Raw genomic sequence first — 144,179 nt, 5'->3', positions numbered from 1 at the left:
CCAAATTTCCTCATTTACTGCAGTCTCCTCATTAGGAAATACTTTCAGTTTTTTACTTTGATTCCATCAAGAAGGCATTCAGATGTGTCACACATTTGCCATTAATTCAGAATGTTAGCACTCTTTTTGCTCATTAGATCACTGTAGTAAAGCTACTGCTCACCAGGGAAAACTGCTGCTGGTATTGAAAGTGCATGTTTCAGTCTGCATGTCAGCATTTTTTAATGAAATAGAAGAGGATTTGAGAAGTCACTCAAAATGTGCCCTCATTTTCTTTCTTCGGCATTAATCATAATTTCTATGGCAAAATGAACCCCCTCATTGTGTTCCTTATTAAATTAAATGTTTTAAGTGTTACCAGTTTATTCCAATCAAGATGGCTTCAGGTGTGCCATACTTTTGTCATAATGAAGACAGTAAGCGCTCTAGTTGTTTTTAAGAACACTCTGGGACATTCTGTCATTGGGCTATACTTGGGCTACATCTGGGTGATATTTGGGCTACATTTGGGCTCTTTTGTCTCTGGTGGCCATCTTGGGAGACTTATTTGTTATGAAGTTTCCAAATTTCCTCATTTACTGCAGTCTCCTCAGTAGGAAATACTTTCAGTTTTTTACTTTGATTCCATCAAGAAGGCATTCAGATGTGTCACACATTTGCCATTAATTCAGAATGTTAGCACTCTTTTTGCTCATTAGATCACTGTAGTAAAGCTACTGCTCACCGGGGAAAACTGCTGCTGGTATTGAAAGTGCATGTTTCAGTCTGCATGTCAGCATTTTTTAATGAAATAGAAGAGGATTTGAGAAGTCACTCAAAATGTGCCCTAATTTTTCTTTCTGCAGCACTAATCATACTTTTTATGGAAAAATGAACCCCCTCATTTTGTTCCTTTTTAAATTAAATGTTTTAAGAGTTACCACTTTAATCCAAGCAAGATGGCTTCAGGTGTGCCATACGTTTATCATAAGTAGGACTGTTAGCGCTCTAGTTGTTCTTTGGAACACTCTGGGAAGCTGCAGTAGAACACAAAGGAATCAACTGACAGTCTCTGCCCTTGTTGGATGTACATGTTTTACTGAGAATGTCAGACTTCATTCTCACATGACTGAGAAAGATAATGTGAATTTACAGAAAATAAGCTCTCAGTTTAGCTTATAGATCACCTTCCAAACCTCTGTGGGAAAAGCATGAGAAGATATTTTTCTCTCAATCATGATATCCCAGCAGAAGGCTTTTTCACATGGTGAAATCACCTTAGAACATACCACAATTCCTAAAATGAGTATGGTACCATCAACAAATGATTTATAATGTAACTAAAGTCTTAAAACCTTCTATTAACTGCAATGCTTTTTAATGAGGTGCTATCATGTATATTGGTCCCAAGATGGCTGCCAACACTTCTTGGATGAAGTGCTGACAGCCAATCAGATCTCAGGATGAGATGTGTGGTTAGGCTCCGCCCACATATATATATGATGTTACTTTTGATTTTCTCAGGAACTACTGAACAGATTGACTCCAGATATTCAAAAGGCACATCCCTGACCTGAGGACTACCTCTCTGCCAAATTTCAAGTAATTCTGTTCAGCCATTCGGGCTGTACCTTGGACTAAAGGTCCCTATGGAAAAATGCATGGGGAAAACGCGTTTTGGGACCCCCTTTTTTCTCGGCCCCCGCTTGACTAATCACCCCGAGACTTTCAGGGTAGGAGCGGAGCGGAGCGCCCCACCTATTTTGAAACATTTGCAAGGATTCGTCAACCGGCGCCAAAGTTATTCAAAATAGAATTTTCAGATTTCCTATGGAAACACGGTCCTAACTATAACTATCTACTGGCGACCGCCAGTAGATAATATATATATATATATATATATATATATATATATATATATATATATATATATATATATATATATATATATATATATATATATATATTCGTTATATATATTCACCAAAGAACAAAAATATATTTCCACTACAACGTTTCAGCTTCCGCCTTCCTCAGGTAGTACAATTTGGAGCTCTGCGGTAAGCAATGACTGGTGGTTTTGGAAAAACCTTTTGCAATTTTTCACAAGTGGACAGTAAGGGAAATGTTTTTTGCATTATATTTCTGTAGTTAGGAGCTGATGGATGATAGTCAACTACAAATGGAGTTCTGTCACTTTTGTTTCTGCCGTTGGTATTCCAAATAAGTGCTTCTCTGGGTAACTGCAAAGACTTGTCAATTTGTTGCTGTATGATATGCAGAGGATAGCCTCGCATTTTAAATAAGGTAGCAAGCTCCTGTAGATGGTCTTTACAGGTTTCCTCATTGCTGCAGATGCGTCTTATTCTGAGTGCTTGGCTGTAGATGATGCTCAGTTTAGTGTGGTGTGGGTGACATGAAGTCCAGTTTAGATACAAATGAGCATCTGTAGGCTTGTGGTACAGATCAGTTGTAATTTTGTGTTCATGAATGGTGAGTAGCACATCCAGAAAAGGGAGATGAGGATTCTGTTTAGTATTGCTGCTGGTAAATTTGATGGTAGGATGGATATTGTTGATATACGCTGTAAAGTGTTCCAATGTTCTACTTCCTGAATTCTATAATATAAATATGTCATCAATGTATCGTAGCCATACCAGTGGTTTGATGCTAGAAGTAGCAAGTATACAGTTCTCTAGTTTGCCCATGAAGATATTTGCATAGGATGGAGCCATCCGAGTACCCATGGAAGTCCCTTGTATCTGCAGATAGTGTTTACCATTGAATGTAAAATTGTTGGATTTAAGGATAACTCTTGCAAAGTTGGTAAGCACATTTGTTGATGGCTTTTTCACAGTTCTTTTATTAAGAGCTTCAGATAATGCCATAAGCCCATCCTCATGTGGTATATTGGTGTATAATGATGTAACATCATATGTAGCCAGAAGAGTATCATCATCAAATGTGTAGGTTTGGTTTAATTTTTCAATAATCTGAAGGAAGTGACTGGTATCTTTAACAAATGTTGGAAGTTCCTGTACAATGGGCTGGAGGTGCAGGTTGACAAATAAAGATAGTCTCTCAGTGGCTGTGTCATTGCCAGAGATGATGGGATGGCCAGGATTGTTCATTTTGTGAATTTTGGGAAGCATATAAAATCTCCCAGGTCTTGGTTTGGGATGAACAAGTATATCACTATATGGCCACTAGGGCGTGAGAGAGTTTCACGAACGTGATCACAAAAATAATTGAAACCGATCAATTCTACGATCATATACGCATGGAGATAAATTTTGATTGCTTCCACTGAACTGAAGAGGTTGGGCATAATGAATTGCTAATATGATATGTTCTGTGATCATGAATTTGCAACGTTGAGTCATTAGCACTTGCAGTTAACATTCATTTACTTTTGTAATAGATGAAATTACAATCACATATTAAGATTATAATTTATGATCTATCATTGCATAAATTGAATGCTCTTTTCTGATTCCCTAAACATCTTGTGAGCTTTTTGAATAATTGTCTTCCTAGCTCCGAGAACGTCTAAAAACGAAGGAATCTGTTTTCACTTTCTATGATTTTTGGGTGTGTCACATGATATAGTTAAAAGAAGATGTTTTACACTTCGCTCTTACTCGTGCACAAGGAGGTGTTTCTCCGAAACGCGTTAAGTGATAAGGCTGTAAAGAATAAAAACACGCTGAGAAGGATTTTGTGGCTGTGGCATCGTTTTTGTGAAAACGTGTTGACGATTGGTGTTGGATATATATATATATATTACCTACTGGCAGTCGTCAGTAGGTAGTTATAGTTAGGACCTATTTTCCATAGGAAATCTGCAACATTCTATTTGAAATAAAGTTGGCGCCGATTGAGGAATCTTCGCGAAATTTTCCAAACTTTTGGCCAGCTCCGGTCTGCTCCTCTCCTGAAAATTTCACGGTGATTCGTCAAGCGGGGGCCGAGAAAAAAGGGGGGTCCCAAAACGCATTTTCCCCATGCATTTTCCCATAGGACCTGTTGACGCAGCTACAGCCCGAACTGCTGAACAAAATTACACCAAATTTGGCAAAGAGGTAGTCCTCAGTTCAGACTCGTGCCTTTTGCTTAAATGGTGTAAATCCGTTCAGTAGTTCCTGAGAAAATTAGAGTTAAACAGATAGATATATCTTGGCGGAGCCTAACCACACATCTCATCGTGAGATCTGATTGGCTGTCAGTACTTCATCCAAGAAGTGTTGGCAGCCATCTTGGGACCAATATACATGATAGCACCTCATTAAAAAGCATTGCAGTTAATAGAAGGTTTCAAGACGTTAATTACATTATAAATCATTTGTTGATGGTACCATACTCATTTTAGGAATTGTGGTGTGTTCTAAGGTGATTTTACCATGTGAAAAAACCTTCTGCTGTGATACGATGAATCATGTTTGAGAGAAAAATATTTTCTCATGCTTTTCCCACAGAGGTTTGGAAGGTAATCTATAAGCTAAACTGAGAGCATATTTTCTGTAAATTCACATTATCTTTCTCAGTCATGTGAGAATGAAGTCTGACATTCTCAGTAAAACATGTACATCCAACAAGGGCAGAGACTGTCAGTTGATTCCTTTGTGTTCTACTGCAGCTTCCCAGAGTGTTCTAAAGAACAACTAGAGTGCTAACAGTCCTACTTATGACAAACGTATTGCACACCTGAAGCCATCTTGATTGGAATAAAGTGGTAACTCTTAAAACATTTAATTTAAAAAGGAACAAAATGAGGGGGTTCATTTTGCCATAGAAAGTATAATTAGTGCTGCAGAAAGAAAAAATAGGGCACATTTTGAGTGACTTCTCAAATCCTCTTCTATTTCATTAAAATATTCTGACATGCAGACTGAAACATGCACTTTCAATACCAGCAGCAGACTTCCCTGGTGAGCAGTAGCTTTACTACAGTGATGTAATAAGCAACTAGAGTGCTAACATTCTGAATTTATGGCAAATGTGTGACACATCTGAATGCCTTCTTGATGGAATCAAATTAAAAAACTGAAAGTATTTCCTACTGAGGAGACTGTAGTAAATGAGGAAATTAGGAAACTTCATAACAAATAAGTCTCCCAAAATGGCCACCAGAGACAAAAGAGCCAAATGAAGCCCAAATATCACCCAGATGTAGCCCAAGTATAGACCAATGACAGAATGTCCCAGAGTGTTCTAACGAACAACTAGAGCGCTAACAATCTTACTTGTGACAAAAGTATGGCGCACCTGAAGCCATCTTGATTGGAATAAAGTGGTAACACTTAAAACATTTAATTTACAAAGGAACCAAATGAGGGGGTTTATTTTGCCATAGAAATTATGATTAGTGCTGCAGAAAGAAAAATTAGGGCACATTTTGACTTCTCAAATCCTCTTCTATTTCATTAAAATATTCTGACATGCAGACTGAAACATGCACTTTCAATACCAGCAGCAGACTTCCCTGGTGAGCAGTAGCTTTACTACAGTGATCTAATGAGCAACTAGAGTGCTAACATTCAGAATTTATGGCAAATGTGTGACACATCTGAATGCCTTCTTGATGGAACCAAAATAAAAAACTGAAAGTATTTCCTACTGAGGAGACTGCAGTAAATGAGGAAATTAGGAAACTTCATAACAAATAAATCTCCCAAGATGGCCACCAGAGACAAAAGAGCCCAAATGTAGCCCAAATATCACCCAGATGTAGCCCAAGTAAAGCCCAATGACAGAATGTCCCAGAGTGTTCTTAAGAACAACTAGAGCACTTACTGTCTTACTTATGACAAAAGTATGGCACACCTGAAGCCATCTTGATTGGAATAAACTGGTATCACTTAAAACATTTAATTCAAAAAGGAACACAATGAGGGGGTTCATTTTGCCATAGAAATTATGATTAGTGCTGAAGAAAGAAAAATTAGGGCAAATTTTGAGTGACTTCTCAAATCCTCTTCTATTTCATAAAACAATTCTGATATGCAGACTGAAACATGCACTTTTAATACCAGCAGCAGACTTCCATGGTGAGCAGTAGTTTTACTACAGTGATCTTATGAGCAACTAGAGTGCTAACATTCAGAATGTATGGCAAATGTGTGACATATCCAAATACCTTCTTGATGGAATCAAAGTAAAAAACTGAAAGCATTTCCTACTGAGGAGACTGCAGTAAATGAGGAAATTAGGAAACTTCATAACAAATAAATCTCCCAAGATGGCCACCATCGACAAAAGAGCCCAAATGTAGGCCAAATATCACCCAGATGTAGCCCAAGTATAGCCCAATGACAGAAGTGTGCAAAACACTTATTTTTTTGTGTATTTGCAGTTTTATATAGTGCAGACTTGTCAGGTATTGGAGTGCTTTACATGAGCATTGGTTACATCACACAAGATCAAATTCATTTTGGTTGTAGACATGGGGAGATTAAGTGATTTGACCAGAATCACAAAATGCTGAGCTGAAGCAGAAACTCCAACCTGGTTCCCCAGTTGCAAAGTCTGCAGCTCTGGAAGTAACACCACATCCTCTCCCCTAGGTGCAACATTTAATCAAGTGGTCAACTGGATAAAAAAACATAAAGATTACAAATAATTTAAAAGTTCTTTGTCGCTATTTGAAAACTCAGAAAATATGTCCTCATTTTAGTTTTTTAGAGCACTAACCATAATTTTTATGCAAATAAGACCCTCTCATATATATCATATAGGAAATGCTCTAGGTATTACAGTTTTGATTACATCAAGATGACGTCAGGCGTTCCACACTTTTGTAATAAATATAGAATGTTAGCAATCTAGTTGTTCATTGAGATACTGTTGAGAGGCAAAGGCCAGGGGCACGGACTCTGAAAATTGAAGGCAGGTAGGAGAGTGCAGAGGCAACAATTTGACCACACTGGGCAGGCAGGAAGGGCAGTGGCAGCACAACAGACTATGGAGGGCAGTGGAAAGGGGGGCAGGGGCAACAAACCAACAATACAGAACTGGCAAGAGAGGCTGTGGCAATATAATAGACCATTGTGGGCAGAAGGAAGAGGCAGTGGTAATACAACCATACATGCCAACAGACCCGTTTCAGCCAGGAAACGTCCAATGTTTTTAAGCTCAAATGGGCTTTATTTGATCTGTCCCCTGTCTACAATCTCCTCTTTTTCAATGTAACTCAAAGGGAAAAATCAATACCCCAGTTTGTTTTCAAAATCTCCCTCTTACCAAGTTCAAAATGTTCGCAAGTATGGTACATTGGCTCATGGTAGGCAGGAGGAATTGGGGTAGGGACATGGACTCGGATAACAGATGACAGGAGGTACATGGAGAGGTGCACCAAACTGACCCTACAGGGCAGGCATCAGGGTTTGCAGCAGCACAATACACCACACAGGGCATGCGGGACGGGAGTGCAGCACAACAATCCATAGAAAGCAATAGGGAGGGAACAGGACTATGCACATGGACAACAGAGAACAGAGGGGAAAGAGGCAATGGTAGCTAGCTGATCATAATGGACAGACAGGAGAGAAAGCTGTAGCATAACAGACCATAAAGGGCAGGAGGGACGGATCACGGGCATTACAATGGAGCAGACAAGCCAGGAGAGAGGGAATAGGGGTCTGCACATGGAAACAGAGGGCTGGGGGCAAGGGGGCAGGGCAGGAGCAGCAAGATGACCATGGAGGTCAGGCAGGATGGGCACTAGAAACAAGACACACCATGGAGAGCAACAATGAGACTCTGATGGCATACACACAGACCATGGAGGGAAGGTGGGAGGGGGTCAGGGGCAGCTAGCTGACCACACAGGGAAGGTGGGAGGGGCCATGGCAGCACAGAAGACCATGCATGGCAAGCGAGAGGGTTAGTGGCAGCACAATGGCTATGATGGGCAAGAAGGAGGGTGCAGGGGCATGCACAAAGGACCATGGAGGATAGAAGGGAGGGTCAGGACCTGGGCACAGACAACAGAGTTCAGGGGAAGGGGCCTCACAACAGACCGCGCGGGGCAGGCAGGAGGAGCAGTTGCAGCACAACAGACCAGGGAGGGCAGGAGGGTGTGGCAGTAAAATTGACCATGGAGGACAGGACGAAGGGGATATGGGCATGGCATGTGGACAGGCAGGGTGGAGGTGGCAGGGACAGGTTACAGTCATCTGACAATGCTAGGCAGGTGGGAGGGGAGTGGCAGCTCAACAGAACACTCAGAGTAGATAGGAGTGGCAGGTCCATGGAACATGGTGGGCAAAAAGGATGGAGCTGGGGCATGCACAAAGACATCGGAGGGCAGGGGGGAGGAGAATAGGGGCAGCAAGCTAAGCACAGAGGCTAAGCAGGAGGTCAATGATGGGCCATAGAATTGGGAAATGGAGGGCAGGAGGAGTGGACTGGTACATCATGCTAAATGGAGGACAGTGGCAGCACATCAGACCATACATGGCAGGAGGGAGGAGGCTAGTCCATGGATTCAGACAACAGAGGATAGGGAGGAGGTGGATGGGGCAGCAAGCTAACTGTTCAGAGAAGGTGGGTGTTAGGAACTTTATTGTTTTTAAAATGTGTGTCTGTGCGAACTACTTAAAATATGAACAAGTATGCAGCATAATCTCACTTTTATTCAGGAAGAAGAGGACGTTTGTGACTGTGACTCCGGGCTCACTTGGCAGAAATACCCCCTGACCCTCCACGCCCCATCGCAAAATGTAATGCCCGTGAAAAGGGTAGGTGGGCGCAGTGTTATATAGAACATAGTCCCGAGAGAATGATTGAAAATGAAAACCAGATATAGTATATGGTATAAACTATGCACCAAAAAGTGTGATATAAGATGAACCGGGGAGTGAAATATAATATGCAATACATTGTGCAAAATGACAGATTCATTGGAGAGCGCGAGATAGCACAGGCACTAGCGCGTGCTATGCGATATGCGCCTTGGAGTGTAATATGCACAGGGCAGTGTTGTGTAACCTAACTAGTCTCTAAAGTTGTAATATAAAATATGTGCTGGGGAGTGTAACGGAGTGCCAAATTACTTTTTTTCAACAATAAAAATGAGGGTGCAGGCCCTGGGGGATGGGGTCCCCAGGGCTAATAAATTAGAAAAAGAAGGGAGGCCACACAGCCCTCCTTCTTAAAAAAATAAAGTAAATAAAAGACCGGCATCGCGCCGGAGGCCACGCCCCCTCCTTGCAGCACTCTGCAAACGCACCCCCTGGCCAGTTGTAAGTTGGGGATTAATTCCCCTTCAATACTGAGGGTCCCTGAGGGCCAACTAGCCCAACAGGTATCTCTAGTATGCGCCTGGGAGCTGCGTTGCAGACAGGTGTTCTGAGGCCACGCCCCTTTTTACACCTCTATGCAACGCAGCTCGGTGGCACTTACTGGAGGTACCCAGTGGGCTAGTTTGACCCTAGGGACCCTCAGGATTCAAGGGGACTTAATCTCCCAACTTAAAAAACGGCCACAGGGCGTGTTTACACAGTGGGGAAGGGAGGGGATGGGGCCTGAGGTGACGTGTGCAAACACGCCCGATGGCGCGTTTTAAGTTGGGGAAATAATTCCCCTTAAATCCTGAGGGCCCCTGGGGGCTAACTAGCCCACCAGGTGCTTCCAGTAAGCGCCACTGAGCTGCGTTGCAGAGAGGTGGTCCAGGCTGTGCCACTTTTTACACCTCTCTGCAACGCAGCTCTGTGGCGCTTACTGGAAGTACCTAGTGGGCTAGTTGGACCCTAGGGACCCTCAGGATTCAAATGAACTTAATCTGCCAACTAAAAATGGCCACAGGGCGTGTTTACACAGTGGTGAAGGGAGGGGACGGGGCCTGAGTTAACGTGTGCAAACAATCCCTGTGGCGCATTTTAAGTTGGGGAAATAATTCCCCTTCAATCCTGAGGGACCTTGGGGGCCAACTAGCCCACCAGGTGCTTCCAGAAAGCGCCACTGCGTTGCGTTGCAGAGAGGTGGTCTAGGCCGTGCACCTTTTTACATCTCTCTGCAACGCAGCTCTGTAGCGTTTACTGGAGGTACCTAGTGGTCTAGTTGGACCCTAGGGACCCTCAGGATTCAAGGGGATTTAATCTCCCAACTTAAAATGGCCACAGGGCGTGTTTACGCAGTGGGGAAGGGAGGGGACGGGGCCTGAGGTGACGTGTGCAAACACGCCCTGTGGCGCATTTTAAGAGGTAGTTTTAATTCCCTGCCCTATTACATACTAGGGGCTTACAGAGGAGGTCATGCTAATCACAAGGGGACCCCAACGCATAGTGTTCCCTAGTGTATGTAGGTGTTTTCACTGTATTCTGAGTGTCTTTTAACATAGCACTGGCTCTAGGACTGGTTAGTCAGACTCAGTTACCACCAGTATCCGTCTGAAAAAGTTGAGGGTACAGGATGATTTTGCAACAAGGATTCTTTCTGCTCTTCTGTTTGTTCTTTCTGCACGTTATCCTTCTTCCTGCACTTTTCTCCGTCTTTGAGGACTTCTGTTGCTTCTTTCTGCATTTATTTTTCTTCTTTCTGTGCGTTTTTTCTTCTTTCTTCACATGTCCTATCTCTGTAGGCATAGTTAGAAATTAGCATTTAAAAAACCTTTGAAATTCACTGAAAGAACCATAGGTTTCAGGCACGTTATAGTTAGGAATTAGCATTTAAAAAACCTTAGAAATTCACTGAAAAAAACATAGGTTTCAGGGGCGTTATAGTTAGCTGGACTTTTCACTCGTACAAAACCATTGAAATTCCCCCGTTATAGTTAGTTCAGCAATACACTGCTGATGACGTCACATATTACATCACTCATGATATGGTCAGTGACATCACTCATATATATTTGTGTATATATATATATTCACTTAAAAAACCATAGGTTTCACACATGTTATAGTTAGCTGGACATTTCACTCGTAAAAAAACAATGAAATTCCCCCGTTATAGTTAGTGCAGGCAACTATAACTCACGCGACCGCAATCCTCTGCTGATGACGTCAGATATTACATCACTGTATTTAGACACTTATTTACCCATGTCTTCTTCCATTAATCTTTAGCTATACATATATTACAAATATTTATTTTTCAGAAAGACACATATGTCATCAGTGATGAAATATCTGACGTCATCAGCAGAGGATTGCGGTCGCGTGAGTTATAGTTGCCTGCACTAACTATAACGGGGGAATTTCATTCGTTTTTTACGAGTGAAATATCCAGCTAACTATAACATGTGTGAAACCTATGGTTTTTTAAGTGAATTTGCAAGGTTTTTCAAATGCTAATTCGTAACTATAACGTGTGGGAAACCTATGGTTTTTTCAGTGAATTTGTACGGTTTTTTAAATGCTAAATTATGTATTTATTATTTATTTTTTTCAGGTTTTTCACCGTGCGCGCACGGTGCGCTTCCCGCACCTTGCGCCCACGGTTCGCAGTGCGTGCCGTGCGCGCACGGTGCGCGCACCTCGCGATTATTATTTTTTTTTTAATTGTTTTTTTCTCCCTTGGGGGTCCTTCTGTGACCCCCTGAGCAAGGCTAGGGGGTCAGGAACTGTCCACTCTGCCCCCTTTTCACGTTCTCCACCTTTGTTTTTCACCCCCTCAGACTGCGAGAGACAAAATGGCGGCCGACACTTCCTGGTTTCGACCGATTCGAATGTTTACCGACATCTAACAACCAATCAGAAATGCGCTCGCGCACGGCAGGGTGCGCGCACCGTGCGCGCACGGTGCGCGCGTATAGACATTGATATGCTTTTAAATGCTATTTTCTCAGGAAATACTGAACAGATTTACACCAGACCTGCAAAAGGCACTTCCTTGGCCTTATGGCTACCTCTCTGCCAAATTTCACGTAATTCTGTTCAGCCGTTCGGGCTGTAGCTGCGACTAAAGGTCCTATGGAAAAATGCATGAGGAAAATGTGTTTTGGGACCCCCCCTTTTTCTCGGCCCCCGCTTGACGAATCACCCCGAGACTTTCAGGGTAGGAGCTGAACGGAGCGCCCCATTTGTTTTGAAAATTTCGCGAGGATTCGTCAACCGGCGCCAAAGTTATGCGCACAGTGAAAAACCAGAAAAAAAAATAAAAAATAAATACATAACTTAGCATTTTAAAAACCGTACAAATTCATTGAAAAAACCATAGGTTTCACACACGTTATAGTTAGGAATTATCATTTACAAAACCTTGCAAATTCACTTAAAAAACCATAGGTTTCACACATGTTATAGTTAGCTCTACATTTCACTCGTAAAAAACCAATGAAATTCCACGTTATAGTTAGATCAGGTAACTATAACTTGCGCGACCGCAATCCACAATGTGTAATTTCAGATGTCATCATTGATGTCATGAGTGATGTCACTGACCATGTCATGAGTGATGTAATATGTGACGTCATCAGCAGTTTATTGTGGGCGCGCAAGTTATAGTTACCTGATCTAACTATAACGTGGAATTTCATTGGTTTTTTACGAGTGAAATGTACAGCTAACTATAACATGTGTGAAACCTATGGTTTTTTTAAGTGAATATATATATATATATACACTGTGAAATGTATGTGGCTATAATAATGTGTGTGTGGCAAGGTGCTGTGTCTGCAGTGGCGGCTCCTCCATGGGGGCGTTGCCCCACTGCTTTCTCGCAGTACGAGAAGGCAGAAACATAAAATGGTAAAACTATTATTTTATGTTTCTGCTTATCGCACTGCGAGAAAGCAGAACGCCTGGAGTTCCTAGTTGTGGGTGGGCGGATGGGCGTTCCTGGTCACGGGCAGGGGGGGAGTGGCTTGCCCACTGTTGTGGGTACTGCCACACAGTCTTGCGCAATCCCCCTTTTTAAGTCTCGCCTACGCAGCGCGCCTTCGCTGAACAGGAGGGCCTTTAGCGGTCGCTCTGCTCATTTTCAAGCACACACTCGTGCTTGTGCTGGCATCCAAGCAAGCGGAGGGAGTAAGCAGGGGCGCGCCACATGCACAAGTGCAGTGCTTGAAAATGCAATCCTAAGCGCGCGCGCACCACTCGCGGGCTCACCTCCTGCTCCCTACCTCATCTCCCTCTCTCTCCTCGCCCACACGTCCCGGCCACGCACTGGCTCCGCCCTCTCCGCCTCCCGCTAACAGAGCAAAGGCACTCTCCCGATATCATTCTTTATTTAGTTTTGAAATAAGGCCCTAAGGTCAGAATTGTTAGCAGAGGCCGGTGCACGTGAACCCTGACCTGCAGCACTCTCTGCAGCTCCATTATTGGGTTGAAGACAGTTCTGTCAATAAACCGAGTCCCGGCTTGGGCTGCAGCCCCCTCGAGCAGTGACAGGACCCAAGCCCGCATGAGCTGTCAGTCCTGCCTCTGTTCTTGAGGTACAGAGAGGCACAAGGCCTCCAACTCCAGGACCCAGGTCTGACTCCTGATTCACATCACCCTCTTTCAGAAGCAACGTGATTTCTCATCCCCAGGATAGCTGCCGCCCCCCCCCCCCCTGCTTTCACCCCCAGGATCAGTCACATGCCCCCGCTGCAGCAAGCGGGGCAGGCATCATCGCATGTTCATCTCGCATGTATCTTTCTCACTCTCGGTATTTCACTCCCCTTTCGACTTCTTCACTCGAATTTCTCGCTTTCATCTCATCGTTTTTTAGGTCTCGGCTGCGAAGGCTGCGCTTGCGCAGTCTAGCTCCGAGATTTAATGACTTGGAGAAGAGGGGCTTGAACCCGCCCCTCTTTTCCCCTGTTCTCCATTGGCTGGCCTCTTGAATGCTGGCCAGCCATTGGAGAAGAGGTCAGTCATTCAGATTAGGCCCCGTCCTTTTCGGATCGGGGGCGTGTTTTTTGCAGGAAGTCTCAAGGAGGAGTTAACAGCAAAACACGCCCCCGAATCCGAAAACGACGCTGCCTTTCTCCGAGGCATTTCTGTTTTGCCTCGGAGAAAGGCGGTGGTGTCTTCCGGTGCCCTCGGCTTGTTTAATTCGGTATTTCTCATAGATGTTTAAAGGCTTGCATACGAATTGGATACAAGTCATGGTAAGCAAGGCTCGCACTGTTTGCTCCTGTTAGTGAGATTAATTGAGGTCTAACTGGTCTCACCGTCACGCACGCGAAAGAACAAACACACTGCTACTATATGTGCCAGATTGTTGAATGAAGGTTTTTTGAAATACGCAGTTATGGAGGACAATTTCACCACACCCCCTTAAAGCGGCTGCGTCTTGAATAGATGTTCCTAAGCGCACTTATTAATTAATGAGGCTGGAGGCAGAAGGCACAATGGCCTCGGGTCTGCGTGCTGCGTGTCTCTTTAAGAGGCTGACACCCTCTAGCCGCTGGAGGACTCTTCCTCTATGGTGAGCCCCGCCTCCCTGTACCTGTTCATGCTCCCGGGGGAGTTCCAGTAGCTGATTCTCCTTGTGAGGTGTGAGCCGGGCTCCTGCCGAGGGAAGGCTTCAGCCCGGGCTCAGTGCATGCCGGTGCCTGCTGTTCCAGGTGCCGCCAGCCTCCCCCGCGCGCCCTGCCATGCACACGCAGCCCGTCCGCACCTGACTCCCTCCCTCCCAGCCTGGATGCGCACCCCGCCGCCCTCTCTGCCAGAGCCCCCTGCGCAGGGATGTGGTGTTTCTGCGCCGTCCCGGAGGAATTCTACTGTGAAGTTCTGCTCCTGGACGAGTCCAAGCTGACCCTCGCCAGCCAGCAGCAGGGCATCAAGGTAGGCAGCCGGGCTGCGTCGAAAGCCTGCGTCCTGTCACTGGTGTCAGTGCGGCTGGGATGGGCTTTGTCTGAGCCTGGAGTGCTGCAGGGGCAGATAGGTGCGCACTGACCCGAGTGTGTGCGTGCAGCACAAGGTCTATGCGTGAGGCTCCTGCAGAACCTGTCACACGACATCAGACAGGAGTGTTGTTACCATGTCCGTGTTATCTGAGATTAGTGACGATGGCAGATAAAGCCGTTGCCCAGGGTCACACTGTGTTCAAGTTATAACCGGGATTAGAACACAGCGCTCCTATTTCCAAATAATCAACCGTAACACTGGACCACGTTAGGCTCTCAATCTAGTGTCTTTCCCAGAGCGCACAAAACACCTGCGTGGCCTGACACACAGAATGTCACACATATCACCCCCGCTCTGAAAATTGGCCCATTACACTGTTTATAAGAGTCTCCCGCAGACCACTTGACTTAAAATGCGCTCCCTGGAATATGTAATTTATAGCGCATTGAGGCCAGGCGCGCCTACAATGCAGAAACTCGTGGTAAGGCGGTGGAGTCCCCTTTCCGAAAGCTGTTTTATGTTCTGTACAGAGAGAGTGATTCGTCGGAGCTCGCACCGAGGGCAGCGGCATCCGCAAGTGGGCCGGTAAGTCAGGCAACTAGGGATCCGTAAGCTTCTGCGCATGTTAAAAAAAAAAGCATTTACAATGCAACGGTCTCGGCATTGTTAAAGTTAGAGCTATTGGCATTGCTCATGACAATGCCGTTTCTTTAAATGTTTGAAAAAAAAAAAACATAAGCAAAAATAATGCCATGAGCAATGCCAATAGCTCTAACTTTACCAATGCCGAGACCATTGCATTGTAAATGCTTGCCTTTCCTTTCCTCGGGCCCTCTTCTCTCTCCTTCTCTTTTTCTCGCCTATTTATCCTTTGCTATTTCTTATATACGAAAAACAGACCGACATGAACAATTTCATAACAGTATCACGTTTCTCATCGAGCCTGTTGCCGTGGTTTCTTCCGCTGTAACGAAGAGATGTTCCTATCATTACCCAATTAAATGGTACGTCATTTATCACCCTCTTCTGGATGAAAGGCCGACATGGCCGTGCAGAGCTTGGACCCGGGCCTGCAGGTCGCACCAAATGCCCTAATGATCTATTGCGTAACTCGGCGAGCCGCCCAGAAGTAAACGAGTTACCACTGGCCTTCAAAAATATTAATTTTATTTCTGGCATTTGAAACCGACGGAGCTACTTCGGTCCGCAAAAAGTAGTCTAACTTCCAAACGTAATCAAGCTCTGTCTGGTCTTTACCAGTACTCAAGTTATTTCAGACTTTTATATTTTATTTACTTATGTCCTCTGGGCGAAAAATATTTTTGTCTGTCCTTTCAAAGTAATTAAACTTTTCCTGTAATGTAAAGGTAATTTTCAATTTTCAGGCAATTGCTTAGATACCTACAGCAATGACACATAAGCTTTATGAGGACATCGGAAGAGCTGCAATTTTTTTCATAAAGATAATAAATATACTTACCAGCACTGTTGAAATAGCCAGACTGATCAAGAACTGCTTGCAGAGTTGTTAGTGAAGCCATCACACTTCATTGCTAGGGCACTGTGTGCACTGCAGCCACAGGAAGTAGTTCATAGCAAAAGGCACAGCTGCGTTGCTGCTGTAGGGAGTCATAGTGTTTTTTTGGTGTAAAAAAGTGCAGTTTATGGAGAAAATGATGGAATATGTGGCAACAGTCATTATTATGTGGAAACTGCCACAGAATAACAGACACTTTGCTATTTAAGCTCTATAACGTAGCTTATAAAGATTGCCAAAGACAATAGCTCTAGCTAAACACTTATAAGGTTCCAAAGGCAAGACCTATTGGCTATGCCAATGCTTGTTCTCTAGCAGCGTTGTGATTGGTGGAGGGGAGGGAGGCTGCCTGTGGGATGCTCTCCTGTTGATAGCAGAAAACGCGGGACTGTGGAAGTTGGAGCCAGGAGCTGAGGTGGCGCAGAACACTGAGTTTTATTTTAGCTAATTAAACCCCTCCCGCCCCCCCGCGAGGACCCCATTTCCGCCCTCCCCCCCTCATGCCGGCCGCGACTGCCGATGTCTTCGATAAGTACTTTTGATGTTTATTTATTTAAATTACATAGTTACCGGTTAGCAGGGAGGTGTGCACAGCTTCGTTCTGCTCTGGGTCACAGCTCTACTTCATGACGAGCTGCACCCAGGGCCGTTTCTAGGTGTTTTGCCGCCCCCTCCCTTTTACAACCATCACTCTCTACCCCTATCAATCAGGCTAGAAGAATTAATGCATTAGATATTCCCAAACTCATGTTTTGCCACCCTCCCCCTTTTGCCGCCCTAGGCGGCCGCCTAGTCTTGCCTAATGGTAGAAACGGCCCTGGCTGCACCAGCACAACAACGTTTTACTGAGACTGCAGCTCCTACTCACCTTTGAGCAAGCTTCAGGACTAGTGAGTTTGCATGAAGCCGACTCTGGTGCAGCTTGCCACTGGAGCTCCTCGAGGGAAAAACATTCAGCCTCTGATTCCCTGCAGAGGTACAGACTGTTGTAAATCCATAAGGCCTGGAGCTCCGGAGAGTCGTACTTAGCGCTGAGAGGTGCAACAGGCCAGGAACTTCAGAAGGTCACAGCCAGCACAGAGAGGCCTGGAGTTCCAGAGGGTTTTAGGCAGAGCCGAGAGGCCTGGAGCTCTGGAGGGTCACAGGCAGGACTGAAAGGCCCAAGAGGTCCCACTCTCTGCTGGCATGTTGTGGTTCAAGACAGTAACGCTTATTATAATAGTGCAGCCCTAATACTTTACAGGCAGGTAGACACTTTACTTTTTTCCCCCTACATATATGGCGCACCGGGGAGCACAGCTTTCCAGGCCAGGAGGAAAGATAAACACTTGAGCCTTACTGCCCTGGAGAGTCTATGGGCTGATGCATTTGTAAATAAAGGGCCGGGGAAGGAGAGATTGCAGGTTTGAGGTGATACAGAGAGAGTGAAGGTTTGAGGTGATACAGAGAGAGTGCAGGTTTGAGGTGATACAGAGAGAGTGCAGGTTTGAGGTGATACAGAGAGAGTGCAGGTTTGAGGTGATACAGAGAGAGTGCAGGTTTGAGGTGATATGTTTGTAAATGAAGGGCAGGGGAGGGAGAGCGAGCAGCGATCTGTCTCTCTGCATCTTTCTCTCCCTCTCTCCATCAGTGTGCAGTCTCTGTGTTCTCTCTTTCAGTGTGCCATATCTGTCTGTTGTTCTTGCCTCTGTAGAAAGATGGGCACCTTCTGTTGACGGAGAAAAAAAATCTCCATTCCCAAAAGTTTCAGTGCAGCATTAACAGAATGGGTATGACCGGGGCAGTGGGGACATGTACTTCAGGGTAGATCGAGGCTAACTCTTCAGAGGGACTCGCATGAGTGGATACAGCTACAAATACTGCTGTTTTACCTCCTTTCACCAACTCTTCCAGGATTTTAAAGTAGCCCCCAATACCCATGTCCATCCCATATGGAACCGAGAGAAAGAAAATGTGATTTGCCCGTTATTAAAGGGCTTGAAACAGGGAAGTTGGGATTGCAATTCTGGTCTCCGTGCTCATTTTTAGGTCTCGCCTAGCGAAAGCAGCGCATGCGCTGCTCTCGCTGTTGCGAGTACCTTTTGGAATCGATTCTGCGAAGGGCTTGTGTGCACGCTTCTCCATGGACAAACATGGCTGCTCTTGCCATTTGTCCATAGCAGACAGCATGCGCGTGTCCGTTGGACTGTTGACAGTCTGACACCATCGTGCAAAGCTTTCGTTGTCATAGGAACGAAAATGCCGCTTTGTGTGTGCTTTGTTTTTATTTTTTCTGTCAGTCCGCCCGGGGCACAAGCAGGCATCCACTTCTGTCTTTTTGCTGCTATCAGCTGTCCTGACAGAAGTGGATGCCTGCTTGTGCCCCGGGGGAACTGACAGCAAAAACATGCAGGCATCCACTTGTTAACAGGTTGCAGAGAGCAAGACGGTGCCCATTCCTGAAGTCCAGCTCATACCTTATAGCACTAACTTCACAGCGCCCGTCGGGCGCCGCTCATCTATTTAAATGATAAACCAGAGGACACCCTACTCTTATGAGGTGTGTGAGAAATGCCTGTGTGTGTGCTTGGGGGTATCTTCATGTGACCTCGGGCAGCATATATACTCCTCCCATTCTCACCCTGAGGGACAGTAGCCTACCATCAAAGACATACTGCTCAACACACCCCAAGCAGGGGCAACTTACCAAGCCCAGCCAGGAGTCTGCAACGTCAGCCACTGTCCCCTGGTGCTTGAAAAAGACAGCAGCTACTTTCCCTTAAACGTAATGACTTAGGGCAGACTCAGGTATCACATGGGGACAGACGTACCAAACCTGCGGGGGAGTGAAGATAAAGCCATGTCCCCCAGACAGAGGCGGAGAGCTAACAAGCTGTATTTGTTGTAAAATTAATAGGATTATTACCCCAAATATGGTCACTAGGTGACGCCATATTGTTATCTATCGAAGTCTTTCTAGTGGTCCGGAGAATCCTTTACCGAAAGGAAATCTTCGCTCATTTAACACAATAACTTAGCCCTCGTTATGGAATTGTGTTTATTTAGTCCAGCGGTTTTTTGCATCGCTGAAGCTTTTATAAAGACAAATGGCATTATTTCAAATGCATGTTAAAAATATATTTTAAGTTAATGGAAAACATATAAAATAATATAGATGAAACGTCATTAAAATCAGACTATGATTGACGGTTTTCTATTCTTTCGAAATATAGCTTTAGTGGTTCCGTTACATGTTAGTATAGTATTGAAATATGTTTCACCTTTTATTTGGCCGCCGCCATATGCTGTTGGTTATCGTCTCTTGTCCCTTTTCTCTGTCTTCTGTCTTTTGGCTAGTCTTTTCTTTATGACTATAACTTGCTTGGATGTTGCCGGAAGATTGCCTCTTGTTGTACTCTGCTGTCAGGACCACACTTAACTTTAGTATACCTCGCGCATATGTGACTTAAAAAAGCAGAGCCACCTTTCCTCCCGCCGCAGCCATGGGGAAGTCGTTCGCTAACTTCATGTGCAAGAAGGATTTCCACCCTGCTTCCAAATACAATATCAAGAAGGTGAGCGGAATTGTAGGACAATAAATAGACGCCACTGTTGGGCTTAATTAAACCTAGGCCGGCAAACTCACACGTTAACATTCTGTTCGTTTTATCGCCTCATGCACACATTTTTGGCAGGGGCAGGTTGTTAATATTACAGTTTACCTGGCTCATTGGTCCATGATGTGCCAATCCCAATTCATCCTCTGTTACTGGTGAAAAGAAGGGGCACGAGGATCATGACCCAGCAGCTATTTTTTACTGAGGTTGATCCTGGCTGGCTACAGTAAAATATGCTAACCTCTCCCGTGTAAGTTCTCCACACCTTCTGGACACCTTTCACCAGCACCGGGACTCTGTGTACACTACCTTCAGAACAACAACAACCTGCAGGGGTTGAGGAAGACCTCTTATTTTCAGTTACAGATGGACCCAACAAAAACGCCCCAATTACAGGGCTGTCAGCACGCCTTTTCGAGCCTTGATGCTAATTCCATCTACGCAATATAAACTCGTCTTGGCACTTAACAAGTGCTGAAAAGATGAACTATAATTTTGAGCCAAGTTTCTTTCTTTGATATGTACATAAAAACAATGTCTTTGGCATCTCAGATTTACATTTGGCAATTATTACTGAACTTCACTTTGTCGGCTTACGTTTTATCTAGTACTACTGGATACACGAAAATAACTGGTCCTTTTATAGATTTATTCTGAATTTTAGGATGTGCTGGGAATGTAAAAAAAAAAATTACCCCGAGATCCCATTAATTGGGGTTAAAATGGTGGCGGTCGAACCAGGAGAGTGATGCCCTTGCTGGAGAGGTCTTTGTGCGATTTAGTCACAGGTTTGCTTCGTCATATAATACTACTGAGAGCTAATTTGTCTTCTGCAAATCAGTTTATAACATGTAGGTCACATATTTGTATTTTATGTAACAGCTCTGCAGGTTACTGCTACACTTGCCGAGACGCTTGCAAACTGCAAAGCATACGTTTAGAACCTTGCGGTCTTTGGTCAATGTTTTTTTTTATTGCTAAACAGGACCACGTCGGGTAGTAATAAACACTTATTAGAAAGTTTATATAAAAGGTTATCAGTGTAATTATTATATAGATCGATATATCTGACATTCTTACAGTGCATGAATACCTCTCACACCACTTGGAAAAGTAAACCAGCATTGGCATAGCCAATAGGTCTCGCTTTTGGGACCTTATAAGTATTTAGTTATGCAGCACAATCTGGCACATGCATCAACAATGCCATTTGCGATTCCTTATGAGCGAAAAATAAGGATTCGCTAATAAGGAATAGCAAAAGGCTATGCATGTAGAAATCGCTTAAAAAATAGCGATTTCTAAACATTCCTCAATTGCGACTCGCAAATTGCGACTCGCAATTAAGGAATACCTCCCCATTTATTCCAATGGGTCTAGAGGCCCATAGGAATGAATGGGAAGACATTCTCAATTTGCGATTCTCAATTAGAGACTCGCAAATTGAGAATGCAATTTCAAGGGTGCCAGGGTGTTAAAAGGACACCCTGTTGCACCCCTGAAATCTGCATATGAGTACATCTTGCACACACATATGCCCCAAGGGCATGTGTGTGTGTAAAATGGAACTTTGAAAAATGCACTTTAGTGCATTTTTCAAAGTTTTTGCAAATTACCATGAAGTTCAATTTCATGGTAATTTGCTCCCCCTATTAGCGAAGTCACTAGTTTTTTTACTTTAATGCATTGCATTTAAGGAATCTCAATTTGCGATTCCTTAAATGCAATGGAAATTTAAGTAATCGAAATTTAGAGATTACTTTAAATTGCGAGTTTTTCATTTGGGATGATGCATCCCAAATGCAAAAATACCGGTCGCAAAGGGGCAGATTCTGAGAATCTGCCCATTTGCGACCGGTTTTTGCTTTGATGCATGTGGGCCAATATCCTTGGTGCATGGCTAAACACTTATAAGGTCCCAAAGGCGAGACCTGTTGGCTATGCCAATGCTTGTTTATACATGCTTGTATATGCACTTCTGGGGTTCATTCTGTAAGTGTGCTGATAGTAAGTGTTTGCAGTACCCTGATGTAGTATAGAGCAAGTTAGGTGTCCTTTGTGTAGCGCCTTACACCGGCATTTAACCTGTTTCTAAACTCTGAATTGTTTTAGCTAAAAGATTGGGGTTAATGTGGCAATTAATGTGAAAATTGTGCTTTAAGTCTCACCCACCTGCCCACTGACATACATTGATCTTCGCAAGATCACACAGCTTTACTCAGTTGTGAGGCAGCCACGACTTCTGATTCCACAGCAGGTTACAACACCACTAAATACCCAAAGTATGGAAGAGAGCAGAGACGGAATGTGGCTAGAGAGTAGGGTTCAAGAGTGGGTGCGAGGAGAATCTCTGAAAGGCTAGCTCAATTTGGTTGTGTGTAAATTCGTCAAGCTGCCTTCTGTTTCTCTAGTGTGGATGAGTAGGCTAATAGTGAATGACTCTTTTGACTGAGTCACCTCGAGGCACCCAAGGGCTCTCTTGTGAATAGATAAATGAATAGGTGGATGAATAGGAATGTAGAACACTGTTCTGTTAACTGAATCGTCTCAAAGTTGTGCCTGGTCCTCTTATGAAAAGGTCGACGAATGACTGAATGAATAAACTTTTATAGAATGGCTATGTTAAGTGAAGGGCTCAGGGTGCACCTCTTCTGAATGGATGAAAAGGCTTGTACATAAGGATGCAATCCAATTGCCTTTCTTGTGAATGCATGGATGGGTGGCTTATTCATTTGCTTTATAAACGTTCTTGCTTTCTCAAATTTGCTTGAAAATGCACCATTTGCCCTCTTTTTCCCCCCAAACTATTCCCCGAACTCCACTTATGGTTGGCCTCGCTCACTACACTAGCTTGCCATAGGACACTCATCCCGTACTTTTACGCCTCACCACTTTCAAATATTACCAGCCACCACTGTGTGTCTGTGTTTTTCCTGTGCCCTCAACAGTTCGGGTGGGCGGGGGGGGGGGGGGCGAAAGTGAGGGCAAATGGTGCTAGGGACCGGCACCATCAGCCCAAAACGCTCGTGACCTTAAACATAACACGCTATGAACTGTCAGACTCCTGTTGGTGATTGAAATGTTGCCAAACCAGGACTTTCTTTTAGCAGACTGTATACAAACACCACCTGCAACATCACATATTTAAGTCATGGGCTTACTTAGCATGATACATTTTAAAACAGCATTTTTATAAACAACTGGCCCCTTTCACATACATATGTACAATAAACATTATTTCCCTCCTGCACCACCCATGCGTGACCCCCCCCCCCCCCCCCAGGCCGTAAGAACCCCTGTCTACGGGACGGGGTCTTGCTAGCTGGAAGTCGAGCAGAGATGGGGCTAGCAGCGGCGCCATCCGCCCAGTCACGCTGCAGCCCCCGCCTCCGCCGCCCCCAGCCCCCCGCCGTCTGAGATGATTCCCACACAAAGGAGAAGCCCCTCTCTCTCCCCGGCCGTGTAGTAATTCGCCTTTTCTTCTCAGCCCGTGACATCAGAGGCCGCCTCACCATAGATGGAGCTGCTGAGCCCTGAGCAGCGCTGCGTGCGAGCCCCTGAGAGGAAGAGAAACCCGGAGGAGGCGGGAGAGGGCGAGAGAGGGAGTGCGGTGATGTCTGTGTGCAGGCACCAGAAGCCGCCTGGAGTTAATGCGGCCAGACGCCCTTCTCTCTGATCCACACACAGGGAGCGGGGGCGCCCCTTGAGCACCCCCTCTTCAAGGCACAGCCTGCACTCCGCTCCGGGGGACCCTCGTCCGCGCCACCACCACTCTGGGAATAATGAAGAAAAACAATTCCACCAAAAAGGTAAGTTGAAATGACTCTTCCCCCCTGCATGTTTACACCCCACCTCTAGCGGGAACCCCAGCCGCCCTCTGCCCCACCCAGCCCCTTCCCCTGCTGCTGGGGGAATCCTCGCTGTGCAGGGAGGAGGGGGCGCCTCGTGCGGAGGTCCTGCTGCTTGCAACCCCCCCGTGCGCTCCGTGCATGTGGCGGCCACAAACGCCTGCCACGGGAGCATGCACACAGCCACACCATGATGTCTCTTCGGATTGAGGCAGGCACTGGGCGCCGCATCACATCCCTCCCGTGTCTCTCTGACTTTGCGTGTCTGCGAAGGTCTCGCTGAACGGACAAAGCGCAGCTGTCTGCCGTCTCCAGCTAGATGGGCAGAGGGTGTGCCCAGCCCCCCGCAGAGTAAAGCGCCCAATGATCTGTTCGAAAGGGTGTCCCCACTGGCTGATCTTGTGTGTCTGCTCCCCCCAGGGTCCGCAGGATGGAAGCCAGCCGCCCTCGCAGCCGGAGAAGGTGGGATGGATCCGGAAATTCTGTGGCAAGGGGATCTTTCGGGAGATCTGGAAGAACCGCTATGTGATCCTGAAGGGGGATCAGCTGTACATATCGGAGAAGGAGGTAAGGCTGCTCCGGATTACTAGCGCTCTTCTGCGGCCCCCCGGAGGGAGATGTTGTTGATCCTGAGTGAGCGCAGGTCTAGAAAAGGTCCTTTCTCCCAGCAGCTGAGCCGGGCCTTGTTTATTTATGGAGTCAATCATTGAGGAGTTTTTGTAAAGCGCTACACGTCGCCTCTTCAGAGCGCTAGAATGGCTTCGCGCTAGATTTGAGTTCAGATGCTGTGCATCCAGATGTGCTTTGGGAATGATCCTCAAACTTGCTAACACGTTTCAGTCCAGAACCATTCCTGTAGCAGAGCCTCTTAATGCTTTCCAAAATGGTATGCTGATTTAAATAGCGCACTAATCACCCGAGAGGGTATCCGGGCGCTAGGGCAGGTCCCCAAAGGTGCCTATATGAAGAGCCAGGCCTTAAGCTTCTTGCGGAACTCAGGTAGTGAGGAGGAGGCTCTGATGTGTTCAGGGAGGTCATCACCTGTTTTATGTCTTACTTTGTTTATAGGGAGGTTTGCGACTCGCTCATCGAGACAGGCCAACTTCTCTTTACTTCTGTTCTCGCCTGTTTTTCCAATCTCCAGTTGTAATGTCCAAGTCTCTGTGTATAGCTTTTACGGCCCTTCATTTTGATGGCCCAGAATCTATCAGACAGCTCCTTCATCGATACACCCTTCCTAGGATTTTAAGATCGTCCTCCCAGGCCAATCTGGTTCTACCTAAAATGAAGAGAGCCACTTTGGGAGGCAAGAGTTTAGCGGTGGCCTCCGCTAAACTTTGGAACTTGATGCCTCTTAAACTAAAAACCACAGAAAATCTGACTATGTTGCGTAAAGCACTTAAAACGTGTCTGTTTAATAATTAGTACAATCACCCACCGTGCTCCACATGTCGTCTTGGCTTTTACTTACTCCCTCTTTTCCAACTTGGAGCTCAGCGCCTAGACACCTACGGGTAGTAGTGTGCTTTTTGAAATCTCAATTTCATTTCATATGCATTGTGAGAATAAAAGTTATGCACCTTTTATTCCGACCCCAACCCTGTAATTGCAGCTCTACACGTCTGCGTCATCATCAAAACAACTTTATTCGGTCTAAACAAGACCATAAAAATATAATCGTCATAAATACTCACAATTCACACACGTAAAAAAGTAAAACAATCTATGGCAGTGAGCTGCTTATATCCCATAAAAAGCATAAGAAACATATAATATACAGAGGAATTTCTCAATAGGTGAATTGTGTCAATAAAAAGAAATACATCAAAAAATCTATACGTCACATCTAAAAGATTAAGAGAAACGGAGTTAAAAAAACAAAACCTTAAAAAGCAATGATAATAAGTACAGGTCCACAACCAGCTTCTTCCAAAAAGACTAACAGCATTTACATATCAACACACCCCTTATCAAACTAATTTCGCAGCCACAAAAACGAGGCAGAAAGCGAGCTACACAATGCGTGGAGTACACACCCGAGTGACTGCATAAATAATGCAGGTTTTACTTGTACAAACTGCAAAACTTTCAGTAGCGGGATTAAATACATTATTCGAGGGGTTAGATAAACACAAAAGAAAACAACATGCAGTAAATCCTGGGGAGAAAGGGTATCACAAGTGCAGGGGCATACCACTGTACTCCACTCCACAGTTTTAGGGAAGGCTAACAACAAATGAAACATGTCTGGGTTATTTGCAGAGTGAAGGAAACTAAGCCATGAAGTATAATACCTGTGCAGCACCTGTGCTAGTAACTTTATGGAGCTGTCCTGGTTCCTGAAACGTGCAAATGTCCTAGAACTTTTGAGAACACCTTCTGCTCTGTGTCAAGCTAGATCTGTGATACTAATAATGATAGCAAGCGCCTTGCAAGGGGTACGAAAGCTCTATATATGTCCCATCACAGTACAACAAAACTGCTCATTTATGTAGAGCGTATTAGTTACTACATTGTCTGTTTTGGCCCCCGATAGTGTTGTTATCTGCACCCAGCAGCACTTACCTCCTTCACGAGGATGAAAAGCTGGGCCAGTTAAACATGTAACTTTCAGTTTGCATCCAGATTTCTGCAGCTGGGGCATCAGACCACCAACACCACCTCTCAGGAGCCAGACTAGCCTAGCTTTAAAAGCATGACGTGCTCATTTCTTCAGAATGTCCAACTCTGTTATTGCTTTTGAAACCCGAGTTTAATGGCGGCTGTTCAGACTGCTGCTGGTTCAATGAGTCTGGCGTTGGGCATCTGTGTCACGAGACTTGAGACATTGGTGGCCTCTTGCCTGGGTCTTGCAGAGTGTTGGCTCTACAGCATGGCGGCTGCCTTTGTGACACATGTGTAGGCAAGGCACGAGCCTAAGTCCTCTTGACTTTAGTGCGAGCCAGTCTAGGCCTCATCATGTGGGACCGTGATGGCTGGCCTCTTTGCTGCCGCATCGTACAACTCTGCCTTCAGTGAGGTTGAGAGCAGCTCTGAAGCTGGGGAGTCTAGCTGCTGAGGAGCCACAGAGGAAGGCTTTCACTAAGGCCTTCTTAAGAGCTCATCTTAAAGAGGAGGAGATGTGGCCTAACTCCCAGAGCTGCCAACATTGAAACTGGGGAACAATGTTCGAGTCCACCGTGGGCTCAATATCCCGTGATTCCAGACACGTCACTCATCTCCCTGTGTCTAAAATAAAAAGAGACCCTGTTGAATGTACTCTGGTACCCATATAAAGCGCCTAAATTCTCTTGCTTGCACCAAGTTTGAGCTAAATAAACCTGCAAAAAATAAAACAGACGTAAAGAATAGCACAGATACCACGCGCAAACGTTATTCTATGAAGCCCACAACTTTACATTCAAATGCCAGGTTGGCGTAACAAGGCTTCTTGGTCTTGATTTCACCCCACACTTCCTGTCTTTTTATCTCACTCTTGTAGGTTCTTCTTCATTCTTGCTTTCTCACTTTGCTGCTGTTTTCCTGTCCTTTTCTCCCTTTTCAGCCTTTCTCTTCCATGCTCTGGGCCAAGTCTGATGACGAAAAATAACATTTACCTGGTACCCAAAATGAGTACTGGTGCTTAGCACCTATCCGCACTGGCACAAATTAAGCACTGGTTGCCAAATACCTAAGCTCTTTAGTCTTGATGTCATCTTTTGCAATGTTCTTCTTTCACCCTACACTTCCTGTCTCTTAATTTAACTCTAGCAGGTTCTTTTTCATCCCCACTTCCTCCTTTGTCGCAGTTTTCCTGTCTTTATTTTCAACCTTCTTTCTCGCTTTTCTTTTTTTATCGAGCTAGCTCAAAATCTGATTACAAAACGATGGAAAATAAATTCTGTTTTCCAAAATTACTGCTGTTGACCACCACTTTCTACAACCACCAATTAGCACTGTTTTATGCTGTAAGGGTTGCTAATCTGCCTGGGCACAGTGTAGGCTTGAACCAACTTCTCTTTGCCTTTTCTTAATTTTAGGGAGTGGCATGGCTTCTATTTCTAGTTGGGTTGTGGCATTCCTTATACATGTGGCTAGATGCACCCGAGTTGCAACAGTTATTTGGGCGGCGTCTGTCTGCATGGATGCATTCTTGTTTATGTTGTTGCACAGTGCGTTGCACAATCGCCATATGTTGGTGATACTCTTATCACGTAATGGCAGAGGCCATCTCTGATAAATGTAGACCAAGACTCCATTTCCAGCACCAATCGGGATTCTAGGCTTTTCACGATAATGTGGACTGGAGTTCTTTCTGTATTGTCATAATGAGAGGTCCGGCCACGGTCTGGAGATTGTTATTTTGTTTGAGTCTGTAGGTCTGGTTAGAAGATGTCTTATGGTGCCAGGGGAGTTATCTTACTAATTGAATGGGATTTCAGACCTTTACTGAGGCAGATTGCATGAATAACCTTATTCCGAAACATAAAGAGTTCCTGAGGATATGACCACGGATGGATAAAGCTCTCTTACCTCTGGATTTGATCTTCTATAGAAGAGCTTGGATTGACTCTCGAGACAGCAGCTGGAGGTATAAGACTGATTCTCTCGGCTGCTGAAGGAGGAGTCATATTATTGACGCATTTAAACATTAACCCCTTCACCGCGGCAGGAATTCCACCGCGGCGCTGGGGGGGGTTTGGGGGCAGCGCGGTGGCGCTGTGCTCGTGACGGAACTGCTCCGTCACGAGCCACGGTTGAGCTGTGCTCATGACGGAGGGGTTCCGTCACGTCTCCGCCCACTGCGCTAATCGCCCGCACAGGCGGGGAATTAGCGCCGCGTGGGCGGAGCGGCGGCCAACGGCCGCAGCATGACGGAACCACTCCGTCATGAGCACACGGCAACCGTGGCTCAAGCCGGCGTGGTTCCGTCATGAGCGGGGAAGGGGTTAAGGTGTCCAACTTGAAACATGCTGCCTATCACAGAAAGCCGGGGAATACATCTTCTGACATGGGACATGCTTTTTCTGGTTGTCTGATAGAATATGGTTGCTAAAAATATTGCATGCCAAAAATATAGAGGACCAAAATATTGAGAAGATAAGTGCAAATAGGTAAGATAAATGTACTATTCTCAACTCCTTATCTACATACCTTGAAGATATATATATCGTCACGGTACATATATGTGGAGTTATATATAGTAAAACTTTGCTTTTCCCATAGAAACTTGCAGCCACAATATATTTGTCCTCGATATTCTTGAAACAATATTTTGCCCCACGATATTTTGGAAACAATATTCTGTCCAAAAACCATTTTTTCCTTATGGCTGGAAGAATGTCCCCTTGGTCAATGCCTTTAACTTAGAGTTCATGTTCAGGTCATTGTATAAAACAAGTTCACAGTTTTTAGGTTGAGCCCGAGCAGCAAATGCGCTGCTCTGCGAGGCAGGTTGTATTCAGTTATGGAATACAAGCTCCGTCCATTTCCTGCCCATCTTTTCAAACGGCTCCTGTTACTGTCCTTTTGAAATCATTGCTTTTCATTGATAAATAGGTTTACTACTCCCTCCTTGGTACCGCCTTGTCTGCATTTGTAACCTCCCACGAGGACGGGACTTTTTACTTGTGTTGTTACACAGTTTGCTTTATCGAAGCTGTGAGCACTATTTTCTTTAATGATCTAACATTATTCCTGCAAGGCAGCATGCCGCCAGATTTTATATTTGTAATAGTAATGTATATCTTTAATTTACAGCGAGGTCCACTTTAACTATAGGAACTGTGCTTATTTATTTAATTTACAGTGCGGTCTGCTTTTACTATTGTACTGTATTGTATTGTAATGGCATTTATATAGCACTTACTACCCCTGACGAGGCGTTGAAGCCCTTCTTCGGCGAGTAGCACGCTACTGTGGAACCCATAAAGGATTAGTGGTGAATTAGTCAAGTGAAATATGAAAGTAATTTGAGTGTTGGGTATGTAAGTCACTCTAACCTTGAAAACGGCAAGCAGCAACTAAAAAAAGGGGCGCAGTCACCATTATAGTGGTCTCGCATGTGCGAGAGTTTGAGCTATTGGCATCACAAATAACAATGCCTTTTATATGTGTGTTGCTTTTAAAAACACATAAATAAAAGGCATTGTCATTTACAGTGCCAATATCTTAAATTCTCGCAAATGCGAGACCTATTGCATTGAAAATGCTTGTTGTTGTGTGTGAACCAGTGCAACTGTTCTCCCAAAAAGAGCGCTGTAAAGTAGGGAGATGGAAAGCATCCCAGAACAACGTGTTCTATCCAAGGAGCAAAACTTCTGTTTTGGCCCTATTGATCTTGAACCAACTCCACTCTACATGATCTTCTGTCACCAAACACTCTCAGCCTTTGTGGCGATCTCTTTCTGGGGGCCGCAGACTTGTTAGTGGGTGTGGGTATTAATGCCCATCTCTGGACAGTCTCGTGAGTGGCAGCACGTAAATGGTAAACAACAAGTCCAAGAGTTGGTAGACCAGGAAGACTATGGGACAGCTAAAAGGGGTTCAGACTTGAACAGGCCATTTTAACTGACTGCTCCTGATAAGTTAGTATTCATCCAAACCACCCTCTGGGACGTATGAGGGATCCACGAGGCCTCAGTCTTGTCAGCTAAGATTACCAAAGGCTGGTGACAGGTCAAGGAGAATGAGGGTAGAGAAAAGAGAGCCTCTCTGTCAGCCGGAGTCAGGATGTATTCAATCCAGTGGGAAACAGCGTCTACATTGAGGTTTTTACCATGTTGTGCCTTTACAATACATGTTTTTACCACATATATGCCTTTACAGCACGAGCCTTTACCACACATTTGATTTTAATTTTTTTAAATATATATAAACAATGCGTGGTAATGGCATGCATTGTAAAAGCATATGCGTTCTAAAAAAAGCGGGGTAAAAACTGGGTTGTAAAGGCATGTAAAGTATTTCCCTGCGTTGTTCCATCATACAACCAATCTTGTGATCAGAGCAGTTTCAGTTCCACAGGCAAGTCTTTAGCCAGACCAGCAGATGCCTATAAACTTGATTGTTCCGTAAAGGTGGCCACAGTGGCATTTTTCATCCAATTGGGCAAATAATCAGTCCTTATTAATCCCCGTGATCTCTCTAACATGATACAAGATGAGAAAGCAATGGATCACATTTCTGACTCCTTCTTGCTCAGTTATAACCTCAAGGGCAGCTACATATCTTGAATTAAGAACTCCACTCTCATCATCATGCAGACCACCAAAACACTCCTGATATAGCCCAGACTGCCGATCTACTCACTTCCAACCGTGCACAAGCACGGGAGTTGGTGCTATCACCCACAGAAAGTTTTTCAGCGCCTCTTCGGATATATGAAGACTAAATAAATGCAACACTACTATAAGTTGTGCTCCTCGGAGAGCCAAAGGAGGCTATCTAATGACCAATAGTCAGCCACGGTTGATGGTTCATGGGAGAGTTTCTTGTGGAAGTATTGGAGCTTGGACTTGGGGAGGCAGCCGGACAGGAGAAAGGAGTTGGTAACCTATACTATTAGCTTGGCTTGAAGATCAGCTGAGCCCATAGCTGGATCAGATTAGGACAGAGACCTGGTCTGTTCTGTGAAGTGGTGAAGTAAGGTAATGTTAGGCGTTTGTAAAGGTGAGTGGTTAAATGTGTATGAGAGGGCACAGAGGACATCTGTGTACATTTCTTGTGTGTAAGTTGGTGCATCATTCCGGCAGTGATGGGTTGGACAGTTACGGGGAGGAGATCTCATGCCTTGGGTTCAGGATACTTCCAGTTGCATGAAAGAACACATTGAGTTACTTCTTCCTTCCTGGATCTAGGCCACAAAAGAAATACTCTTACTCGGTTTCAAATAAGTCTTTTTGTATTTTGCGACATCTTGTTTGAGGGCATCCATTATAGGGCTTGCCCTGAGGCATTTCCAGGAACACAAGTTGGCCTTGTTTAGGTCTGTTGGGAGTGAAGGCTGGAGTGTTTTTTATTATTTTGTGGTTACGTACTTTGCTGGTGCAGGCCGGGGACTCCATCGGTGGATTTGGTAGGCCTGTAGTTACAGAAAGCTTTGGTGCATCTATAAAGTCCTTTCTGTTGTCTTCAAAGACTTATTTTATGTTCTTACAAGAACGGTTGCCTGTGCGCCAGAGGTCACTGAAAGTGCTTTGACTTTGACAAAGATAGTCTGTCTCCTGGTGGAGAACAGTGTGTGAGGGTGAGTTTTGGTGTTAGGCAGCTTTATGCATACTCCTCAAAGTCCAATACATCTTCCAGTAGTTGCCTCAGAGTTCTTGAGCGAGATATCGCTTTCTTTGGCACACCTAAAAGTTAAGCGAGATTTTCCTGATTAATTTAGATTATTTTGGCCATGCACCTTTATAGAACAAGCCCAGTGAATCGTTACATGCTTTCAAACAAACAGACCAAGTCCAAGATCTCTCGGTAGTTAGAAGCAAAGGAATTTATCGCTTTCAGATTCAGTGTTTCATCTAAAGTTCCTTCTCTTCTCTGGCCGTGCGCCTACCTTCTTTCCTGTATTCCTGAAACAAGCTAACTCTTGCAACCACTTTGCACACTTTCTATAATGGTTCCATAAAATACCTCAAGCACCATTCCGAAATCTCACACTATCATCTATTTTTTTAGACTCTTTCAGATCTGTAGGATTACTCATTTTGCTAGGTTATCTCGCGGTAGCTTATTGTGGAAAAACTTGAGCTCTGGAAATGACATTTATGGAACTGGCGCAAGGGCAAGCTTTAAATCCTTTCCTTTATGACTTCTATAACTACTTCAGAAAAGAATGTCCCAGTGATTCTGTTGAACTCCAAAAGATTCAAATGTATTACATCTCTAAGGGCCATATGTATCAATGTTAGGTTTTGCGATTCTCAAATAGCGAATTTTTGAGAATCTCTATTTGAGAATCGCAAAACGCTATGTATGTAGGATTTGCAATAAATTTTGCAAATCCTACATATTCCTCAATTGCGAATCGCAATTCGCAATTAAGGAATACCTCCCCATTCATTCCTATGGGCCTAGAAGCCCATAGGAATGAATGGGAAGACATTCTCCATTTGCGATTCTCAATTAGAGAATCACAAATTGAGAATGCAATTTCAAGTGTGCCAGGCTGTCCAAAGGACACCCTGTTGCACCCCTGAAATGAGCATGAGTGCACATGTGCCCTTATGGCATGTATGTGCGCCACATGCCACTTTGAAAAATGCAAAAATGTGCATTTTAGAAAGAAATCGTAAATTACCACCAACCTGTAGTTGGTGGTAATTTGCGATTCATTATGCCATATTCGCACAACTTGGGTGCCTCAGACATTCCATTTAAGGAATTGCAAATTGCAATTCCTTAAATGCATTTGCAAAATAAGGAATCACAAATTGTGCGATTCCTTATTTTGCAAGGCAATTTTTCTTTTATACATACTATAAAGCCTAATTGCGATCGCAAACGCCAAAATTCTGCGAATTTCGGCATTTGCGATCACAATTTTGAATGATACATATGGCCCAAAATGCCATGACTGCTTGTGCATGTGCATATACAACTTAAAAAACATAAATACCCTAAAACCTTAAAAATTTCGGCTAAGTATTTATATGTTTTAGTATAAGTTTTTCTTTTTTACCTCCTGTATTTGATATTGTGCGTAAACTTATTCACACCAGTAAAAAAAGGAATAAATAAATAAATAGCCAAAACGTCTAATTTTGTTTTTGTTTTTAAAGCTTAGCTTGTCTCGTCTTTATGTGATATCGTGATTATACTTGTTCACAACAACACAACACTTCCAAAATTATAGATAAATATACAAATACATAAATAAATAAACAAATACATAAGTACATGTTACTTCCCTACTTCCCCCGCATGAACAGGAGGCTACTGCTGTTTCAGAGGAAGTTTGGCAGGCAACCATGCTTGTCTGGATGTTTTACAAAATATAAATACATTATTTTCCTTTGTTTGGTAAATCTTGAATTGCTATATGCAATTTAAATTCTCACGTCAGCGGGGTTTGTGGCCCTTCATAATTTCTGTGGTTGGTGTGAAGAACATTTTTTGCTTGGCCTGACTACATTGAAATAATAAAGTTATGCACTTCCTGCCTTTTGGTCACTTTCATGCATTACTCCTATCTTTAGCAAAGCACATGTTTAAAATCTAAAATTCTATTTTAGAGGTTTCTTGGTTTGAGTATTCCAAACTGATGAGCTTTTTAAAGTGCTATTTATGCAGACACATTTATTTTTGCTGGCAAAGGATGACCACAGTGGTTCCCTGAGTAGGCTTGCTGTGTTGATTGGCCTCATAAAATGGCACAGTATTCTAGCACCAATTTATTTACACATTTGCAACACAGTTTAGTGCAAAATGTTTATTTGTCTTGAAATTGCCTGTGCAAATGTTTTAGGTTTCAAAATCGTTTAAGCTTTCCAAACAGCTGAGGGTGATAATATCACATTAATACTCTAAAATGTGCCCCTGCCAGAGCTGTGTTGTTGGGATCACCTCTTTTGAGGTGCACTGCTCCGAGCTCTCTTGAGCACCCCTCAGTACTTGAAACTTGCAGGTTCTAGACATGACCACCAGCGGTACCTGTACTTCTAATGTTGTTCCCACAATATAGACACCCTGTAGTCCGACGCTTACTTCCGGGAGCCTGCTATTGGTTGTCGGGCAGCCATGAGGGCTATTGACTTCTATGATACTAGCAAATAGCCACCACTCTTAACCACCCACATACAGGCGTGGCCACTGGCCAGGGAAATTGTCATCGAAAGGATTGGAAATCCGAGGATAGGAGTAAAGGAGAGAGGAGACATGCAGAGTTTAAAGGTGATGGGGGCGATTTAAACACTTAAATCAGAAAAACCCAGCTTTAATATAAATACAGTGCGTCTGGTCATGGATAGCTCGGTGTATAGCAGGATGCTTAGATTTCTTAGTGTGACCGCCAAGGGACCGCGTGCATTGTTTTTGCTTTCATGTCCCTTCTCTGATAGTGTACCGTCCTGATCAGAACCTATCTCCACTTACCTAAAAGTATCTTCAGCCCTTAGGGAATGCCAACTAAAGCAGAATTTGCTGGAGCAGACCAGATGTCAACACGCCCCAGAAGTAGACGGGCCAGTCCCTCAGCCGTAGCCAATGAATCCAATTCATACAGATGTTTTTGCATTGATTGCATCCGAGCGTGTGAGGCATTCGCTGAGTTGTGAAAATTGCATGAGATGGGAATAAAAACCTGAGCATGCAAAAACCTCAAGTACAAGCCGTGGGGACCCACACAACCTAAAAACAAGTGCCCGTCCTCTTGCCTAGGCAGAAACAATTGAGTTAAAGGACGAGAGCTACTGAGAATGCAGGGGGGTGAGTGTGTTTTAGAGGTAAAATGTGCCCGAGATACTCCAATTCAGACAGCTCCTTGACATGGAGTGAGGTTTCTTTGATTTAGGGTTCAAGCAGGGCTTACTTTGTGTCGGTGGTTGTAGGTGGAGGGAACCAACACTTTTGTTTGAGGATCAGGTCTTATTTTTCATCATCAGACACAGAGTATGAGCAAGAGGGAGAGAAAGACAGGAAAAGGAGAAGGCGGGAGGAAGAAAACGAACGGAAAACAGTGACAAAGGGAGAAAGCAGGGATTAAAAAGAACCTGCAAGAGTGGGATGAAGAGACAGGAAGAGTAGGGTGGTGGAAAAAAGAGGCTTGAGGCGCAATCAAGTCTAGGCCACCCTAGAGTTTGACCGCACTGATGGAAGTCTTCTAAAAACAACTTTGGGCCTTGGCTTCCTTTAAATTACAGATTAGGCACTTTCTAAAAGGAAGCCACATTTTAGATTAGTATGGATGCAATTCATCTGAGGCTACATTTAGACGCTGCCATCTGCCGCCTTTCTGCTGTTCTTCTGTGGGTTAGGGGGTTTTACCAGCGTGGATGCCTGGTGTGCCGCCCTTACTACACACGAGGCGCACACAATGTGCTGCGCAGCTGGCTACACTTCAGGCTTTTTAAATACAGGCTTTCCTGACAGCGACTCACAGCTTTCGCCCTTTAAAGTTGGAATGCAAGTATGTGAACCAGGCGCTTTATTCGACATGGGGCATTCCTGTGCTGTTTAACAGCTGCGGGCTTTGAATGGGCATTTTGTACCTGGGGCGAAGGCGCGTCCATTCTGATACCTCTGCATTGAAGGGCAACAGTGGTTTGTGGCCCTAGAAAGTGGAATTCAAGCGAGGACTCTATCTGTGGGGAAAAGTTTTTTTTTTTGATGAGTTGCACATCCAGGACTTTTTTGACCTATATGTTTTGCTCTGGTATATGAATTCTTCTTCAGGTAGATTCTGTGAGCATGAACATGATATAATATTTATCATTTTTTTGTGGACATTTGTGTTTTTTGTGTATACAGAAACACCTGGCAGGTAGCTAGCCTTGCTTTCCCTTATACAAGGTTTTTTTTTTTTCAAACAAATTTTTATTAGTCAAATGCACAATCAGCGGAGCTCTGTATCCCAGAGGCATCCGTAGCATCTATGAATCAAATCCTGACTTTGACCGTTTTCCCATATAATAACAAAAGAAGAGTACAGAAGGGACATGCATATAAAATACAGCCCAATTAAGCAAAAAAACAAACAAACACCCCCCACCACCCCACACCCCATCGCACAATACAAGGGTTTTTTAACAGCAAGGTTAGCTTATCTCCTTTGCACTACTAGTATGATCGTCAAAAAGACTGGGGAAAAAGTACCTTCAGTGTAAGTTTTCTGGCACAAGCCTTGCATTTTGGGGATCGAGGACCACTCCTTCCTCTAGTCAGGGCAAATCAGCTTTCAACCTTTAGGTGAACGTTAGGAGAAAAAAATCCTGTCCTCTCTGGCCACCATATTGGTATGTGTAGGTGTATTGATTATATGCAGAACACTCGGTGGGTGCTTACATACAGAAGGAGTGGTAAACAGTGTTTTTAATGATTACAACCAAGTCACAGTGGAATAGATATACAGTTTTACATAGCTGATACATTTACGTCTTTTAAGGGGCCCTAACAGGTACTAAAATGCAACTCTGGAATGTACCCGTTACATATTCAAATATGGTGATAAAATTCGATTGGATACATTTAAGTATCTGGCATTTACATAGTGGCAGGAAATGACATTTATGAATAAATTATTGATATTAGATATTAGAAGACCTCTTTTAAGCTAAATTTGTGTTCAGTGCGAAGACCACGGCAAGGATATCTGCAAGTTTTTTTTTTATGTTGTAAAGCTTTGTAAGCTTATTTCACTGAAACGTAATTGTTGTCACCGCTTGTAGGCTGGTGAATTGGCCTTTTCGAGCGGCAACCTTTCGAAGTCAGTGCCACCGTGTTTTAGTGGCCTGACTGAAATCCAATATAGATCATTGGGCTACATTGAAAAATCATCTGCCTGACACCGAACTACTGCAATGTCATGAAGTGGGTGTGCGCCAACCCCATATTTTTGTATCTTGTCCTGGGATGTCCAGATACGTCCATATGGGCTAGTGCCATGTTTTAAGGTTGACTACTCAGGCTCCAGTTATGATAGGCATGCAAACGACAGACTCTCCAGGTTGCAAACTGCACATATGGTGAGTACTGGCTGCGCTGTGGTTTGGCATTTATCATCCTTGGCTCTGGCTTTGTACAGGCCTGGGACGTTTGACTAGAATAGGTATGGTTTTGTGAAGATTGTGGTTGATTAGTGAATATCAGTCTGCCCGTTGTGTCGATAAATATGGATATTGGGTGCTGGGAGGCAAACCTCCTGGCATCCCCATCATCAACCAGGGCTAGGTAGCTCACTGCCAGTTGATCTAGTCTGCCTGCTACTGTGGCACGAATTATGCAAATGGTGATTCTGTACTACAGAAGGGAAGTTTGAGGTATCTACAAGCAAGTTTGGCACATCCCTATCGAAGGCCGGACCAAGAGTGACACGCAAGCACTATTTTCCCACTGGTGGTGCTCACCTCCGAAGGTCCTGTTGCACCGGTGGATCCTGTTTGTTTGATGGTCTCCCCTACCTCTGCCATCAATGGAATTAAGAAAACACAAGGAAATGATGGAGGGAGTGCTGAAACTTTTCAGACACTCACTCCTAGTCACAGATCTGGGTTGAATCCATCATTGTTCTTTAGCTCACCTCAGTTCAGACCTGGCTATATGCAAATCAGTCTTGACCCTGTGCCTCATGGGAACAGTTCCGCCTGAACTGCCAAGCCAGGTCTTTCCTGGACCGGAAACAAGCATCCTGGGGCCGGTTTCGGGGTAACACCCTTCATCAGCTAGGAGAGCTTGAATCCAGTGGCAAAGTGAGCAAGAGACCCACGTCTGGGCATACCCTGCCAACTTAGGGAATTACCGAAGTGGTAAAGACAGGGCTGGCACTGCACAAGATGAGGCCTGCCTTTTGTGAGCCGCAGGATTGGATCTCCTTGAAGCCTGCCGCACGCGTATTTAGATTGCTGTGCAGGGTCGACCAATATTCCAGTGACCTGCATGGATGGAGTTTTGTAAGCCCCCGACGTTAGCTAAGAGGGGACTTCTTCCCTCTTTTGGGAAGCAGAACGTTCCCTTCAGGCTCAGATTTATATCTGCTTTACCTGTTTTTGAGGTGCCAAGCAAGGATGACGAAGTAATTGCAGTGGCGCGGAAAGATATCAAACCAACCATAAAGTGTTGTGGAGAGACGAGAAAGGAAAGTGCAAAGTATGAGCTAAGAACAGCAATGTTATCTCCCAAGGAAATACCTCAATACATGTAAAACATCACGAGTTTAAAAAAAAAAGAATTTTAGGTGAAGGAAACTCCCTTTGTCTGAAGAAGTTAAACCCGCTAGGCTAGTGGGCGTAAGCAGTGTCTGCAGTAAAGCTGCGGGATTTGTGTTTGCTCTAAATTCTCACGAGAGAGTAAAGAGCCTTGGCTGGTATTGATGTATTCCGCCAAAATTCTGCATTTCAGATAGCAGATTGACACATCCTGCACTTTTTCTTCCGTTTCCCAGCTCTGCGCTTCTGGTAATTGTTCTTTCGTTTCCAGTCTCACTTCATTATTGGGTGACACTGGGGAGACATTTGCAGACTCGGTGCTCAGTGCACAGCTGGGCTCGCGCCACTTCCTGTCAGGCCCGCCGTGTGCAACTTGAGCCGTCCGGCCGAGTCCAGCTAGAGACTTGGCTCTTATTATTTTTCCGCTCCTGTATAAAGGTAGTTGGCATAGAGCCTTGAAGCCGGCAGCCTATAGCAAAGGCGTCCCTGACCTGTGCCCAGTAAAAGGATAATTATTCACCCATCATCAATGCAGCCCTGTTGTCGAGGTGGATTTTGGAGTTTTTTAATATTATTTTGTTTTTACATTTTAGTATTTTTTTTTATATGCCTCTGTACAACTGTGCTGGCGGGGTCATTGTGTCATACATACGTTTCCACAGGTTGATGAAGAGCCTTACTTTGTATCACCTCATTCTATTGGTTGAGGTGCAAGTATGTGAGCGGAACTGGAAACTGAGTATGTTGAATGGGCGGAACTGGAAACTGAGTCTTGGCTGTACGGAACTGGAAACTGAGTCTTTTGGTTGGGCGTAGCTGGAAATTGAGTCTGTTGGGTGGGCGATACTGGAAACTGAGTCTGTTGGGTGGGTGTAACTGGAAACTGAGTTTGCTGGATTGGCGGAACTGGAAACTGAATCTTGGGTGGCGGAACTAGAAACTGAGTCTGTCGGTTAGGCGTAACTGAAAACTGAGTCTTGGGTGGGTAGAACTGGAAATTGAGTCGGTTGGGTGGGCGTAACTGGAAACTGAGTTTGCTGGATGGGCGGAACTGGAAACTGAGTCTGTTGGGTGAGCGGGACTGGAAACTGAGTCTTGGGTGGGTGGAACTGGAAATTGAGTCGGTTGGGTGGGTGGAACTGGAAACTGAAGCTGTTGGATGGGCGTAACTGGAAAAGGAGTCTTGGGTGGCGGAACTGGAAACTGTGTCTGTTGGGAGGTCTTCTTAAATTAGGAGATGAGGCGCCACTGCACAGAGATCAATAATGGTAGGGTTGAATTAAGAATGATATGAAAGTATCTTTTAAGCTGCTTCCTGGATGACAGTGCGCCAGATGTGTTTCTGCTATGTTGATGTTGGGGAAGGGGATGTTGGAGAGTGAGGGTATAGAGTTGCAGAGGCAAGGTTCTGCTACTACATTAATACAACCTGCAGTAGTGGATATGTTTGTTAATGGTGATCACTTAATATTGAGACTAATCATCGGGATGGGTGTTTCTCTGGGAAGATAGTTTATTGTCTAAGGACATTGGCTTTTCATTTTGGATAGCCAGGTGAGTAACACATGTTGTTGAACTTATTTTTGGATCTTACCGCTGTACTTTGAATCTGGCGGGTATTGGGCATCAGCAGTCCAAGGACACAAGTCACTCTACTGGCCAGGCAGTAGTTTTTGGACCTGCTGCTACATGTGGTTGTGGACTCCACGAAAACTCCCAAGAGCGAGTAACAGTACCTGATGTAGAGACAATTGGGGCCAGAGTGGCAGTTTTCATGCGGCTTGGAGGCAGCATGAGGTTCTTGTCGTGTTAATTAAGCGTGCTGAGCTGAGGGCCTGTGACTTTTGTAATGTGTGCTCACTATGAAAATTGAGCGACAAAGAGACTCCCTGAGGCTTTCTCAGTGCCGGATTTTCCTGTGTCTGGGACAGCAGCCATTTATTAAGATGGACCAATATAGTTGAAAGTTCAATCAGGAGTGCATCTGCTTTTGTTTTACTGAGGAAGAACCAGTTTACTCACACCTATTGTTGGATGTTGTCTAAGTAATCATCTATCCTTCGTGCTCTTATGAAAAATATGTGTATAACAAGCATTTGCAATGCAATAGGTCTTGCGTTTACGAGACTTTGAGGTATTGTAAATGACAATGCCTTTTATTTATGTGTTTTGAAAACCTGCAAGCGTAGCGTACCGCTTGCAGGTTTTCAAAACTCATAAATAAAAGGCACACATTTGCAAGGTTTGCCAAAGAAGCCAACTATGCTATGCACATCTCTTCCATTTTCAAATGGAGTCATTCTTATCATTACAAAAATATATATTACTCTCCCTCAAGAGAAGGCTTGTTTACCTTGTATATGCAAAGCTTTATCAATGAACTAGTTGCAAAGGAGGATGCATCTCAGATCAAAGGTTTCTTATCGGGGATTTCTCACAAGAGTATCAACCATATTTTTCCCCATTCCCCCATATTACTGTTATTCTTTTACGGTAGAATGTGCTTTGCAGCCAGCAACAAATATATGCCTCCATGGGGCTCTGATGTATAATTATGCTGAATAGTTTTTTTTCTTTTGCTATCACCCATGAAATGGCCCTCCTGTGACATTTCAAATATTCCTATCAAGGCCTATTTCTGCGCGAGTACCCAAAGCCATCCATATCCATCTTGTATCACAATTGTAAATGCCACCATCCATTAAACAAACCATCTGCATACGCCCTACATAAAACTTGTGAACAAATGTCAAAGCTTAGAATATAAGGGAAGGCTACATGGAATCATTTCGCCTTTCACATTGTGCAGGTCTGAGAGCCAGTCACGGATAATTTCAAACTTCATTCAGCCTGAGCAGCAGGCATCAGGCTACATTCCCAGGGCTAAGGTCCTCAAATCATTATCTCCTCTTAACGGAAGAAGTTATGTGATCTGAAGATGTGAAAAATCTGAACAATGCAGAACTTTGTGGGTCATGGCGGCCATCTTGAGGCGGATAGAACAGCTCGTTTCACGGAGCCACAGAGTCTGAAGCGGTAGATAGTGTTTGTTCTGTAGATGATGGAGGTTTTTCAGAAATTCGAGGTGGAGCTCTGCATACAAGGGGTTCCAGCGTTCACAGCATTCATTCAAAGAGACTGACAAGAGAGGTTGCTCCCTTCCTCCCTTGAACACTGTCAGATTAGTAATTTCATCATGATGTGAGTTTGAATCTGTGAACTGCGGACGATAGTCTCCTGAGTTTGTTCGCTGCAGACGCCGGGAGGGTGGGATGAACACGGATTAATGTTCGCGTTCCCATTCGTCTTAGCTTCAGTCCACTATATGTTCGAACACTTAACAGTTGCCCTAGTTAAGTTCCGGTTATTCTTTTCAATTCATTTGAAAAAGCTATTAAGACCAGAAGGAGACATCCTTATATAGATTGATAAAAGAGACAACTGAACTGAAGTCACTCTCCATAGAGTCACTGTCAAGTGCACTAAATAAAACGTTTCAATAAATCATTTAAATAGATATGCCTGTTTGCTGCACATGTATGGCACTGCACCCGGTGTCAACAGGTGACATCCTCCGTGGCCTTACACCAACACTGAGCAGAAAGAATGATATTTGTTGTATCCTCCCGTCAAAGGTAAAGGGAAAAATGTGGTGGAATTGGAGGATGGTCAAGTTTGGAGTGGGGACAGAGTAGCTAGGTAATGTTCTCACTTTTTTTTTTCTTTCCTGTTATGTTGGGTAAGGAGATGTGTTGTATCCTCCCCTTTTCTCCCACCTTGGTACCTTCCGTCCACCCCCTCCGTCCCTCTTACCTTGGTATCTCCCGAAGCTCACCTTAGAATGTTGACAACCTGCTCATGTCAGAGAGCGGATGGCTTGGAATAAAGTGACAGTTGTACTTCCCTGGCTCTGTGTCACTTTGATTACTACAATATTCTTAAAGCCAGAAGGACTGTGCAGTTCAAATGAATCCTGCACATGCACAGCTTGTACAATGCAAGAGGCACATTACATCCTTTAGCTTTGGATAGCCTGTGATCACCTGCTGCATGGATCAAGACAGCCTCTTAAGACACGTCGTGCACCGTATACTGAAGGATACTCAGAGTGAGGAGTCCAACTGAGTTCGTTTGTATGTTTGTCCTCTTTTATACGAAAATTTGTAAATACAAGTATTAGTTGTGCAATATTGTATCTACTTTGTTTTAAACAAAAGGTATTGGTCGAAACATTGAACTAAGTGGTGTAGAGAGCCAACAGCCAACATGTTTCGCCCCTTCTCGGCACGCAGACCTGGGGCTTTCTCAAGGTGTCGAACATGTCTGTCTTAATCAAATCATAGTGAAATCTGTATAAATGTCGTAAGAAATTCTATGCGATCTCAAATGGCTACTCGTCTGTTGAGGCCCTGATCGGCTAAAGCCCCAGGCCTGTGCACCGAGAAGGGGCGAAACACGTGTCGGCTGTTAGCTCTGTACACCAATTGGTTCAATGTTCAGAACCAATACCCTTTGTTTCAATCAAAATAAATACAATATTGCACAATTAATACTTTGATATACGAATTTCTGTATAAAAGAGGTCAACCATACAAACAAACTCAATTGGACCTCTTACTTGGTTTACTTGAATGCTCCTGTGGGTCAGGGGTTATCCTACTTGGAGGACAATCTAGAACTTTGGAAATTGACCCAATTATAAAGGATGTGCGACGTCTGGGACACAAACTCCTTCTTTTTAAAAAAAAATATATATTCTGAAGGAAGGATATAAGAAGTCCTGAGATCAAGACAGAAATCTTTGTCAGGGCTTAACCACGTCACATTTTGTTTCGCCTGATGGGTACTGGGAAGCAGAAACCCACATAGCAAGGGACTTGAGGCCTTTTTGATGGACAGTGTGAGCAATGCAGGAAGTGTACACCTACATTGTAAGACATGTTGGCCACTTGGGTGTGCAATGTTAGGTGCTTGTTTTGCACAGATCGATGGTGCTAGAAATGCACAGACATTTAAATGTGTTTGTTACACTTGGACAGGCGGTGTGAGAACCTTGCACTGGCCTGGAGAACTGAAGATCACTGTGATCTAAGTTTGTCACCTTACTGGAGTTCCAATGTTCGAATGCCTGTTCGGAAACAGTGCCGGGTTTCAAATCTTTATCCCATATTGACCTGGTTTTACCAAAGAGCCCATGTTTCTGGAGACAGGTGTCGGTCTTTCAATCAATCTGCCATCTGCCAAGCAGTCCTGTCCAGATCTATGCTACTCTTCACCGTCAGCATGCCACCTTATAATAGCACTGACCCAGGGACTAGTGGAGTATGAGTAGCATGGTGTACGGGTTGATATTGATCGGACCCAGTAAAATCCAGCTCTGCTGGCCAATTTAGTGGGTCTGATGAACAACTCCCAAGTACGAGTTTGCCCCGATAATAGGTACTAAGATGGGGATTTTGATGCTTAATGTACCAAAATACAAATGTCCCGTTAATTACGAAATATTTTTCCCACAAATACATTTCAACAGAGTTGACCTGCCAACATTTATCAGGAAAAAACTGCAGCAGATCTTTATGAACTGCCAGACTCCAAACTGGAATACATGCCGTAACAGGAGTTACCGTAACCTTTCACGTTTCACTGGGTCCTTGCAGTGAGGCTCTAATAATTTTGTCTTAAACTTCAAACCGCCACAATTTCATACAGTCGAATACAGCAAATAAAGCCGGCAACTTTGCAACAATACCCCAGAGACTTTATTCTTGACAAACTAAATACAAATGACTTTTACTAAATATATACATGCAATAATATTTTAATATGCATTTGAGTGAAAAGTTAAAAAAAACACTGAATGAGGCATTTTGTGTTAACATATCACACCCAGACATCAATCCTCCGTCATTTCCTCAGTCTGCTTGTTACTTCTCCATAGCCGGAAAATAATTCAGCACAACAAACACATAGAGATGTCAAAACAAGACCATCAGTGCAGCAGTACAAGTGCGAGCCTTTCACTTCAGTGCCCTAATTGCCTCTTCCTTAACATCCTCTTGTGTCTTGAGCCTTGTGCTTGGCTAAACGGTCCTTTCACTCATTGATTTTTGTGTGTGGTACACAGCGATCTGAATGGCTTCTAGGCTCTCCCAGGAAGATAAGGCAGCTGAGACAAAGGGCGACAAGGGGACCAGGGTTCACAGTTTGGTGGAGTGGTGTGGCTCACTGGTTAGAGGCAGCAGACCCGGAAACAGAGGACGGCCCGGGACCAGGGTTCAATTCCGGACGCGGCAGGGTCGTGGACCAGGGCCAGCGGACTCGATAATTCTCGCCTCGGTGCCTACTCTAACCAGGGATCACACTCGGCATCTCTGGGCATTAGCTTGCCTCATCTCCACAACGGCCCCCCACAATCGCCGGGGATGCCTGGTTTCACCTTGGAGATACCCAGGAGGGACCATCTCACAGGGATAGCCAGGACGGGTTCCCCAGCGGTCTACAGCGCCAGGACGCCTCAGGGCAGCAGTGCGCTTTACAAGACACATACATTTACATTTACAGTTTGTCTCCTGATGCTGTAGTTAGTAACTTAGCTACAGAACACTGCTGTGTTTTTTTTGTGCCTGGTTTTGAGTTCAGAGGGAGGGTTGTGATGGACCCCGTCCACCTTACAGATGCATTAGGGTACAATGCACTTGTAATAAGGCCGATGATATAGCCATCACGTTGTGACGGATTAATCAGTTCGCCAAATTCTAAATCAGGCCCTCTGTCTCTCTTTTTCTCTGAGGCAAAGTATTATAAAGGCCACTGTTTCTCCTTTCATAAAGCTTATGTTTATAAAGTTTGAAAAAATATGTATCGTATTGCTATATGTCAGATTAATATCTCTGACCGCGGTCTCATAAACGCTCATCTCAAGGGTGACCATACCACTCCATGTCATATGGGTTACTGTTTCCAGTCCTAGGCTTCAATGTGAATTCTGGGTGTTGTAGTCTTTGCTTTCATGGAGCTGATTACACTGAGTAGTTATTTGTGGACTTAAAGCCCAGGATTAGTAGCCGGGTTTGTGGTGATATGGAGTAAGGGTCCCTTTATGAGCAAGTATCTTTCATTTCTGGTCCACATAATAATTTTGGGGTGCTTTTAAAATAAAGTACAGAAAAAAAGAAATATGTAAAGGAAGTTTTGGGTTCCCCTTGTAACGACTGGACGACCTAGCTTTTTGCCCGCCATAACTTGTCAACTCTGTTCAAAATTTTAAAATGTACGCTGTTTTCTTCCAATAATAAATTATTGCCAAATGAAAATATGATAACCTTAGATTCAGACCCACCCACTCTACACATCATTGGAACAAAAACTGTTGATAGTATGGTCATATAGAAATAAATTTGATGTTCTCACCCTCCCACATATTTTTTTGAAGTGTCAAAAACTTTGGGATTCTCTACAGATTCTCTTTATGATTCGTACCAAAGAATGATGATGTGTTAAACATGCTTTGTTTAGTTTGATTACTCTTTCTCATGAACTTGCTTCAATGAGTTGTAACTAGTGCCGGCAGTAGTCATTTCCAGGTCACAAAACTGACAAGCGGTCTGTCCGTTCTACTGCTGAAACCACAAAAACACGCTGGTAGTTATTTGAGGCCTCAAGTGCTCGACTTTGGTAGCTTCCTGTGACTCTCTCAGACAACCACAAGGCTTTCGGGATGGGGCTGAGGCACCTGAACAAACTCAGCGCTCACTATAGTTGAATCAAACTTTGAGATTTAAGTCTTAACTACCTACACCAGACGTGATCTAAAACCATTCCCAGGAAATATATTTACACCAGTCCTTTATGACATCAAGATGGCTTAAGCTGATCCCTTCCAGGAGTATTTGTATGACGACTGTGCCAAGATTTTGTTTAAAAAACGGGGTCCAAGATTCATTTTGCATCACAATTTTCTATGTAGGCTAGCCAATACCTCATTTACTAGGTCAAGCCTGGGCAGCGCATGTGCTGCTCTGCGAGGCATGTTGTATTCAGGTATGGACTGGAAGCTCCGCCCATTGTCCCCCATCTTTTCAATTGGCTCCTGTAACTTTTGTTTCTAAATAGCTGCTTTTGATTCATGAATAGGCTGAGTAGTCCCTCCTTAGTACCCCCTTGTTTGCATTTGTAACCTCCCGTAAGGACTGAACTTTTTACTTGTGTTGTTACACGGTCTGTTTTATCTACAGTGTGTGAGCACTATTTTGTTTAATGATTTTCCCATATTGCAGGCACAAAGTGCTTTCCTGCAAGGGTGCCCGCTTTGCCTCTGGGTGCACGTTACAGTTTCAGCACGGCGCCCACTTTTACATCTTTATTGGGCCAACTTCACAAACAAATGCTTTTAATTTTGTAAAAGCGCCCCATACAAGACGCGTCTTATTAAAGGAGCGTGGCTGTCATTAAAGTGAAAGCGCGGCATGGTGCGATATTTAAAAAAACATTTGTTTGTCAACTTGACATACAAATGATTTTTTTGGTAAAAGTGCCTCATACCGCGCTTTCACTTTAATGGTGGCGCGTACTTTTCTTTAGATGAGCCGCGCCTAAAGAAAGGGGTGTGGCCGCCATTACAGTGAAAGCGCGGCATGGGGCACATTTCCTCCAGAAAAGCATTTGTTTGTCAACTTAACAAACAAATGCTTTTTTTTGTAAAAGTCCCCATACCGCACTTTTACTTTAATGGCGGCCACACATCTTTCATTAGAGGAGCCTGTTTAAAGAAAGGGGCGCGGCCACCATTAAAGTGAAAGCGAGGAATGGGGCGCTTTCACAAGCATTTGCAATGCAATAGGTCTCGCATTTGCGAGAGTTTAAGCTATTGGCATTATAAATGACTATGCCTTTTATTTATGTTTCGTTTTTTAAAACATAAATAAAAGGCTTTGTCATTTTCAGTGCCAATAGCTTAAACTATCGCAAATACGAGACCTATTGCATTGCAAAGGCTTGTTTCACAGGCAGCTCTGAAGGAAAACTCATAAAATAGACAAATATGTTTGTCTCTTGGACTCGGAAGCATTGTTTCCAATTAGCACTAAACTGGATGAGCAAATAAGAAATGTATATGCTTCGCCTGTGCTTCTTTAGGATAGACATGCAGAAGAGACCACAGCCTGGCCAGTCATGAGAAACAGCCCATTCTCCATCAGCTTTCTGGAGCTTTCGCCGAATGCTCCATGGCCAGCCTCTCATCTGCTGTTACTGGGGACCACATACAAGAGCCTGATGCCTCTTTGTTGACATTACCTTATGATGAAACATGCTTCCTTTAGAGAGGAGACAGCGGGGCAATCACTCCCAGTGCTTAAAGGATAGACTGCCTAGGAGACTTACCCAGGTCTCACCATCCATCATCTGTTCTGCTGCCTTCTCTTTCTCTTGTACTCTGCTCGCCAGAAGGGAACTCTAGGCGGTAAGTGGCTCTCTAGAGACCTCCTCAATAAATCAGTCCACAAAAACAGGTGAGAATTGTCATCTGTGAGAAGGAAAAACTGTTCCTCGACGTTCACTCAGTGCTACCTCTGGATAACACTCACGGATTGCCAAACATTAACTTATTCTGTATCTCAAGAGAGGCAAGTGGATCTTGTTCAGCAAGTAGCAGGCACTCCGTTCTTTGAGAATAAAGTTTTTTTAACCAGTTGCTTCCTCGTGGCGTATGTAGCAAACACACACGTGTCACATGCAAGCATGCATTCCCTTTTAAAGGAATAGCTGCCATTTATAGGCAGTCTCTCTAAGAACTATTGCAGCATCAGTGACCCTCCTCTATGCTGCACATTACAATGGCTATGGGGTGGATTAAACTGTGTCTGCCACCATGACCATGAGAATGGCAGACCTGTTAAGGGCCTTGGTGAACTTGCAGCTGCTCCCATGACACCACTCAACGCAAGCCCCGACATGAGGCTCACACCAACCCTGGTCCCTTTAACAAAGGCGGCCCCAAGGGTCATATTTCAGAAAGCCTCAATCTCCCTTCACGTGTATGGCGCGGGAATGAAGAGCAAGTAGCAATATGTTCTACCACTTGAGGATTAACTCTGAATATTATTGTAGAAGAGATGGTTACCTAATGAAGTGGTGAAGATTGCGTACTTCACAACACTTTCAAATTGTTTAAAGTTGAGCCTTGAGAGATGTTTTGGGTTTTACAATGATTCAATCTTTACTTACGTGTGTGTCCACTACTTAGCTGGTTGGTAGTCAGATGACTATGTCCTGAGGAGACCCTTGCATTCACACCGGGTCGAAACGTCTGCAAGCCCTCCCTTCGGTTGACTCTCATGATTTATTCTAAACGGATGTCGTATCAATTCATGCAACCCCTGTTTTGGACTCTTTGGAGCATTGAAGAAGACCACTAGGAATTTATACTGCGTCCTTGTTCATATATGTTGTAAATAGAATAACTTTTCGAGCACTGCGTTGTCTGCGCTATAATCACTAATGTTGCATTTTGCAATATATGATTGGATTCAATGCATTTAAGATGGAAAACTTTTGTGGCCTGTGCTTTGTTATGCAAATGACATTTGGTTTATGATTGAATTTGAAATAATGAGGTGGATCTCTTTTAGATACAAACGAGGTTCCCATTTAGAAATGAGACCCACAGAAAAACTGCCTTAATTACTATATTTTCCAGAAAGTAGTCATGCGTTCCAAAAAGAGGAGAGAAGAAAATGCATGGCAGGCAGGTGGAAGAGGGCGCTGAGCTGCTACCCCGCCCTTACCCAATGCCTACAAAGAACGGCTCCACCCCTGTCTTAGCACAGCCTTCACCATGAAGGGTTCCCATTTGTACCCTCCACACCCAAAGCCTGCGCCAAACAGCGCACGGCTGCTATATTGTCCTTTATATGAGGCGCATGGTGCTGCCTGGTTCTACACAAGACTCAGTAGAACTCTGGAACCCATTGCAGAAAAGAAACGCGAAGAGGGAATGCACGAGGGAAGCCCACCTCCTGAAGGCTTCCATTCCAGATGAAGGACCAGTTCCACAGGGCACCTGCTTCCTTTTACGAGGCAACGGCCCGCCACCAATAAGGGTCAGGAAAGGAACGACATGTCCCCGAATGCCGGAAGCCGACAACGTCAGACCAGACGCTCTTTCAGAAAAACGCTGTTGCTAAAATTAAACTTGTGCTCACCCTGCTGTGTCTTACTGCGCACCAACAGCAAAGCATGCCCCGTGACACTGCTTGGGCCCAAAGCCAGTGCTTACCACCAAGCACCAAGAATAGAGCCCTTGGTGGCATGGGGAAGCTGAAAGCAGACAATGAGGAAGTGAAAGGAGTCAGCTGGTACGCCACCTCACCCATGCATGCCTACCATGAGAAAGATAGTTCACACTCGAGACACCGGGACAAAAGAGGCACCTGCCAGTAAAAAAGAAAATTATATTAGAGGCTGATCCAAATTTTTATACCAAGTTCTTTGCACTGACATTGTGAGAATGTTTCCTAAACTGAAGGCTTTTGCCATAAAGGCCATTATTATTCTAAGTTCTTTTGGTGGTGAATAACGGGTATTTCTTTCCAGGTTTATTGTCTTGGAGTTGTGAGAGTTTTACTATCTTTTTGCCTTTGGCAAGGGGACATTTTCATACCACGTTTTTTGTCTTAGCTGTGTTTTTCTATCATGTATTCTTTATACCAAGTTCTCTGCGTTTAAGTTGTGGGATTTTTCCCAGATCCTCCGCTTTGAAGTTCGATGATGAGTGAATTCACTAGGACTACGCGTGTATTCTCATATAAAGATCGTTGTTACAGAGGTGTGTTCTTTACCTAGATCCTGCATCAGAGTTGTCTTTATTAATGTGGAGTTGTGACTTTTTTTCCCCCAAGTTCTTTTCCTTAGAGTTGCCGTTTTGACAGATTTACTAGGCTTGAGCCACATATTTTTGCTACGTTTTGTTTGCCTTGGAATTGCGTTTAAACTAGAAAAGATATATTTTTTTAAGGTATTTTCCTGGGAGTTTTTTTTACCTAGGCATTTGCTCTATGAGTGGGATATTTCATGCCAATGTATTTGCCTTGAAGAAGTGTCCATTCTTTAACTTACTTCTGTGTCCGGTGCAACTTGAAGAATAAATCCAGCTCTTGAGGAATCAAGTGCCTGTGGGTGCCTTAAGCAACAGGGTCAGAACATGCCAATTGCCACCTCCCTTGCTGCCTGGAAGCTCAGTACCAATCTGATGGATGCCCTTGATCAGGCAGAAGTTTATTGACAATGCTTAAAACATTGTGTTGTATTGTACACCAGCATTTGTTTAGTGTACTCGAGACACCAAAGCACCTCTCAGGTGCATGAGTAAGTAGCTACTCCCTTATTTATGCATGGTTAAAAGAGTGTTGGTAGGAGTATAGCCTACAAGTAGGATGTTTTAGCGTCTTGTGTTTATTTCGGAGGTGTGCTTTAAACGTGTGTGGCAAGCAGCTTGCAGGGTATCGTAGCGTGAAGTGAGATGGGAATGAGTGTGAGAGATAGAAATTGCAATTTGCATACCACTGCATCTTGTAATTTGAGGCAGTTCAGGTCATAATTAATGGAATAATCAAATATTTATTGCTTTGCTGAATCCTAGGGGATTGTTAACTATCGTTATTTTCTTCATGGCGGTGTTCTTGAGCTAGCATGTTTGCACAGAAAAAGAGCACCCACCAATGTGGTTTCTTTTGTATATATATATATATATATATATATATAGTATTTCTATATCATGAAGCTAGCCAAAAGGCAACAGAGCACTTTACAGGGTCAACTGGAGCAGCGTTGGAGCGGTCTTAATTGATACAGGTATGTTGTTCCAGATCCCGTGTCCATAGATGGAAAAGGCCTGCTGCATTGTTTTTTTGCTTTAACATTTCTTAGGCTGCAGTCTGCTGGTGTTCTGGCTGCGTGTGTATGGGGAACTACCATAGATGGTGAGTTTGTCTGCAAGATAAGCAGGGTGCTAGTCATGGTGGCTTTGTAAATTATTCAACTGGTTTTGAAGATGGTGCGGGCTGGCAAGGGAACGAATGAGGTTCCATCAGGATGATGTTATATGATCATATTTCTTAATGCCCTGGATGAGACATGCCTCAGCATGTAATATACCCTCAACGGATTCCAGTGTGGAGCATTGGAGGCCATGGAGCAGGGTGTTACCACTACTTATACGCAAGAGTACAAGGGCTTGAACAGCTGTTCTAAAGTGGCTATCTGGAAGAAACTGTTTCACTAGCTTGTACCCGGGTGTCTTTCTTTTTTTGGGGCAGTGTGCTCCTTGAGGGTGTATTTACTGTCCTGGATGAATCCAAATGTCCACCTTTGGTGAAAGCTGGGGTTCGAAGCTGCCGAGGTTCAAATCATTGTACCATGGTGTGTACTGGATTATTTTTTTGGGCAAGTAAGAGGAATTCTCGCTTAGTTGGGTTAACTTCAGGTAGGTGCCGGATGATGTGCCCTGGATGTCGCAGAGGAGACTGTCAGGTAGAGTTGTGTATCAGTGGCATCTTGATGAATCGTGATGCTGTTATGGGTGAGTAGAGCACCAAGTGGCACCATGAAGAGGTTGAAGATGACATGAGACTCCATGTAAACCTGGTGGGGGACAGGTAATAGGGAACTTTTGGGACCTTGAATGAAAAATGTGAAAAAACTGGTGTTGGTTGGAAAGGTAGAACTAGAACCAGTGAAGGACTTTGCCTATGAATCCCATAGTCCATATGAGGGTGGGAAGGTCTACTGTGTCGCAGGCAGCTGAAAGGTTCAGCAATTTTAGAAAGCAGGGATCATCTTCATCTGTGCGGAGGTAGAGCATCTTCCACAATGTGCACAGTATGAGCCTCAGTGCTGCAGCATTCTCTGAAGCCAGAATTGTGCTCTGTAGGAGATGGTTATCTTGGAGTTGGACATCAACTGTTTTTTCAATGGTTTTGCCGGTCAGTGGTAGGTGAGTGAAGAGCCAGTAGAGGGTGAGGTCACCAGGCTCTAGTGTACATTTCTTTAGGAGTGGGAGGATCTGAACTGTCTTGAAAGCTTCTGAGTGAGGGAGGTAATGGGGATGGGGAAATGATCAACAATGGGGCAATTCTAGCTCTGATTTCCTCATTTGACTGTTGAGTCCAAGTCTGGATAGTAAAGAGTTTTAGCCCTGTCTTGTGAATGACTTGGCAGGCTTAAAAAGATATTCTTCTTGTAACCGGTAGCAGGGGCATGGAAGGCAAGATTAATGCAGTAGTGTCGGCTCAGGTATAGAATTTATATGGCCGTGGCGTACTTGGGTGTTTTGTAGTCTGTTGCTTCAGTACTAAGAGAATCAGGTGTAGAGCCCATGGGCATAATTACGACCTGACAGCACAAGAGCCATTGAGGCCTATGTGGAACCCAGGTAAAGACTGACGTGGTGCAGTATTCTTATTGTATAAAAAGCACATTCGGTCACTTTGTTAACCTGAGTCTGGTGTGTGTGATGGGAGTCTTCGATCACACCAAAATTCTTCACTTCTGTTGACGTGGTATGGAGTGGTCCAATCTCTATAGGTCATGGGCTGGGGCTGTCCTATTTTTTCCAAGATCCACAGGAAAGTATCTTCATTTTTGAGAAGACAAATACATGATGACAGTCAAAACAAATATAAAACGATAATGGAAAAGTGGCATAACCTACATGGCCACGGCGTCTACCAGCTTGGAGCTGAGAAAGTTCCTTCATACATTTTGCATGGTTAATCCCGAGCAGGGTACTATATATTGAGATGATTGAAAGTTCAGTAGTGTTGTCAGTAAATAATAAAGTAATAAATAACATGGCATTTGAAAATAAACCTGCATCAAGATTGAGGATTAAAAGTACGAATCATCGTTGTTACCCAACTTTGAATCTCGGCGTCAGGATACCTCGATAAGTAATGTCAATTTAACCAGACTGTAGATTGGTCATTGATTGGAAGTGAAAAATGCCTTATATATGAAAGTTCTTCTAAAAAGGTGACAAGAAAGGCTTCAGTTAGAGGACTAGAATTAGTGTTTGCTTATGGACTAGTACAGCCAAATACAATTTTGCTCTGCTCTCATGAGCATGTCTATGCACTACATTAGTTGTCATTGGAGCGAGTTCTATATTGGTGTGATAGATCCCCGAAAGGAAAGGTTAAGTGTGTGTTTTTTTGAAAGTCAAGCGTTGCAGCCCGAAATTCTGCTTACTGTGAAGATAGCACAATCATCCTAATTCGAGTTACATAAAGTACACAAATAAACAGGAATACGTCACAGATCTACGCAGATCTTAGGGCTGTCCGAGACTATGGGTGCACACTAATGGTTGGCATTATTGTGTCTACACTTACGTCCTCAAATCAACTCTACACGTGGTAGGGACGTGGACTATTACTCTACTGCTCCCCAAGGGGTCGATTTACATTTAGACTGACTTGATGTACATGGTCATCCATATATGTCATGGCTGCCCAACTTAAGTCCAGTAGGGAAAGATCCATACTAAGATTTCAGCATATCCGCAAAACATATTTACATACAGTGAGTCTAAATAAAGCTCAGTTGCTCAGCCTTTGGTTATCCTAAAAATGTTGCATAGATCTGCCCATCTGGAAAGTACTATGGCATATCGTGATCAAGGATCCTTGTCACCTTCAGCAACTAACTGGGAATAAGCACCTAAAACAAAGACACCAGTCACCCATCACTTATTGCGTCAAAGTACTGTTGTAGCAGGAAAGCAAAGTCTCTTATCTGTGCACGAGGGTATATCAGCTTTGTGATTCATACCTTCTCAATTTGAAATAAATAACTTACATCCCGGAAATTGACATGCATTCGAATATAAACATAAATATGTGAAGTATCACGAGATGACAGATCACAAAGGCCATCAGATCGAACGAGCTGCTGCAGACCGTGTCAGAGCAGGGTGGGTAGGATGCCATGCCAGTGTGATGCGCTGATCAGTTTCCTGGAGGTTGAGTCACGTGATACTCCTCTGGGAAGCAGCAGCAGACAGGTTGGCGCCTGGAAGTCCCAAAGGCCTCTTCCACCAATAACCCCCTCTCCATGCACGGTAGTACTGCGGTCTCATTATATAATGTCTGCTAGGCATGACGTCCTGTGCCCATGGGGGTGCCAGCCACTGCAAGGCTCAGGCTGCTGGGGGAAGGGATTTAAAGACGGAAAGTGACCGCACATCTCTTGTTTCCTTGAAATCTTTACAACCTAGTGGAAGAAGGAGCATCTGGCGTAGACCAGCAGGAGGGAGTAGCCTGTGTCCATGCTCTGTGCTAATGCCTTTAATTCATTTTTATTGAGTTTTAACGAAGAAGAACATATGGCATCACTTGAGTGCACGATCCCGCAGTATGATTTAACAGTAGGGTTAGAGTGGGTTGGCGCTTCCGTATTGCATTGTGTGGGTCTTCACCTCATAAACTGATTTAATCTAACATGCCATGTCAGACTTTGCGGGGGCATCAACCAAACAAACACGAAAATCCATCTCACTGTTTAAATGAACCGCCTGTCAGATATTTCTAAGCGCCCCTTCGAAAAAGTATGGGTCAGGCCAGATAAAAGAAAGGGCAATAATGTCTCAAGGCGACCAGAAACACAAAAGGCGCGGTCAAAAGACAGAAATGTGTGCCGGTCTGGTTTGCCGCTTCTCCTAATGATACCCCACCATGGGAGAAATTTAAGGAGAGTCTGGCACAGGGAGCCTACCATGCAGGGCGAGCTGGACTTATCTCAACTGGGTTACAGCCTACTCGTTTAAGTCTCCAAAACAGCTTGACGGGGAAGTGGGGAGCAGTTGAGGTTCTCCTAGGAAAGTGGTCGATAAGTCCTAAAATAAGCACATCTGACTGCAAAGTTAAAAGAAATAATGGCATCTCGAATCAGATACATTCAAAGGCAAGATTTTGTTTGAAAAGCAAGTGCATTAACAAAGAGAGAAAAATTAAAGTGTTTTGTAAATAGGAATCAAATGAAACTTTTAATGGAGTCGTTGTCCCAAAAGATATTGCAGTTCAAATTCTTTCAGAGAAGGAAGTGAGTGTATGTTGTTCGAGCCTCAGACACACTGAAAACACACAGAGAAACCTTGTACCATGTCCTCCCACCTGTCAATCTTCTGTTTTTGTGTAACAAGTAACCAGCAGAGAGCAAGAGTTCTTGCAGAGCACAGAGAGCTCTTTTACACTGTGCATGCAAACGCCAGTTTCCTGGATGGGCATTAAAGCCTAACACTGATTGGCTGGATTGCCGTTGACGCATTTCTCCATTCAGATTGAGTGTGGTTATTTTACTTCCGGTATTGGTACTATAGCTCGACCACGCAGGGAAAGGGGCTGTTGTTTGCCTGCAGAACAGAATTATACATACACTGCATTGCTCCTCGATGACCGCCACAGAAAGGGGTCATTTCTCCTGTCAAGGAAATAAAGGATAAACACTTTTCCCTATTTTCTACTGGAAATCTAAGTTCCTCAGAGAAAGAATGCTTGCTCCTCTGGGCTTCCTTTAGAGCAAGATCCAACTGTTACGCCTTGAGCAAATCACTTGGGATGCCCCAGGCAGCCTGGGCAAGATGTCCTACAAACAGCCTAGTACAGTTTGAACGTGAGTTGTTCTGAATTGCCTCAGAATGGGGACAGCAGTTGTTTACATGGTGACTGAGCGTCGTGAGGAGGTGCAGCACAGGTGTACTACACAATGTCAAACACTTTAACCATTAGTGCTGCTGTTAAGGACCAAAGCTGACACCTGCAGTGGGGCAGCAGAACATCGGCCCTAAAGACTTCCAGGTAGTCGGATGATCCGATATTTTAATGGCTGGTCCTGTCTGAAGGGAACTGACGTCGTAATATCACAATCCCTATTATCCCCCAAGATTTATTCCATTCATGAATGGATAAGGAAACGTTTCGTTAGTTTTCAGGAGGAATACGCGGAACCCCTCTATTTGTCTTGCCTGCTTTCCACAGGAATATTCACTTTAAAATAGCAAACTACAAAAATATTAGACCCAGAATTTCGAGAACCAGAATATTTTGTAGGGTAATTATATGTAGGCAAGTACAGGTTAAATGTAATTTACTCTCCATGCATACAACCTGAAGGGGGCAGCGGGGGACGCACGGATTTCTCCTGATATGTGCATTGAGGATTGAGTCCTCTTTATTCTTCTCTGTAGTTGGTTTCACTGCGCTGATGGAAAACTTTAATGAAAATATTTAAAAAAAAAAAAGAAAAAAACCTGAAATAGCTTCAAGGTACATAGATGTGGGGTTACAAATAACAGATCTATTCATCCCCGTATATCCTTTCCTAAACAATATTTTCGTACTCGATATTCTTGTCTTAACTTTTTTTAGCTTGACACTTTTGTATTTGATATTCTGACATTCTATTGGCAGTCCCCGTGGTCTACAAACTTACACTCACCTCTTAGAAAGTTAAGAGGAATTCTCTTCGAAACTGATCTCAGACTCATCCCTCAAGTCAGAGCTGTGCTTATTGGGAGTTCAGTATTGAATACACCATCCTTTAGAACACTTTTCTTCTTTTGCAAACCATTCAGTGGATTTAACTGACAAAAGCCTCAGTTCGGTGCATTCTAGCTACTGAAATGTGCTGTGTGTAGCCCAGAAGTATTAATTATTAACCTCAGGTAGCCACCAACACTGCTGCTCCCCATACTCACGGAATCCGAGCAATGAATCTAATACTGGGACTACACTTCCACTCTTGTCCTACTGCCAGTGCTGTACTGAGTGACTGTCTGGAGATTACTTCGTGGTGTTCTTGGAGCTGAGCCGTTTCAGCCCCACAGAGCTCCAGATGTCTCACCATGCGAAGAGCTGCTTCGGGGAAGAATGCTCCTTCAAATGAAATCTTCCAACTACAGCCTGTAGGAAGAAGAGCTCTTGAGCTCACACCAAGCCTCAGTATTATGGGGTTGAGTGAACCTTGGGAACACAAAGAAATCTTTCAGAGGACTATTGCTACTGGCCAGTTTCTAAATCTGCAAAGAGATTTAAGCAAGCATTTGCAATGCAGTAGGTCTCGCATTTGCCAGAGTTTAAGCTCTTGGCATTGTAAATGATAATGCCTTTTATATATGCATTTTTAAAAGCAACACATATATAAAAGGCATTGCCATTTCGAATGCCAATAGCTCAAACTGTTGCACATGTGACACCACTTTAATGGTGGCCATGCCACTTTCTTTAGACGTTGCTCCCCATATTCAGGTTACAGTGAGCAGCGTCAAAAGAAAGGGGCGTGGCCAATATTAAAATGAAAGCGCGGTATGGGGTGCTTTCACCCAAAAAGAAAGTAAGAAAGAAAGGTTCTGTAGCACGGGCGTTAAAATGAAAGCGACTGCGCTGTGAATTAAATAAATAAGAGCGGCCACTATAGTTAAAGTGGACCGCGCTGTTAATGAAATAAATACATTATTAATAACATTATAAAAGTGAGTGGCGTTCTGCGATGTCGTGGGTTGAATAGGAGAAGATCATTAAAGAAAATAGTGTTTACCGACTACATGAAGCAGATCATGTAACAACACAAGTAAAACGTCCAGTCCTTATGGGAGGTTACAAATGCAGATAAGGCGGTATCAAGGAGGGACTACTGAGCCTATTCACGAATGAAAAGCAACGATTTGGAAAGGACAGTAACAGCAGCCAATTGAAAAGATGGGAGGGAAATAGGCGGAGCTTCCATTCCATAGCTCAATAGAGCATGCCTTGCATTGCAGTGCATGCGCTACCCATGCTCAACCTAAAAAAGGAATATAAAACCCCTCAAGAGTGCCCCTAGATTGGTGATCCTCCTGGGGGCCATATTTCACGACTCAAGACTCATCCAGATCAACTGTTGATCACAGTCATTGCTAAACTCAATGATAATAACCCACGAGACGTAGGACCCAGTGTCTCAGTTCATCACTAAAACTGCGTATTAGACGTAGTATTTAAGCAAAGGCATTACATTCTGCCACATGCTAAATGCAGGAAGAGCTATACCACATAACAAAATCCGCCACAGGCATTATAATGGCTCCTCATGGGTGAAGAAAAGCTCGTCACACCAATGTAAAACATACTAAATGCTGGGGTAGATTGATTCATCACACCAGTCCTGTAATCATCAAACAGCATCTTCTTTGAGACTCCTCACATTATTAGAAAGTGTTACAGCCACAAAACCTGATGATATTTGGCACTCATATCTGCTACATCACCTTGTGGGAACCAACCCCGTTGTGGTGTACCCACTAACCCTCCCAAAGCAGACAGGTATTCACTCATTCATTTGACCTGCATAATTTGAAGACATTTCAATATTGTGGTAATGAGATCAACCTTTTGTATTCATGCAGTGAACCAATTTTACACAATCCATTGCCGTAAGCCTGGCTAATGAGTATTAGTATCCGTAGAAGAATTCCACGTGTACATCTTAATCCTGCCATCTGTTACTACATGACTAATCGGAATTAAAAGCATTCTCAATTTGTTATTTTTGGGTGGGCCAAACTTTTCCTCACGTTTGACACTTAGGAGAGATTTAGAACTCATAATCACTACGACGAGAGTGCCCTCTGTCTTTAAAGGCCCGATCTTTCTTGCACTGAAAGTTACATTGGTATAAACTGTAACTTTTGAAGTTATGGACTGTGTCACTTACTTGTTTTCACTGGATTGACCTGATGCAATTGTAATTATTTTAAATAAATCCAAGCGGAAATTTCAGTTTTCTTACCCAAGCCATTGGAAGAATTTGTTCAAGAGAACAAGTGTTGAGCCCCCCATCTTTTCCTCAACCTCAAAAGTTCTCCATCTTTATCAAGTTTGAGTTTCCCAGGTGAATGTTATACAGTTGTTTGTAATGCCAGCATTCCTCACCTGATCACTCTCTGCAGTACTTTTCTACAAAGTTTTTCACCTATACCAAAGGCAGGAGATGAAGTGGTTGGTCTTTGCATGAACAGTTGACCAGTTCATAGTCCTGTCTCAGCTGAGCACCACTGCAGACAGAGCAAATCACACCTTCTCTATAATCTGCAATTTGGAGTGCTAACATTAGTTCAGGAAGATTAGTATCCCCAAATACACCCAACAAGGTGAGGTCATTAGGGGAATTCTAGTCAACATATCTTTCCCTCTGCCGTCTACTCACTGGATGTTTCATTTACCAGGGAAGTCATCTCATTATTATATAGACTAGGTTTAGCAGACATACAGTGTTAGTAAAAAAGAATCTATTTAACCGGTGTCAACCGACCTGTCTCGTGGGATTTTTAGACAGTGTTCTCTAATGATTGATGTAGCCTCCAGAAGCCTCAAACTAGAACATTAAGCCCCAGAAAGAATATTTAGCTTTGGCGATCATCTACATCGGCAGTGATACACTGTATGGTTTTACACACTCTTGAACATTAGGCCTGCTGCATTTTGAGGCTAAAGAATGTATTATACAGGCACATTTTAAGAGTGGCTTTTCATCTTGGTGACGATTTCCAGCACCCCATGGAGCATGTCAGATCAGACGTACACCGAAACATCTTCCTCTGAAGTAGGTCGTCTGTAGGCCTCTTCACTGGGCAGGTAACCTTACCACCCAGTCATCTCTGGAACATCTCTAAAGCAAAAACAATACCAGAGGGCAACATCCTTGCCTGCCAGCTTTTCTCAGTAGGACCCCTGAAAAGTTTCGATCTATTTTGATCTGACATGCTGTAAAGTAGAGAACTTGTGTGCCTGAAAGTGATCTTCAAACTCTGAGCATCAAGGCTGCAAAGTAATCGTGGTTCGATGTGGATGATATGGTCTCATCTAACGTTTGGAAGTAGTTACTAGTTGATGTTAAAGAAGATTTCCCTTTTCAAAAACTGTTTAGGATATGACAGGCGAGACCTTAAACATTAAGGTGAATACTTTCTTTTTTGTTATATCTAAGAGCAGGCCTTCTTAGCCATTCACTAAACAAACCAACCACGCGTTGTTATGCAGCTACCTTCCTCCCAAGCATTATATTGCTTCACCTAGCAAAGTCGTGCACCGCCATCAAGTTAAAATGGTATGTGGACAATACAAGGATCCTTTATATTAGGACAGTTTTTTTTAGTTTTTTTGCATATGGAGCATATTTGAAAAAAACAATACACACTTACGAAGGCCAGACCTATTGTTTTTGTCAAGGCTTATTTATATAAGATGGGTTTGCTTTTAAAGTGTTGTAAAATGTATTATAAAAAGTTGAAACGAGTTGGATCTGGCAAGGAAATGTGAACAAGGTGAGTGTTCCTCGAATAGCAGGAAGACAGGTGAGTTGGCTACTTTCAAGTGGTGACTGAGAGGCAGTCCCATATTTTGGGGCCCATGTTGACGAAAGCCTATCAACATTAACCCACATGTGCTGACAAAATGAATTTTTGTAGAAATATATACTGCTGAAATTTTCCATCTGTGCTTAGAACCATAGCTTGCTTCCCTGTCATGCGCTACTTATGACATCTGTCATGGTATATTAGGTGACATCATGGATATATATCAATGTATCGCAAGGCTCTGAAAATAAGTGTGTCAAAATAACACATGCTATTTAGAGCAACTGTACTATAAATACGTATTCACACATTTATTACTGGAGTGCTAAGGGCAAATTTTGGTTTATTAAAACAATACAGCAAACAGGACACAATAAAAATACTTTTGTTACTGCCTCAGATTTCATGCAACCATTACTATGTGCATGGTAACAACTCTTCTAATAGTCACATATCTCTTGAGAATAATTTTGCCTTGCTGCGTACATTTAACTGCTTACATCATGGCTTTGGTTTAATATGTTTGTCAAAACAAATTCACATGAAAAAAACTCCCTGGCATAAACCATATATTGTTGAAAAAGGGAAAGAACATCATGACTCACTTGAGGCTTTCCCTACTGTGAGTCATGGCCCCTCTCCACACTCAACAATAGTAATAAATAGCATATTACACTCTGCACACTGGTATATAAAGCCCTATCAAGTTTCATGCATCAGGCATTAGTTTAACACACTTCAGTGTATGGTGGTCCTCATTGCTGCACTGAAATGCAAAATCACACATTATAGTGCCTCTCAGCTGTCAAGCCGGAGCGCTGCTATGATGAACCATTACTGAAAGCTGCAGTGGCAGCAAGCAGTGTGTGCTGCTCCCGCAAGGCTTGAGGGCAGGCGCCTCTGCTCGTTAGCTGCTAGTATTAGTCTGTGCTAAAATGTAACAAAGGAAACCAAACACCACGCAGCATAATAACCTAAGGAAACTGCACTGGCTCCCAATCAGGGAAAGAATTGCCTTTAAAAGCCTATGTATTGCCCATCGCGCCTTCTGGAAGACTGGCGCCACTACTAACCATTCTCTGATATCCCCTTATTTCCCAACCAGACATCTCAGGTCAGCGTCCTTGTTCTTGACCACAGTCCCAAAAATTAAGAGATCCAGAGAGGGCGGACGATTGTTCTCCTATAACTCCTCAAAACTTTGGAACTCCCTCCCTCTCCATCTGCGCTCTGAACCTAACCATCTCTCCTTCCGAAAGGGGTTAAAAACGCTGCTGTTTACCACCGCAGACTTGGTCCCTTCACCCACTCACGCATACCCAGTTCGCTAGCGCTGGGACGCCTCAGGGTAGCCATCGCGCTTTATAAAAACTCTTTTCATTTCATTTCATTTCATTCATTTCATTCATTCATTCATTCAACTGATGTCAGGAGGAGTCACTGTCAGTGCCCAGTGGTTACTACCGAGACAGTGTCAGTCTCAGTGAGTTTGTCAGACTCATTTTAATAGGCGGGTGACGGGTCCATCCTTCCGCCAGCCGCACGAGTGGGCCGCATTTCAAGTTTTGTCTGCTGCAGTGAGTGTGTGGGCAATGGCAGCACAGCTGAGCACGCCGCTTGCACGGCGGTGGTATGGATCCCGCAACCGGACCCGACCCCACCAGTCAGGGCGACTGACTGTGACAGGGCCCACCTGTTGCCATGAAGTTCGCTTGCAAAGAAGTAGGTGCCTGAGACTGAGTGATGCTATAATCTCTTGGTTCCACTTGCAGTGCTATGCTATGCTATGATCAGATCAATGAGATCATCTTCTGAGCAGCTGCACTGTCTGCCGGCCCTGTGTTACTGAGAGCTGCAGTCACACACTCTGTCTCCAGTTAGTGCCCTTCCATTTATGGTGCTTTGCAGCAGTTTTAAGATCTAAGAATTCCTTGTTGCTCAATTGGGTGTAATTTCTGATATGTTTCACTCATCTTCTTTGCTTGATTTTGCTCGCGAGAAAGTGTCACTAATAGTTGTTAAAATGTCACTCATAATTACACTGAAATTATGAAAATGTCACACATAGCAATCTGAAACCTTGGCAGCTATGCATAAATACTATGTGGAGCATGCATATTGAGTAACACTTTAATATGATCCTATGTTGCCATTGAGGGGTTCTGGTGATATTTAGGTAGCTTTTATATTACATGACTTTGATTTTAGTTCACTTTAGAAACATATAGCGCATTTGAGTGTCATCTGTTTAGTATTTATTGTTTACCTGAGGCTGCAGATGTCTGTTGGTGTTTCGAGAAATGTGTGTTTTAGTTGGGACTAATGTCCTAATATTTGAAATGTGCTATATGCAACAACGTGTATTATTTTTAATCTGATTTTAAATGCAAAGCACATTGTAAGGAGATTAAAAACATGGATTGTAAAACGCTCTTCTTTTTTGTACTATAGACACTACAAAGTATGTTCAACTAGACATACATAAAAAAAGAAAAATTGCAGTATGGGACAGTGTAAATTTATGCAGACATGGTTCTGCGTTTACACTATTTTATTTCATACACTTGGGAGGAATCTTTGGCAGATACTTAAACCATAGATGGGTATGCAAGGGCGTGCTTCTCAGGTGTGCTGATTAATGGTTTAAGAGCAGCACTGTCATTGTAAAACTGTTTTTACAAGCACGGAAAGAAAGACCAAATTCTGTCTTGAGGGAAGCTAAATATCCTGCAAATTAATTCAGCACTCTGGGTTACTGGAAATAAGTCACAATTAGGTGGTCTGTTATCTGTGAAATACGAACTTTAAAAACAAACCACTGGCAAACATTTAATAAATAGACTTATCGCTTACCCATATACATATAAAGACAAACGTGTGTGTGTGTGTGTGTGTACATACACACATAAAAATAGAAGCAGATTGTAGCTACATCATAAGAGTGAATGGTACAGATAATACTTGGCGGTGTACTGGATTAAACTGTAGGCCACAAAAATGATATATATATAGTCCTCTGTACATGTTTGGAGTAATGATTATTGTAGTGGCTGAGAAAGGAGCGACTTAACCCCTCTTGGACATGATCTGCGAGGGGGCCCTTTTCAGGTCTGGAAGCATGTTATTCCTCATCTTGGGTGCTTCTCGGAGAAAGACGGATTTAGTGTTTTAGCTGTCTGAATTTACAATTTGACACACCTATACTTCTGTGTTTCTAGGATCTGTTTTGCCCTAGGTTATGTCGTTTTTGTGCTAAATACCCTGATGTGTTTTTCAGAACCTTATATGTTGTACATGCCATACTAAGTAGGCAGCTTTCTGAGATCTCAGGGCTGCTGAGATGTACTCTGTTTTCTTTGAGTCTGTGATTAGCTGCGCCTCAGAGTACAGCGCAATTTCTAAGCCCAGCAACCTTGATTTAGGTAAGGATGTGAGTAGGCTGTACCATAGTCCAGGCTGGAGATGACTAAAGAATGGATTATCGTTTGTAGAGCCTGTCCAGCAATCAGGTATTCCAGATTGAGAATGGTGCTCAGGTGCCAATGGACATTTTTTGTGGTGTTGTCGACGTGATCTATTAAAGAGTGAGCAACAGGCTTCAGGAGCTTCTTTGTTCCCCACATGCAGAAGAGTGATATTATGTAAAAGTTTAAGAATATGTGGGGATGTTCTCATCTGCCATTGATCCATCTTCCTGGCTCTCTCTTGGAGTAGCTGAATGATGTCTGTTAGTTTAGGGTTTCCTTTGGGAGAACCACATAAGCATGTCAGGGATGTGACTAACCTAGACAGCAACGTGTCTTCCCATGCCGGAGTAATATCCCTCCCCCCCCCCCAGCGTGAGTGTGACCTGAAGTTGTTTGTGTACTCTTAGAATTTAGATTGCCTTCCACTGAAAACAAAACAGAAGGGATATTGTTATCCCAGGGTGTAGTTGTGGAAAAGGTTCTTTTTGCCTATTTTACTTGAGGCAGGAGAGTGCTGTACCCCTGCACGTAGCCGCTCTTGCGTGCCACTCTACTTTGAGCTTCATGGACCTCTTCGTCAATGCCAATGTGGGAGCCCTGTGGTACTTTGAAACGCCCTTTAAAGCTGTTGTGCTTTTGGGCGTCTTCAAAGTCCCTCTGGTGGATACTGATAGCCAAGTATGTCAGAGTCCCTGTCTGCACTTGGTCTCATTGCTCTAGGTGATGTTGGTTCATGGAGGACCTGAAGCAGGGTTGTTTGGCTTGCTGTGGGTTGGGAGAGAGGTCCGTGCTTACCAGTTAGTTTTGTTAATTGGAACATGAATTTTGAAAAATCTGTGGAGGACAGCCGGGACCATGCAAGGAAAAGACAATGAGGTAGGAAAAGACTAGGAGATGTCGAGGGGAGGCTTAAAGGGCCTACGCAGACTGTGTCCTATCATTCTATTTAGGCTGTAGAGGCGCTGGAGGTCGGTGGACCTTTCCTGTATTAGTGAATTTAGTTGAAGGTGAGAATCAAGTGAGAGAGAGTAGGAGAGTCATAGAACTATGTCAGTTCTCTCATTCCTCAAGAGTGAGTGATTTTGCATTGCTGGTAGCCGTGATAGGTGCGATAGGCTGTGGTTGTAGGGGGCATGTTGTGTGAAAGAGGGTGCAGGTAGACTGTCTAATATTTTCTATTCTATCTGTGAGTGGTAACATCTGTGAGGCCTGGGCTGTAGGGAGGGTCACTTTGCCAGCTACATGGCCTTGATGTGGTGGTGGGCACACAAGGTGCGGAAAAGGTCTATAAAGCGTTTACTGTTGTTTCTTTGATCCATTGTTGTGTACACTCTGAGCCCGAACCCCCATTCCTAAGATTCGCTCATTAAGCAAGGGCCACTTTGTGACGCTGTTTTCATGGTTTGATAGCATGGGGTTGGAAAGTGAACAGAAACCACTTCGTGACCTGGGAAACTGTCAAACGAGCGACCTGGAGGCGAAGGGTTTGCTAAACCGACCTATCAAAGGCTGGTGGACTCGCATGTTTTAGGAAATGTGCAGCCTCTGTACGGTGTTTAATTTGTGCCTGTGGTTGCGGATGGTGGACATAAAGTGGCGAAGAAGGTGAAAGAGAAAGGTAGGAAAACAGTAACTAAAGGCAAAAGCAGGGATAAAAAAAACAAAGCAGGGATGAAAAAGACGAAAGCAGGGATGAAAGTTAATCTGTAAGAGTGAGATGAAGAGTGGGAAGTGTTGGGGGGTGGAAGAAAGGTATGAGGTAGAATAGAGAATATACAGCCTTTGCATTTTTGAATCTGATAGTCAGAACTAAAGCTCTGTATCCCCGCACGTATTAATTTTTTTACACAAGCACTGGTGTGTCAATTTACAGCCAGGTGTGTGCCGCAGGAGAAAAGTCTGCTGTTTACTGGGTCTCTTAAATTAAGAAGAGGCTGGTTTACATTATGTCTTAGTCCTCGCACAGGGAGTCCATCCTTCAGGTCTTCATTATGGACGCAGCTGCTGAATACCAAAATACATCTCTTGGAAGAGCCTGATGCAAAGGCATGAAAGTCTTCGTATTGTTTAACACCACAACTCTCAGCCTAACCTCACTGTCTGATGTTTTACGAGTACTGTAATAAACAAAAAGTTGTTCAGGAAGATGGTAACTAGACACAAAAAGCAAGCACACTTGCTCAGCGACATAGAATATTGCTTGATATAAAATAAGGGTGAATGCATCTGGCCGAAAGCAATACCCGCTTTGTTCCAAGATTTGCGCCATTCAACGGGACCGACAGGGAATAAAGGCCCATGGAGGCCTGTAGAGGCCATGTCCTTGTGATGCCTTTTCACATCTTTATAAATACATTTTAGACTCCTGTCTGCCCTGTCCTGTCTGCTTTGGCACAATGCCCATGGCGCGTTTCCTTGGTTTTGTGCCAGGCCCCTGCTTTAGCTTGAACTGTCTTCTCAGTAGGGTGGCTGGTTACCAGGCACTCATAGGGTCTGTTCTAGAACAATTAGAACTTTGATGTCGCAGAAAATGAGGTCACTGACATGAAGCGTCACATTGCTTGGAACCTGTGACTTAAAACATTAAGGATGGCTTTAACCAAAACAGTGAGGTGCTGTCGGAGTCTAAGGGCAGAAGCAAAAATAAAATGATATGCCTGATACTTCAGGTGTTCTCAAGCCCTGGTGGATGCAATCTAAGCCCTATGATACAGAGTCTCGGCACTGGCAATAAGGCCACAGAGAGACTGAGACAGAGAGATGAAAGTGTAGCGAGATGATTCAGTGGGATATTTGTGTTTATGTTTTTATGCAGAATACACTGGATATCCAGTCTCAGAAAGACAGGAAGGGGCGTGGCTGAAACTTTGGGGGAGCAGTGATGGCCTCCGGTCATATAGAAGCTGAGACTGTAAGATCTAAGTAAGGTTCAGAGGGTATGGAACACACGTATCGCTACAAAAATACCACCTGACTGTAAATGGGGTTATTTTCTCTCAAGGTGTGGGTAGGGTTCTTTTTTCTGTTTGGACAATTAAAGAAAATTTCAACAGACGATCTGCTCTATTTAAACCTAGGAATCTACTGCAATATGCTATGTTGGGTTTACCACAATCCCCCCGTACAATACTGAATTGCCACTGGTAAAAAACAACACAGCATAGACAGCAAACAAGGAGAGGAAAAATGTAGGGAGGAATAAGTCAATAGAGTAATAAGACGCCTAACCAGAAGTTGCTTATTCATCTCTAAGTGCACAATCATATCTATAAAAGCTATGAGAAAAATGGTAAGTTATGTGCGGGTCTCCCATAGGGAAGCAAAAGGCACTACAGTGATAAAATATCAGGCATTGGTCCCAACTCCATGCTCGCAGACACATTTGAAATCTATGACTAGCAACAAGGCCGTACTAGGTACTAGCCTTAGTGGGCACCGGGCGATTCCCTGGTGGGTCGCCAGGTACCGTTTTTGTTACCGGGGCTGGCAATATCTGCCCCCTGTAACAAAATCGGCCGAAACCGGCCCTAGCAAACAGCTCGGCCGACCCCCACTACCCCACAAGGGGGCCGGATGATCAGTTTGCCAGGGCCGGTTTCGGTGCCCAGTCCAGCTCTGACTAGCAATCAAGGTATGTATATACTGAGACCTTGGGCAATATGGGTGACATTTACAGACTTGGATAGTGAGAGCTAGGGATAGATACATGCAGTAGTTGGAAGGCAGGGTCCTCAAATATGATCCACATTGGCAGAAGGTAAGTTCTTTATTGCATGTTAGGCCTTTAGCTTACAGCCACAGCCCGATATCTCCTGTTAATGCTCCGTTGTCTCTCCAGCCAGGGCTGGCCTTGGGCATGGACGAGCTGGGCCCAGGCCCGGGGCGGCATTATTCCGAAGGGCGCAGCAGGGAGCTGCCTGACTTAATTTAAGGGAAACAGCAGCTCTTCCATCCCACTTGTCCTCAATCCTCAATCGGGTCCCGTTTAAGACTTTGTAATCAGCCCTTAAGGCACCTCAGTAGTTGTTAGCATCCCATCAACCCCTGCCCTCCTCCATCTTCCTCACACCTCCTGCTGTCAAACCTCAAAGTTCCCCCACCCCCACAACAAACACCAAATTGTTTTTCCTTCCAGAGTGCTGTCCCAGTAAATCCGAATTAGGGCCGGCTCTGCCTCCAACTTTATCCATATATATACCCCTGGCGAGGAACAGCACAGAGCGGGTAGATGTCTCTCTATTGAGGCCTGGAGGCCAAGTTTGTAGATATGTAATTTTGGAGAATCAGAGTCAGGGACCATCAATCATTGGTGTTTCAAAGAACTAGTGGATGTTATTAAAGCATGGACCCAAACAATGCTATGCACATGCAGGTCTTACTAAAACACAAAACGGTATATGCCAGCAGCTATTGTTTCAATCAAGCTCTGTTAGGACATTTCAATCTTCAAAAAGCTCTGAAGCATCAATTCTGTAAAATAGTATCCCCTTCTTAATATTCTGCATTGCTTAGATGTTATCAGTGCCCACATACAACTGATACACATTGCATGATACCTGCCCCGTCTCCAGTGTTGTCATGTTGTTAATGGAGAAGTTCTGACATTCCAAGATTCATTGTGCTTAAACAAAGCAAGCATATCATTCATGCAGCAGATACAGTCCTGTTTTTCTTGCAAATTGGATTGGATTTCCAGGTGTGAGAATGCACCACTTAAGTATTTGTCTTTTGGATGATTTTCTAAATCCAGAAACCAGTGTTGGGTCTGGTTTAAAAATGCATCAACTCAAAGATTCTGTGTGTGACCTCTGCCTTGTTCAGTCCTGATGGGCCCCCTCAGACTTTCTTGATTCCCAGGTCGATAAAATGAGTAGCTCTGAGTAATAATAAACCTCTTTTGTTTACCCGCTAGATGCCCCAAGGAAGTGAACGTGCACTTTATGAAAATATATGTTATGCTGTAATGCACATCCAAGGATTAGTAAACAATGAGGGCCTGATTACGACTTTAGCGGTGCGGCACAGGGTCCGGACTGCAGCCGCCCTGCCAAAGCCGTTGTCAGAACGCCCGGCAGAATAGGAGTTTCCCCGTTTGGTGGACTTTTTTTTACTTCCAACGGTCGTGCCATGAAAATGGGCACTGCAATGAGAATGGCAAAAACAGTTCCTGCACGGCATGGACTGAAAAGTTCATGCCGTGCAGCAACTGGTGTGCATGCACACAGGGGGCCCGCATGTTGTGACCACCTGTGTGAATTCACAAGCGGAAGAGGCACAGGGGGCCCTGCATGGCCCTCTTACTCCTTTCTGCCAAGGTGTTCATGGAGGAGGAACCTCCATGAGACCGCCGATGGAGACGAAACTCATAATATGCTTAGCTGGGCCACGGTGTTCCCGCCAACCATATTTACTGTCCTCCTGACCACCACAACACCACCAGGAATGGCGATTTCCTGGCGGCTGCGGTGGGCTGTGGAGTTCTGACCGCCCGGCTCATTATAGGGTGTTCAGGGGACCACCACACCCCCCGAAGTCTGGCAGTCAATTGACCATCAGACTCGTAATAAGGCCCTAACAGGCACATGCATCATCATAGGGTTTTGCGATTCCTTAATTGCGATTATTAAGGAATCGCAATTAAGGAATAGCAAAACCCTATGCATGTAGGAATCGCTAAAGAAATAGCGATTCCCAAAAATTCCTTAATTGCGACTAGCAAATTGCGAGGCGCAATTAAGGAATGTCTTCCCATTCATTCCTATGGGCCTCCAGGCCCATAGGAATGAATTAGAGATTGTGGGAGCAATTTGCGAGTACCAGTAGGTACTCGCAAATTGCTCCCGCAATTTCGATGGTGCAAGGGTGTCAAAATGACACCCTATTGCACCCATGTGTGTTAACTCTGCACATATGTTGCATACACACATGCTCTAAGGGCATGTGTGTGCGCAGCATGAAACTTAGAAAAATGCAAATAAGTGCATTTTTCTAAGTTTTCGCAAATTACCATGAAGTCCAGCTTCATGGTAATTTGCTCACGCTAATAGCGAAATCGCTATTTTTAAAACTGTAATGCATTGCATTTAAGGAATCTCAATTAGGGATTCCTTAAATGCTATCGCTATTTAAGGAATCGCTATTTTGAGATTCCTTAAATAGCGATTTGTGCATTTGGAATGATGCATCCCAAATGCAAAAATACCGGTCGCAAAGGGACAGATTCTGAGAATCTGCCCGTTTGCGACCGGTTTTGTGCTTGATGCATGTGCCTGTAAGTGTGCTTCTATGTGTATTGTAAAACACACTTTTGCGCTGTGAGCAAAACAATGGTGGTGGTTGCTGCTGACATCAAGTATAACCGGCAGCTCACAAGTTTGAATCCCCTAAAGGCAAAATTCAACCTTCTGTGATTCCGAGGTGAGTAGATTAGGTTTGTTATATGCTGTAACAAGAGCACGTTATTCGGTTGATTAGAAACACCAGAAGGGAGGTTTGAACACTAGAAAACGTGTTATTTTTACTTTAAACATACTCATATGAGCAAACGTTCTAGCAAATGTAACTTTGGAGACTTTTTCACAAGCTCTATAAATGCTATTCTAGACACACAGTGTCCTAGCCGGGGAGCAGGCTTTGTGCATTGCTATACACAAACAATGTGATGCAAATTGTTACTGAGGAAGTGCTAAAGTTCAACTTAGCCTTAACTAAAAGCAAAGGTAATTGTTTACCTGGCTAATAACAATTCTGAAACTTGTGGAGGAAAAGGTAAATCCTTTAGGTGGGATGAAAAAAGTAGAGGCAGGTGCCCAAAAGGGGTGTGACCTAAAAAGCATGTTTGTGAAATATCTACAAGAGGTGTGACCCTCTCACCTAAAATATCTCTTAAGTTTACAGACTCACATCCCCTGTTGCCGCACGTGAGAAGCCCATTTGACGCTGAAAGATGTGATGCTATGGAATGGTAAAATATCACAAGCCATCTCTTTGTAAATCAATAAAATAATTACATACATTAGACCACAGCCTAATGCATGTGAAAAAGAACGGTATGCTTGGAGCTTTCAAAAATGGACACTTACTGGATAAAGAAATCTGCAGGTAACACTTTATTTAACAGTTTATATAGAGCCATTATCCTTGGCTATAAGCGATACAACTTGTGATCAAGTTAAAAGTAAATTCTGATAACTTGGTTATTGAATTGGAAGGAAAGAGTACCTTAAGGACAGGATCACTAATTGAAACTGACAGTATCTGCTGTGTCCCTTCACCCACATGGCACACATGGGTGCTTCCTGGTGACGATGGACTGCAGCTCTGGTGTGGGACAGGCAGGTACAAGGTTTGTTGTCTTCAGTTGGCAAAGGACACAAACAGAAAGCACCATAGGGGCGCTGGTTCAATAAATGTTTTCAAGCTCTGGTTTCACAGTGCAGCTACCTATATACCTATTGTTACAATTTCTAAAAAATATATATACGTAGAGTGCGCTATGTCTGCCCCACATCATACTATTGACTGCAGAGTGTTTCATTCCACCTTCTATTGCAATGCATTGGGACTATCTTGTGTCTGAAAAGCACACTCAATGATCACACCGCGCGTGGCACTTTGGAGTGTGTTTACAAGGGCATTGCGCCACAGGAATGTCCCTTTTAACAGCGTTCCTGTGGCGCAATGCCCTGCTCCATATTTACAATGCGGTGTGGCTTAACGCCGCATTGTAAATATGGTACCCTTTCACGCAGGTATCTGTGTGAAAGGGGTGTGCAATGGATGTTGCTGTGAAAGTTCCACCATTTTTGGTGCTGCCCCAAATTTACAAGGATTCGTAAATCTGAGGCAGCGCCAAAAACTAACGCCATGCAAGAGCAGGCATTAGAATGGTGAAATGAGGAGAAGTACTTTTATTTCTCCTTGTTTTTGGTCTTTCTATGTGTATTGCATTCTGCAGCAAAATGCCAATAATGATTGTTTATGTGCAGGAAGATTTGCTACTTCTATGTCTGCTATGCAGCAGACATAGAAGTAACAAATCGCTATTATTGATTGGTTATGTGCCGAAGGGCCACCTTCCTACGCATAAACAATCATTCCCTGCAACGCAGGCAAGTGCAAGGGTGCTTGTGTTGGGTCTAGGCAGCTAATTTTAGCACCAGCACTTGGGAAAACACAAGGGTGAACCGTATTGTTGTAAATACGGCTCAGCCCTGCGTTTTTTAAATGTCGGAGCGCGGCGTTGCCAAATGTGGCGCAGCTCTGCGCTCCGACATTTTCTTGTACATATGCCCCCTGATTCATTATCGCCTGTATGCATTCTGTAGAGCACGCAAACTCTTTTTTTTTTCGAAGCATTGATAAAGCCACTAGGTCTGACTTTAATGTGCTATGCATCATTTGTGCATCCAAAGCGTGCAAACACGATTTGTGCATCGCCCACTGGGCATAGCAAGTGTGTCATGGGCCCTAGTGCAGAGACGGAAAATAAAAAATAAAAATTATAAAAATACAGCAATAATCAGGATGCAGTGGGCCCCTAAGGCTGCAGCAATAGAAGCTACGCCCCTCACGCCTGTGTTTGCATAGTTAACACATGAATGCCCGGCCTGGTCAGTGCCTGCTTTGACTTGACAGCACTCTGCAGCCCTTTGCAGCACTGCGGGGAGGTCGAACCTGTCAGTCACGCTTCCGTCGTCGAAGTAAAATCTTGAATTTTGTGCGAGGAAGTCCCTGAGAGAGTACAACCGGAGGTCACTCCAGCCCACAATATCTTCTCCCCCGAGTAGCGGAGTAAAGAATAATAGACAGGCGCTGTGGCGCGCACGACAGGGAGTAATTACCTCCCTACCTCGCCTGCCTCTCCCGCCCCCGAGTACTGATAGGCCTTGCTGCGGAGAGGAGCCGGAAAACGAGAAGACGCGGGTTTTATTCCATCCCTCGCGCCTGACTGCGTCTCCATTGTGCGCGCGGATGTTGCCTGCCTGTGTGGCGTGTTAGTGACATAACATCAATAGGTTAATGCGCGTGGGCTTAAGTGCAGGGTATGGAAGCGCTGCCCGCAGCCTTTGAGCACCAGCTTTTACAGGGGTCACTTCTGACCAGATGCCAAGGTCTGTCAGGGCATGCACGTGGCATCATTGTCTCCAATGGCCTGTGAGAGGTTTTAGTTTTCACCGCATTCAGGACATGGATTGAAACACAATGATCAATTTGAAATGATCCTATTAATGTAAAGATTCGTCCCAGGTCGTGTCTACATTAAAACCCCTCGGGTAAGTGCATAGGGGCAGATTTACAAGGACTGGCGCATCCCTGCATATCAGCAGGGATGTGCCAGGCAAGATGCGTCACGCAAGTTTACCCTTGCGCTACCACAGATGTGCCGCATTTATAATGCGGCGCATCGTGGCGCAAGGATAAACAGATGCGTGACGCATCTGATGGCATAAGGGTGGCACATTACTGGAGTCGTGTCGCAAGAGCGACGCAACTCCAACAATGCTCAGGGGCTGCCCATATCTAACATGCTGCGTCACGCCTTACACCTGCTTTAAGCAGACGCAGGGTTTTGACGCAGCAGCATCGGAAAAGTGACTCCGTGAAATCTTGTAGATTTCACTGCATCACTTTTCCGAGGCTTTTTCCGAGGGAACGCCCACCCTGCATACATTAAACCTGAAGCAGGTTTAATGTGGCGCAGGGCTTTACAACGTGACGCATCTCCCTAGGTGCGTCCCGTTGTAAATAAGGCGCAACATGGTGCATGGTTTACGCCGCCACTGTGTCACAGAAGTGACGCAACTGCGGCGTAAATGTGTCGCAAGGGGCTTGTAAATCTGCCCCATAGTGTTTACTGCAGGGTACCCAGCATTGATCCAGGGAGGCTGGAATCTTACCAAAGTTTCAGAATATCTAGAGCAGTGCTACTCAAAGTACGGTCCGGGGGCCGCGTGCGGCCCTCCTGGCCTTTCCATTCCGACAGCACTGGGCGGCTGTTTACTCGACTCAGCACTAACACTTGAAATATGTTAAATAAACCGACAAGCATTTATGCACAGGGGAATTCAAGTTAAAGAAAGGAAGTAACTAGGGTGTCCTGCACCACTTAACTTTAGGAGCACTTTCATTTTTAATGACATTGGTAGCAATAGTGGGAAAATATGATAAAGTCTCTTCGAAATTCATAAAGTGTGCTTCATTAACAAGTAGAACTGTTCACCCTAGAACATCAGATTACATCAGTGCCTCAGGCAGTTTTTTTTTTAAAGTGATGGTTTTTAAACATGAATTAAGAAGCATTCATGCTTCATCCCTCCCTGGCAACAATGCCAATAGTGAGCTAAGAGGCACATCAGTAGTCTGGTGCACTCTTTGGGTGTTCTGGTTTCCTATTATAAAAGAACTGCATTGCAGTTTATTAAATCAAACACAGAAAAAGGTTTTGTACAGCACACATCCTGAAGTCATGTATTTCGAGGTCCTCCTAGATGTGATAATGAAGAAAGAGGAGGGAAAGTGAAATAAAAACATTGCCTAGGATCACACATTTTGGTAAAGTGGGGAAGCCAGGATTAATCCTAGGTGTCCTGATTTCATAAGGTGCATTTCAGCTACTGGTTGTGTATATGCTTTGCTTCCCCTACACCCACCTTACCGCCCCCTACCCCACATCTCCCCCCACTGACCGCCACCCTGTTGGCATCAATGCGGCGGCCTTCGATCATATCACAGAAATGGGAAAATGTTTGCAAGAATCTATGATCTAGGGAATATAAATCTACATGGAGTTACTATAAATGGGAATCATTTACATAGTCCAAGGTTACCTTAAAACACTGGCATTGAGCCAGTCCTTTTGGACTCATGTTGTACACCAGTGTTTTGAAAGGTTACACTTGTTGAACGTTTTTAGATGTCTGGATTATTGACAATGAAGGGCGCATTAGAAGTGAATTTATACACTAAGCCGACAGACAGAAATACCCTTCTACACTTCACCAGTGGCCATCCCAGGAGCCTGAAGAAGAACCTTCCCTATGGGCAGTTTCTCCGGATTCGTAGAAATTGTACCAACAAACACGATTATTTTGATAATGCAGAAAAATTGAAAATCTAACTAGTTGAACATGGGTATCCGTCTAAATTGGTTAGAAATGCGCTCAAGAGAGCATGGTTTACACCAAGAGTGAATCTGTTGACCTCGAAAAGACGCCCTGAGGCTAATCCCCTTATATGTGTGTTGACATTTAATCCGAAAGCCAACAAAGTTAAAAAGATTATACAAAGGAATTGGAGAGTGATAGGACATCTTGACATTCCCAAGCCGATGTTCGCTTTCCGGAAAGGTCGTAATATCTGTCAACAAGTAGTAAGAGCTACAAGACTAGGCGTGACAAAGAAAGATCTGAGAAGCATGCTGAGCCTTCCTCCTGTAGTTGGACATTATAAATGTCACAATTGTGCTGCTTGTCAAATGACAACTGACTCGAAATTTATTAAGATCAATGGTAAAGAACATCACCAAAGGATCTTTGCGAACTGTATCACAAAGAATGTTGTCTACTGTCCGAAGTGTCCTTGTGACTTGTTCTATGTCGGAAAAACTACACAAGCTGTAAAAAACTTGCATCCTTCAGCAACAATCAAGAATAAAATGCAGAGTGCATGGTACCCCTTTAGTTCAACATTACCAAGGGAAAGATCATAATGTAAATGAGATACAATGGTCAGTGCTGTTGGTAGTGGCCAATCTGAATAGAACCAATTTACAGACCAAGTTAGACAGATTGAAAGCTCGCATTATCGAAATATATAGGACAGCTACACATGGGCTGAATGAACATGACGAAATGTGGGCCCTGTTGTGAACATTGATGTAATTTGAGATATATTGTGTTTCCGAGATCTTAACATAGATATTTACACATTGTAGAGGAATTGAGACTGTACTGTGAGCTCTAGTGGATATGTAGAAGCCCGTTCTTGAAGACAATATAGGACTGAGGTTATGGTTATGTGGGCCACTGTGTGGTCTCGAATAGCGAAAAATGTCTATCTCTATGCTTGTTGATGACCACCACAGGAGATATGGGTTGATTGATGTTTTGGTTGGGTAATACATCCATTTATTTATTATTTTTATTTCTATCTTTGTAGATACATTTCTTGGGTGAGTGATGTAGTGATGGATCCGTACTATGAGTAATGGATAGGACATGTAGCTCTGTCATGTCTGGGGAGATTGTAGTTCCGGAGGGAATAATGTTTCTTCATGCCTGTGATATGGACTACCCACGTTAGATCCCAAAAGGAGGTGGACTGGTTGCCCTTTAGTCTCCGCTAAAAGAGGACAGGTATTGCTGGGTGCATTTTTAGATACGTGTCTGAGTTTATTTTGGGCTCTTTTTCCTGGGATGGTAGAGAGAGTTAAGTATTGCTGATCACTATAGGCGGAGTATCTGCTATGGATCAATAATATTCTGCCCGTTCCGTGGCCGGCTTTAGCGCTGGTGGCGCCCAGTGCGAAAATCTCTTTTGGCGCCCCCACATCCCATGACCACCTCCTCGGCTTCTCTCCCTACCACCTGCAAAAGTGCCCCTCATCTCTCCTAACATTAGATATTGCTAAATACAGCGCCCCCTTGAGTTCACCCCTCCACCCTCCACAGGTCAGCGCCCAGTGCGACCGCACCAGTCGCACTGCCCTAAAGCCGGCCCTGGCCCGTTCCTGTAGGTTCGAAACGCTCTTTTTAGATACATCCATACATTGACGGGAATGCTGGATATTCATTGCTAACTCCTTGAGTTTACTGAAGGGTCTGTGCAGGTGTCGGGGGAACGTAATTTGACGTGTGCGGCGTTCCAGCGTGTGCACTTGGGACAGCGGGGAGAATAGAATACTCCCGTTGGAAGTTGGTGTTTCAGGGTCTTTTTCACCCGCGGCGAGACGGGCGTCTTGGGAATCCGAGTAGAGACCACGGTAAGAGCCTTGCTATGAGGGGCGGCTTTGATACACAGCCGTACTGCGGAGATTTGATCCCCTAGTGGGACGCATGTATGTTAAGTAATGGGGTCTATTGTTGTTTTTCCCTGCAGATAGTTGTTTGCCTGATCCCGTACTGACACAGTGGTTGGGACTTCGGTCCCAGTATCAACATAATTTGTCGTAGGATTTTTGCCGAAAGGAGACTTGTAAGTGTCACCTATAGGGTTCTATATAGTGAGTCTAGGGGCTGCATATACGTTTGTTCGGTGGTGAGGTTGCTCACCGGAAGACCTGTTCCTATCCCAGCAGGTTCAGATGCATAGTGACGTCTGTGTCCGGTGATGTAAAGTGGCCTTTGATCTACCTAAGTAGGTTTGTGTAGAGGTTCGTGTATTTTTGAACTGGGCATGGCTTGCATGTGGCACTGACACGAAGTCTGGCCATAACAAAGGTGATGCGTGTTGTTGTTGAGTGGTATCACTATATATAGGTTCATGCAGTGCTTAATTTGTAAAATGTTAAGTGCCAGGGCTCTGACCAGGAGGCCACTGCAGCTTGCACCACCCATCGCCCCTGTCATCGCTGCCAAAACAACTACTTACCATCTCTCTCGCATGTAAATGGAACAGTTCAGATTATTCCTGGTCCCCAAAGCTAAAGGAATGGCTGGGGAGCAGGTATTAGCAATTTTCTAATGTATAGTGTTTTCCTAAATAACTGTTATACTGCTCTTCTCTAAATTACATGAGCAGCGCCACCTTGTGGCAGACTGCCCTAAGTGTGGTGTTGACATTTAGGTGGCGAGCACCAGAAACCAATTAAGTGCCGGTGCTCAGCACCGGAAAGCACCGGCTCAAATTAAGCACTGGGTTCACGTGGTGGTTTTAATGGATGTATTATCGCCTTCATTTTACTCTTAACTTTTTTATTTCCTTCTGTGGTGGTCACCATACGTTTGATTCTTGTTCCCTGCATGTGCATGAGTTCATGCATGGACGCTACACGGCATTTTGTTCTTTATATGTATAAAGTGTATAGGGTTTTAAATTGTGTTATATTGTTTTTTAGGGAACATTAGTGTTGAATTGTGTTACCCTTGTCCTCGGGAGGCCCGACTCAGTGGGCTGAAATGCATCGACACATGAAGAGGAGGAATCCATCTAAATGAAATGCGATTGTTGAATAATGATGTTACACGCTGTAGAAGTTATCGAATAGAAAGGGAACCTCTCTCTGTTTAGATAGTATGTAAAAAGGATTACCTCCCCCTGGATTCCTCTGATATTTGCATCCGTGTGCAGCCAGGTCTAAATGGATGGGTACTACTAAAGATTCTAAACAACTGATGGTTGTGATTTTGTGTTTATGTATATATACTGTTTGTTACTTTATATACGTTTTGTAATCGTGCAGATACACATATCTAAAATAAAGGAAAATATATGGTAAAAGAATTGAGAATGCCCTTGTGAGGTTTGAAATAGTTTACAGGTAGGTTGTGAGTTGGCTATTTTGTGCCCTTGCATGAGACTCATTAGTTTGTCTCTCTGCAATAGTCGCTTGAGCGTTATCATCCCTGGACATCCATTCCATGTTTTTGAGCCTTTTTGGGTCAGGCATCAGCCTGGTTGTGACACAACATTATATGTTGTAGTGCGTCGAACTAAAATTGCACGACTGGAGATTTGTCATAAAATATGGCCAAGAATATTCCAGTTTCCTGTCTCCATTGGCTTGCAATCTCAACATTTTGAGTAAGTTTAAAGAGATCTTCCGAGTCCAGTTGTGCTGCCGGAGGAGTAGTACTTCTTTGTCAAGAAACAACCTTTAACTTGGCTACATTAACAGGGCAAACATTGGATAGGACAGACAATCTGGTTTCACATCTGTGCCAGTATTGGTGCAGGCTCGGCATGTAGTTTTACTTGTACGGTAGTTTGAGTATACATGCAGCATGCATTGTTACTTCTGCACCTGTGTGAATATACATGCACTGTACAGTGTTTATCATATTTGAGTGTGAGTACTAATGAAGCATTTAGTTTAACTTCTAGGTTGGTGTGACTATAGATGCGGACTATATTTTTACTAGTATGTGGGTGTGAGTATAGATGCAGCCTGTAGTTTTACTTGTGTCAGTGTGAGAATAGCTAAATCATGTAGTTTTACTTCTACATTGATGTGAATATGATGCTGCTTGTAGTTTTACTTGTACATCAGTGTGAGAACAGATGCAGGGTGCACTTTTATATGTACGTCAGTGTGAGAACAGATGCAGGATGTAGTTTTTCTTGTACCTCAATGTGAGAACTGATGCAGGATGTAGTTTTATATGTACGTCAGTGTGAGAACAGATGCAGGATGTAGTTTTACTTGTCTGATGGTGTCAGTAGAGATTCAGCCTGTAGTTTTACTTTTCTGCCGGTGTGACTATCGATGCAGCCTGTAGTTTTACTTGTCTGCCAGTGTGATTAAAGTTTTACTTGTCTGTCGGTGTGATTATGGATGCAGCTATAGTTTTACTTGTCTGTCGGTGTGATTATAGATGAAGCCTGTAGTTTTACTTGTCTGTTGGTGTAAGTTTAGATGCAGCCTGTAGTTTTACATGTCTGCCGGTGTGATTATAGGTGGAGACTGTAGTTTTACTTGTATGTCGGCGTGAGTTGAGATGCAGCCTGTAGTTTTACTTGTCTGCTGGCATGACTATAGATGCAGCCTGTAGTTTACTTGTCTGCCGGTGTGACGATAGATGCAGCCTGCAGTTTTATTTGTCTGTCGGTGTGACCATAGATGAAGGATGTAGTTTTACTTGTCTGTCCGTATGACTATCGAGGCAGCCAGTAGTTTTACTTGTATGTCGGCGTGATTAGAGATGCAGTCTATAGTTTGACTTGTCTGTTCTTGTGACTACAGATGCAGCTGGTAGTTTTACTTGTCTGTCGGTGTGACTATAGAGGCAGCCTGTAGATTTACTTGTCTGTTGGTGTGATTATAGATGCAGCCGTAATTTTACTTGTCTTTCGTTGTAAGTTTAGATGCAGCCTGTAGTTTTACATGTCTGCCGGTGTGATTATAGGTGCAGACTGTAGTTTTACTTGTATGTCAGCGTGAGTAGAGAGGCAGCCTGACGTTTTACTTGTGTGCCGGTGTGATTATAGATGCAGAAGATAGTTTTACTTGTCTGTCGGTGTGAGTATAGATGCAGCCTGTAGTTTTACTTGTCTGCCGGCATGAGTGTAGATACAGCCTGTAGTTTTACCTGTCTGCTGGTGTGAGGATAGATGCAGCCTGCAGTTTTACTTGTCTGTTGGTTTGACAATAGATGCAGGATGTAGTCTTACTTGTCTGTCCGTGTGACTATCGATGCAGCCAGTAGCTTTACTTGTATGTCGGCGTGACTATAGATGCAGCCTGTAGTTTTACTTGTATGTCGGCGTGAGTAGAGATGCAGCCTGTAGTTTTACTAGTCTGTCGGTGGGAGGATAGATGCAGCCTGTAGTTTTACTTGTCTGCTGGTGTGATTTTAGATGCAGCATGAAGTTTTACTTGTCTGTCGGTGTAAGTTTAGATGCAGCCTGTAGTTTTAATTCTTTTAGTGTAAGCATAGATGCAGGATGTAGTTTTACTTGTCTGCCGGTGTGATTAAAGCTGCAGCCTGTAGTTCTACGTGTCTGTCGGTGTAAGTATAGATGCAGCCTGTAGTTTTACTTGTCTGTCGGTGTAAGTATAGATGCCGCCTGTAGTTTTACTTGTCTGTCGGTGTGACTATAGATGCAGCCTGTAGTTTTACTTGTCTGCCGGTGTGAATATAGATGCAGCCTGTAGTTTTATTTGTATGTCGGCGTGAGTAGAGATACAGCCTGTAGTTTACTTGTCTGTCGGCGTGACTATAGATGCCCCCTGTAGTTTTACTTGTCTGTCGGTGTGACTATCAATGCAGCCTGTAGTTTTACTTGGCTGCCGGTGTTAGTATAGATGCAGCCTGTATTTTTACATGTCTGCAGGTGTGAGGATAGAGGCAGCCTCCAGTTTTACTTGTCTGTCGGTGTGACCATAGATGCAGGATGTAGTTTTACTTGTCTGTCCGTGTGACTATCGATGCAGCCAGTAGTTTTACTTGTATGTCGGCCTGAGTAGAGATACAGCCTGTAGTTTTACTTGTCTGTCGGTGTGACTATAGATGCCGCCTGTAGTTTTACTTGTCTGTCGGTGTGACTATCGATGCAGCCTGTAGTTTTATTTGTCTGCCGTTGTGAGTATAGATGCAGCCTGTAGTTTTACTGTATGTCTGCGCGAGTAGAGATGTAGCCTGTAGTTTTACTTGTCTGTCGGTGTGACTATAGATGCAGCCTGTAGTTTTACTTGTCTGCCGGTGTGACTATAGATGCAGCCTGTAGTTTTATTTGTATGTCGGCGTGAGTAGAGATACAGCCTGTAGTTTTACTTGTCTGTCGGCGTGACTATAGATGCCCCCTGTAGTTTTACTTGTCTGTCGGTGTGACTATCAATGCAGCCTGTAGTTTTACTTGACTGCCGGTGTTAGTATAGATGCAGCCTGTATTTTTACATGTCTGCCGGTGTGAGGATAGAGGCAGCCTCCAGTTTTACTTGTCTGTCGGTGTGACCATTGATGCAGGATGTAGTTTTACTTGTCTGTCCGTGTGACTATCGATGCAGCCAGTAGTTTTACTTGTATGTCGGCGTGAGTAGAGATACAGCCTGTAGTTTTACTTGTCTGTTGGTGTGACTATCGATGCAGCCTGTAGTTTTATTTGTCTGCCGTTGTGAGTATAGAGGCAGCCTGTAGTTTTACTGTATGTCAGCGTGAGTAGAGATGCAGCCTGTAGTTTTACTTGTCTGTCGGTGTGACTATAGATGCAGCCTGTAGTTTTACTTGCCTGCCGGTGTGACTATAGATGCAGCCTGTAGTTTTATTTGTATGTCGGCGTGAGTAGAGATACAGCCTGTAGTTTTACTTGTCTGTCGGCGTGACTATAGATGCCCCCTGTAGTTTTACTTGTCTGTCGGTGTGACTATCAATGCAGCCTGTAGTTTTACTTGACTGCCGGTGTTAGTATAGATGCAGCCTGTATTTTTACATGTCTGCCGGTGTGAGGATAGAGGCAGCCTCCAGTTTTACTTGTCTGTCGGTGTGACCATAGATGTAGGATGTAGTTTTACTTGTCTGTCCGTGTAACTATCGATGCAGCCAGTAGTTTTACTTGTATGTCGGTGTGAGTAGAGATACAGCCTGTAGTTTTACTTGTCCGTCGGTGTGACTATAGATGCCGCCTGTAGTTTTACTTGTCTGTCGGTGTGACTATCGATGCAGCCTGTAGTTTTATTTGTCTGCCGTTGTGAGTATAGATGCAGCCTGTAGTTTTACTGTATGTCGGCGTGAGTAGAGATGCAGCCTGTAGTTTTACTTGTCTGTCGGTGTGTCTATAAATGCAGCCTGTAGTTTTACTTGTCTGCCCGAAGAGAGCATAGATGCAGCCTGTAGTTTTACTTGTATGTCGGCGTGAGTAGAGATGCAGCCTGTAGTTTTACTTGTCTGTCGGTGTGATTATAGATGCAGCCGTAATGTTACTTGTCTGTCGGTGTAATTATAGATGAAGCCTGTAGTTTTACTTGTCTTTCGGTGTAAGTTTAGATGCAGCCTGTAGTTTTACATGTCTGCCGGTGTGATTACAGGTGCAGACTGTAGTTTTACTTGTATGTTGGCGTGAGTAGAGATGCAGCCTGAAGTTTTACTTGTCTGCCGGTGTGATTATAGATGCAGGATGTAGTTTTACTTGTCTGTCAGTGTGAGTGTAGATGCAGCCTGTAGTTTTACCTGTCTGCTGGTGTGAGGATAGATGCAGCCTGCAGTTTTACTTGTCTGTTGGTGTGACAATAGATGTAGGATGCAGTATTACTTGTCTGTCCGTGTGACTATCGATGCAGCCAGTAGTTTTACTTGTCTGTTGATGTGTCTATAGATGCAGCCGTAATTTTACTTGTCTGCCGGTGTAATTATAGATGAAGCCTGTAGTTTTACTTGTCTGTTGGTGTAAGTATAGATGCAGCCTGTAGTTTTACTTGTCTTTCGGTGTAAGTTTAGATGCAGCCTGTAGTTTTACATGTCTACCGGTGTGATTATAGGTGCAGACTGTAGTTTTACTTGTATGTTGGCGTGAGTAGAGATGCAGCCTGAAGTTTTACTTGTCTGCCGGTGTGATTATAGATGCAGGATGTAGTTTTACTTGTCTGTCGGTGTGAGTATAGATGCAGCCTGTAGTTTTACTTGTCTGCCGGCATGAGTGTAGATGCAGCCTGTAGTTTTACTTGTCTGCCAGTGTGAGAATAGATGCAGCCTGCAGTTTTACTTGTCTGTTGGTGTGACAATAGATGTAGGATGCAGTATTACTTGTCTGTCCGTGTGACTATCGATGCAGCCAGTAGTTTTACTTGTCTGTTGGTGTGTCTATAGATGCAGCCTGTAGTTGTACTTGTCTGTCGGTGTGAGGATAGATAGAGCCTGTAGTTTTACTTGTCTGTCGGTGTGATTATAGATGCAGCTGTTATTTTACTTGTCTGTCGGTGTAATTATAGATGAAGCCTGTAGTTTTACTTGTCTGTTGGTGTAAGTATAGATGCAGCCTGTAGTTTTACTTGTCTGTCGGTGTAAGTATAGATGCAGCCTGTAGTTTTACTTGTCTGTCCGTGTAAGTATAGATGCAGCCTGTGGTTTTACTTGTCTGCAGGTGTGAGTATAGATGTAGCCTGTAAATTTACTTGTATGTCGGTGTAACTATAGATGCAGCCTGTAGTTTTACTTGTCTTTCGGTGTGACTATAGCTGCCGCCTGTATTTCTACTTGTCTGTCGGTGTGACTATAGATGCATCCTGTAGTTTTACTTGTCTGTCCGTGTGACTATAGATGCAGCCTGTAGTTTTACTTGTATGTCGGCGTGAGTAGAGATGCATCCTGTAGTTTTACTTGTCTGTCGGCGTGACTATAGATGCCCCCTGTAGTTTTACTTGGCTGTCGGTGTAACTATAGATGCAGCCTGTAGTTTTACTTGTCTTCCGGTGTAACTATAGATGCAGCCTGTAGTTTTACTTGTCTGCCGGAAGTGAGTATAGATCCAGCCTGTAGTTTTACATGGCTGCCAGTGTGAGTATAGATGCAGCCTGTAGTTTCACTTGTATGTCGGCGTGAGTAGAGATGCAGCCTGTAGTTTTACTAGTCTGTCGGTGTGACTATAGATGCAGCCTGTAGTTTTACTTGTATGTCGGCGTGAGTAGAGATGCAGCCTGTAGTTTTACTAGTCTGTCAGTGTGACTATAGATGCAGCCTGTAATTTTACTTGTATGTCGGCATGAGTAGAGATGCAGCCTGTAGTTCTCCTTGTATGTCGGTGTGATTGTAGATACAAGATGTAGTTTTACTTGTCTGTGTGATTATAGATGCAGCCTGTAGTTTTACTTGTACATCGGTGTGAGTATAGATGCAGCCTTTAGTTTTACTTGTCTGTCAGTGTGAGCATAGATAAAGCAAGCAGTTTTACTTCTACGTCAGTGTGAGAATAGATTCAGGAAGTTGTTTTACTTGTACATAAGCGTTACTATAGATGTAAAATGTAGTTTGCTTATTTGTCGGAGTGAGTATAGATGAAGCATGCAGTTTTACTTCTCCATCAGTGTGACTACAGATGAAGCCTTTAGTTTTGATTGAATGCCAGTGCGAGGACAGATGAAGCATGTTGTTTTACTTCTGTGTCAGTTTGAGTATAGATGCAGCATATAGATTTACTTGTAAACTAGTCAGAGTATAGATGCAGTATATACCTTTACGTCTATGTCTGTGTTCACAGAGTTGTAGCACGCATTGTATGCCAGTATAAAAGTAGTGTGTGGTGTTGATGGTCATCACTGTGATCATAGATGCAGCATACAATGTAACTGGTACGTTACTGTTAGTATAAATGCAGCGTACAGTTTTACTTGTACCTTACTGAGAGTATAAATGCAGCACGTAGTTTAACTTGTATCTTACTGTGAGTATAATGCAGAGTGTAGTTTTCACTTTGCACTTCAGTGTGAATAAAGGCGCAGCATGTAGTTTTACATTTATGTCAGTATGAGGGAGGGAGCAGGATGTAGTTTTACTTATGCTTTAGAATGACTATACATGCAGCATGTAGTCATCCTTGTATGTCAGCGTTACTGTAGAGGCAGCCTGTAGTTATCCTTGTACGTCAGTGTTTCTGAATAATGCAGCTTGTAGTTATCCTTGTACGTCAGCGTTACTGCAGATGCAGCCTGTAGTTTTCCTTGTACGTCAGCTTTACTGTAGATGTGCGTTACTGTTGATGGGGAAACAATCTTTACAACGCAGTCATTACATCGCACTACCTTTACATAGTAGTCATTACATCACAACATCCTTTACATCGCATTTCATTACATCGCATGTCACTACAACGCAGGCATTACATCGCAAGTCATTACAATGCATACCATTACAATGCATAGTACCCTTACACTGTCCAACACTTACCCTACTGTTGCACTCACTAGCGTTAGAATAGTAATTTTTACCCCGACACTATCCAACACTTACCCTACTGTTGCACTCACTGGAGTTAGACTAGTAATTACTACCCATATACTATCCAAAACTTACCTCAAATGCGATGTAATGGTATGCGTTGTTAAGGTAGTTTCTGAAATTGCGATGTTACTGTAGATGCAGCCTGTAGTTTTCTTTGTACGTCTGCGTTACTGTAGATGCAGCCTGTAGTTTTCCTTGTACGTCTGCGTTACTGTAGATGCAGCCTGTAGTTTTCCTTGTACGTCTGCATTACTGTAGATGCAGCCTGTAGTTTTCCTTGTACGTCTGCATTACTGTAGATGCAGCCTGTAGTTTTCCTTGTACGTCTGCATTACTGTAGATGCAGCCTGTAGTTTTCCTTGTACGTCCGCATTACTGTAGATGCAGCCTGTAGTCTTCTTTGTACGTCTGTATTACTGTAGATGCAGCCTGTAGTTTTCCTTGTACGTCGGCGTTACTGTAGAAGCAGCCTGTAGTTTTCCTTGTACGTCGGCGTTACTGTAGATGCAGCCTGTAGTTATCCTTGTATGTCAGCGTTACTGTAGTGTAGATGCAGCCTGTAGTTTTATTCGTACGTCTGCGTTACTGTAGATGCAGCCTGTAGTTTTCCTTGTACGTCTGCGCTACTGTAGATGCAGCCTGTAGTTTTCCTTGTACGTCGGCGTTACTGTAGATGCAGCCTGTAGTTTTCCTTGTACGACTGCATTACTGTAGATGCAGCCTGTAGTTTTCCTTGTACGTCTGCATTACTGTAGATGCAGCCTGTAGTTTTCTTTGTACGTCTGTATTACTGTAGATGCAGCCTGTAGTTTTCCTTGTACGTCAGCGTTACTGTAGATGCAGCCTGTAGTTATCCTTGTATGTCAGCGTTACTGTAGATGCAGCCTGTAGTTTTATTCGTACGTCTGCGTTACTGTAGATGCAGCCTGTAGTTTTCCTTGTACGTCTGCATTACTGTAGATGCAGCCTGTAGTTTTCCTTGTACGTCTGCATTACTGTAGATGCAGCCTGTAGTTTTCTTAGTACGTCTGTATTACTGTAGATGCAGCCTGTAGTTTTCCTTGTACGTCGGCGTTACTGTAGATGCAGCCTGTAGTTTTCTTCGTACATCTGCGTTACTGTAGATGCAGCCTGTAGTTTTCCTTGCAGCCTGTAGTTTTCTTCGTACATCTGCGTTACTGTAGATGCAGGCTGTAGTTTTCCTTGCAGCCTGTAGTTTGCTTTGTACGTCTGCGTTACTGTAGATGCAGCCTGTATCAGCGTTACTGTAGATGCAGCCTGTATCAGCGTTACTTTAGATGCAGCCTGGATTTTTCCTTGGTCGTCTGTGTTACTGTAAATGCAACATTGTGTGTGGCACATATGCCAGTGTTGGTTTCGCTGCAGTGAGTCATAATGCCCGCGTTGGTTTGGGTAGGACACGCATTCAACGATGCAGCAGTTCATGCCCCCGTGGGCAGGGCATCTGGTGTGCCCTTCCTTCATTCTCACAGGCCCGCCCAGCAGAGATGGTCTGTGTTTGCCTAGCAGCTGAGTGGGAACAGATGCTGCACTCACGCAACAAAATACACCCTTACAACACAAACGGGAGCTGAATCGCAGCGCACACTCCCTCTTTGTATCTTCTATTTCTCGGTGCTCCCCAAACCTTAAATCACTCTTTACACAAAATGAAATGTAAGTAAACCATTGATCGTTAAAAGTGCGCGCAGTTTGCGAGCTCGGCAGGCACTCGGGCGTCCGTCGCGGCAAGTGGCGAGCACTGCTATAGATTTTCTATTTGTATCAGTCCTCCCTGATGGTTGAGCCAGCAGTATATCAGAGTCCAGCCTGTCGCACTCTGGTTTCCAGGCCATGTCAGTGGTGTCCGCGCGCAGCTGTCGCGACAAGGCTCGAAGTCCACCACATCACGAGCCCTTGGCTTCCGAGAACAGCGGGCTGGCTGGCCACATCCCGCCCCAAACATGACATGATGAACAAGAGGCTACCCTTCCTAACGCTCATTCAAAATGAGGGGATGCACCTACCAAAAACAATTAAGAACTGTAAATATCATATTGTGTTCGGCCAAATTTTGGTTCTAATTAGAATCATGCCAGGAAATGTACGCTTAATTCCGCGAAATGCAAATGTAACGTTTACCGCTATATTTTTAGACTGAACAGCATCCTCTCATCAATTTTTGACAGCTCGTTCTGAAAAAAAGAAACACAAAACACCAACTGCCACAAACAATTGCTCTCGTTCTGTTTTTTCGCCTTGTTACCACACCCCCACGCTGCAGTTATGGTGCGAACAGTAACATATCTATGGAGTATGGCATAATTTACAAAATCTCTCTTAAAAGCATAACAAAGAATGCCCAAAATTACGCAACATAATTTAAACATCACCGAGGGATGAATAAAAACCAAATTAGCAAGGAAGCTCAGATGCTTGCATGTGTTCCCTGTTTCAGATGTGGTATCTTGTAATTATACATAGAGCACAGTACATGTCATATCATAGACGCATAACTTAAGTGATGTTACTCCGAGGTGAATGGGAATTTCTATCTTAAAGTGCTCTCTCTCCCTGAGGTCTTGAAGCAGCATACACATCTATCTATCTGTCTGTCCGTCTATTTCAAAGTGTTCCTAAATGCCCCAAAGGCAACATGACAGCTCTGTACCAAAGACTGCAGGTGAATTCTAATAACAGAGAAATCACTTTTTCGATGAAAAACCATTGGCCAACAGCATGGACAAGGGCTTTATTGAGATTTGGCAATGGGAAATCCAGCATTGGCTAAATAATGAAAGGCAACAAATTGAATTTCCATCACCCTTGAGATGTGAATAAAACGGAGGAGGTAGATTCTCCTCTGAATTTAGCACTTTACCCACAAATTAAAATATTTTCCCATAGCTGCCTGCTCTAAGTCAGGCAGCAGTTTCTTGAAGCAGTTTGTGTCTACAATTTACAGTCCACTAGGGCAGCTCGAGCTACCAGCTGATCTCGCACAGTTATTTACACTATGTTTTGCTCCTTCTAAGATGTTCACTCTTTACATTTTCATAGAAGAACATTGTTTTGTTAAAACTGTGCAGTTGGATTGAGAAGGGCTAAAGTGCTCTCTCTCTTCGTTGTCATTTTCCCTTTTCCTGATAATTGTTGCATCCCCCAGTGACTGGCTTTAATTAAAGCCTGGCTTAGCTTGAAGTTGAGTTGTGCAGCAGTGGATAGAGTCAGCCATTTTAGCTGCTGTAGGATCTCGGTCGGAGAGCGCTTGCTTGGTGGGGGTGCTAAGTGATAATCCAAGAAGACGCATCGCTTAAAAGGTTTAACATGCCCTGCTAAGACTTCTTTTAATAGAACAATCGTCACTATCAGCTCCGCTGGGCTACGAGAAACCATGCACATATTAACGCCTACACACCACAACCGCAGCAATAGCACCGACCCACTTACACAACACATCCACCTGGTAAACAGGCAGGCATGAGTGGGCTATATCAGGCTCAGGCAGCTGCAGCAGAACTTGAATTTGCTTGAAATTTTTGCCATGATTATTTTTTTCTGTTCTCTATAGGTGAAAGATGAAAAGAACATTCAAGAGGCCTTTGACCTGACAGACTACGAAAAATGCGAGGAACTGCGGAAGTCGAAAAGCAGAAGCAAGAAAAACCACAGCAAGTTCACATTGGCACGCTCCAAGCAACCTGGGAACACGGTATGCAGCGTGCAAATATTAGCTCCTAAGCACAAGTTGTGAATATTAACAGAGGGCAGGGCATGGATTAGCCTTAATGGTAGATGTCATTAGATAAAAAATGGCGGTCTGACTGGATGGGTAGGGCTTTGTTGTTCGGGGATGGATCTTTGTGACTTCATCAGTAGCAGTACTAGCCAGTTCAAACCCTTGAGACAACTGGGGATCCTTGACATACCGCTCTACAAGTGGACTTCTTGTGCCTGAGTGGCTCAGGCTAACACGGTTATGATGTATGCCTGTAGTACCTGTTTAATCAAAGACCTGAAACTGGCGTCATATTGATCATTCGGTTCATCATTGGAAGTGTTTATACCACACATATTCTCCCTTCGATAGAAGAGAAGCTAGACCACTCATCCCCTTAGCATCAAATGAATGTTAACAACATTGCTAGTCGCTAGATCACATCAGGTCTACCTCTGCTAAGATTGCGGGTCGCATCTCTGTGTCCTCCTTATCCATTCTCTATTACCTAACATTTTGTGGGAACGTTGGTATGTGTCCCAGTGTGCAATTTTAAAGTCAAAAACAGCATCTTCCTAGTCAGTCAGTGATGGCCATCCACTTTGTCAGGCTTAACAGAGAAGTCATTGTTTGAGAGAGCATGGAATTAGAATGGGAACTAGAATTAGAACTGAACTTTGACCTTATCACAAAGGATTTAACTACAAGGAGGATGAGTACACTGTTTTGAACTAATGTAACATTCAAGCAACAATGAAGATTTCAATGATAATCCATCATTTTTAAAGAGCTTCACATTTTAAAAAGTAGATTGAAGCTGCAGGTGAGCTTTCAGTGACAACCTCTTTGCCTTTACAAGATGTGGGCAAAGAGGACCCTGCAGTGATCCAACATCCATGAACCTCCTCTTACAGGCTTAGACCAGACATTCACTAAAAGGAAGCCTCTTTAATGATGCTTTTCTGCCAGCCTGGACCCTCAGGTGACACCACCAACCATACCTCCCTCTTTAATTAATATATAGGTGACCCGGAATTTGGGTCTCATGCTTTGTCCCACATAGCACTACTTCCAAGTAAGGCTGGTGTCATCGAGCCACCCAAAACAAACAAAAAAAACAACAATCTGTATCAAGGTTGACTAATGCATTTGAAGTCTATCTCTTCAAACGGAGACTCAGCTTGTTTTTAGGTCTTGCTTACACACAATGCTTACTTAGGTATCTGTTGTCAAAGGTCAATTGTAGACAATACCAATACTTACAGGGGCTTTCAGACAGCACGCTCCTTAACATTGTTTGCTTTTCTCATCAATTGCATTTCCTTGATTCCTATTTGATGGTTTTCCTTCTTCTTGTGTTTGTCCTCTATTGGGGCATAGTATCTTTATCATCCTTTTTGATTCGGTGACTTGTATCCTTCCACTGCTATATTGAGGGAACTACTTTTTTCTTTTCCTTTTAGCACCTCATGGAAGTGTGTTTGATTTGTGTTTCTCTTGCTCTCTCTCCATCATGTTCTGCTTTCCCACTGGTCTCAAACACTGACCACCCCCATCCCTCACACCCCCTTGCTCCCCCACCCCTCTCCACCCAACTCCGATCTCTCACTTTTTTAATGAACCACCCCACTGTGATTTGCTACCTGGCTTCTCGTCTGAAGCAAAAAATATGCTTTGGTCCTCTTGTCAAGATTTAGCATCTACAGTTTCAAGATGATCGGCCGCTACCTTGCAACAGTAAATAAAAAACAAAATGGCCACTTTGGCGTGCGCTTGCATGCTAAAGATGGGAGCCCCCGTAGAGTCATGATGCACATGTTCACAAGACTGATGCCAGATATTCATTATTTTATTATTATTTGGTTTTTATAGAGCGGACGGCTACTCAGATGAGTGTCCCGCACTAAGGTTCGCAACCACTGGGCAGAGGAACTTAGAAAGCAAGGTTGAACAGCCAAGTTTTAAAAGGAACCTATTAATTATAACCGTTTTTTTTTCTACTTGATGATGAATAGCACCTTCTGCAAAAGCAATTTGAATGATTATAGGTGTGCATTGGAAGCCAAAAAGCGAGACCTATTGACAGTGACGTTGCTTGCTTCATTTATATTGGTAGCTATTGTGGATGTCATGAGACCTAAACTGTATTTAATGAACGGATTCATAAGGTGAAAGCGACGAGCACCTCCCCGAACAACAGGATACAATATATTTGTATGTTTTTTGTGAAATCCAGAAGCGCAAAAATGCAATAAGCCACTTTTCTCACATTTTTTTCTTTGCCAAAATGTTAGTAATTGATGCAGGTTCGCTGATTGGTTTATGGGTGAAATTATGTCGGAATTATGAAACTCAGTGAAATCAGACCAGCCAAACAAATGTACGAAAAAGGGTGAGTCGGTTCCGCAACAAAATTTTCTCCAAAGACACATTTCGGACATTTCATGCATTTTTGCTTTTCAGCGAAAAATCTGGGGCTACTTGAATGTCCCTTCCTTGCTATGAATCCAGGTTGACCTGCCCTGTTTGACGGTAAATAAGATTCAAACAATGGTCTCTTAAAAACACATATCCTCTCTCTCTCCCACTCCCTCCCTCTCCCCCCCTCTCTCTCTCTCTCCCCCCTCCCTCCCCCTCTCTCTCTCCTCTCTCTCTCCTTCTCTCTATCGCTCTCTCTCTCTCCCTCCCTCTCTCTCTCCTTCTCTCCCTCCCTCCCTCTCTCCTTCTCCTTCTCTTTCTCTCTCTCTCTCTCCTTCTCTCTCTCTCTCTCTCTCTCTCCTTCCCTCTCTCCCTCTCTCTCCCTCCCTCCCTCTCTCTCCCTCCCTCCCTCTCCCTCTCATTCTCGCCAACTTCCATCCCGCGGTTCCACTGCTCTGCCACAACCTCATTAAACGCCGGCGTGGAGGCTGATAGGTGGAGAAGGTCAGCGCCACTGATTGCTATGAGGAGGGAGTGCCAGGAAGGGACAGGAGTGTAATTAGTTTGAATGATTTTATTAATTTTGCGGTCTGGCCTGGGGCGCCTTATTGTGCAGGGTCAGGCCGTGCGTGTCCCAATGTTCCCGTCGTCATGCGGGATCTGCGAGAAAGTAAAAGGGGAGAACTCTTTAAAAAAACAAGGAAACATATGAAGTGATTTACTTCGCATGTGTTTATTTTATAAGCTGATCCTCTTAACGTGGCCTAAACAATTCAATGAAATTGATATACAGCAACTAAAGTATACCATCAACGCCCGGTAATCGCGCCTGTTTCGTGAGGTGGCATGTTCGGCGCTTTATAAAACAGGCACATGAATGAATATGTTAAAAGCAGGGGAAGGCAGGGCCCATGCAGAAGTGTGTTACAAAGCCAGACATGCCTCTGTAGGCTGAGAGGGATGCCTAAGAGTCTAATGAAGGTTTAGGCAGGCCTGCACACCCGCTTCCTGTGTGCACTACCAAGAAACGCGCCCATTATATGATGCATTAACTACTAACCACCGAGGCCGACCTACCGCTGCATATGAAGAACCTACAATATGACTGCAGTTTGGAGGCCCACTGAAGAGGGGAGACCTATGTTCTTGGCCAGAACCTCTTCACTGACCAAATGATGTAAATCTGCACATCCCCATGCCATAAAAGGGTGTCCATATATGTGTGTGTGCACGTACGCCATGGCCACGCGCCTCAAGTGCCACGGCTTGTGCCACAGATGTGTTTGAGCAAAATTGGGAAACATGCTTGGCACATCAAACAAGTACCCCAGCAGGCATGAAAACCCTATATGTTCACAGCAATTCTTCAGGCGGGTATACATACACCTTTACAAAGACATGAAGACATGAGCTTCACCTTCACAAAACCTTTTAATTCGACATGCAGATATCTCTACCTGCCAAGAGAAGCCTCATGTCAGAATATTCTAATAAGAAATATAATCGAGGCACACATCACGAGCTAAATATTGTTTACAAAAATATCGCCCCATTGAGTGCAGATTTTTTATTTACTAACTTCTCTAGGGCGGAACTGTAAACAATATTTAGATGTCTATTTTAGACGATATTCTGACACCACATACCACGATCTCTCTAATGTTCTATTCTACCACCTTTCCTAGCAATCTAAGTGATAGGGCATGTTATGGCGACGTAAATGTTTTGTCACTGTCAAGCTATGTGACCGTAAGGATCTCGATTGGATGGAGTTTCACCCCTGAAAAAATATTTTTTTTACAAACATCAATAATTATCAAGGAAATGCTTGTCGAGCTGTGTTCAGACTGTAGCACAAGCATGCACTCCATTATGCTGTGTGGTTGTATCACTCCTGGCAGTCTGGCATAGGTGATCTACACTTAGTACACCGCCAGTATATCTTTTGTGACTTAGCAGGGGCTGTCTATTCCTGTGTGGCCCTTGCACAGATGCCCCCCTGTGTCCTGCACAATTTTGAGAGTGCAGGATAGAGTGTTTTTGGTCACAACACCTAAACTGTAATGCCTACAATTTCTTATATTGTAAACAAAATTCCCAAATGTCTATAGCTATGTTTGCAGACGTTATTACTATAAACTCGAAAATGTAGGTCCGAAATGTATATAAAACAGAAATAATCAATGAAGAGTGATAAACCTATAGGTCCAATACTCACCCTGATAAGTCTAATATTTACCGTTTGCCTGACCCTATGAAATGCTCCAGTCCTTATCTTGAGTTTAATGGCAACTCTAAAACTAATCTTAGTCGTGCACTCTCGCCGTAAGTCTAATGCTAAATTTAAGCCTTAAGGAAAAAAGCCAAAGTAAACCGTAATTTGAATGTTGGGATTTTTTTTTTAAAAATGCACAGTTTTTCATTATAAAATATATTCAATATTAAAGTATTTTATCTTAAGTATTTGTGTTTTAAATGTATCTGTCATTACTGCATACAGGAGGAAGGATTACATCGAAGGAATACAGCCCAAACCTATGTTCTGTCTTTCAGGAATTGTTTGTAAATTAAGCCATATTCTCAACAGTCAGAAACTATATAAAGAATCAAGCAGTATAAAGAAATAGTCTAAACCTCCCATAATCTGAATTGGACAAGCCTCTCACAAGATAGAAGGATGGGTTGAGCAGCTTTTTGCAAATGATGCTCTAGAAAGTGCGACAAATTGAACACTGTAATCTTAGACACTTGACCGACAAGAAAAAATGGAATTAGTGAGATCACAAACGCAGACTTTCCAACAACAAACAACATTTCGAAACATATTGATCACACAATCAACAAGCATTGGCATAGCCAATAGGTCTCGCCTTTGGGACCTTATAAGTGTTTAGCCATGCAACACTTGATGTTGTTGCACCAAGGATATTGTGCTGGATAACTAAACACTTATAAGGTCCCAAAGGCGAGACCTATTGGCTATGCCAATGCTTGTTTCACTAAGGAGCAGCATTGTTTACAGGCTAAAGTTCAAAGCTTGGAACCTTAAGATCTGGGTCCTAATTCTTTTTCTTGTACTTAATAAAAGGGATTCTGGGTCAATTACTTTATTGCTCTCTGCCTACAATTGTAAATATGTGTAACTTAAAAGTATAAAATTAAACATGCTGTGGGTGGAGTTTTGTTTGAGGTTTTTGCAAACACATACATCTTCATTTCTGTAATCCAGTCGCAGTTGCATCTGAACCCCACGTACAGTAAAACTGTGTTCTGTAAAGAAGTCTGCAGCTCCTGTGGGCTAAGCCTAACCTGTACCAAATTTCCAAAAATAAAAAGGTAGAAAAACAGCCAATTACATATTTAAATACAAAAATTGATCACTGCATTGTGAAAACTCTTGAACAACATAAGGCCGACTCACAAAAGCATTTATGAGTACGCAAAGTAGCACAGCTGGAGGACTCGTTCACATACGTTTACACGCCCTTGTGAATGGGTCCTGAAATGTCCAACTCCCTATTAGTAAAAGAGCAAAGAGGGCGCGGTCCTATGTATCTACAATCATTTTATATGAAAATTCCTAAGTTGCTCCTATTTTAATTGCTCTAGGGCCGATACACAAAAGCATGAAAGAGAGTGTTAAAGAGTCCAGAATGCCTCTGTCAATATGCCTCCATATGTTTGATATTGCAATTACTGGTGAATCAAAATGGTTGCCTATATTAACTCTAAATATCTTGAGTTACTGCATGAGTCTCAGAGAGAACACCTCAGAAACATAAAGAGGCAACCATTGGCCTCTGTCTCCAAGCTCAGTGAAGTGTTCTGGATGACAAAATCAGCACACATTCATGATGAATATTCTCCAGTTTATTCCTCAATAAGGATCCCATCCAACAGCATCCAAGCATCTGCAGTAACTCCTTAGTTTATCTTCAAAGCTCCACTAGAACACCATGAGCTCAGTGGATGACACAGTAAATGACTCATATAAATTCTAATATTCTAACAGTGACATATTGCAATTCCATCAATGCCCATGTAATGAAAGAGATACAGAACATCACACTCAGCTGTGGAGCACTAACTCAGAGCTATTCAGAGTCAAAAGCATCCCCCAAGACACTTCACATACAAACCCCAAGAGCTCAGCTCTGCTCTGAGCCAGCACAACTGTTCATGAAACGGTCCCTGGATTACTACAGTAAAGGACAACGTTAAAATGTTGGCACCACCAATAGCTATCTTGTCAATTTTGGTGTAGCGTGGTTGAACTTTATTGGCAAATTATTGCATATGTATGACTAGATAGGTTGTGGGGGTTAAAATATTCTTATCAATTTCAGGGTCTATGGGACCCAACCTCCACGCACTGTTGCTCTCTGGTATCAAATACCTTAGTTATTTTCAACATATGTACATATTAATCTTGTAAAGATCTGGACTTCAAATTTACTGAAAAAAGTTAGTCAGTACTTTGTTGCAGATTCATCTCAATTTTATTCATTGGATGTCCAAAATGTTCATTTTGTTGATTCTGATTGGAGAAATTATAATTCAATACATTTATCTGATTGCCCAATGCATTTCGAGCCAGGACGGCTCTTCTTCAGGGGCTCAATCTCTATGACATAAACAACAACAAAAAAATATTTTAACTTTACAATGATGCGAGAGCGTCATATTGCCTGTATGGTAGAAATGAACATTCATAGTTTATTTTGTACTTCAAAATCTTGTGTGGTCACAATAGAAGAAATGAAACCTGGTACAACCACCACCAGAAAAGAGACTTAGTTGAGAGTGAGGAGGTGTGATGTGGGAATAAATCTTTCAGAAAGCGTAACCCATTCTATCTTGAATCTAGTCTACACCCAAGATCAAGGTACACGTTTTATTTTACCCCGTTTTTCTCTTCATTCGCTCGTTTTTTACTTTACTCGACAGATTTATTCCCACATCACACCTCCTCACTCTCAACTAAGTCACTTTTCTGGTGGTGGTTGTACCAGGTTTCATTTCTTCTATTGTGACCACACAAGATTTTGAAGTACAAAATAAACTATGAATGTTCATTTCTACCATACAGGCAATATGACGCTCTCGCATCATTGTAAAGTTAAAATATTTTTGTTGTTGTTGTTTATGTCATAGATATTGAGCCCCTGAAGAAGAGCCGTCCTGGATCGAAATGCATTGGGCAATCAGATAAATGTATTGAATTATAATTTCTCCAATCAGAATCAACAAAATGAACATTTTGGACATCCAATGAATAAAATTGAGATGAATCTGCAACAAAGTACTGACTAACTTTTTTCAGTAAATTTGAAGTCCAGATCTTTACAAGATTAATATGTACATATGTTGAAAATAACTAAGGTATTTGATACCAGAGAGCAACAGTGCGTGGAGGTTGGGTCCCATAGACCCTGAAATTGATGTGTATATTGGCATTCTTGACTGTTGCATGCCTCCTCTACAGCACGCTTAATTCAATGAGATTGAAGATATAAAAAAGAATAACGTTGATTGTTTCTAAATTCAAACAAAAAAAGCAAGTGCCTGTCCCACCAATATTGTTGGTTAAAATATTCTTCACATTTTCTGCCCCCCCGTCCCACCCTCCAAACAAATACATCTATTGTTGTACCTCATTCCACAATCCGTACTGAGGTTAGCATGGCACATTGAGCCATTTTATGAGCATGAAATCCTGGGGGGCATTATGAAAGAGATATGGGTCTTTAAATAGATAAGAAAGTATGGTGTCAGAAGTGAAGATTTAAATGTTATCTCTGACATATTGGACAGGTGGGAGTGAAATGGCCCAGCACTGTGATTTTACTACTGTCTGTTAAAAACACTATCCCCACTAGAAATACAGAGATGCGCCTGATCATATTTTCCCGCACCTGATATTTCTTTTTTCTCGCATCCAATAGGCACTGGAAGTTGGGGTGCGGGGGATGCTGCGCACCCCCATAAATTAACATGCGGGAGGTCCTAAAGTGACTGAGCATTAACCTCTTCAATGCCTATGACGAGCTGGTCTCGTCATGGGCCGCGGTTGCGCTGTGCCCATGACGAGACCAGCTCGTCATAAACCCCGCCCGCTAATGAAAGCGCCGGCACAGGGTGGAGAAAGGGGCGGGCACTGAAGGGGTTAAAGATTACATTTATTTTGTTTTGATCTTGCCACATTTGCTGTCCGTTCAAAGTCAGAGGTCAAATGTCAGTCTAGTCTCCTAACAAATTGGGGATTTTGTACAGTGAACTAAGTGACAGTCTTGCTGGTGTGAATTAAAATACTGTAGGATGTCATTTTATTCTAACACACAACACAATTTAAATACCTATAAATGAACTGCACGAATATTTCAAAATAAACAGAAAAGCACAAATAAAGTGTTGTTTCTAATTCTGAACTATGATGGAAACAAAGAATTTAACAGAATGAAAACAAATCAAGACACCTTACTTGGTGAAGTACAAATAACAAACATTTGCTGAAGCCCAATTTTCACACATTATCTTTTTGCACAGTATAGTTTTATCAGTAAAACTTGTGTGTCTGAGCAAATTTAGTGTTCACTTCAATGGAAAATGTGCTGTCTGTAAGCGACAGCGTACTGCCATCTGTGCCTAATTTGAGCCTGTGGTTTGTCCTGCTCGGCATTGCCAGCACAGGCACTTACTTGCCTAAACCTGCACTTATGACAGCTGCCATATGGTGGCTCTGTTTGTGTAATTTAAAGATAAGCAGAACAAAATGTGTTTGTTATTTCAATATACATTAATAACAACTAATACCTGCCACCCAAGCCATTCTTAAAGTGTTGGCGGCCTCGAACAGTCTGAATTGTCACATTTTAGTGTGATAGTTAGTAGTTGTGTAAGTACAGTGGCAATATGTGGTGCAATCTGCAGTGGCCTCCTGACGAGGGCTCCGGCACGTTTTTTGTTTTACAAATTAAGCCCCATTCTTTAGTAATATATTTGTGACAGTGTGCTCCACAAATGCTGCATCAGTTATATACTACGCCCTTACCGTTCTCTTGCTGAATGGGCGTGGCTCATTTTTGACACTTGTTCTTTGTGTGATGCTACGAGTTTTCTACATCAGTGATGTAACATTGATGGCAGCACCCCCATTCTGAAATTTCTTCCAGCACCAGTGGTCACAAGCTGGACTGGCATGGGTTTTAAGGGGTGCAAAAAGAGAAGAAGGAGGGATATGTCTGTAGAACAGAAATGTTGAGCAACACATGGCGTCTGTATCAAGCAGTGAGTAAGCCAGAGTAGACTGGAAGCTTGCACCACATAGATCAATGTGTAATGGTGCGGCTAGAGTGGTAACCTCAGGGCAGTTCAGGAGAAGTGGCAAAGGGAGGCTACAGGGCATCAAGGGGCACATCTGTCATATGCTGCAACAGTTCTGAGGTCCTCAGAGGCGATGTAATAAAATGTGGACTGCTGAGATGATCACCAGCAACCACGTAAAGGCAAAGCCAATGTGTTCCTGGAAGCATGTCCACAATGGCGTTGTGTCTATTCACCATTTTTGTGGGAGGTGGTAGGCGGGAAGACACACCACCAGCAGTGAGAACAAGACTGTAGGCAGGAGTGAATGGGGAAACACGGGTAAAGGTGCACAGAGGGCACATCATTTTATTCTAACTGGGAGATTTGAGGGCAGCTGACCAATGGTTAGAGAAGAAAAAGTGCCACTGAGAGGCTGCAGGGTTTGGTGGGGGGTGGGAAGGAGAGGGGAGGCCAGGGAAGGTGGTGAGCTAGATTTAGTGTGCTAGTACTGAATTTGACTTTGAACAGGTGTGAGAAAAGGAGGTACCACCAGTGGATAATTTGTTAAAAAATAAGTGCCGGCGCTCTTGTCAGGAGGCAGCTTGCACCAGCCCATTTCTCCGGTTAGCGCCGCCTAAAACAGCTAACTACTAGTCATGAAAGTGGGGAGAGGATGTTCCGTAAGGGCCAGAACTGCCAACTTTGGAAATGGGGAACCAGGTTCAAGTCTCAGCGTTTTCTCAACATCCTGTGATTCTGGACAAATCACTTAATCTCCCTGTGCCTACCATAAATGAACGTGCCCGTAACTGGTGCTCATGAAAAGCGCTGGTGTTGATTATTAAGTGCCAGCGCTGAGCACCGGAAACCATCAGCTGAAATTAAACACTGGGTACCACTGAGAGGCAGTGCGAGTGTCAGGTGCTGGTATAGAATATGCACAATTTGAGTAATGGTAGAAGAGAGGAGACTGCTCACCCAGGCTAAGCAGAAGTAAAGGGCACTGAAGGTTGGCAGCTGGTGCAGTTGCCACTACTGACAGGAAGAGGTGGGGCCAAGCCCGAGGCAGTTCACCTCACACAGGACACAGTTGGGCAGAGTTGAGGCAGCCTGCCGTTCAGCATAGGTCACTGGTCAGTGAAGGAGACTGTGCTGTCAGAAGCGGGGATGGTAGTCCTAAGAGTGTGTGTTGTCTTTTGCTGCCGAAAGGGGATGAGTGAGTGACATGCAGTTGGTGTTTATTAGTTTGGTGCTTGTATGGGCAGGAGTCAGTAACGTTGGGTGTTTTGTAAACTTGGATATAGCGCAGTAAGGGAATCTTACCTCCCAAATTGGGTGAATTTCTATTACCATTAAACTCTAAATCGGGCCCTAAATTTTATGTAAAGCACCACATTGTGACAGGAGTTCTAATGTTCCAGCTTGCCGCAGTGCGTGATCCTCTGCAATTTCCTTTGCATCCCCATTTAGGAGATGTGAAACATAAAATAAAAGCACTAACCAGCGGAATGCACTTTTAAAAAACTAGACATTTTTGCCTGGGTTTTATCGAGTGGGAGCGAAAAAGCTGTTGAGATAAATATGCTCTCACTTTGATTTGGAAGAACAAAGCGCTTCGCAGCCTTGACAAGAATAGGAAGCGCTAAATAAATGCTGAAATGCAATACCACAGGTAGATTCTTATTGAAAAAGTGGTGCTGATGTCTACTGGCGAAAAATGCAGAATCTATTTAAACAAGAACCCCCTGTACGCTGGCTCTGTTACTATAGTGGTGGGATTGAGAAGAGGGGCCTGTGTTGGGTGAGTGGGAGGGTGGGGGGGAGGACAGGGGTCTCAGATTTCAAAAGTGAGGTCAGCGGTGGGAAAAGTCGTCTTTGCATAATGAAAGTTGTGCCGTGAGTGTGCACAGATTTACAGGTCTGTAACTATTCCCAGCAGAAAGGTGAATTTTACGACACCCCTGGAGTAGTGGCCTCTCTGAAAGCACATTCTGATAGACATTCTCACGAAACACTGTAAATAAAAACAGCGAAGACCTTAAGAAACATAGTAAAATCTAACAATAAGACATAAATGCGCCGAGGGCTCGGTCCACTTATACAAAGTTAAGTTGAGGTTCTTTCAGGAAATAAATTGTCACTTGGAAAACAAGCGCGTGCCTCGCGCTGGATGTTTAAAAATAAAAAAAACAAGCCCGGGAGTGGTGCGCGCGCACTGGGGAGAGCAGTATGCTGTTTTTCCAAGCACATACTCATGCTTGTGGCGCACCGCTGCGCACTCCCGCAAAGTGTATGCCGCCACAAGCACGAGTATGTGCTTGGAAAAACAGTTGCACGACGGCTAAAGGTCTCCTACGCAGTGCATGCGCACTGCGTAGGCGAGACCTAAAAATGGACAGCAGCGGAGGTTAGAGCACTGAAGGAGACCTTTAGGTCACTTCTAAGTCTGCCTGGCGCAATAGTTGAACTAATTGCAGCAAGGCAAAAAGCTTACTCATTCCATCGAGTACAATGCCTGCTCAGGCCCAGGCTTCTTTATGCATTGGTTTAAACAGTCGATAGCATTCATCTATACTGTGTTAATAGTGCGTTGTGGACCTTGCGCATATGGTGCTTTCGCAGTAGTCACAGAAAGGGCTCAATTTCTAACAAAAAGTAAATAAGTCCAGGGACACAAATGCCTCTTAGGAAGCTGTCGATAATGCTGGATTCATGAATACCAAGGCAGCCTAGTTTTGATTTCACCTCAGACCTCTTCCACCACCCAACACTTGTTCTCTCTCCTTATTTCACGCCTGCGTGTTCTTTTCAGCCCTACTTTCTCTGGTAACACTGTTTTTCTATCCTTCTCTTGCTTTTCACACCCTATTCTACTACTCCCTCTCTTGCTCTGGGTTAAAAGCTGATGATGAATAATAGGTCCTCTTTACCATAAAACAGAACCAGTGTCTACCACCTGCTTCCACCCCCACAAATTAAGTAAAGATCTAAAGTGGAAAAAACACACATCATGGCTGGAATGTTATCCCCGATGACATGAATGAAGAGTGAAGTATTCTTGCATTATTGTAGAAAAACGAAAACATAGCCAAATCGGAGACACTAACATAGCATGACTCGAACAAAAAAAACAAGCATTTGCAATGCAATAGGTCTCCAATTTATGAGAGTTTGAGCTATTGGCATTGTAAATGATAATGCCTTTTATTTATGTGTTGTTTTTAAAACAGATAAATAAAAGGCATTATCATTTACAATGCCAATGGCTTAAACTCTTGCAAATGAGAGACCTATTGCATTGCAAATGCATTTGGGGTCTGTGCTATAAAGATTTGTTTTAAACGCCATAGGAGAGAGCATGTCCTGCTTGCAACAGCAAGCAGGACAAAGTTATTTGAAAAAATAGTGCTCAGAGGCTGTAATTAAAGCCTATCGAGTAACAACACACGTAGCTGGGGGTGTCCTCATCGGAGGTTACAAAATAAGACAAGGTGGTACTAAGGAGGGACTACGAAGCCTAGTCCAATGAAAAGCAACAGTTTACTGTGGACAATGGCACAAGCCAATGAAAAATATGGGCGGAGAGTGGGCTGAGCTTCAAGTCTATACCTGAATACAGCATGCCTCGCAGAGCAGCGCAAGCGCTGCCCAGGTTCGACCTAAAAATATTTAATCTAAAGTCTCACAGCAGGTGAATCCCAACAAAGCATCCTATTTAGAGTTTATTGGTAACTGAAAATCCTCCGGCTCAGTCATTGCCACAACCGATGGACTCTGCTCCATATTTAGATTTTCCACTGCAGAAAGTGGAGCATTTTCAGTTACCACTGAACACTGAGTGAGGCGTAAAGCAATTACAGCAGCAACAGAAATACCAACAAAGCATTATAGACTTCGTCCCAACCCATGGGAAATTCCCTCTCGCTTTAGGTTATAATTGTTTTTTTTAAAATTAGTATTAATTAGCATTTTTTTTACAGCACCGCGCAACGCTACTCGTAATCTTAAACAATAGCAGCTGCGTGGCTCGCCCCACTTTTTTTAAACTTCTTTATACTTTTTTTTAAGCACCCCGGCACATCGCTCCTAATCAGCAACAACAGTGGCTGCGCCGGCTTGCACAACTTCCTTCGTTCCCTCCACCCCACTAACAAAAAAACATAAATAAAAAGCATTAGCATTTACAAATAGGTCTAACTTTGAGAAATGCGTTACCTATTGCATGTCAAATGCTTCTTTTGCAAAGTGTTAACAGTAGAGGTGTATATGTACACGTATGTCCTACAGTGCAGGGTGACTGAGACATGTAAATTAGTATCGGGTTAGTCTGACACCGGTGGTACCATCAGGCATGAGAAGACTTGTATCAGGTGTGTTTTTGGTGGTCAATGAGATTGAATCCATGCAAACACTTTACATTTCTGGACATGCTGTTACCCTCAGTAAGAAGCCGGTGGTAATTGTATGAGGGAGACTGCAATTTGCTCTTCGCTGCTAAAAGAGTATTGCAAAACTCTTGCAAATACAGCTTGCGCCTGGTTTTATGTTGCTGCTGCTGGAGGGTAAATAACGGTTTATGTCGCAATACAAAAGCAGTGGTAAGACCACAAGATAATCAGAATAACTGACGATAGCAAAGTTGTGATCACATGCGAACCCAGCTCCCAACAGGCAAAGGATGCTTGCAAGGAAACAAGACATATACAAAGAAAAGCCCACAACTATGTCAGGTTCAAAGGCGTATTTGCTGCCAGTGGCTCTTCAGTTGCCTGCGTGGTGAGACGAGGGAATTTAAAATATGTAGAGATGGTGCACACCATGAACATGTACAGCAAAACACGCAGGTGGGCACAACCCTTATGTCTACAACAGGGCCGGAGAGGAAAAACTTCCAAACCTGTCTTGACGTGTTACTTCAAAGGGACTCAGAATATCATATTATATACAGAAATATTGCCTGATGTAGTAGTTATCGTTTATACAAACACGGTTCCGTTGGGTGTAGATTCTCCATTGTTAACTCCAACAGGGCAATATTTTTTAATGATATTTAGGAGCGGATATCTATGTCGGAGCATATTCTGGAACCATACCCAACAGGGACTCCGAAGCAATGCCTGATAAGGATCTTTTTGCCCCTATGCAAGGGCTGCTTAAGGGAGCCATCGCCATTAATTATACAGAACCCTACTGAGCACGTCACCCTATAATGCCCCAACTTACGAATGAGGTTAACAGGCCTTGAGGGTCCCTACATCATATCCAAATATGCACACACAGACAACACATGCATGCATACTTTCAACACGCCTATGGGCTCATGCAGACTCAGGTGGATTTACATGGATGCCTGATTTGATGGCTGAGCAGTTGAATACACAGATACATTGAGGGCTGTCGATACACACGGGTGGGGAGGTAGATGTATGGCTATGGTCACGTAGATAGGTTGACGCAAGAGTGTGTGAGTGCATGAATGTTTCCTTGTAGATAGATGAATGAATGCCTGGTTGTGGGTGGTTGGATATGTTGTTGTGTGAGGATGGATGATGATTCGTGCGGGATAGGTCGATAGATGTATTTGTGTGGATAGATGTATTTTATGGATGGATGAATGCCTGTGACTAGAAGAATAAATTGATGAGTGCATGGTTGGATGAGTGTAAGTGAAGAGGGGACAGCATGGTGCATTAGTGAATGTAGAAGGACGCATGGATGCCATAAGAGATTTCAGATCACAATGATCTGCTTTCAAATAGGTTTTTTTTACGAATAAGAAATCCTAATGTGCTCTGACTGTAATTTCTAACTACAAGGATCTGCTTGTAAATAAGATTTTTATAAATAAAATATGCAAATGTGCACTTCTACTGGGTTTCAATAGCACAAGCTCACTATCTGACTTCCTGAGCCCTGCCTCGTCAGCTCAAGCCTTATTTGTATATGGACTGACTGCTTGGACTGTCAGCCGTTGCCTGTTCACTGATACCTCTCCTACGGACTGCAGACTATAGTAACACATAGCAAGGCTCTAGAAATGATACCAAGAGTAGTCGAAGGTCAACCATGTACATTTACAACAGGGTGACTATCCTGTGTTTCTTTTACTCAGATGTTTAGTGGCCTCGGTAAAAAAAAAAAATGCATAGGCAAGAGTTTGAGACAAATGGGCCCTATCAAATTATGAATGTGGCGCCTCACGTCCTCCTGGCCTCGGTCCGATGTTCAGCGACTGAAGGTGTGTCAGGCAAAATGGGGTAGAAAACCACTAAGAGCCTAATGTGATCACCCCGGGAAATTGAAATGTACCAAGGACACAAAATCCAAACAAACTAGCACAGAATCAAAACAGTTAAATGCTTTTTAGGTGAACCTTCAAATAGGAAAGTTGATTGCAGATTCCCTTTATGCGGACAAAGGTTCAAGCACACATACTAGAACACCATGTCCTATACCTCTAGCACAATATTCTTTCAAAACTGACCTCCACTGAGTAACGATGATGAACAGATTCATTTCTGATAGTGTTTACAACGTCTGTCTCGGGAGATTGAGACTGTGATAGGATGTTTTAAGGGTTTTTTAGGTCATGTGAGTGGTTCGTAGGGTTACACGTCTGTTTTGGGATCTTAAGAAGCAGACGTGTTGAGTGACGGGGAGTAGATCAGGACAGCAGTCCCTGGGAGGAGAGAGCAGACTTGGGATCATCTCAAGGGGGTGGATCCAGCTCGAGTCAGATATCACGCAGCTCATCGTGGGGAGTGATTAAGAGGATCTACACTACGGTCAGTAGTGAGTGACTGTAAGTCGAATTGTCACACATCTTGTGTGCATCAGTGGAGCGTTAGTTTGTGTCATGTATTTTTGGTGTAGCTGAACTGACAAGGAACTGGTGGACAGATGGATGCTGGTGGCTTCTGAGAGGACCGTGGGATTGGTTGTTGATAGTGTTTCCTCCTGTGTCGGTGTAGATGCAATTTTCCTTAATTTATGCAGGTATTGTGCTGTCTGATGTAATTCCTGAGGTTTATGTTAGTGGAACTGTGGAGACAGGGAGGAGGAGGGTGAGCTAATGATGCTGTATCCAATAGTGACAACAGGCATGTTAGATCTGTTACTTCCATAGCAGTGGTAGAAACTTGTAGGGACGTCAGGGTAAAAAACAGTGTCATTATGAAATGGAGGTTGATATCTGAGTATTGGATCATCAACTTCCAGTTTTTCAAACAGGTTAATGTACAGCTTATGGGTATGGTAGCCTAAGATAGTACATGTTGTCCACCAGATGGGATTTCTATATTTTGAGACAAAGAAAAACCAGCGTATTGTATCCAGGAGGGTGTTCTTATAGTAAAAAAAGTATATCAATTTGGTATGGAGCCCAGACTGAGTCTGTGGCATTTGTCACAACTTAGGTTTTTTGTGTTGACTTTCAGACCTTAGTGTTTGTGGTAATGTAGGCCGGTTTTGGATGACCCATGGGTTACTAGCGTTGCTGAAGTGTTATTATCTGCACCCTGGAGTCTAGACAGGAAGCTCTGTTTGGTTTAGGTTTTGGGGCCATACTTAGATCACACAAAAACTGTGCAGGCCATGGACCCTGAGGAGCAGAATCTGCTTGGGACAGCTGAACAATGTGCAGCTCTTGGGGTCGCAAAGTAAAGAGAAACTGCAGTAGTAAGATGTCACATTAGCAGCCGCGGTCTGTGCAAGTAACAACGGTGGAGATTTTGAGGTACAATGCCGATGGAAAATTAATTATTTATTTAATTTTCCCTCAGCATCGTCCCTCGAAATCCTCCCTTACTCAGCCCCACTGCCCCACCGCTGTTACCTGTACGGACCGCGGCCGCTAATGGTGTAATAGGTGCATATCAATATGACATTCTATATGGTTGTCAGCGCATTTAGGTGCAAAACGACACTCAGAGCAACATCAACCTGTGAGATGAAAACTTTTACGAGCAAAAATCCTATTTATGTCAAAAAAACACTTCATTTTCTGGGTCTAATTAGCCTTACAGATGCAAAACTCCCCTGGAAGAAAAATCAGCAGGTGCAAGGAAATACTTTTATAAGCACATATTACATTTTGGAGCAAGTACACATTTGGGTGCTAAATCCCCCATGGAGCAAAGTCACCTGGGCTGTGGTATCATGTTTGGGTACAAGGCACTCAGTACAGAGGAAAAATGCAGAAGTGAGTGTTGACATAAAGTGTAATAGGTATGCATCGATATAATATCAGATTAGGTTAACAACACCTCAAAGTGCAAATATCACACTAGCTGCTGGATGAGCAAAAGTGTGGAAAACGTTCAGGGACAGACATCATGTATAAGTGTAAAATAACCTAGGTGCAAAACCACCAAGGTACAAAATCACTTTATGATGCAAAATCACTCATGGTGCAAAGTGAACAGGACTGGGGTATTATATTTAGAACCACATTTAGGCCACAAATCACAGTTAAGAGCAAAAACACATTCTGGTGAAAAATAATGTTTAGGTGCAAAATCACATTTAGACACAAATTACTTTTGGTGCATGTTTAGGTGAAAAATCATAATTGATGCACCATCTGCAAGTTCAAGTTATGCATAAGCCCAAATCACATTTAGGACCAAAAGAACATTTAGTTGCAACACTGTCCTCGGTGCATCATTGACAAGACCCTGAACTCACTTTTAGACACAAAATGGCAAAAAGATGCAAAATCACATTTGGGTGCAGAAACACCAGTGTTGCTGCATAAACATGAGTATAGAAACACTTTTCGATGGCAGAATGTATTTGGGAGCAAAATTCACATTTAGGTGCACAAATATATTCAAATGCACTCTTGGTGCAAAGTCAGCTAGAGTGTGCTGTCTCATCCAGACATTTCAGCCAAGCAGTGGATAAAGGGGTTGGCACACAAGAGGCAATCGCAGAAGAGTAGTCACTCAAAGCCCATACATTCGCTGCACATTTGTGTGTGTTGATGACATGGGGTCTGGCAGAAAGATAATGATGTGTGTAGCCAGAACTAAAGAGAAAAATATATGAGGTATGGTCCAATTTACTGGTGTCTCTCACATAAACCCAGCACCCAGGCACAATTTTCTGGATATCCATATAAAATAAATGTATGTACAATAAATCTAACAGAACTGATTCCCATAGTCATTGGTTATCCAGAAAATATGGCATAAAATCCACCCTCCTGGATCTGTGTTGGACACCCCTGGGCTAGTGTCCAGATTGCTGACTGTAAAGCCAGGTAACCTCGCTTGTAGTTGTAGCTTCCTCAGTTGACCACATTCTAGGTTCCTTTATCTGCCACGATTGGGAACGCTTTAAAGAGCCTAACCCCATGTATCAGATGTTGTATAAACCCTGGACCAGAAAATGTGAGCTCCGGCTCATCTAATGAGCTCTGCTGTCATGGGCATATCACTTACACTCTGTCTTTTTTTTTCCAGGCTCCCAATCTGATCTTCCTAGCAGTGAGCCCAGAGGAAAAAGAGTCTTGGATCAACGCCTTGAACTCTGCAATTATTCGCGCCAAAAACCGCATCCTTGATGAGGTAAGCAGGCCCCGTTCAGGCTGCAGAAGGATTCGCTTTCTCGCCGACCCTTAAATTCCTTGTCAAAGAATTAAGCTCCCTTTGACTCGGCTAGATGATGAAACCAGTGGCAGGGGTGTAATCCTTCCCACAGTGCTGCAGATCCGTTCGAAGCAGACTCTCCTGTAAATCCTTTGTAGGCCTTATTCTGCTTTAGTGATGGATATTCAAAACAGATTTTCAATCAGACGCCTGGTCGGTGTCATTATCACATTTAATAACCTGTTACTTCCAGACTTTAATTTCCTGTATCGCTCAGACACACTGCGATGGATGTATCAGAGAGACAGAAATTAACCACGTTGTACATGCACCAATAACCGGTGTTTGCGTGTCCTGCAGGATATTTGTGTTCAAATGATGTGTAAAGTTATTTTTCTGTAACCTAACATTACATTATGTTACATAGGGTATCATATTAGATAGTGACTAATGGATTGTTTAGCAGTGGATTGTATTTGAAAAAGGCAGGCTGTATCCAGTTATGGATTTCTCTATAGTAAGATGTGTTAATATGTGTGCAGATGGACTTGGAGCATCGACTCTCCTTAGTCTGAAAAATATGCACCATCCTGATATTGTTTTTTGGTTAAGCTTCAAGTGTCACAATGTATTTTGTCATGACCACAAAGTTTACCTTTGTCTCATGGTGGTAAGAAGATAGCACATATGCCGTTGTCGCACAATCACAACAAAGAGACACAAGTCGATTGCACCACTCACATGGTTCGTTAGGTTGCGGTATAACCCTGCGGACAGTGCACCGTACTGTGAGACTTCTGTCCCTCACCTTGCATGGCCATATCTAGGGCCCAGGTCTACAGACCTACAGCGATAATTGCATAACGTTTGCCATCATGAATGAATGGGGATTTATAAAGCCCTCTGATACTCCAAGGAATGTCCTGGTGCTCCGCACTACCGCCAGCGCACACATAAAAGGCCTAATCTGTTTAGTCTTGGTTAAACAACCATGTCGTCAGTCTCTTCCTGAACTGAGAGATATCGGTAATGCTCCAAATTTCAGAGAGAAGTTTATTCCATGCCGACGGGCCTAAAAAAGAGAAGGATCTGCCAGCGGCCCTAGCAGGCCAGATCTTAGGAGTGCTGGCTAAAAAAGCTTTGGCTGAACTCAGGCATCTCAAGGGAACATAAAAACTAATTTGTGCCCTGAGGTAGCCAGCGCCCCTCTCATTAAGAGCTATCTGGACCAAATCAAGAGTCTTAAATAAGATTTACTTTTTTCTGGGGAGACAATGCAATACCCAAAGGTGCGGTGACATGTGTGCTCTCAGAGGCTGGCCTAGGAGAGTACGTGCTGCCGCATTTTGGACCACCTGCAGTTTGTTGCTGTGGTAGTCCGGTAGGCCCGGATACGAGGCATTGCCATAGTCCAGCCTAGATGACACCAACGCCTGTATCACCTGTTTCCTGGCTGAGAAGGACAGAAAATGTTGAAACTTTCTTAAAACACACCGTAATCCAAAGCAGGACCCCACCACTGAATTTACTTGCGGTAAAAAGGAGAGGTCATCATCAAACTTCATACCTAAATTCTTCACAGAATTTGCTTGACTCTCTGGAAAGGGGACTTCGACTTGCCAGAAAGATTGCCATGTTTCCTGGGCCTTCGCTCCAAAAAATAGAAGCTCTGTTTTTTGTGCATCGCATTTGAGCTGATGGTATGTTAGCCACTGGAAATTAGCTGACAGACAGGTTCTAGTTTTTTCACCGGGCAACCCTGCATTACAGTCCCATGAAAACAATAGCTGTGTGTCATCAGCATATGAGGTTATGTTTGCTCCCAAGGCCTCCGCAAGTAGAGCAAGAGGAGTAAGACAGATGTTAAATACAGTAGGGATCAGAGCCAAGCCCTGGAGGACTCCAACTTGCAATACACGTGGTCTAGACGTAAAAGGAGGGATCCACACCTCTTGCCCACCTCCTTCAAGGAATGATGCCAACCAGTCCAGGCCTGTGCCTCCAATTCCAATAGCTTTGAGCCAGCCATGGCTTTGGTACTGTGTTTCTAGGGCTTTAAATTATGAGGCAATGTATTTAGTAAAGGAAAAGCCATGTCTTTATTGCTCTTCTGAAAGTCACTTGCTCTGGAGTGGCATCTCCGTATCCATCAGGAATGCCCCAACCCTACTCCAATTTAGGAAAAAGCAGACTACACATCTCTTTAACCTCTTCAGTGCCCATGACGAGATAGTCTCGTCATGGAGCACGGTTGCGCTGTGCCCATGACGAGACTATCTCGTCATGAACCCCACCCACTAATGCAACGCCCGGCACAGGAGGGGGAAAGGGCGTGGCACTGAAGGGGTTAAAGAACACAGCATCAAAATGCAGCAGCAGTGCACTTCTGCTCCCGAAACCAAACTACCTCTTCAATCATCTGCTGCTCTATATTTTCCTTTGACCATACACAGAGCTACACTGCCTTTCGGCTTGGTTCGTGCACAACTATCACTTGACTTCATCTATACTGGCCTGAAACTGTTCATGAATTGTGCTTCAAAGCTAGGTATCTTAACCCCTTCGGTGCTCATGACGGAACGGTTCCGTCATGAGCCACGGTTGAGCTGTGCTCATGACGGAACCGTTCCGTCATGACCACGCCCGCGCAAGATTCCGTCAGCACAGCGGCGGAATTTGCGCAGCATGGAAGGGGTTAAAACCAAGATTATCTGCTGCTCATACATGCAGAGGGTATTAATGGGATCAGTGTAGTTGTCTGCAGGCACAAACGTATTATTAATAAACAATGGTATTATTCCAAGGCGAGCTTTATGTAGCAGGCACAGAGCTTTGAAACCTGCATGCAACGCTACTGGTGAGCCAACAGTGACCTGAGTGCCTGTGTGATGTACTCTATTTGATCCAGACAGATATGCAAGTGCACTGCAGCTTTTCTGGATGCACTGACGGTTTGCAGTCTGTCTTCGGGTTTGGGCATTTCTGGACACTTCTCGCTGCAAAAGTCAAAGCTGGATGACATAAAGGGAATATGGTCTCAGTGAAATAAAGAAACTAAGCAGAAAGCTCGGCCTGTGAATATGGGAATATGAGCATTTTATAGTAACACATGTATGCACATGGTACAAGTACATGGAGTAGGGCTAAGATCTGAAAAGCTTGGAGTGCCACGTTACTGGATAAGAAAAGAAGATAATACTTTCTGGCTTCGAAGGATTACAGCCATCACATTTTACCACCTACTTGTGGTAGATACGATTTAGTTCCCCATCCATATAAAGGACGAGCTGGCAATTGTAGCTAAATACTGTGTAAAGCTTAGCTGTGACTGCTTCCTGTGTCTGAGAAAGACGTTTCATTCACCAGAGTAGGAGCACAAGGAACAGGACTGGAGGCTAAGTAAGTGCAGAAAAATTCACAGCAGACCACCCAGGATAGGGCACTCCAAGGATGGAGAAATGGCTTCAGAGGAGCAAGAGCTGTTCCAGTAATCATGACTAGAGGCCCAGTCCCACTCAGTGGGTGCAAGGGCTGAATATTCATTCCTGAAGCACAGTCTCACTAAGTGGGTGTGTGGTGCGAATCCCAACTCAGGGAGCATAGTCTCACAAATTAGTTGTAACTTTCACTTCATGGAGGACAGTCTTACTCATATGAAATAAATATATCACTTTGGTGCACCATTTCTCTTACAAGTTTCCAGACCTTCTGCAGTCTCATCGTGCAACGGGTATGTGTCTCCAGCCGCTGAGAACTCTCTTACTCTTAAGATGTGAGTTTTACCTCTTGCATTACAGTATCGCTCATAGTTTTTATGTCTCACTTCTAGGAGAACAGACTCACGTCTAGAACACTCCGTAATCGTAGGAGAACAGTCTCACTAAATATTTGCCAGCTTCACTCTTTGGAACAAAGCATCACTCATTTGATGTAAACACCATAACTTGGTGGTGAGTTTCACTCATTTAGTTCAAGGCCCACAACTTGAAGCACTGTCACACTCATTGGGTGTTAATTCCAAACACTAGAGCATATTTTCACTCATTTGGAATGAATTTCACTTGTTGGACCGCGTCACTCATTGACTATGAGTTTTAACTCTTAGAGTGAAGTCTGAAGCCATGAGTGTGAATCCCATACCTCAGTGCACAGTATCACTTAGTGTGAATTACAACACAAGGAATAAAGTCTCACTTACTGGAGGCCAGTCTCTTCCTTTTGCGGCAGTTTCAATTGTTGAAAATGCCATTGACTTTCCCTGCATAGGGTATCAGGGATTTTGGTCTCTAGACCCAGAAATCACACTCCTGTGGAAGTTTGAGCTTGAGAACTCTGTGAAGGCCATGTGTAAGTCCAGGGAAATTACTCTCCTAACTGCTATTCAGAATAAACTCTATGAATGATCTGTGACTGCAACTGCCATCAGAAACCATTGAAAATGTACTAACACCTCCAAGCTGGTGGTGATTCACGAAGGGGAAGCTGTCTCCACTGGACACATGCCCCTTTGAGAATTGTGTCAGACAGCTTTGGGCGAAGAATGCAGTGAACCAGAAGACCACCATGAGATCCCTAATGTCTTTCCAAATGAGATTTTTTTTCATGAAGCATTTGCTCTTGTAGCTACTTGCAGGTGGTCACAAATAGTAACTTGCCACATTTTTTAATTTAAATTATTAAGCAGGTTGTTCTGCGACCCTCTGCGACCTCTTAGTACAAAGGGTGCATCGCAAAATGATAGGCAGGTCACAATAAGTCATTGCTCAGTTTGCATCTTCGCATTTTCTTTGTACACTAGTCCTTTAACTTATATTATTTCTTCCTTTGACTTTAATTCAGATTTCTTTGCCAGTGATTCTCAAATCTATTTTAAATTTTTCTCTTATACTTGTCTACCACTTTCTATCTGCATTGACAATTAGATGTCCTCGACCTATGGTTCAGACTTCCAACTGACAGCTCTTTTGGTCATGCTACACTATGGTGGAGGTAACCACATATTGGAGGGGATGTTTTGCTAAATCTCCATCAGTAGCAAAGATGTGCATACAGAGGAGGTTGAGATTAGCTCAGGCCCCTCTGAAGAGGATGTGCTTAAATATCTGACAGTGATGGCAGGGCGTAACAAACTGATTTATAGGATAAACAACCAACCTGTTATAATCGACAAAATGTGGGCCACTTTCTTCCCCCTGCTAGCGCGTAAGCCTGGCAGTTGAATCGATTATCAAGCAATGAGTACCGCTGGCATGGGGTCCAGGCGGGATCATGGTGTGGATGACATTCTGAAAGCTCTGTGTATAGGTGATACAATGAGTGGGAACTCTGTGTACAGTGAGTGTAAGACATGAACAACTCTTATCTGTTAATGGTACAGAGAATAGCTGACATTTATTGCGTGAGGACAGTGCTTTGGTTTAGAGAATGTAAAAGCTGAGACCATAGTTTTGCAGCGTGAATCCTTCATGTTTTGTGCAACTTGTTGAGAATATTTGGGAGTTATTACACCTAGACGTTGACTGTGCTTGGTTCCTATATACGAAGTCAGTGTTGGTGCTTAGTGTTGCCATTGTTAGGATTTTCTATATGTATGCTCCAGCAGCCATTTTATTCTCCTGCCATTCCCTCCCATCGATCCCCTTTGACACTGCTAATGGCAAACACGCACTACCCTACTCTCACGCGGTTAGTTGTGTATATGCAATAGATCTCTGATACGGGGTTGTGTTGGACTGGTTCATTGCTCATTTGACTAGCATCAATGCTTCTCGTCAGTGCTCTACTTTGGGCCTTTGTATTTATGGTCCTTTATTTGTAATAAAGTATTGTTTAAAAAAACTGAAAGTTGAGTGAATTGATTTAACTTGAATCCTACAAAAACAGAAATTATTTTTTTCCTGCCTCATCACCTATATTTATTCCTACTCTGGTCTATTTTTCTTCTGCTCCTATCCAGTTTTCTTCCTCAACAGACAATCTTGTAACAATGTTTTATTTGTCAATGGCTCTTTCTAAACAACAAAGATAGTAAAATCATCATCAAGCAGGAATGTCTTTCTATACACAAACTGTGTTTCAGGGATTTAACAGTAACTATCGGGATAGAAATGGGGGCTAAGAGCTGGGATATTCACAACATATATTTACATATCGGAAAACCAGATAATACTTTCCTAATGACAGGCAATGCTGTGGTGGCTGGTGAACTCTGAAAGTGGTTGGGTGTCCTTCCCTAAGAAACCTCCACAATGTAATTTCTTAAAGTCTAGAACTTTGAGGAGATCGTTGATAGAAGACCTGAGAAAGCAATATGGATACGGAACGGAAGATGGTACAGAAGGAAGATGGAAACATTGCCATAGATGGGGCTGTGTACAGTACAGAGGACCGTAAAAGAGATCCAGGCATGATTTGCAAGGCAGTGAAGATGGCAAAGAAAGTGTTTCGTATTGATGAAGTTTCAGCGTGACAAAATTGACCTGTAAATGTTGCGTTAAAAAGGCGGGGAATCCCGATAGAACAAATAATCTCTGAAATAATCAGATGTTTTCCCTCATCGATATGGTAAAGCAAGATTTTGTGAAGTTTGCATTGGTGGAAAAAGGTATCTGGAGTTCAGGCTTGGCTTTTGTCACATTTAAATCCTAGAATTTTCAGCACCTTCACATTCATGAGTTAAGGTCCAAAAAGATGGGTCCAAAAGGATTTTCTTTTTTTATTAAACAACAAAGCGACATCTCAATCACAGTTTCGGCAGAGTATTTCACATTTGCATGATTATGAGCACATTCTTCACCGTTATACAATATACATTAATACAATAATGTAGTGATCTCCATGGTGTTGCAGAATCTTCCAAAGAGAGAACAACTGGGAGTTCACAAACATTACCACGGTAGTTATTCCACTTGCTCCAGATATCTATCCATTTCTTGGGGCACCCTCTAGAGACATACACATATTTCTCACGCAGCATGCACCAGTCCATGTCCGCTTTCCACCCATCAACGGTGGGCGGTTTCGTGGCCCCTCACAGTCTTGCCAGATTCCGTTTTGCCACTAATAGCCCCAATGTGACCTAAATACGATCCTTTCTACCTTAATCTGTGTGCTCCCAGACATTTAGGAGACATCTCTTAGCCTCGATCCCAACTGCAAGCCTGAGGACCTCCCCCATACAGGCGCGTATCCCCCTCCAATATCTCTGTATGTATTCACACTCCCACAGGATATGCATAAAAGTGCCCTCCTGCCTGCATAGTCTCCTGCATAGACCCTCTTCCGCCCTTCCCATGCTGACGAGCCTAGTCTCAGTAATGTAAATTCTATGTAGGATCTTCAGTTGGACCAGGCGTAGCTTGGAGGAGATCGCCATTTCTCTCAGTGAGGCCACTGCCTCCTGCCACTCCTCGTCATCAAATTCCAGCCCATCGCTCCCCCGGAGAACTTGGAGGGGGTCTAGTGTATTATTGATCAACTTCTTGTACGTCAAAGAGACTGCCTTCATTGTCAGGTAGCCATTGAGCAGCATGTCCTCAAGCGGAGACGCATCCGGGAGGGATGCACCCCTCTGCAATTGCGTCATCTAGACCTGTAGATAGCAAAAATATTCAGAGTCGGCCAACTCATATTCTTGTTGCATTGCGGTGAAGGAGATCATGTCTCCCTTTTGCCATAGGTCCCCGATTTTCATGATCCCCATTAGGTCCCATCGGGTTCAAAAGGATTTGAGCCTGATGTTAAAAGGAGCTCGGCTACCAAAACCTTTTAATTTGAGCCAAGGAATGCTACCAAGAGCTCTGTTTTATCAAAGTTTACCTTGAGCAAGTAGCTGCCCACCCACTCCCAGGCCTGCACCATATGGTGCTAGAACTCCATAGCCAAGGATGCCTGCAATCCTAAGAGAAGCTGGGTGCCATCCGAAAAACAACTCAAACTGAAGCTATGACATTCTAATAAATACAAACAGATGAAGTCACCTTTTAGGTGCAAGATGTGACATGGTTAAAATGCACTTGTGACAGGTCAGAAAAAGCCCTTGTTTTGGTTACATACGATCATTTCGATCAGCACTAGCAATGGATTAATCCATGAATCAAAGGGAAAAATGCTTTTCACCCACCACCAACTATGATGATCTGGATAGTTCAAGCAGATGTGCTAGAAAGTGCTTTTGGTCCTCAGTAAGAGGCAGGAGAGTGCGATAACAATGCAATACATGACAATACTAAGAACATAGGCGTAGGTCCAAAAAACAAAGCATGTTTATGTACACCATATATTTGGTGAGAAAACCTTGATTCTTCCCTGCATTTTCAAAAATGGACATCAACGTTGTTTGAAAAAATAACTATATGTCTTTAATTTTCCGCCAACCTTGTGTAATTTACCAGCTGTGTAAACAGAAGCAAGTCATCTAAAGCGCTACGGTGCCATCCCAATGTTAGAAGGTGCTGTACAAATGCGGATACCATAACCTAACATTTGGAATCAGCAAACTTCTTTGGGATTTTCTCCCAAGTGGATGTACACCTCGTTTACATTACACAAGAACTCCTTTAATCCAGCCTTTTTCACAAGCAGGTGAAGTGAATATGCAGTTCAAATCCTTCTCCCTCCCACATGCTGCAACATACCTGCAGTGTGTATGCCTAAGTTATGCATGTGCAGAGTAATTTATGCATGTGCAGACTAAATTATGCACACATAGGTTAAGCCACATCTAAGGCATGGCATTTTAAGTCGAGCCTACCAGACAGTGGACAAGCGGACTTTAAAAAAAGACCTAGTGTCAGTTTACCAAGAATTTACAGAGAGGATTAAAGCATGCCATTGCTTACCATTAGTTGGCTTTATTGCCGCTCTCATATGCTTGCTTTTTATTTGATGCTTGACATGCAAATTTTGTGTTTGTCCTACCCCAGCCTCTTTACTTGTGTCCGTCCTCTGTTTACTTTTAGAGAACTACTTTTTCTTTTTGCTTAGGCAATCCATGAAAGTGCATGTGTTTTCCAATTATCTTCCTTGTGTGCTTCTCTCCCCTGCACGATTCTTGTTGCTGTCTCTCGTCCATGCTCTTCTTTCTTTTTCTGCTTTTTAGTAATGCTGTTCAGCATCACCAAAAAGCATTGGTTAAGTCAGTGGGTCCCAAAGGTGAGCCTTACGGGCTTTGTCAATGCTTGTTATTTATTTTTGGGATTCTTGTGTATTATGCACGTCTTCTACTTACACTTTTATGGGAGAAGGTGCATTTGCAACTTGAAAAAGGACTGTTCTTTAGGTCTGTGTGAAAGTGCAAAATTTAGTTTCCTTTTAATGTCTTGGAAAATTACGAGACTTTATGCTAAACTTCACAAAGCTAAATTTCACAGTGTCTTGTCTGAAAACTGAATGTGAGTGACTACTGGCAAGAGAACTGACTTGAGAGAAAAAGTCTCCTACAGTATATTAACACATCGAGCAGTCTTCAATGTAACAAACTGGTGTGAAATGCCATGATTGCAACATTTGCAGATTTTTGCGTAACATGAAATGTTTCAATGTTTGGTATTTTTGCCTATATATTAGAAAATCCTGCTCTTCTTACAAGCTACAAAGGAATTGATGGTAGGAAATGGCTTTCAGTCTCATGTTGTGTGGGCTTCAGAAGGTGGGAATGCGTAAAGCAGACTGAATGGGGCTATTAATCCTCATCTATTGGGAAGTTCTGTGTCTAAGTGAGGCACCCAGAGGCGTTCAAAGCTTGTGGTGCACAGTCTAGGATAGGGATTTGAAGTTATTGCCAAAAAAGAGCATGGAGTGGTGATGCGAAGTTAACATAGTGGTGAATGTGTCATGAGGAGGGAAAAACAGCTCTAATGGGTGGCACACGCCAACAAAGTCAGGGTCTGATTAGGTCTTCTCAATCAGAGACGTGCATGGAAAACCTTTCAGAAGTTCCAACCTCTGATCGGCATGTGTGTTTTTAATGGCTATTAGTAAGTGGCATGAAGTATTGCTTTTTAGTATATTATTTTTACTTATGTGAGTGGTTTGTAGAAAACAGTGGTCTTTATAAAAGATGCATGTCAGAATAGTGGGGAGAAAAATAGAGAGTTGCCCAAAAAAAGTGTCACAAATAATGGCTATCAGAATATTTTGGTGGTAAGTGCATATGGGTTAGTATAGGTTTACTATATTTAACTTGATATCAATGTACCTTGAAAATATGTATCTTGTCACGGGTACTTCACTGCGTAGTTTAGAATAGTAAATCTATACTAATCTGTATATACTTTCCCTCACTTTTTTCTGGTTGTTGATATTTTTACCACAATAGTTTGTCACGTCAAAACATTGATACTCTGGTAGTAGGCTGATATTTATCTTACATTTGTAGACCAGTGTGTCTAAAGAGGCTTTCATTTTGTATCTCTTTCTTGCCAGGTCACTGTTGAGGAGGAAAGCTTTCTTGCCCACCTCACTCGCGACAGAGCTAAAATCCAACATTCCCGCCGCCCTCCTACAAGGGGCCATCTCATGGCTGTGGTAAGTAGTGAAACATTTTGCTAAAATGGCTATGCCACTACAACAGTATTAGTGCATCATGGACAGCCGTAGAAGGCACCCCAGTTTCCTACCAGAAGCTGGAACACAGGAGGCGATAAAGTAGCTACCTTACTTTTTGATGTCAGGAACCCACCTGCATTGGAATCTCCACAGAGGCAGTAACATAGTGTTTGCTTTTTAAGAAAATAGCACAGATTTACTAATAGACTGGGGTTGGCTAGAGTCAATCTGCGATAGCCAGATCCATGTTATTTCTTTTAAATGTAACTACTGACTATGCAAATATTTCAGTTTAAGATTAAATATGGATGTATCCCATGTGGATATCTTGAAAATATGGCAGGGACCTGGTACCTAAATGAACACCAGACGCTCCCGGACCAGACACTCCCAAATAACATGGTCGCTAATTTTGGAATGTATTTTTTAACAGTAGATTAAAGCAACTAAGGATGGGGCAGTTTAGAGAAGGACTGAGGAGGTATTAAGTTATTCAATTATATTGGAAGTTTAATAATGCGGTGATTCAATGCCTTGCATGACGATAGAAATGGAAGTCAGTAGTTAGATGAAGCTTAATAACCTATCACATTTTTAATCCTGAACTGGGAACTCTTTCAAATTGGTATGCTTGGGGATTATTAAGAGTAAAACTGGCCCTTTGTAATTCAGGAATTATTATGATTCTACAGAGCAAGTGATGATATTTTAATATAAGATTGCAATTTAAACAAGTCTTTATTTCTTGTCATCACATTTTTGACATTTATTTTGCTTTTTCAGTTGTTGTTTTTTAAACACCATTGAATACTAATCTGACCTTTCCTGTATGTCTTTGTTTTGCTTCCTGTCAATTACCTTTATCACATCGTTCTCCTATCAGTCATATAACTATTTTAACTCTTAACTCTCACCGCCATTCCCATCCCCAGTCTTCTGTTACCTTCCTCTTTCTAATCCATTATTTGTTTTTAAAGTTAGAAGGTGTCTGGCGGAAAAAGATGTGCAGGCCTTATAATGTCGTAGTTATTTAAACAGTTCAATTAGCAACATACAGTGGGCTGCCTGCAGTGGGCAGGGAGTTAACATGGGATGTGGGGTTGGTAGTTATTGTACAATTACTGCAGTCCACAAAGGGGCAGATGCACACATAGAAAATCGAACAATAAGCTTTTGATGTAAAGGTGTAATTTTGTGTCAGCTTGTGGACGTATAAGCATACGTTGGAAGGGTTGTATGGTAATAATGTCGTATACAAAAATATTGTCTGATATAAATTTGGTATTCTAGATATCAATTACAAAAATATCATCCAAAAGGTTTAGATGTTGAGGATCACATGGGGGTTTTAGCCCACTACAGTTGTACATATTTATTTTATGGTGGCGTTGCCTGAATTAAACATACATATTGATCATACAGTATTAAAAGATCAAGTCAAGGGTATTTTGGGCCTCTGAACACTTTAATCAGGGGCGGTGTTAGGGGACGGTGGCGGGGGGATAGACGGTTAGAAAAAAAGAAGTACGAAAAAGAAGACTTACATGCTGGTTGCAGTCGCCAGCCACTGCCTCTCCTCCGTCCTTGCCGTTTTCCTGGCTCCCGCAGCACCCAGGCTCACAGACTCCCCTAGCCAATCACAACGTTGCTATCACCAGCATGACAGCAGCATTGTGATTGGTTTGAGTGCCATAGTTCGAGGATGAGACAGGGAGTGGGAGCCTGTGCATGTTCTCCGCCCACTCTGTGAAATACAGCCTGGTGGAGAACATGCTAAGTGCAAATGACTGTTTGGCCGGCTCAAGAAGGCCGGCTAAACCATTATACTCACTTACGGTGCATCAAACACCACTACTCCTCCCTCTGGCATCACGTGAGCCTAGCCCGCCGCACTAACCTGGCAGCCAGCTCCGTACTAAAACTAAAATGATAATAATGTTCTGTTATTATCATCTTATTTTTTCCTTTTTTTGTTGCTTTTGACAGTGGGGCGACGCTCCTCTGCCTTAGCGGAAGAGCTGCCACTGAATTTAATATTCAGGGCCTGATTTAAAGATGTGTCATTTTAGTACCGCTTATTTCTGTGAATTTGCAACAAGACCAACATTGGCATATTTACCATTGTAATATTCAGGGGCAGACTGGGAACCGAAACTGGCCCTGGCCTACCCCGGGTGTGGGCCGAGCTGTTTGCTAGGGCCGGTTTTGGCCGATTTTGTTACAGTGGACCAATATTGAAGGCCCCCAGTAATAAAAATGGCACCCAGGGGCCCAAAACAGGCCCCCACCTGGGAAACACCCAGTGCACGTGACGGCCAGTCCGGACCTGGTAATATTGCAGTATGGCAGTAGTAATTCCGTGAGCGATAATCGAGGGGACGGTAGATTTAGCTCCTACTGTACCGCCCACCTTTAAAGTCGGCCCCTAGACTTTCAATGTATGATTTGGGCCTGTGATTCACCTATAAATGGAATAAATGTGCAATCTATAGAGGCCTTTTAGTAATTTTGAAGTGATAGTCATATCTGGTTAGGCGTGTTCTTGATAAACAAGGGAATGGTCGCCATTACCTGTTTACAGGCTCTTTAGAGGTAAATGTTACATACCTACCAGGTAGACAGATTAACACAATTTAATTAGAGGCAGAATTTCATTGAATTTCTCCCCCTTTGAAGCAAAACGGAACAGGCTTTTTGAGGATTGTTTGCTAAACGGAGGTTTGATTTGTCTGCGGCTTGTTTGCGGTAAGAAAGCAAAAGACACACAATTGATAAACGGAATGCAGAACAAATCAAAACATTCACCCCCAGTCAAGAGATCTGGGTTAAATCCATCATTCTTTTGCTCACCATTCCACCCCAGTTTAGACCTGGCCATATGCAAATCAGTCTTGACCCTGTGCCTCATGGGAACAGTTCAGCCCAGATCTCTGTACTTGGGTGAATGTATGACATTGTTCTGCATTCTGTCCATCAACAGTTCTTTTTGTGTTTGTGGTCGGCCTGTATATTTGGACATTAGTGTACTTGTGTATATTGATGCCATAAATTAGTGTACCTGGATATTCTGTTTATTTGAAGTAAACAGCTAAGCATTTTGATATCGTCTCGCGTGCAGTAGTTGTGCAAGAAGGCTTAAGACTTAATGGATGTGTGCAAGTATTTTTAACATATAGTCCTGTTTACGGCATGTGCTTAGAAGAATGTATGCTTGTATATCCCCTCTGCATATTTTTTAAAGAACTTTTTATTAGGACAAAAAAAAAAAAACAGGTTAATACACCACATCCCGTCATCGTCCTGAGTAGATGGATACCAAATAACAGCAGTACACATTAGACACGTTCCATCCCATCCATCCCTCGGGCCCATAACCAGGTTTCAACAATACTGTTTTAAGAATGTAACGCAGCCCTCTGTGCAATTTTAAGCGCTTTTCCAGGTGTGGGAATACTGTACCTGACTGTACCTGCTGGAAAATCGGGCTTGTAAAATCAAAAATGAAGGGGGAAGCAATGCAGCCTGGACACTTTTGTCTGACCCTAAATATAATTCCCCCACGTGCCAGACAACATTTACCCCCGCATTCCTCCCGTCCATCTCCCCCACCGAGAGATCCTGCAAACATTACTACTGGCCCAGAGATGGCGGTAAATGTCTGTGTTAACTCTCTCAGAACTGGGCATACCGTACAGAAGGATTCTGTTCCATATAGTTATTCCCCATTACAAGCGGTTTAACTGGTAAGTGAAGAAATTCTGTGCCGAGATTCCAGCCAGGATTTGTGCATCCATTCTCCTGGAAATGGTGCACAGAATTCTTCTAAACGCGTAATCAGGGCCTATGAAGGTTAGGGGGTAGGAAATGGCAACAGGAGGGTAGTTTGAGCCTGCTGTGGTAGGCAAAGGCCATCCGCTTATTCTCTACTGCCCCCCCCCCCCCCCTGAGTCTGTCTGGCCCTTCTCTTTCGTATTTCCAGCTTTAATATTTGGGAAAGGCTTGAATGGCTGTTCGCATAGAAATGGCAGAAGAGGTGCCAAGTATCCTCCGAGCTGCAGCAATAAGAGCGAAGATTATCGTGATGGGGAGGACGTCATAAACCTTTCTACTTAGCCACCTTATTTAAAATGCATTAGTGATTTTATAGTGCTTCATAATTAATTGTCCCTCGTCCCTGCTTTAAACTGCTCTTGCAGAACGTTATGTTAGGGTAAAAGCTTGTTTGTATAAGCGTGAATAATTTGCAATGTGTCAATGCGCTCTGCAGGCCCTTTACAGGCATTTTACAGCGGTAACTGGTTGGACCATTCTACTGCAGCCTGAAGACAGAAGACCGAAGCCAAAATCTTGTTTATCATTTGTGTTTATTATTTAATCTTGACCTGGAGGGTGTTATATTTAATATGAAATGAGAGACAGAGGTCTCTGAAACACAAATACACGTTATGTTACAAACAAATATAGCATGCAACAGACCGGAAAGATTCAAAAGCCGCCAAGCTAGCTACCAGCCTTTTGGCTTTGTCAAACCTTGTTTTGTTTTGTCAGTTTTTGTAAAACTTTATTGTTAGTGGAGGCAGCTGGGCCCCACAATGTAAAAAATACAGGCTAAAAGCGAAATATTTTTGGTGACAAAAGTGAACATTGCTTTAGTAGCCCCTAGCACTGACGGGAACCACTATTTATGCGTATGCGTTTCATGTGAAAGAGCAGAATGCCATCAGTCACTGTGGAGTTAGCCTGCAGCTGAGGTGGCCTGGCACACTGCCCCATGCTGTATGCTTTAGTGGGTGGAAGAAAGTGTGACTGATGTAACAACGGACCAATAGAAGAAGTGGGCGCTGACGGAAAGCCCCTGTAATTGAGTATAATCCAGATATAATGTTTGTAAAATCCAATGGTCTTGGCTTACTCCAAGTCTTGAATAATCAATAATAGCTACCCATCTAACCAAGGATACAGGGTTTGTAAACTAAAACTAAAGAAAATGCTCTCCTAGGTGAAACTCTGTACTAACCAAATACATTCACTTACACACACACACACACACCATCTGTGCTTTTAGAAAATTATATGAAACTGTAAAAATATATGCATGTCATATAAAAAATATTATATATATATACATATATAATTATTATAATCGAAACCCTCTGTTGAGTTATTTTACATATGTAACGTGCTCCATAAAAACATACATCACAATGACAAGGAAAACTTTAAAACTACACCAAAATATTTGCCATAAAATGTAGACCTATCTACCAATTAATGCCACTGTACAATCATAGACAATCATTCAGTGCTGGTACATTATGTATTTAAATCCCTATCAACGTGTTACTGTTGGAGAAAATGTTTTCTAGTCTACCTTCTTCTGGACATTCATAGATGTATTCTTCCCATACATTTTAAATCATATATATGTATTATGAATAAGAAACATTCTGTATGTTTCCCCTTGCTGATTCCTGAGCAAAATCAAATAGTCTTGCAGTGTGAGCCTTCTGAAAGTGCTCGCGGGTTAATAAAAACTCCCTGTTGGCCAGTTCACCGATGGAGCCAGTATTGATTTTACTACTGCTCTGTCATTTCTCTCAGCCGGGCTCGCTTCATGTTTCTAAGGTTATCACATGGATAATTTTTAGACACCTTGTTTTGTTTTTCAAAACTATATGGGAGATATATCCCCCCATGTGGTAGCTTCTGATTTAAATGTACACAAACATCGACTTCACATTGGCTTCTTACGTAGAGTCGGACAATCTAAAAGGTGAGATGTGTCAACATTTCCAGGTAAAGGATGATTTTGCTGGGTCTTCATCTGGACAAATGCAAAGACATATGGAGTGTAGCAAGCCTCAGCTGCAATGTAATTGAACGTATCCGAGGCGGATATGCATACTTGAATCACTCTCAATGTAGCAACAATTTGGCTCGAACATAGTGTGTAAGGAATGCAAAAAGTGCTCCAACCTCAAAAAGAGCAAGCAGACTGAAAGTGTCTCCACTTACCGGGGGTTTGAGCAAATCCACAGAAAGCTCTTCCCTTGCAAAAAGAAATGCGAGTGGTTGTGCTCCATTGCTGTCTGAAATTGTCCACAACCAAAATAAACCTTATCTCTATTGCCCCAACCGAGGGTTTAAGACTTGGATGTCCTAAGAAGTTTACTGAAGTGTCATATATTTGTGGTTAGTTTTTTTAAATAATTTCACCTAGAAATTAACGTAAACACAGAAATGACTACTCACCCAGGATGGTGTAAACAGAACAGAGAAGGCTTGTGTTAGTGACTCGCTGAACTGATCAGTCTGGAGGAGGTTATCTATCTTCACAAGAAGGACTCTTGCCAATTGCTGCTCTGGAGACAGACTATGTTTGACAGCCATAGGGATAAATAAAAAGCTATTGAAACCCAGACCATAAAGAGCGATGCTCCAATTAAGCAGAATGCCCAAATAAGTAGAATTTAAATTAAGAACTGTTTGGGCCCATGTCTAGGAGCCATTGTACCCAGGAACTTCCACCACCCCTGCTACTTGCTCCAAAACTTTGTGACTGTACAGTGCCAAATAACCTTTTTATCTTATAATCAAGAAAGAGAGTGTGAATCCCACGTACTGGGTATGCAGTGTGGTGGAACCAGGGATTTTGAGGGTTAAAACCAACCCTGCAACAGCACCTGACAAGTTACTGTAGACGCGCTTTCTGGCTGGATCCCTTGACAGTCCAACTTGCGCATACAACAGCAGTTTTACCAACCTAATCTGCCATAGACATCCAACCAACAATTGTGACACCACTCCTCCACATTCTCTCTCAGCTGAATTGACTGTCAGAGAGAGGATAGTTAAAGATCTTATAGACCAAGCAAGTGAAAAAAATCAATTAATAGAAAGGCTAACAATTCTTTTTACTGAAGTTGAGGTTGACAAATAAATATTCCTACCTTTTTGCTGGCAGCTAAAATGTTTAGGTCAGGTGTTAGCCAAGACATTTTGATTTTACTAAAATGGTATATAAATACACTGGGCTATTTTATGTCATTCACATATTTCTTCCGCCCTCTGCAGCCTGGAACAATAGGTCAGCCATTAGTTGACATCACAGTGAGTGAGGGCATTGCGCTCTTTCGCAATAAGCATATTATGCCAGGAACTACTGTAACAATGTGAACTTTTTGAGAACAAAAATATTTTTTGCTCTTAGTCAATATGTAGTTTTTTATGATAGCAAGGGCCACGCAACTCCACAAAAAAGATACAATTTTACAAAAAACACGGCAAAACAAGCTTTGGCAAAGCTAAAAGGGCTATCAGTTGATGCCAGATGGATCGACTTAACAATGAATGTTGAGACTAGAACCAAACACATAAGGTGAGGATCAAATTTCGTTCCACCTTTTCTTCTTGCCTCTCATTTTTCTTTCTCTCACTGCAAACCAGTCTAGTCCTTAACGGATCTGGAATCCTCTGACGCACATATGGACTCAAAATCACTACATCTCAACTTTCATTGTACTCTGTATTTGTAAAGAGAGCTTTAAAGACCAACAGTTGATTCAATATGTTGTGCTCGTTAACCTCATCTGTTCATTTAGGCAGCAGGATTGGAATAGCGCGTTTTTGAAGGAATACAATATTTGTACTAAGCGACCAAGTGGGTGCTGTTCTCATACCTCTTTCAATGACAGTTTTGTTGGTAGATGCAATGGTTATTGTATTGTGAGGCCAATTAGAAATACCAGTTAAACAGTCTTGCCTTTTTTTAGCTGCACAGGCAGGGCTATTATTTGTGGAATTCTTAGAAAGGCTCTGGAAGTTCAAAAGAAGTATTGTAGATCAAGAGAGTGTTACGTCAAAGGTAACCCAGGCCAGTCACCTTCAAACGTGATGATCATTTAGCTAAAATGCACTGTACAGTAGTTGTTGATTGGGTATCCAGATAGGGAGTTAGCTGGCCGACAGCCTGTTGGCCTGGCTGGCCATTGGAGGCAGTCGCTTCCACTCCCCTGTCAAAGGACAGCCTGCCAGATTTAGAGATCTCCAGCTGCCTGGCAGGGATCTCTGTGCCTTCAGTGGACCTGTCTCTGTTATGGCTGCATGGAAGGCAGCATCCCATGCCTTGCTTGATTTACCCACTCTGGAAAGGTTTTTGTTTTCTGAACCAGCCTCTCTTAGAGGAAGTTCAGAAAACACAAATGTAATGACCCTTAAATTCTGGAGTTTTCTCCCTGCACTAAGGGGGCCATTAGACTTCCCCTTTCCACAAATTGGGACCTGATTACTTCTCATGGCAGTCCCTGGTATGGAAAAGAAGTGACAGTCACCGTGCCCTAAATAGGGGGTGCATGCACCACTGTGATCTAGCAGCAGTCTGAGGAAGCGGCCACCAGGCCAAGAGTTGGGATTACATCCGATGAGCGTAAACTGGCTCATCTGTGTAAACTCAAACCTTCCTCGACTGTAAACAGAGAGGGGGAACTGCAGTTTTGCTGGGGGCAGGAGCACCGCCAATTTACATCATTGATACCGCTCTACCAAACACTAAATGACCCCCTTAGTTCCCTGTCTTTACATCCAATAATCTCTTCTATTTCAAAAGACGCTGTTGTCAACTAAACCCCTTAAAAGTGGTCCCTAAAATGCAAGGCCGGGAGTCTTGTCATACAGACGATTTGAGAAAACAAGGCTGTTATCATTAGGGTAGTAATGCGGCCTTTAGCATAGAGGGTATATTAATGACTAGTGGGAATAAAGTGTAAAGGAACCTGATAAAAGTAAGGGACTGAAAAGGAGGAACTTGTAATCCTTGCTCTCCTTTATTAATAAACCTATTGAGAGCCCTAGTTATTCTGCTTCAGTCTTTCCGATAAGTTAGGATGGAGAGGAGGCACAGATGAAAGAGAAACGAATACAAGCATCAGGGAGTGGTCTAGAGTACTATTAATTTATTTAGCGATTTTGTTTTCTTGTTGCGCACTATTTGTCGTCTTACTGTCCCTTTAGGTCAGCTGTCTGCAAGGCTAATGGTGCAACAGCGAAGCTTTAGACTCCTCAAATTGTGTGGTTTTGAAGGACATGGAATAACATTGTATTGTCGAAATGGTGGAGCTATGAGTCTTAGCCGAAGGGTTGGAGTCATATCAGTCTGTTGGCTGTGAGGTGTAAGTTGTACCTCAGGTCCTTTTTATTGTAGATATGGGAGCACTTAGAAACAGGCTAATTACCTGTCTTAAGTCTCAAATAGAAACAGGCACTTCAGTACACTTGGCGAGCAGAAAGAAGTTATTTCAGACCGCTCCTAGTGTGCTCCTATCTTTTTGCAGGGCTTATGTGGGGCATTAGAGTACAAGGAGAGTGAGTTCCTTCACAGTGCATCCCCATGAGCCTCACCAGGGCTTTTGCGGGTGACATCAGATTGTGAGCGGTTCAGGCAACAGCCAGGGGCGGGCGGTGGACGCCTCCCCACTTCCTTCCTGGCACTCACATACACATGAACGACTTAATCCTATAGTCACTTTGACAGCTTGGGACTACTGATACTCAAAAGAGGGTGAATTCAATGGTTGGGATTTCTGAGGGCACTGACATATGATATCATACCTGGTAGCTCTAGGGTGCTGCAAAAGGTCTGAAAGATGTGGCTGTGGTGCAGTCTATACTTTAGCAACCTTGGGTTGGCACTTGGCTCTTCTGATTATTATCTTCATTGATCAACCTTTTAGTATACGGTCCTGAACTTTTGCCCCCCCCCCCACGTTGTGCCAAAGTAGTGCAGCACAGTGAACCTGGTGTTTGTTGGTAGTGTAAGACAAACTCACTGAGAGATCGGCTGATTCATAGACTTGGGTGAGGGACATTTAGGATTATGAGGAAGAGGAGGAGGACTGCAACTCAGACTAGAGTGGAGGAAGCGCTCACAAAAAGACCAGGTATCTCTGAGAGTGTGTGTACCAGCTTGTGCCATTTGTACAAACGGCGGTTATTGTTCTCTGCTGAAAGAGTGGGGCACCAGGTGTTAAAAAAACACTCCCAAGCATAGTCTTATGTTGAGCAGGAGATTTTGGGGGACTGAAATTCATTTAGACCTTGCGGTGGCAATCAAGAAAGAAGACGAGTATAAGAAACACGTTATAGGTCCTTCCTGATGTGGATAGCATCTTGCTTGGCATCATAGATGATGAAAACCAGAAGAAACCCGCTTAGGCACACCCTTAAGAGCCACTTCAAAACATTGGCCTGCATCCGAGGGCATAGGTGCGACATTTAGAAGTTTATAATATGTGATTTTTGTAGATCACAAGCTGTTCTCCCTCCTGCCAATTAGTGTTGAGGTCAGAATATTGCAAATGTGTTATTTTTTTATAATCTTTGCTGTAGAACCGAGTGTGCACAGAATGTCTGAAGGCCACAAACCCACAATGCATCTGTACACAGACTCCAACTCCGATTATGTTTTCTTGCTATCAGGTTCGGAGCTGGAACTATGTGAACCCTAGATGGAACCTTAATAGATCAAGAAATTGTTCTATCCGAATGGTCTATTGTTAAAAAGGATGTATGGACTTCCAGTGTAAAGGGATTTTGCACATTTCTATATTAAGGTTTCATTCCTTCTCATTCATGCCATACGTCCCAAGGGCAATACAATTACATTTGTTGTTTGCCAAAACCTTGATGAGGCTTTGAAGGGCCTGTCTGGCTTACAATTGATGGAAATTGAACAGGTGAAAATGCCTTTTTATTTGAAATGTGTATATGACATTCTCTGTAGTTCCTCAATAAAGACATTTCTCTTATTTATTTATAGGCGTCTACCTCAAACTCTGACGGAATGTTGACCTTAGATCTTATCCAAGAGGAGGATGCCTCTTCAGAGGACCACGGGACCTGCCAGGAGAGTTTCCGAGTGGATCTGGATAAATCCGTGGCCCAGTTGATCTCTACCCGGCGCCGATCTGATTCCGAGAATGTGCGCCCACTTGAACAGGGGAGGTCATCGAGTCTTCCAAGGAGAGAGCCAGTTTCTTGGGAAAGGCGTTTACAGTACGGTGACTCCACGGACAAGGGAGCCACCTACACCCCTCAGGTGCCCAAAAAGCTCTCCTACTCTGAAAAGAACAAATGTGCCTCCTTGGAGGAAATCCTTTCTCGCTCGGACTCTGCCCACAGAGCAGTGCTGAGAAAGGGCGTTGAGGTTCACCTCAACACCACAGAGACCGAGCAGCTTTCACGGATACAGGAACTCATTGCACTGAAAATGGAAAAGACTCAGAGACTGCTAACAGAGACACAGACCTGCGGGGGGGACAGGAGAAAGACAAAGGAGAACTCCTCCAAGTCAGACTGTGAAAGCATCTTGCAGGAGACGGAACGGCTACTTGAGGAAGCCACTTCTAGCTGGAGCCAAGCCCAGAAGGTGCTAGAGGAGATTAAAGGGCTTAGGGACCTGTACAAACAGTTGGAACAACAGCCATCAGACCCGAGACACAAACAGAGCCCCCAATATAGAAAGAGTTTCATGTGAGAGCGAGTGTTTGCCCTGCTGCTGATGAGAGCACACAGTGAGCGTGGATGTCTGGTGACGTATCTAATGCTGAAAAATAGAGAAATAAAGGAATTAAAACTTTACAAGCGTGTTTCAATAAATCAACCAGGTTCTCTGGGTTTCAGCAGATATCTCTCAATCTTAATTTTCGTGCAGTAAGAGTTGGCGTTCATACTGTCTGCCTTTCCTGATATCAGCGTTGTTTTCATTTCTTTCCAGAATACAGGTAAAAACAACTCATCCTAAATGTTTCCTTGGTGAGAGTAACAACATATTTGATTTGTTAGCTTGTGGCTACATTGGTTTAGTTGAAGAGACAAAAGTAGTATATAGTAAGCCTATGTAACGATATAGGCGTGGGAATAGTAATTAAATACTCAACTTGAGGAGGTAGTGGTGGGCAATGTGGTGGATGCAATATTATTGTGGGTAAATATTATCAGCCTCATAAACCAGTATTAATGCAGAGGCAAAGCACACTCCACTGACATGTCATGGCTTACAACTTATCTGTCAAGGGTAAGAAGTAAATCATGAAGTTTACTCTACAGAAAGAATAATAAATGCATAGAGCCACATTGAAACAGGAGTTTGGGGCCTTAAATCACAAACAAAATGCAGCAAGAGCATGGGCAAACACAATACATAATTGTAGTAAGAGAACAGGAACAGAACAAAAGACTAGAAACTATCTATAACGTTACAATAATAGGATAAGTGGGTAAACTGCCTAGTGTTCTGAATAGTTCATTAATATCGTTGTACCTTCTGCTGCAATCGAAGGAACAGCCTCTGTCCCCAACACCTATAGCTAAGCCATAATTCCACACTGAAGCAGTAACAGTCTGCGATTTAGAGACTCCATTCCCCAGTACCCTCTGCTCTTATTGTGGTAAGTGCAGTCCACTATTCTAGGGTTGCGATAGTTACCTCGTTTGAGGATTGATTGATCCAACCTGACTCCCTGATTAAGAAGGTATTCCTGATTTCTCGTTCGGTGATGTATTCTTGACTCCCCACGTGGTAACTCACCAATGAATTGTAATTAAAATAAAACGCGAAATAAAGCCCAATGTTTGTAATTAGATCGTTGTAATTATACAATCTTGCCCACTCAAGAATGATCTTCCCTAATGATCTCAATTGGCCGTTATACTCAGCAGTCTGTACCTGAAACAACGACTACAATCATTCACTCTTATCAATTCCTAAACGGTATGTCGAGGATATCCAATGGCCGATGCTTATTATGGCTGAGTTTTCATCTCTCCTTCTTCTTGCCTTTGAGCTGTTGTCGTCTTCCTGCTTTTCGATCAAATCAAATAAGGATAGGTTTTTCTCAGGTTCACTTTGTAATTTATAGAACTCTTGTCTGTCATGAGGGCTTATTAGTGCTTGCTGTGCAGCAGGAGAACTCAGAAGAAATACTAATCATTACTAGCATTACTTATGGAATTCCCGGGTCTTCAGTTGTTCACCAAAGGCAAGATGGATTGACTGTTTTCTCACCGTCCATGCAATCGAGTTGCAAAGTAATGCTCTGTAGACGTAGAATTTTAAATATTCCTCATAGTTCATTGTTAGCCAACTGCTGAGTGCTACCTGGTTATTAACGATCCCAATGTATAGGTCCCAGACGCAGATGTGGGCCTATAAGCAAGGAAAGGGCCTTTAACACCTGGGAAAATAGCTACAATGTCTCTAGAATATTCCACCCACTGAAGGTGAAATGTTTTAAATTAAACAGGGAGAATAGAAGGTCTACCCCAGCCATTTTTGGCATTTCATTATCTTCAAAGGCGCTCCAAACCTTCCTGTGATCTAATAAAATAACGAATCAAGCTGGAAACAGTGTAGTTTTGGAATTTAGGGTCAGATTTGTCAAGGCTGGGAATTGGTACAAACTCACAAAAAGTGACCAAACCAGCCAAAATCTTAATAAGCCATTTACTTTTCAGGAAATTCTGAAAAGTTCCTAAAAAGTTACACAAAGTAACACTTTGTGCTGCTTTTCATTACTTTGCAAAAGGGTGTTCACTTGGTGGAACCTGGGCATTCTCGCGTGAACACCTATGCTTTTTGACTCAAAGGCCTAGCTACTATCAGAAGTCAGAAGTGGGGGCCGGATATTTTCATACAATGCCGCCAAACTTTGGAACTCCCTCCCTCTTCAGCTACGAAGGGAATCTAACCACCTGGCCTTTCGCAAGCTGCTGAAAACATGGCTCTTCCCTAAATGATTCTCGGAAGCTTCAGTTATCCTCCAGTGGTGGGATGCCCACGGGTAGCTATGGGCTTTAAAAAAACTGTTTCATTCATTCATTCATTCACTATCAAAGGAAGACAGGGCTTTGCACCAAAACAATTACACGTCCTCAAGGCAGGCACAAAGGAGAAAGGTTTTTATTGCTCCAACCTTTTCGAAATATGCATGTAGGCTGCACTCTACAGCAAACATACAAAGTGGGAAAAGTATTATAGTTATTCTAGGCATATTATTTTTGACTGGACCAGTGCCCTTCCACTACAAAGCCCATGCTACATATAAAAAACACACTTTTGCACTGATGCAAACGTGCACGGCGCTAGGCAGTCTGTTTGTGTACCAGTGCTTGTCAACAGAGGAGCGGTGTCTTATCTTTGTAGATGTGGCTTTGCTGTCCTCTCTTCCTTTCACACAACTCACTATAGCAGCTTTTGTGATTGCACTGTGTTGTGAGAAAAAATAAGCAAATCTTCCCCATAGTGGCAAGAACGGCTGAGCGGTTGTCCGGGAATGCTTTGTAAACTGTACACAGGAACATGAACATCTCTTTTGCACCACCAAGAGCCAATTGAATTGTCCAAAGAACAATGAGCTGACTCAGATGACCTTTCTCACTGGTGTTCTGTAAAACTATCAACATGAGTTAAGGACTAGAGATCTCTATTGAGGGTTTCGTCGTCAAAGATATTGTGGCTTAATTTGATAAATCCCATGAGTTGGTCGGAACAGATTGGAGTAGTTGTACTCTGTACTGTAACCTGAAGATAATGAGACTTGGCTTCCTTTTTTCAGTTTTTTTCACACATAAACTAAATGTTGCAACATGTCCTAGTCTGGATTACTGTAGCATTCAATGTGTGGTTTCCCCATAGTATTTTTAAACCAGTTACTGAGGTTTCGCAATATGTCTGTACATGTGATGATAAAGGGAACATGGGGTGGCCAGTCGTCTCCGGCATAGTTGCCGTTCCTGGCTTCCGGTGACCAAGAGATCAACGTTCTATTCCCTCTGAATGGTTCATAGAGAGAAGTGTATCAAAATATTGAGATCAATTATATCAAGCTAGAAAATATTTACTCCAGAATCCCACCTAACACTATATGGTTAGGGAAACCAAAGTAATGGTTTACTATTATTAACTACACATCTGCTTACCTTGAGAATATGTTGGTAGTAGATATTCAATCAATCAATCAATCAAGTAACTTGTAAAACGCACTACATACCCGGGCGGGTTTCAAGGCGCTGGAGGGGGGCGGGGAGGAGGGAGGCTGTTAGTGGTCGAAGAGCCAGGTCTTGAGTTGTCTCCTGAAGGTCAGAAGGTCTTCGGTTTGGCGTAGGTGGAGGGGGAGGGTGTTCCAGGTCTTGGCGGCGCGGTGGGAGAAGGATCTGCCTCCGGAAGTAGTTCTCCGGATGCGTGGGACCGTGGCCAGGGCGTGGTCAGCGGAGCAGAGTTTTCTGTTGGGTACGGCTGTTGAGATATTGATGGCTCGATATAAGGGTAGGGCAATACTAAAAACGTAGTCTTTTGTTCGAACACCCTTAGAGGATTATGTCATTAAGCTTCTCTGATATAGGTTTCCATGTCCTTTATCGGCTTTTTCATCCTCACAGGTCATCACATTCAGATCTGTTTGTCATCCCCAAGTTAAAGACAATCTAAAAGGGTGTTTGATGTGCATACAGTAGTGGAATGCTCGACCCAAGCTGATTTTCTTGCAAGTGGACCAAAACCCCTTCAGAATCAGTGTAAAGATGTGGTCTTTCACAGAATAAAGCCCCTATTCAGCGGTCTGGATTGTTTTATATACCAACTTAACCAAACTAAGACTTCACCGTAAACAACTTCATACAAATTTCTTTTTTATGACAAGCATGATATTGGCCCATCTTTCACACTTAAACCTGCTCGGGCACACACAAAGTAGTTCACTTTGTGGAACCATCAAACACAATTATCGAGGTAAACAACTCAGGAACCACCTTTCATCTCCATACGCGGCGGTTGAGACCTTTGAGATATCTCTGTGACTAAGCTGGCTCTTCATGACTAGGTCTTGATCGAGCTGTGCCACACACCATCCTACGCACTGAGAAGTAACCAGAGGCGACATACTGAAACTACATACAAACCCTTAGTTCACAAGAAAGGTTAGGACATTGATACTGTGCTTTGTGTTCTTAAAAATAAACATGAAAAACTGTGGGATCACTTTTCTGCCCTGCAAATTGAATTATTCAGTCTTGCTTTGCACCTTCTTCACTCACCGGGTAAGATAGAAAAAATTGATTCAGCATTGCTGCCGTAGCTACATTGCTTTTAGGAAATGTAAAATCAGCCCAGAACCTAAAGCCAAAAAATAATAGACTGAAGCCGTTTCATTCTAACATGCATTGTTTTAAAAGCAACATACATGTCCGGTCGTACATAGTTTTGTGACGTGCTGTTTCTTCCAACATGCAGAGTGCAGGATTGTGTCTCCTTCGTGTTTAGCAACATTATAAACAGGGATCGGTGGTCAATAAAGCTCAAAAAAAGTATATTTCTGGGTAGGTGTAAAGGAACAAGTGGCTATTCCTAGAGCCATTCTGGAAAGTGGTGTTGTAAATTTCACACTATGTAATAATGACTGTCTAGCTATTTATAGCAGCAGCACCAAAAGGGAATGGTAAACAATCATCTTGCGTTTTTTAAACTCTACAATTTTGAATTTCCCTATGGTGTGCAAATCAAATTTTGGATTATTTGAGACATGATAATCAGCCTTTTAGTCAGGGCCACTGGAAATATAAGTCAGGAGAGGGCCAAATTATGTGGCAGGGTTTAGTAAATTAAGCGGCAAGAAAAGGCAAATCATGCAGCATAATGCAGCATATTTTTCAGCAGTATTAATTCATTTATTTGACATTTTTAAACTTGGTAGCACTGTCTGGGCATTGGTTGCACCCCATTAGTACCACTTTAATACCCAAATTTAGCAATAAGCAACAGAAAGTTGACCATTCCAGCTTTGCAAATGGCCTTCCACCACACAGCATCAGCATTTTTAGTAACTTTTTAACTGTTTGAGCTGGAAAGAATTTTTGTTTGCTAAAATCTGCAGATGATGGAGTATGTGGCAAATTAATAATTACGTGAAAATCGCCACAGACGTACAATCACATAATTCAGGTGACCCTGCCTATACACAATAGCCTTAATTGGGTACATGCCAATATGGGGATTTTCCTATACTACAAACTTCCTTGAGTTGGATGTCTGAATAGTGACACCAAAACTATAATACTATAAAAATATTAACTCTGGAATATCAACCACCACAATATAGGAAAGCAAGCATATTCTTAACGCCACATCTATGGACCTTGCACATATGTATGTATGTATGTATGTAGTTCTGTGCCGGTGTCTGCAACGGGCACAGGAAACGTTTCTAATCCAAAAGAAGCAGTGTCAATACGATCCTTAACGCAGAAGCTCTTACTCCGGGATGTGTTTTGGAGAAAAACTTTATTCGGCAACACAGCAGTGATAGAGACCGCCAGGTCAAAAACCACAGCCAATGAAACCTTTTCTTCAAAACATATCCCGGATTCGTAGCTTCTGTGTTACTGATCTTATTGACACAGCTTCTTTTGGATATATGTATATATATATATATATATATATATATATATATATATATATATATATATATATATATATATACATACATATATATATATATATACAAGTTCAAATACATATATATATGTCTATAAATATTTATCTATGTGTGTGTGTGTATATATATTATATACACACACAAATATATATTTATAGTCATATATATGTTGCATTTTTTATATATATATAAAACGCAACATATATGTCTATAAATATATATATGTGTGTGTACATAATATATACACACACACACACAGATAAATATTTACAGACATATATATATATATATATATATATATATATATATATATATATATGTAGCGTTAAAGCATGAAGCTAAAAATGTGTTGCGTTAAGAACAGTACATTTGAACTTACATAAATATATTTAGCTTCACAGTCAGTATTATGGTAGTCGATAGTCAGGGGTCAAATATTTTGTAAGGGTGATAAATACAACTTGATATTCTGGTAGTACCCGCCTTCTTTATTTGTCCTTTGGCTGTCACTGCTTTTGCAAAAGTACGCTCCACCTCTCCTTCAAACAGTGATATCGCAATCCGTTTTGGCATGGAGGAGAGAAACCTGAGAGATGGCAGCAAAGGACAAACATATCACTAGTTTCAAACTGGTCTTCTCAACTTCTAAATGTCAACCCGTGTGTGCACTCTTTGCAACAATAGACGTTTGATCTCTTCTTCCTATTTTTGATGCAAATCATTATTATCTGTGATGCAAACCCTCAAGAAATCACCAAAAAGTCCAATGTTACAGAAAATTAAGAAAGTCTTATTGAATATTTAGCAGTTATCTACTGTGGTAAGCATTCTAATGGTAGGTATGACCATGTAGTGAGGTGGGCAGGAATACGGTTAATAGCTTATTTTCAGTTTAATCCAGACAAAAAATGCAAATAGGCAGTTAAAAAATGTGGAGTATTATCAAAAACATCTGTCAGATCCCAGGGAACAATATAAAGTTTAAAGACAAGAAGCTGTTAACCTAGTACCAAAATTAACTTTTGGATGATGAAGAGTACAGACTACTTAGGACAGATCATCCTGTGACCTCCACAATCTATTTTCTACATGAAGTCCACATAAACCTAAGTAATCTTCCAGGAAGACCGTTTGCAAGCTCAATTGGAGCGCTCCTAGAAAATACTTCACATTTCATTGATATCATTCTTTTCCCATATGTAACCAGTCTGCCATCGTACCTGAGGGACTCTCAAGATTTTTAAAAAAGGGTAGGTGATATACCATGAAAATCGAATTATTGGATGGCCACAGTTGACGCAGTATCCCTATCTACATTGATACAACATAAAGACAGGATGAAAGCCTGCGAATATTTTTGAGGACCAGGTCATTGTTACTTTTAGAACATTCTAGAGTGATCATGGAAATGATGACATTTTGTTTGGAGCATAATGTATTTTTATTCAACAATGAGGTCTTCCTTCAGAAGCAAGGCATGGACATGGAGACTTCATTCGCATGACCTATGCAAACCATGGGCCGAATGAGAAGCGGAAACAGTATTAGTTCAAAAAATGAGTTTATTAAGGGAAAGATAAGTCATGGTACAAAATACAATATAACAAGAAATAGTCACATGAATCAATGGGAAACCAACAAGGAAACATAAGAGTTGGGTATGTAAAGCATTATAACAAAGACAAAAGAGGAGAAAAGCAAGTAAATATAAATTAATTGTGATAAAACATGATACAAAATTCAAAATGAGCATGTATTGATATGAACAACAAAAGGAATATCAAGGGGGTTTGGAGACTTCTTGTTGCACAGGGAGCTAAACATGGGAGCGTTGAGCACTGGAATCGAGAAATAATGTAACAGGTAACCATAAGTTCAAGCGTTTCACTGTTAGAGTGACAGGATACACAAAAGTTGTATCTAATCTGTGATTATAACACACAGCATACCACCAAGCTTAGTAAGATTATTTGCGAAAATCCTTCCAGTCTTTGGTAATTTGCTGAAAGGCAACTGCTAATAGTAAATCAATTATCTTTATGCTAGAAGTACATTGTGCCCATACGGGAGACAGGCTACCTAAAAATATATACTAGAAATAGAAACAGGATGACTGGAACCAAAAATTAAGTTAATTTGGGACCATACCTTTTCCCAAAATGTATGAACGAGGGGGCAGGTGAAGAGTAAGTGCTGAAAATCTGCATGTGGTGAGGAACATGACCAGCAAACATCTGAAAGGTTGGCATGGCGTATGTGTAAAGTAACTGGGGTCAGTAACAATCGATTGTAAACAAGACATAATGTTTGCGTAGTATTCGCTGATCTAGAAGATTTCCGAATTTTAGTCCATAGCTTGGCCCATGTATGTGTAGACCAGTTAACTTCCAGGTCAGTTTCCCAGGCGAGTTCCACCTTAGTTTTTCCTTGGGGAATGCATGAGGCTTGTAAATGGGTATAAAGAGTAGAGGCTTTGGGATTTGTACGTAAAAGGGTGTGTAAATGGTCAACGGAGGGAGGTGCGTGGGCATTCAAAAGGGCGCGGAAGTAGATACCGGGTGCGAGCAGCTAGAATAGCTTGCTGAAGTAGGGAGTATTTAGAACAAAGTGTTGGGGGAAGGGCAAAAAGTTCACTAATTTGCGAAAATGACATGAGCTCTTCCTGTGCGTATAGTTGATGTACCCAGATTAGACCTCTCTGCCGCCAAGATTTCCAGTAAAAGGGCTTGCCACGTATTAAAATTGTATTGTTGTGCCAGATTGTAGAGTCAGAAAAAGAAGTCCAGTCCAGAGGTGGGTTAGGCGAAGCGGACTTCAAAAGCGTAGTTGTGTGTTTAATGATGGGAGTGAAATGGGACTGCGGTTTAAGGGAAATAGAAAGATATTCTTTAAATGAGAAAGGTGAAAGATAAGAGAGTTCAAGTTGGGCCCAAAGAGGAGAAACTTTGGAAGGTATAGAGAGCCACTTTGCAGCTTGACGAAGCAAAAAGGATTTGTGATAGGAAGGGAAGTGAGGGAAATTAACACCACCCTCTGATTTAGGGCGTATTAATTTTGATAGAGACATACGGGATGTCTTGTTGCTCCATAGAAAAGAAGACAATAAAGAATTAATTTGCTAAAACATTTTTACAAAGGATGCCATTTGGTGGTTAAGGAGGAGATTTTCTGTATGCAATTTTCCATATATCTTGAAACTGTGCCTGAAACCTGAGGGGGTAAAATGAAGACCTAGATATTTGACATGTTGGGAACGCCAAGTGAAGTTAGAAATAGCGAAGTCCTCTTTAAAAGTATATTTTGTCAGGGGTAGAATTTCACATTTATCTGTGTTGAGTTTATAACCAGAAATAGCAGCAAAAGAGGCTACTTTGTGGAGAAATGGGTGGAGAGAAGATTGAGGTTGGGACTGAAATAAGAGAACATCATCAGCGTATGCTGCTAGTTTAATATGAGTGTTTTGGAATTGAAATCGATGGATATCCTCATTTTGACGGATCCGGGAGAGGAAGGGCTCCAAGGCTAAGTTAAAAAGAAAAGGGGACAAAGGACAGCCTTGACAAACCCCTCTGCCTAAATTAAAGTAAGAGGAGGTTTTGCCGTTTGCACGCACTGCAGCTCTCGGATTTGAGTATAAAATTGAGATTAAGGAAATGATTTTGGGACTAAATCCAAACCATTTGAGAGTTTGGAAAAGGTACAACCACTCTACTCGGTCGAAGGCTTTTTCCGCGTCTAACGCGATGGCTCCTAAGGAGTGGGGGACGTGGGGGCATTTGGATAGAATGTTGAAAAATAAACGCATGTTATCTGTGATAAAACGATTATGAACGAAACCAGATTGTTCCAATCCCAAAAGATCAGGCAAATGGGAATCCAAACGCAGAGCCAAAGCTTTTGAGAATATTTTATAATCGACATTAACCAAAGAAATTGGTTGATCGGTTTTACAATATTGTAAATCTTTCCCTTCCTTAGGAATAAGACAGATTAGGGCATCTGAAAAAGAGCCTGAGAATTCACCAGTTTGTAAAAAAGAAGTCATAAGAGTATGTAATTTGGGAAGTAAAGACTGAAAATGTGCAAAAAACTCGACAGTAAATCTGTCTGGTCCCGGGGCCTTGTCTTTTTTAAGGGTCTGTAGGGCGGTAAGAAGTTCCTTTTCTGAAATATCATTTTCTAGGAGAATGAGGTTTGATTGGGCGTGGGAAGGTCGTTGGATACTAGATACTAGATAAAAAGTGGGATATGTGGTTAGGTGTGGGGGGAATTTCTGAGGTGTACAATGTTTGATAAAAACAGAAATTTGTCTAAAATGTCATTATCTTTGAATTTCAAGTTTTGACGTTCATCCATAAAGGAGTCAATGTTAAGTTTGTTTAACTTTCAGATAGTTAGCTAACACCTTGCCAGCTTTGTTCTGGCCCCCATAACATTTTGCAGTGGATTTTATAGAAATGTAGATGCATCATTTGTAGACTGTTTATTGAACTGATTTAACGTTAATAAGTTCCGCCAAACAATCTTTCGATTTTGAGGAATAAAAAGAATGCTCCAGTCTCTTTATCTTGTCTAAAAGGATTTTGGTAAGATCTCTTGACTGTTTACGTCGTTTGGACACATAGCCAAGAATGAAATCCCGGGCTGCGGCTTATAAAGCATCCCACACCACAGGAAAAGGCATAGTGTCATTCTGATTAAACAGAAAGTATTCATTGGAGAAAGAAGTAAAGGAGGAAGTTAATACGGATCGGAGAAGAGAGCGTTATTAAAACGCCAGGTATGAGAGGAGGTGGGCTTCTGGAAAACATCCAATCGAATGGAGAGAGGAGCATGATCAGATATTAGAATGGAGCCAATATTTGCTGCTATTAGAGATTGGGAAATATTATGAGATACAAAAAAATAATCAATGCGTGATTGAGTTTGATGAGCTGGAGAATAAAAAGTATATTCCCTAATAGTAGGATGACAAAAAGCTTATGGGATCTATGGGGGATAAAAGAGACTTTGGAGTGGCGATCTAAAAAAGAGTCAAAAACCTGGTTGCAGTCCCCTGCAAGAATAAAATTCTCATCAATGCAATGTGCAAGTTGTTGGGCTAGGGAAGTCCAAAAGGAGGGATCTCCCATGGTGGGGGCATATAGATTAAGTAAAGAGACCAAAGCATTACCAATTAACAATTTAGTAAATAGCCATCTGCAAACATCATCCACACTTTGTGATATCAATTTAACAGAAAGAGATTTCCGAACAAGAGTCAATACCCCATTTCGTTTACCATCTCCTGGGGAATAGAAAACTTCCCCGACTCAAGAACTCTTTAGTTTAATGGATTCCTCAGCTGTTAGGTGAGATTCCTGTAAACATGCTACATCAGCCCCCAATTTAGCTAAGTGGGTAAGCACCCGTTGGCTTTTAATAGGTGAATGCAGACCTTTGACATTCCAGGAAATTAAATTTAAGGACATAAAAGAGGTAAGAAAAAGGATAGAAGAGAACGAATAATGTATAGTGTCAAACAACAAAGAGAATACTTGAAGTTGAACCAACTGTAAGCAAGAAAAATAAAATAAAAAAACAAGAGGCGAGTAAGAGAATAAGGAAGAGACGAGACAAGACTTGATGATTGAAATGCAAGAAAACAGAAAAAATGGTACATGTGACTGAAAGGAGGAGAAGAAAGAAGAGAGAAAGAGAATAAAGGAGGGGAAATAAAGTGGAGAAAGAATGAGGTGGAAATAAAAATAGAAAGAAGAAAGTACCAAATTGGATGAAAGAGTAGGAAAGCAATTGAAATAAACCCTCCAATAACAAAGAACAGCTACAGCAACACTCAAATTGTATACAAAGTTGAGAAAAATACATACAAATGGTAGCACATAATAATGAAGATATAAACAAGAAACATAATAAATCCGAAATAGTTTAATTGAACACCAACTGTGAGAAAACAGAACACGGGAGGGGAGTAACAGAGAAAAAGGAAAAAAGGAGTGAAAACATACCAAAGATACAATTGAGAATGGGGGGGGGAGACCGCGTGGGAAGGAGGGACATCCAAGCAGGTCAAGGGGGAGAACGGGGAAAAACCACGGCTCATAGAAGACGATGAAGGACAAACAGGAATAACAAGGACAAACCTGTGAGGAGAAAAGAAATGATTAGTCAAAAGGAAGAACCATATTATAGGCAACAATGAAATCTAATAGAACAATGTCATATTAACCAGTACTACTCCGGGTAGAGAAACAAAATACATGTTGAAATCCAGCGATAAACATAGACAATTTTTAAAGAACTTTAAAAATTAATATAGTTTAGGAGTAAGAAGATCCAGAAAGATCCATTGCTTACAACTTGCATGAGTTAATAAAACTTTTCAGTCTGATTGGATCCTCATAAGTAGTGGTTCTATTCTTGTAGGTGACCTTAAATAGACAAGGGTGGAATAGACCAAAACGGGCACCAAGGGATCTGAGATCAGGTCTCAAGTTGAGAAATTCTTTGCGCCTGTCAGCTGTATTTTTGGCGTAATCTTGAGAGAAGTAGAGTGTAGTACCAGACCAAACAACACGTTTGAGTGCTCTAGCGGCTGCCAGGACCTTGAGTAGATCAGTATATTCTAAAAAATATAGGATTACACCTCGAGGCCGTTGCGAACTGGTGGAGGAAGCTGGAAGACGTCCAAGGCGATGAGCAAGTTGGATATTGAGAGAGGTTTCTGGTGGCATATTTAAAACCTTCGGAAGGAAGGATTTAAAAAATGTAAGTGGATCGTTGGTCTCCGTGCCTTCCGCCAGGCCGTAAATGCGTGAATTATTACGCCTGTTTCTGTTTTCCAAGTCCTCCACCTGTTTTTGGAGTGAGTTGACATGAGATTGCAGAGAAGTAACCTTACTCTCAGTGATTTCAAGCTCGGATACATTGCGCTCTACCACAGTAAGTCTTTAATTCATTGCTGACCAATTTTCAGTGAGAAATTGCAACTTTGTAGATGCGTCTTCCATGAATGGTCGCAGCGACCGGATTTCTTCCATTAACATGTCCATAGAAACCGGGGAGGAAGGTTTCTGCGGTGAAGGTGGGTCCTTTTTTACAC

The 144,179-nt window shown here is 43.1% G+C and overlaps 1 protein-coding gene across 1 annotated transcript; it reads left to right on the top strand.

Moving 5' to 3' along the window:
• The first annotated feature begins 23,171 nt into the window (after window positions 1–23,171).
• Window positions 23,172–131,228, top strand: PLEKHO1 (pleckstrin homology domain containing O1). The gene is made up of 6 exons (XM_085637085.1): window positions 23,172–23,698; window positions 24,158–24,304; window positions 89,587–89,727; window positions 108,921–109,025; window positions 119,472–119,573; window positions 130,408–131,228. The coding sequence occupies exons 1-6, from the start codon at window positions 23,672–23,674 to the stop codon at window positions 131,122–131,124; spliced, it is 1,239 nt and encodes a 412-aa protein (XP_085493211.1). The 5' UTR covers window positions 23,172–23,671; the 3' UTR covers window positions 131,125–131,228.
• Window positions 131,229–144,179: the final 12,951 nt, after the last annotated feature.

This window comes from Triturus cristatus, chromosome 12 (assembly GCF_964204655.1).
Source record: "Triturus cristatus chromosome 12, aTriCri1.1, whole genome shotgun sequence".
NCBI lineage: Eukaryota > Metazoa > Chordata > Amphibia > Caudata > Salamandridae > Triturus > Triturus cristatus.
This window is presented reverse-complemented; position numbering and strand designations above follow the sequence as displayed.

What these genes read in the sequence shown, in the direction of transcription:
- PLEKHO1 (XM_085637085.1), top strand. Translation starts at nt 23,672, where the DNA reads ATGAAGAAAAACAATTCCACCAAAAAG. An exon ending in AAAACAATTCCACCAAAAAG is followed by an intron (nt 23,699 to 24,157) that starts GTAAGTTGAAAT and finishes TGCTCCCCCCAG; the next exon opens with GGTCCGCAGGATGGAAGCCA. An exon ending in GGGGCCATCTCATGGCTGTG is followed by an intron (nt 119,574 to 130,407) that starts GTAAGTAGTGAA and finishes ATTTATTTATAG; the next exon opens with GCGTCTACCTCAAACTCTGA.